General features: G+C 43.9%; 1 protein-coding gene across 2 annotated transcripts; it reads left to right on the forward strand.

Moving 5' to 3' along the window:
• Positions 1 to 28,128: 28,128 nt before the first annotated feature.
• Positions 28,129 to 107,630, forward strand: FAM53A (family with sequence similarity 53 member A). Of its 2 annotated transcripts, none has more exons than XM_073649106.1 (5): positions 28,129 to 28,182; positions 55,354 to 55,579; positions 69,538 to 69,592; positions 71,464 to 72,269; positions 106,575 to 107,630. In XM_073649106.1, exons 2-5 carry the CDS (start codon positions 55,463 to 55,465, stop codon positions 106,851 to 106,853), a joined length of 1,257 nt encoding a protein of 418 aa, XP_073505207.1. In that variant the 5' UTR covers positions 28,129 to 28,182; positions 55,354 to 55,462; the 3' UTR covers positions 106,854 to 107,630. The 2 variants fall into 2 exon arrangements, with proteins under 2 accessions (XP_073505207.1, XP_073505206.1); XM_073649105.1 differs by lacking the exon at positions 28,129 to 28,182 and adding an exon at positions 34,536 to 34,679.
• The last annotated feature ends 36,549 nt before the right edge of the window (positions 107,631 to 144,179 follow it).

Raw genomic sequence — 144,179 nt, forward strand, 5'->3', positions numbered from 1 at the left:
CATCCCGCTTCTCTGTCTTCTGAAACGCTCTCTGCTCACAATCAAAGAGGATGCATTGCAGGCGGAGCACGATGAGATGGAGCAAGGAACCATACAGGGTGATTACACACAGCCAAGCCTCATCTCATCCCAACGTGGATTGGGTGACAATGAGGAAGAGGAGGAGGAGGAGGAAGGACAGGCGCTAGTTTCATGCACTATAGACGGTACTGCCTGCACAGCTGTCATACCGTCTGTTCAGCGTGGATGGCCAGAGGACAGAGAGGAGGAGGAGGAGAGCATGGTCAGTTATCCTCTTGGTGAGGATACGGAAGTCTTGCCTGTTAGTAGTCTGGCACGCATGGCTGAGTTTATGTTACGCTGCCTTTCCCATGACCCTCGCGTTCTTAAAATTTTGGGTGACAGTCATTACTGGTTGGTGACACTTCTAGACTCACGCTACAAGGAGAACATTATATCTCTTATTCCTGAGGCGGACAGGTCTACAAAAATGGGACAGTACCGGAAGGCCCTTGTTGAGGAACTATTAAAAAAATTCAGAGGGCACACTTCATTGGACAACCAAGGAGTACAGGCGAGAGTGACACAACTTCAATCAAGCAGAGGCAGGGGAACACTGTCAAAGTTCTGGGAGAGTGTTCTCAGACCCTCCCATCGCACAGGCCCTGAGGCGCTGGGTACTTTCACAAGGAGTGCAAAGTTTGGGAAGATGCTGAGAGAGTACCTTGCCGACCGTACCAACGTCCTCAGTGATTCCGCTGTACCTTATAATTATTGGGTATCCAAGCTGGATACGTGGAATGAACTGGCTCTCTATGCCTTGGAGGTCCTGGCCTGCCCTGCCGCCAGCGTTTTATCAGAGGGGATTTTTAGTGCTGCTGGTGGAATTATAACTGATAAGCGCATCCACCTGTCAACTGAAAATGCTGACAGGCTGACTCTTATAAAACTTAACAAGTGCTGGATTGGGCCAGACTTCTCAACACCACCGAATGATAGCAGCGTAACATAAACTCAAATCCATTGTCTTTTCTTGGGAGATGTATTCCCATGCACCTTGTCACACCCACACATGGGCATACGCTTCCTGATTTTCTCGCAGACTTTCTCCTTTCTAATGGGAACATGTCGTACTTGTTACTGTGTCCCTGCTCTGTGTGTCTTTAAATTCTTAGTGGGATTTTTCCCAAATTTTGGCAGCCCTTGCAGTTACAGCATGGGCATTACCATTATAGGAGACCTACTCCTTTATAATGGGAACATTGTTTTTACTGAGACCCTCCTCTATGTCTCTTCAAAGGGGTATTGGGTTGCGTCCAAATTTTTGGCAGCCCTTGCAGTCACTGGATGCGCAATAACAGTATAGGAGACCCACTTGTTAATAATGGGAACAACAAAGCATAGCCGGCTGATGGCTCTCTAACAATAGCGAGGGCCAACTGCTGGTCTTTTTAATAGTAAGGGCCATCTGATGTCCCTATAAAAATAGACTTTATGACTTTCAGAGTCCCTCCATCATAAATAAAACAGGATGTGTCTGATGATGTGTCACATACCACATTGCCAGATAAGGTTGTAAAATGTTAAAATTGTATTTCCCGGTGAATGCATTTGTCTTAAAAAATACCGTAAAAAAAACAAAACAATAGGATCTTTCTTTAGTATAAAAAAACAACGTCACCAATTTAACCTCAATGTAATCACATTGTTCAGCTCATGCACCTCCTCCTCCATCTCCGAAATGACCACATCAGTCACAAGCTGACAGCACTGTAGCACGCTTGGCTAAGCGGTAACAGGCTGTGCTGAAGATAACATGCTTAATGCTTAATTGACAAAGCGCCCAGCGCTGCAGAGTTGTTGAAAGCTGTAACATAGCAGCCTGATCTGTGGCTCTCACCGCTGAACATACAGCCAGGCATGGTCGTGTGTGACAATGGGCGGAACCTGGTGACAGAGAAATGACAGCCGGGGTAGATACATTTTCCCTCTATGCCAGTCCTTTCACCGAGCTAAATACAACTCTCAGCAAAAAAAGTTGTGGACTGGCTCCGTACCGTCCCTGGCCACATTCACCTGTCCACGTGTTTGTGGTTAGGCAGTCCTTCCCAGTAAGTGCACTGGGGAGGGCACGGGTAATGTTGTGGGACCCGTGCTTGTGGAAGGCGGAGACGATACCGGGAAATATAGTGGCGGCTGGGGACTGAGTATGGACACCCGGCCGCCGCCGGCATGAGGTTGTGAAAAGCTTCCGCCTCCACGAGCTTAAAAGGCCATATTTCAAGTGCAAAAAGCTGCCCAGAAATCTGGCAGTTTAGTGTTGCGGCCTGTGGGTGGGTGGCTGGCTGCATACTTGCACTTGCATTCCAAGTAACAGAAAACTAAGGAGATGGTGGCCTCTATCATCATCATGGCCTCACCTCGGCACTATGAACTCTCCTGAAGGAGAAGCCAGGGCCCGCCGGAGGAGTCTCCGGTTCTCTGGTGGGCCCGTCCAACCCTGCCGAGAAGCAGCCCTGGCTAAGAAAAGTGTAGTGGAAGGTTCCCGGACACTCTATGGCTGCTTTTTTAATGTGGATCGGACATGCTTATGCATGTTATTTCTCAAACCGCATTACAGATCAGGCCATTGTCCAACTCTGTATTCAAGAAATTAAATGCGCAAAGAAAGATGTGTGTGTGTCAGAGCACCACCGACAAGTGCGAGTTGATGTTGGACGGGCTGCCATTGCTTCTGCAACAAGCTGCATTAGAGGACTTCCTGGAAGAAATGACACGTAGGGTAGATAGGGTTTCCCTCTATGCCAGTCCTTCCACCGAGCTAAATACAACTCTCAGCAAAAAAAGTTGTGGACTGGCTCCGTACCATCCCTGGCCACAGTCACCTGTCCACGTGTTTGTGGTTAGGCGGTCCTTCCCAGTAAGTGCACTGGGGAGGGCACGGGTAATGCTGTGGGACCCGTGCTTGTGGAAGGCGGAGACGATACCGGAAAATATAGTGGCGGCTGGGGACCGAGTATGGACACCCGGCCGCCGGCATGAGGTTGTGAAAAGCTTCCGCCTCCACGAGCTTAAAAGGCCATATTTCAAGTGCATAAAGCTGCCCAAAAATCTGTCAGTTTAGTGTTGCGGCCTGTGGGTGGGTGGGTGGCTGGCTGCCTGCCTGCATACTTGCGCTTGCATTCCAAGGAATGGGGTAGGGACAACTGAACGCTGCAGTGGGACAAGGACGTGAACGGTGATTGTTGCAAGTCTGCAACGACAGGTGCATGGCGGGAGGCATCTTCGCATTCGCCAAGGATCACTTATGATGGGCACACTTTTAGGCAGTGACCTGGGAGTCAGATGCTTCCAGAGGTCTTCTCCATGCTGTTCCCATGTCTTTTCAGCACTGTATGTGACGCGCCCCCTGGGCCAGTGCTGTAGGGGATACCCGGAGCCGGATCTCGATGGGGGTAGTAGTCCTTGTGGCGGTGACCCGGTCCGTGCCCAGAGTGTCAAACTAAGTGGCAGTCTATGGCAGTAGATGTTACTTTGATTGTCGACTACGCCACCCATTGAGTGCGGCTTTGAAGCCGCCGCTGCAAAGCAGTCCGCTGAGGCCGGTGGTGTATGTGCAGCAGTGATGATATAACCCCCAACGGGAGGGGTATGGCCTCAGGGCAGCAGGTGTGGATGATGGGGGTTGTTGTGGTGTAGAAAGGAGACTCTGAGACGGGAGGTGCAGTTCAGGGTTTTTACTTACTGATGTTCTTTTGGTCACTCTGGCCTTGAGTGACCACCCGAGCCGTGCTGCGTTCACCAGGTCCTGGACTCGGCCAACCCCCAGGCAATTCTGGAGCGTGGTCCTGAGCTCCTTTCTGACTTTCCCTTTCTACTGGCCGTTCCCACCAGGAATCCACTTATGTCCGGCTCCCTCGGGTCTCTTGTTGGTTGCACCTTTTCTGGGTTCCCTGACCCTATGCTTGGTGTGCCTTTCTAGTGGACTTGGTGAGGGTCGTGGCAGATCCTGACCACGACCTCCGGTTCCTGGCTAAGGTGTGCTTTGGCCTCTGCCAGCTTGGGTTCCGGTACCCTGGTCCGCCAACCCTTCACCCTTCTGTCTGTATTCTGGGGTCTTGGGGTTCTTTCTTCTTTCCTCTCTGGGTCCTTCTGACTCCTCTCTCTCTCTCTCAGCAGGCCTTGCTCTGGAGCTGGGCCCAGCCGGAGCCACAGCTCCCTGTCAGCCCTCCTGGCTGAGCTCCTCTGCTCTTCTCCTCTGCCTGAACTGAACTCTGTTCTAAGATGGTGCCCACCTTATATACTCCCTCTATGTGTGAGCTCAGGTGACCAGCACCCAATGAGCTCCTATCTTTACCCAGACTACTCCCCCTATCTGCCCCTACACTACTGGGATGTTCCACCCCCCTCCCACTCCAGCCAGGGACAGACGCAGTCGTACCTGCACATATACTGGTGGGAGTACCGTTGATCTGTCCCCCGGAAATGGGATGTATGTAGTGCATGCAGCCTACTAGCTCAGTTCCACACTCCATCCTTACCCGGGAGTGGAATACCACACCTCTGGAGTGAGGTGCAATACCCCTGTAGCAGCCGAATCCTCAGGGTGCTACATATGCATGTGTCTGATGATGTGTCATACACCACATGGCCAGATAAGGTTGTAAAATGTTAAAATGACATTTCCCAGTGAATGCATTTCTCTTTGTTGAAAGCAATGCAAAAGTGCAAAAACGCATCAAAAACGCTACGTGTGAACATAGCCCAAGGTGTGGAGGAGTATTTTTGGTTTTGGTTATTTATTTTGATTTATATACATTGTACATGTCATGGAAAGGATGTTCCTTAACATATTTCCCAGGAAAATCCATTTGGTTTAGTTTTGGTATGTTTTATTGTGAGTCCGTAAAAGTGGCGTAATACCTCTGACAATATTGTTGACTGCAGTGACCTGGGAGTCAGAAATGCTTCCAGGGGTCTTCACCATGCTGTCCCCATGTCATTTGAGCAGTGTTCCCATCGATTTGGGCAATTTTTAGGCCCTCTGCAGACCGCCGGGGGGAGCCGCCTGAAAAATGCTCGAGTTTCCCATAGACTTACATTGGGCTCGTTGCTCGGGTCGAGCACCCGAGTATTCCAATTTTCTCGACCCGAGCAACGAGTACCCGAGCATTTTAGTGCTCGCTCATCAGTACAGCTGATGAGAAGAAAGACTGGAAGAGTTCTCTATCAAAAGTGGTACATGCCTATAACTGTACAAAGAGCGATGCAACTTTTTTCCTATTGTATGGACGGACGATCGCCAAGACTGCCAATCGACATCATGTTCGGTACTCCGATGTCAGAGACTTACAGAACGTATCCAGAGTACATTCGAAAATGGAAGGAAAGGATGGCAGAGGCATACAACATAGTATCCAAAGTAGTTACGCAAGAACAGAGCAAGAGTAAGGAGTACTATGATTGAAAATGTTATGGAGCAGAATTGGCACAGAGAAGCCGGGTGCTAGTCAAGAACGTACGTGAGAAAGGCAGTCCAGGAAAACTTTGTTCGTACTGGGAAGACAAGGTGTATGTGGTCGTAAGGAGGAAAGCGGATGACAGCCCAGTGTATGAAATCCGATTGGAAACGGGAGACAAGAACACCAGAATAATTCATCGGAATTTACTGCTGCCCTGTGATTATCTCCCACCACGAAAAGACTTCCCAGAAGTAGACCGACATCGTTCGAGATCGACTAAGGTACCACCACAGCAGGAAGCTCGGGAGGTGGATAGTGACCTTGAAAGTTCCAATGGAGAAGAACACACCGTTGTATTTCTCGGACCGGCAAGGAGAGGGATGTACCATCCTCAGGAGAATGAACTAAGTCCTGAGGCTCCAGAGTTCATACCAAGGAGTACAGATGAAGTCCAATCCAGATCTGACGATCGAACACCGGCCCCTGAAGAGACCGATCGACACTCAGGAGGAGAGGAATTACCAGACCGAGCGGAAATAAGCGACTCAGGAGAAGTACAGGAACTTACAGAGGCAGCTCCAAGAGCATCTGAGGAAGCACGGGAAATGCGTGCGGCGGAAGAAACTTCTGTGACCGAAGAACCCGTGGTCTCTGAGGAACAACCCTCCAGGAGGATGTCGACTCGAGAAGTGAGGAGGCCCATGATGCTGACGTATGAGACACTTGATGAAACGAGTCAAGTGCCAAGGACCGTCGACTGGAAACAGGTATTTCTACCTGTGGACCAGGTAGGCCCACTTGAGTGGTATTCACCACCGAGAGGCAGTATGGAAAATGTTGCCTGGTGGAAAGACTTATTTTCATGCTTTGATTTTCCTTAAAAGACTTTGTAGAAACAAAGAACTGTTAAAGCATAGAGAGAGCTGGTTGAAGACGTACGAAAAGCTCCAGTTGAAGAGACGCTGATTGTTTTAATTGTGTTAATTGTTTATTTCTTAAAGGCATCCTACAAGAAAAAGGTCGTAAGAATAAGTTGTTATCAATGTTTATGAACGTTATACCAATTTGTCAATGCCAATTTGTATATAAAGGTATCCAACTTTCACCACTGTCTCAGAATTGGGCAGATTGACTAATTAAGATGAATGTCGAGGACGGCATTCAAAAAGTAGGGAAGAGTGTGGCATGCAGAAGTAGTGCTGTTGCAGAGTGTGACATGCCAAAGTAGTGCTGTTGCTTTAAAAGCATTCAGCAACTACTAGAAGTAACACAAGCACATGAGACAGGAAGTATTGTGGTCCAGAAGCATCCAGTAACTACAGGGGTTAACACAGTCACAAGAGAAGGGGAGTGTTTTAGCAGAGCCCCAGAGGGATTGGGGCAAGTTGTTTACTGCCTGGCTAGAGCCAAAGAGAAAGGTGGTGTGTGTGTTCTGTATCTCACAGAAGGGCCCCTGCAAGTGAGAAGGATTCAAGTCAGGAGTGAAGCTAAGCACAGGTCAGGTAGAGTCCCTGAACTAGCACTGCAAAGTATTGTCAGGCAGAAAGATAAGGACTGGAAGAAATGGTGTCACAAGGATCATCTCCCTCTGCATAACCTCCCCCCTCCATCTCACTGTGCTGTAAAGAATGCTGTGTTCATTAATGTGCCTTTGAATTGGAACTGTGCTGTCCTGTACTACTGGGAAGACTGTGAACTGTTGTGCTGCTAAGGAAACTGTACTGTCACTGGAGCCTGTTGCTGATAAAACTTAACTTGCACTGGCTGTGTGGCTTCTTTTTAAATTCTACTGTCCTACTGTTTATTAGGACTCTTGTCAAGTGTGTCTGGTCAGCAAGTGAAACAACCTATGTGTCTGTGCCTGAGGGTCAATACCTCAGTGTGCCTGAGAGAAGCTGCAGCACATGGTCTATAGTCGTCCTGAGTAACGTTTCCCCCAGGATTACAAAGAATTCATGTAACCTATATCGCCCCTATCTGAACCTAGCGGCGTTCATGTAACACAATGCTATGCCCTGATAGTCATGACCTGGACCTCCAATGGTTCAACTTAACCAAAACTAGTTCACTGTGGACCCCTATGCAGATCTAAGCTTGGATCGGAATAAAACTGGGAGGTTCAGGGATGAAAATGCTGCCTTTACCCACCATAACAGACTACAGTTTTACTAACATGATACCGACTTCTGCCCAATCACTAGTCACCTAGGGGGAAAAAAAAGATGTAGGTCCTTCAAGAATAAATATGACCACATAATTGCGAACTGTCCTGGAAACAGTCCTGCACATTTGAGGATGTCTTGGGATCAAAAAAAGGTGGTATGTACACACTTGCTACCCATAAATTGTTGACCTGGAGTGAGATGGGGGAAGCTCCAAACAGGACCGTGGTAGGACTAAAACAATGGTTTGTCACTTATGACACTCGTGGTTCTAATAAAGAACGGCCGTTGGTCTCCTAACAAAACCTAAACCGGGCATTTATGAGGCTATTGAGTTCAGGTCAGGAGACCCTTGGCCGGTCTGGACATCACTATCCGTACTCAGACACAGAGTGCCGGAAGTGTGAAACTGGTCTATAAAACCAGTGCCATTTACCATTAGATAAGCATCAACATACTTTATTTGGACTACTCTCCATAGGTCCCCTGGTCCTTGGAAGGAACAAATCATGTACCAGTTCTTTGTATTAACCACACATGTATACACTGTGTGCAGAATTATTAGGCAAATGCGTATTTTGATCACTTTGATACTTTTTATACATGTTGTCCTACTCCAAGCTGCATAGGCTTGAGAGCCAACTACCAATTAAGTAAATCTGGTGATGTGCATCTCTGTAATGAGGAGGGGTGTTGACTAATGACATCAACACCCTATATAAGGTGTGCCTAATTATTAGGCAACTTCCTTTCCTTTGGCAAAATGGGTCAGAAGAGAGATTTGACGGGCTCTGAAAAGTCCAAAATTGTGAGATGTCTTGGGGAGGGATGCAGCAGTCTTGAAATTTCCAAACTTTTGAAGCGTGATCACCGAACAATCAAGCGTTTCATGGCAAATAGCCAACAGGGTCGCAAGAAGCGTGTTGGCCAAAAAAGGCGCAAAATAACTGCCCATGAATTGAGGAAAATCAAGCGTGAAGCAGCCAAGATGCCATTCGCCACCAGTTTTGCCATATTTCAGAGCTGCAACGTTACTGGAGTATCAAAAAGCACAAGGTGTGCGATACTCAGGGACATGGCCAAGGTAAGGAAGGCTGAAACACGACCACCTTTGAACAAGAAACATAAGATAAAACATCAAGAATGGGCCAAGAAATATCTTAAGACTGATTTTTCAAAGGTTTTATGGACTGATGAAATGAGCGTGACTCTTGATGGCCCAGATGGATGGGCCAGAGGCTGGATCAGTAAAGGGCAGAGAGCTCCACTCCGACTCTGACACCAGCAAGGTGGAGGTGGGGTACTGGTATGGGCTGGTATCATCAAAGATGAACTTGTGAACTTGTGGGACCTTTTCAGGTTGAGGATGGAGTGAAGCTCAACTCCCAGACCTACTGCCAGTTTCTGGAAGACAACTTCTTCAAGCAGTGGTACAGGAAGAAGTCAGTATCGTTCAAGAAAAACATGATTTTCATGCAGGACAATGCTACATCACATGCAACCAACTACTCCACAGCGTGGCTGGCCAGTAAAGGTCTAAAAGAAGAAAAAATAATGACATGGCCCCCTTGTTCACCTGATCTGAACCCCATAGAGAACCTGTGGTCCATCATAAAATGTGAGATCTACAGGGAGGGAAAACAGTACACCTCTCGGAACAGTGTCTGGGAGGCTGTGGTGGCTGCTGCACGCAATGTTGATCGAAAACAGATCAAGCAACGGACAGAATCTATGGATGGAAGGCTGTTGAGTGTCATCATAAAGAAAGGTGGCTATATTGATCACTAATTTTTTTGGTTTTTGTTTTTGCATGTCAGAAATGTTTATTTCTAAATTTTGTGCACTGATATTGGTTTACCTGGTGAAAATAAACAAGTGAGATGGGATTATATTTGGTTTTTATTAAGTTGCCTAATAATTCTGCACAGTAATAGTTACCTGCACAAACAGATATCCTCCTAGGATAGCCAAATAAAAAAAAAAAACACTCCAACTTCCAAAAATATTAAGCTTGGATATTTATGAGTCTTTTGGGTTGATTGAGAACATAGTTGTTGATCAATAATAAAAATAATCCTCTAAAATACAACTTGCCTAATAATTCTGCACACAGTGTAGATATGGGTAAGTGAGATGACCTTTAAAAGTTTTTTTTCCCAAACCTGATTTTTCTAGCCTTTCATTATAAGGGAAACCTTCCATCCCATTTATTAATCTAGCTGAACCCTCTCCAGTTCTCCTCCTTACATTCGGGGGCCCTCATATCCAAAATGTTGCTTTAAAATAAATTAGTAGGGGTAATACTACATTTATAGAGCAGTAATATCATATTTGTAGAGGGGTTACATTACATTGGGATCACAGTTTTTTATTTTATTATGTTATACACCCTAAAATCATATTTGCTTTTGCAGCTGCTGCCTGACATTGAGCAATGTGTGGTCATCTCTTGGATTCCCATTTATTGGCAGAATGTGGGTTCCCAAACCCGTGTGTGGTGCACCAGTAAGTAAAGCAGTAGACGGAGTGTAGTTTATCGGAGAAGGGAAATACTTACATGGTCTTCTCCTTTCTGGAGTGTAGATAGCGAAGAAAAGGACCTTCATTAACCCAAATGGGTTTGGCGTCTTAGAGGTAGAACCAGAACTTATTTTACATTTATAGCATAAACTTTCAGCTATGCCATTTATGTCTCAAATGGAAGTACCCCTTTAAATTTTAGCCCTTGAGATTGGTTTAATCGAAAATTGTGGCCCTTGGTCCAGAAGAGGTTGCTCATCCTTGACTTGAGCGGAGGTTGAAGCTACTTAGTGTTCCCCATAGACTATAGATGGTGGTATCGTAGTATATAGAACAAGCGATCAAACTGTAGCAAGTTTAAGACCACTGAGGGAATGAAAAAAGTTAAGTAAAAAAAATAAAAAAAAGTTTTAAAAAATGTTAAAAAATAAAAATATAAAAGTTTGAATCACCCCTCAATTTTTCCCTTTTATTTTTTTTAAAAAAACAATATGAAATTAAACATATTTGGTATCGCCTTGCCCATAAAAGTCAGATAAAAATGTAAAATTTATTAACCCATGTGTTAAACTCCATAAAGAGGAAAAAAAAAAAATCAAGATGCTAGATTTGTTGTTTTTCGGTCCCGCACCTCCCTAAAAAAATGCAATAAAAGGTGTCAGAATGTAGTAAATATTCCAGAATTGTATCAATAAAAATGACGGCTTGTCACAAGTCCATAAACTGAAAAATTAAAAGTTACGAAACTTTTTTTTTTTTTGTTATACAAAGTTCAGATCTTTTTTTTACATTTTTATTTGATCAGAAAAAAAAGTAACATATAAATAAAAACACTATACAACCCAAAAAGCTATGAAGTCTGTTTTTTTGTTTTCACCATTTCATCACACTTGAATTTTTTTTCTGTTTTTCAGCGCATTATATGGTAAAGTGAATGATTTCATAAAAAAATTAGGTCTTGTACCACAAAAAACAGACCCTCGTACAGCGCTGTATATGGAGGATTGAATAACTTTTGCCATGAAGACGTAAACTATGAAGATTTCCCTTTAAAGAGTTTTGCCGAGGGGAATCCGCATTAATTTGTCTTATCAAGAGAAAACGTCTTATGAAATTCCACTGAGACCCCCGGGGGGCACAGGCAGCGCGGTACCTGTAAAGTATACAGTGTATACTGTCCTCCTCCTACACATACACCCACATCAGGTAATGGTGTGGATACCTGCTCCCGCCCATTGTTCTCCTCCTCGGATGCATCATTCCTCCCCAGAAGGTGTCATGCACCCGGAGAAGTGCGGCTGAGCCGACAGCAAACACCTGGCGCCTTTGTTCCTTCAGAACAAAACCTAAACCTACTTTATTCAGGAAGCTCTTATAGACCCACCAGCGCATAGTTCCCGAAAACAGCAACCGTTTCCATTTCTGTGGGGCGTATTATTAATAATTGAGAAGTGATGGCAAATGCTGTAAATTTTTATGGTAATTTTAGTCCATATCATTCTGCCATATTGCGCCAATAATAATAATAATAAACGGCCCACAGGGTACCGCCATATAGTGCCAAGTCAATACTGTCATTTAGTGCCAAGTAAATACAGCCCTGTACAGAACCACACGATACTACCATATACTGCCAAGACAATACTGCCATAAACAGCCCACTGGATACCGCTATATAGTGCCAAGTCAATACTGTCATATATACTCTACAGGATACTGCCAAGACAGTACTACCATATACAGCCCACAGGATACCGCCATATAGTGCCAAGTCAATACTGTCCTATATACTCTACAGGATACTGCCAAGACAGTACTGCCATATACAGCCCACAGGATACCGCCATATAGTGCCAAGTCAATACTGTCCTATATACTCTACAGGATACTGCCAAGACAGTACTGCCATATACAGCGCACAGGATACCGCCATATAGTGCCAAGTCAATACTGTCATATACACTCTACAGGATGCTGCCAAGACAGTACTGCCATATACAGCCCACAGGGTATTGCCATATAGTGCCAAGTCAGTATTGTTATACACAGCCAACAGGATACAGCCATATTGTGTCAAGAGAATACTGCCATACAAAGCCCACAGAATACCGCCATAGAGTGTCAGGTCAATACTGTCATATACAGTCCACAGGATACCGCCATATATTGTCAAGAAAATACAGCCGTATATAGTCTACAGGATACCACTATAAAGTGCCAAGACAATACTGCCATACACAGCCAACATGATACCGCCATATAGAGTCAAGATCATTGCGCCATATAAAATATTATAGATGGTAATATATAGCAGGTTGCACTGTAGTAGATCAGTAACAGCAGCCTGTAGTGTAGTGGTATAGTAATATAAAGCAGCCTGTAGTGTAGCAGTAGTACTAAGGAGCAGCTTGTTGTGTATCTGTATACTAGAGGACAGCCTGTAGTGTGAGCAGTATTGTACTAGGGAGCAGCCTGTAGTGCAGCACTATTACGAGGCAGCAGCAGCTTGCAGTGTAGTGTTATTACTAGACAGTAGTCTGTAGTGTAGCGTTATTATATTGGAGTAGCCTGAAGTATAGCATTAATGGCAGGGAGCAGTCTGCATTGCAGTATTAGTACCAGGCAGCAGCCTGTAGGGCAGCAGCATAGTGCTGTAGAGCAGCCTGTAGTTCCGCAGCATAGTGCTGTAGAGCAGCATAGTGCTGTAGAGCAGCCTGTAGTGCTGTAGAGCAGCCTGTAGTGCAGCAGTGTAATGCTGTACAGCAGTATGTATTATAGCTGTTGCAGTATAGTTGTTATATTAACAGCTGTAGTATAGCAGGAGTATTAGCAGTTGTAGTATTAGCAATGTAGTCGAATATAGAACTAGTATTAGCAGTTCTAGTATAGCAGTGTGGTGTACTATAGCTGTAGTATTAGCAGTGTAGTGTATTATAGCAGTGGTATTAGCAGTTGTAGTATAACAGTATAGTGTAGTATAGCTGTACTATTAGCAGTTGTAGTATTAGCAGTGTAGTGTATTATAGCAGTGGTATTAGCAGTTGTAGTATAACAGTATAGTGTAGTATAGCTGTACTATTAGCAGTTGTAGTATTAGCAGTGTAGTGTATTATAGCAGTGGTATTAGCAGTTGTAGTATAACAGTATAGCGTAGTATAGCTGTACTATTAGCAGTTGTAGTATTAGCGGTGTAGTGTATTATAGCAGTGATATTAACAGTTGTAGTATAGCAGTTATAGAATAGAGGTGTAGTGTAGTATAGCAGTTGAAGTATTGCAGTGTAGTGCAGCATAGCAGTAGTATTCACAGTTGCAGTATTAGCAGTGTAGTGTAGCAGCAGTATTTGCAGTAGTATTAGCAGAATACTGTAGCATAGCAGTAGTATTAGAAGTGTAGTATTAGCAGTCTAGTGTAGTATAGCAGAAGAATTTGCAGTAGTATTAGCAGTGTAGTGTAGCATAACAGTAGTATTTTCAGTAGTACTAGCAGAGTAGTGGAGTACAGCAGTAGTATTTTAAGTAGTATTAGCAGTGTAGTGTAGTATAGCAGTAGTGTTAGCAGTTGTGGTGTAGTATACTATAGAAGTGTAGTATAGCTGTATTATGAACAGTTGAAGTATTTGCAGTAGTATTAGCAGAGTAGTCTAGTATAGCAGTGCAGTATAGCAGTAGTATTAGCAGGTGTAGTATACTATAGCAGTGTAGTGTAGTATAGCAGTAGCATTAGCAGTTGTAGTGTAGTATAGCAGTTGCAGTAGTACTTGCATTAGTATAGCAGTAGTATTAGCAGTGTAGTCTATAGCAGTAGTATTAGCAGTGTAGTGTATAGCAGTGTAGTATAGCAGTAGCATCAGCAGTTGTAGTGTAGTATAGCAGTTGCAGTAGTACTTGCATTAGTATAGCAGAAGTATTAGCAGTGCAGTGTTTAGCAGTAGTATAGTAGTATAGTGTATAGCATTAGTATAGCAGTGTAGTATGGCAGTAGTATTAGCAGTGTAGTGTATAGCAGTAGTATGGTATAGCAGTGAATAGCAGTAGTATGGTATAGCAGTGTAGTGTATAGCAGTAGTATAGTATAAGAGTAGTGTAGTATAGCAGTAGTATTTGCAGTGTAGTATATAGCAGTAGTGTAGTATAGCAGTAGTATTTTCAGTAGTATAGCAGTGTAGTGTATAGCAGTAGTATAGTATAGCAGTATATTGAGTAGAATAGCAGTACAGTTAACAGTGCAGTATAGCAGTAGTATTAGCAGTGTAGTGTATAGCTATAGTATAGCAGTTGCGGTAGTATTTGCAGTATAGCAGTGTAGTATACCAGTTGCATTAGCAGTGTAGTGTATAGCAGTAGTATAGTAAAGCAGTAGTGTAGTGTATAGCAATAGTAAAGTATAGCAGTAGTGCAGTATGGCAGTGTAGTGTAGTATAGCAGTGCAGTATAGCAGTTGCAGTAGTATAGTATTACAGTAGTATAGCAGTGTAGTGTATATCAGTAGTGCAGTATAGCAGTAGTGTATAGCAATAGTATAGTATAGCAGTAGTGTAGTGTATAGGTGAAGTATATAGCAGTAGTATGGCAGTGTAGTGTAGTATAGCAGTGCAGTATAGAAGTTTCAGTAGTACTTGCATTAGTAGTATTTTCAGTAGTACTAGCAGAGTAGTGGAGTACAGCAGTAGTATTTTAGGTAGTATTAGCAGTGTAGTGTAGTATAGCAGTAGTGTTAGCAGTTGTAGTGTAGTATACTATAGCAGTGTAGTATAGCTGTAGTATTAACAGTTGAAGTGTCTGCAGTAGTATTAGCAGAGTAGTATAGTATTAGCAGTGCAGTATAGCAGTAGTATTAGCAGTTATAGTGTAGTATACTATAGCAGTGTAGTGTAGTATAGCAGTTGCAGTAGTACTTGCATTAGTATAGCAGTAGTATTAGCAGTTGTAGTGTAGTATACTATAGCAGTGTAGTGTAGTATAGCAGTTGCAGTAGTACTTGCATTAGTATAGCAGTAGTATTAGCAGTGTAGTGTATAGCAGTAGTATAGCTGTGTAGTGTATAGCAGTGTAGTATAGCAGTAGCATTAGCAGTTGTAGTGTAGTATAGCAGTTGCAGTAGTACTTGCATTAGTATAGCAGTAGTATTAGCAGTGCAGTGTTTAGCAGTAGTATAGCAGCATAGTGTATAGCATTAGTACAGCAGTGTAGTATGGCAGTAGTATTAGAAGGGTAGTGTATAGCAGTAGTATGGTATAGCAGTGTAAAGCAGTAGTATAGTATAGCAGTGTAGTGTATAGCAGTATAGTATAAAAGTAGTGTAGTATAGCAGTAGTATTAGCAGTGTAGTATAGCAGTAGTATTTTCAGTAGTATAGCAGTGTAGTGTATAGCAGTAGTATAGTATAGCAGTATATTGAGTAGAATAGCAGTGCAGTTAGCAGTAGTATTAGCAGTGTAGTGTATAGCTATAGTATAGCAGTTGCGGTAGTATTTGCAGTATAGCAGTGTAGTATACCAGTTGCATTAGCAGTGTAGTATATATCAGTAGTATAGTATAGCAGTAGTGTAGTGCATAGCAATAGTAAAGTATAGCAGTAGTGTAGTGTATAGCAGTAGTATATAGCCGCAGTATGGCAGTGTAGTGTAGTATAGCAGTGCAGTATAGCAGTTGCAGTAGTATAGTATTGCAGTAGTATAGCAGTGTAGTGTATATCAGTAGTGTAGTATAGCAGTAGTGTATAGCAATAGTATAGTATAGCAGTAGTGTAGTGTATAGGTGTAGCATATAGCAGTAGTATGGCAGTGCAGTGTAGTGTTTTATAGCAGTGCAGTATAGCAGTTGAAGTAGTATAGTATAGCAGTAGTATAGTATAGCACTAGTTTTGTGTATAGCAGTAGTGTACCGTATAGGTGTAGTATATAGCAGTAGTATAACAGTGCAGTATAGCAGTTGCAGTAGTATAGTATAGCAGTAGTATAGTGTATAGCACTAGTGTTGTGTATAGCAGTAGTATAGTGTTTAGCAGTAGTGTAGTATTTAGCAGTAGTGTATAGGTGTAGTATATAGCAGTGTAGTGTAGTATAGCAGTTGCAGTAGTATAGTATAGCAGTAGTGTAGTGTATAGGTGTTGTATATAGAATTAGTATAGCAGTGTAGTATAGCAGTGCAGTATAGCAGTAGTATAGTGTATAACACTAGTGTTGTGTATAGCAGTAGTGTATAGCAGTACTATAGTATAGCAGTAGTGTAGTGTATAGGTGTAGTATATAGCAGTGCAGTTAGCAGTTGCAGTATTATAGTATAGCAGTAGTATAGTGCATAGCACTAGTGTTGTGTATAGCAGTAGTATAGTATAGCAGTAGTGTAGTGTATAGATGGGTGTAGTATATAGAAGTAGAATAGCAGTTGCAGTAGTATAGTGTATAGCACTAGTGTTGTGTATAGCAGTAGTATAGTAAAGCAGTAGTGTAGTGTATATATAGGTGTAGTATAGCAGTGTAGTGTAGTATAGCAGTGTAGTATAGCAGTGTAGTGTAGTATAGCAGTGCAGTATAGCAGTTGCAGTAGTATAGTGTATAGCACTAGTGTAGTGTATAGTAGTGTATAGCAGTAGTATAGCAGTAGTATAGAATAGCAGTAGTATAGTGTACAGCACTAGTGTAGTGTATAGTAGTGTATAGCAGTAGTATAGCAGTAGTATAGTATAGCAGTAGTGTAGTGTATAGGTGTTTTATATAGAAGTAGTATAGCAGTGTAGTATAGCAGTGCAGTAGTATAGTATAGCAGTAGTATAGTGTATAGCACTAGTGTTGTGTATAGCAGTAGTATAGTAGCACTATACACTAGCAGTAGTGTATAGGTGTAGTATATAGCAGTAGTGCAGTATAGTAGTGTAGTGTATAGCAGTAGTATAGTAAAGCAGTAGTGCAGTATATAGATAGGTGTAGTATAGCAGTGTAGTGTAGTATAGCAGTGCAGTAGTATAGTGTATAGCACTAGTGTAGTGTATAGTAGTGTATAGCAGCATGGGCGTACCCAGGATCAAAACTAGGGGGGGGGGGGGCAAGCCATGGTCGTTCAGGTTGTAAAATTTTAAAACGAAAAAGGTGCAACGCTGGAAACAGATAAGACACCGGAGGGTGAGTATAAGATGGAGCAGGAGAATTACATTTAGAGCACCAATGCAGGTAATCACATATAGAGGCCTCCCCGTAGTGTAATTACATATAGCCTAGAATAAGGATGCTGAGACTCGGGGTACAGGATAATGACACCAACACTTAGGATACGGATTAATGGTGCCTACACTCGGGGTACAGATTAATGGCGCTGACACTCGGGGTACGGATTAATGGCGCTGACACTCGGGGTACGGATTAATGGCGCTGACACTCGGGGTACAGGATAATGACACCAACACTCAGGATACGGATTAATGGCGCTGACACTCGGGGTACGGATTAATGGCGCTGACACTCGGGGTACGGATTAATGGCGCTGACACTCGGGGTACAGGATAATGGCGCTGACACTCGGGGTACGGATTAATGGCGCTAACACTCGGGGTACAGGATAATGACACCGACACTGGGGGTACAGGATGACACCGACACTGGGGGTACAGGATAATGACACCGACACTGGGGGTACAGGATGACACCGACACTGGGGGTACAGGATAATGGTGCCGTCATTGGGGGTACAGGATAAAGACGCCGACACTCGTGGTGCAGGATAATGGCGCTGACACTGGGGGTGCGTGATAATGGCGCTGACACTCGGGGTGCGGGATAATGGCGCTGACACTCGGGGTGCGGGATAATGGCGCTGACACTCGGGGTGCGGGATAATGGCGCTGACACTCGGGGTGCGGGATAATGGCGCTGACACTCGGGGTAAGGAATTTTATTTATATTTTATTTATTTACAGTGCCTACAAGTAGTATTCAACCCCCTGCAGATTTAGCTGGTTTGATAAGATGCAAATAAGTTAGAGCCTTCAAACTGCAAACGAGAGTAGGTTTTATGAACAGAAGCATAAATCTTACAAACCAAAAAGTTATGTTGCTCAGTTGAATTTTATTAAATTTTAAACATAAAAGTGTGGGTCAATTAGTATACAACCCCTATGTTTAATATTTTGTGGAATAACCCTTGTTTGCAATTACAGCTAATAATCGTCTTTTATAAGACCTGATCAGGCCGGCACAGGTCTGTGGAGTTATCTTGGCCCACTCCTCCATGCAGATCTTCTCCAAGTTATCTAGGTTCTTTGGGTGTCTCATGTGGACTTTATTCTTGAGCTCCTTCCATAAGTTTTCAATTGGGTTAAGGTCAGGAGACTGACTAGGCCACTCCAACACCTTGACTTTTTCCCTTTTGAACCAGGCCTTGGTTTTCTTGGCTGTGTGCTTTGGGTCGTTGTCTTGTTGGAAGATGAAATTACGACCCATCTTAAGATCCTTGATGGAGGAGCGGAGGTTCTTGGCCAAAATCTCCAGGTAGGCCGTGCTATCCATCTTCCCATGGATGCGGACCAGATGGCCAGGCCCCTTGGCTGAGAAACAGCCCCACAGCATGATGCTGCCACCACCATGCTTGACTGTAGGGATGGTATTCTTGGGGTCGTATGCAGTGCCATCCAGTCTCCAAACGTCACGTGTGTGGTTGGCACCAAAGATCTCGATCTTGGTCTCATCAGAACATAGAACCTTGAACCAGTCTGTCTCAGAGTCCTCCAAGTGATCATGAGCAAACTGTAGACGAGCCTTGACATGACGCTTTGAAAGTAAAGGTACCATACAGGCTCGTCTGGAACGGAGACCATTGCGGTGGAGTACGTTACTTATGGTATTGACTGAAACCAATGTCCCCACTGCCATGAGATCTTCCCGGAGCTCCTTCCTTGTTGTCCTTGGGTTAGCCTTGACTCTTCGGACAAGCCTGGCCTCGGCACGGGAGGACACTTTCAAAGGCTGTCCAGGCCGTGGAAGGCTAACAGTAGTTCCATAAGCCTTCCACTTACGGATGATGCTCCCAACAGTGGAGACAGGTAGGCCCAACTCCTTGGAAAGGGTTTTGTACCCCTTGCCAGCCTTGTGACCCTCCACGATCTTGTCTCTGATGGCCTTGGAATGCTCCTTTGTCTTTTCCATGTTGACCATGTCTGAGTGCTGTTCACAAGTTTGGGGAGGGTCTTAAATAGTCAGAAAATGCTGGCAAAAGAGATCTTTAATCCACACATGTGAAGCTCATTATTCTTGGTGCCTGAATTACTTCTTAATACTTTAGGGGGCCAAACAGAATTCTTGTGGTTTGAGGGGTTGAATAATAAATGACACTCTGAATTAACTTTTAACGTTTTAAAAAAAAAAAAAAAAAAATTTGCTGCAGTGCATTTCCCACTTCCAGGCTGATCTACAGTACAAATGTCACAATGCCAAGTTAATTCCGCATTTGTCAACCAGCTAAATCTGCAGGGGGTTGAATACTACTTGTAGGCACTGTATATATAATAGTGCTATTGCTATAATAATTAATGTCCCCCCAGCTGGCCCAGCATTAACCACCTGCCCTTTCTCCAGTTTCGGTTCTTACTCCCAAGGCCAAGGCCCCAGGCCCTTCCAAATTTCAATAATTACACAGTGAGTGAGTGTATTGTGTAATTTACACTGGCTGGCTGCCAAAGTCACTGACAGCCGGCCCACAGTAACAGGACAAGTGCTCCGCTCCGGCGGGATTCTCAGAGACAGGAAACAGGGGAGGCAGGCAGCGTGCTACGTCAGCACGCCTCAGGAGTCAGGACCCTGATCAGGTGACATGCGGCATTGCGGCGTGCTGTGTCACTCAGCGTACGTTAAAGGTAATCCCGGCCGGACCCCATGCAGTTCCGGGTGCAGAGCAGAGCAGTCACCCGCTGCCGGCAGCAGAGGGAACTTTCGCTGGCCGCGACCGCCGGTGATCTAAGTGTGTGTGCGGCGTGCAGGGGTGGATTAAGAGTAGCAAGGACCCCGGGCAGTTTAGAAGGCGCGCCGCCCCCCCCACCTGATGTATCACATGTCACATGATCCCCTGTGATAGATCATGTGATAGTTCACATGAAATTAATTTGGCACAATATTAATTGTAATATTTTTTTAATAGGCTGTGTGCCCACTATGCGTTTTTTAAGCGTTTCCGCAGCGGCAATTCCGCTACAGAAAAGCTTAAAAAACGCATGGTAGAAGGTCTGCAATGTTCCCCAATGATAATCCGCATGTACTTTGCACATGCTGCGGAAATTTCCGCTGCGGATTATCATTGGGGAAAAATCCGCAGCATTACCAATTATTTTGCGGAAGCGCTGCGTTTTCGCCGCCATTGACTTGCATTGCAACGCATGGAATCTGCATCACTGCATCTATACATGCGGAATCCATGCGTTTCAATGTGCGGATGGTACCCGGATTTGGAGAAGAGGAGACTCTCCTCCGGACCCGGGTACCATAGAACCTGTAAAAAAAAGAATAAAATAAAAAATAAATATTATACTTACCTTCTGATGGCCCCCGGTGTCTTTATCCGATGTGTCCTGGCTTGCCGGCAGCTCGCGATGGTCTGAAAAGGACATGAAGTGACGTCATTTAGTCATGTGACGGGTCACGCGATCGCTGACGTCGGCAGGCCATCAGAAGGTAAGTATATACAGTACAGACCAAAAGTTTGGACACACCTTGTCATTTAAAGATTTTTCTGTACTTTCATGACTTTGAAAATTGTACATTCACACTGAAAGCATCAAAACTATGAATTAGCACATGTGGAATTATATACTTAACAAAAAAGTGTGAAACAACTGAAAATATGTCTTATATTCTAGGTTCTTCAAAGTAGCCACCTTTTGCTTTGATGACTGCTTTGCACACTCTTGGCATTCTCTTGATGAGCTTCAAGAGGTAGTCACCGGAAATGGTTTTCACTTCACAGGTGTGCCCTGTCAGGTTTAATAAGTGGGATTTCTTGCCTTATAAATGGGGTTGGGACCTTCAGTCGTGTTGTGCAGAAGTCTGGTGGATACACAGCTAATAGTCCTACTGAATAGACTGTTAGAATTTGTATTATGGCAAGAAAAAAGCAGCTAAGTAGAGAAAAACGAGTGGCCATCATTACTTTAAGAAATGAAGGTCAGTCAGTGCGAAAAATTGGGCAAACTTTCAAAGTGTCCCCAAGTGCAGTTGCAAAAACCATCAAGCGCTACAAAGAAACTGGCTCACATGAGGACCGCCCCAGGAAAGGAAGACCAAGAGTCACCTCTGCTTCTGAGGATAAGTTTATCCGAGTCACCAGCCTCAGAAATCGCAGGTTAACAGCAGCTCAGATTAGAGACCAGGTCAATGCCACACAGAGTTCTAGCAGCAGACATCTCTACAACAACTGTTAAGAGGAGACTTTGTGCAGCAGGCCTTCATGGTAAAATAGCTGCTAGGAAACCACTGCTAAGGACAGGCAACAAGCAGAAGAGACTTGTTTGGGCTAAACACCACAAGGAATGGACATTAGACCAGTGGAAATCTGTGCTTTGGTTTGATGAGTCCAAATTTGAGATCTTTGGTTCCAGCCACCGTGTCTTTGTGCGACGCAGAAAAGGTGAACGGATGGACTCTACATGCCTGGTTCCCACCGTGAAGTATGGAGGAGGAGGTGTGATGGTGTGGGGGTGCTTTGCTGGTGACACTGTTGGGGATTTATTCAAAATTGAAGGCATACTGAACCAGCATGGCTACCACAGCATCTTGCAGCAGCATGCTATTCCATCCGATTTGCGTTTAGTTGGACCATCATTTATTTTTCAACAGGACAATGACCCCAAACACACCTCCAGGCTGTGTAAGGGCTATTTGACCAAGAAGGAGAGTGATGGGGTGCTACGCCAGATGACCTGGCCTCCACAGTCACCAGACCTGAACCCAATCAAGATGGTTTGGGGTGAGCTGGACCGCAGAGTGAAGGCAAAAGGGCCAACAAGTGCTAAGCATCTCTGGGAACTCATTCACGATTGTTGGAAGACCATTTCCGGTGACTACCTCTTGAGGCTCATCAAGAGAAAGCCAAGAGTGTGCAAAGCAGCCATCAAAGCAAAAGGTGGCTACTTTGAAGAACCTAGAATATAAGACATATTTTCAGTTGTTTCACACTTTTTTGTTAAGTATATAATTCCACATGTGGTAATTCATAGTTTTGATGCCTTCAGTGTGAATGTACAATTTTCATAGTCATGAAAATACGGAAAAATCTTTAAATGAGAAGATGTGTCCAAACTTTTGGTCTGTACTGTATTTATTTTCTTATTTTTTACCATTCTTTTACGGTCACACTGTATAAATGCATGCTGTTTGCATGGATTTATATAGTGTGACCAAGTTGTCAAGCACTTTCCAAGTGATGCTAAAATCGCTTGGAAAGCGCTTGTCAACCCGCATGAGGAAATGCATGTGTAGAACGCTTCACATCCACTTGTCCCTGGCAGGAAAAACGCATGTAAAATCCACATGTACAATCCGCATGCGTTTTTTCTGCCAGGGAGATGCAGAAACGCTCAAAAAAAATCCGGAGCATTTCTGCATCATGGGCACATAGCCTTACCTTAATTGTATGACTCAATATTGAGCACCCATAGCCATCTATACACAGCAGGTGGCCACACGTAGCCATCTATACACAGCAGGAGGCTACACGTAGCCATCTATACACAGCAGGAGGCTACACGTAGCCATCTATACACAGCAGGAGGCCGCACGTAGCCATCTATACACAGCGAGAGGCCGCACGTAGCCATCTATACACAGCGAGAGGCCGCACGTAGCCATCTATACACAGCGAGAGGCCGCACGTAGCCATCTATACACAGCGAGAGGCCGCACGTAGCCATCTATACACAGCGAGAGGTCGCACGTAGCCATCTATACACAGCGAGAGGCCGCACGTAGCCATCTATACACAGCAGGGGGCCGCACGTAGCCATCTATACACAGCGGGAGGCCGCAGGTAGCCATCTATACACAGCGGGAGGCCGCAGGTAGCCATCTATACACAGCGAGAGGCCGCACGTAGCCATCTATACACAGCAGGGGGCCGCACGTAGCCATCTATACACAGCCGGAGGCCGCACGTAGCCATCTATACACAGCCGGAGGCCGCACGTAGCCATCTATACACAGCGGGAGACCGCACGTAGCCATCTCTACACAGCGGGAGGCCGCACGTAGCCATCTCTACACAGCGGGAGGCCGCACGTAGCCATCTCTACACAGCGGGAGGCCGCACGTAGCCATCTCTACACAGCGGGAGGCCACACGTAGCCATCTATACACAGCGGGAGGCCTCACGTAGCCATCTATACACAGCGGGAGGCCGCACGTAGCCATCTATACACAGCGGGAGGCCGCACGTAGCCATCTATACACAGCGGGAGGCCGCACGTAGCCATCTATACACAGCAGGAGGCCGCACGTAGCCATCTATACACAGCGGGAGGCCGCACGTAGCCATCTATACACAGCGGGAGGCCGCACGTAGCCATCTATACACAGCGGGAGGCCGCACGTAGCCATCTATACACAGCGGGAGGCCGCACGTAGCCTTCTATACACAGCGGGAGGACGCACGGCGCTCCCCCCAGAGACAGTGGGAGGCCGCACGCAGTCACGCACACAGAAACATATACAGACATATACATACACGCATAAACACATTTGAAACACAAAAATACGTATAAACAGATATCACACAATGATATCTGCCTGCACACACACACATACTCACTCAATCTCACACACACACACACACACACACACACACACACACACACACACACACACACACACACACACACACACACACACACACACCATCCCCCGGCTCCAGTCCTCCTGCTCCTCTCCGGTGCAGCACTGCAGGCCAGGCGCGCACTGCATTACGTCACAGCTAGGAGACACGGTGCGCCACTGGGCCGTGTCTCCTAGCTGTGACGCGGCCGGGCCAGCACAGGGAAGTTAACAGCTGCAGTGCTGGCCCGGCCGAAGAAGAAGTAGCGGCCGTGCGCCGCTGCTGGGGGAGTGGTCCGGGGGCCGCACATATAATGAGGCAATCTGGCCATAGACACCCCGGAGCCCCGGGCTGTAGCCCAGATTTCCCTGATTATAATCCGCCTATGGCGGCGTGCGTCCCTGCTTCCAGGGGAGGGGGGGGCAGCTGCCCCCCCCTGCCCCACGGTGGGTACGCCCATGTATAGCAGTAGTATAGTATATAGGTGTAGTATATAGCAGTAGTATAGCAGTGTAGTGTAGTATAGCAGTAGTATAGTATAGCAGTAGTATAGTGTATAGGTGTAGTATATAGCAGTATAGTAGTATAGTGTATAGCAGTAGTATAGTATAGCAGTAGTGTAGTGTATAGATAGGTGTAGTATAGCAGTGTAGTGTAGTAGTATAGTGTATAGCACTAGTGTAGTGTATAGTAGTGTATAGCAGTAGTATAGCAGTGCAGTATAGCAGTTGCAGTAGTACAGTATAGCAGTAGTATAGTGTATAGCAGTAGTGTAGTGTAGTGTATAGCAGTAGTGTAGTGTATAGCAGTAGTATGGCAGTGTAGTGTAGTATAGCAGTAGTACAGTATAGCAGTAGTATAGTGTATAGGTGTACTATATAGCAGTATAGTGTATAGCAGTAGTATAGTATAGCAGTAGTGTAGTGTATAGGTGTAGTATATAGCAGTAGTATAGCAGTGTAGTGTAGTATAGCAGTAGTATAGTATAGCAGTAGTATAGTGTATAGGTGTAGTATATAGCAGTATAGTAGTGTAGTGTATAGCAGTAGTATAGTATAGCAGTAGTGTAGTGTATAGGTGTAGTATATAGCAGTAGCATAGAAGTGTAGTATAGCAGTAGTATAGTATAGCAGTAGTATAGTGTATAGGTGTAGTATATAGCAGTATAGTAGTGTAGTGTATAGTAGTATAGTATAGCAGTAGTGTAGTGTATAGATAGGTGTAGTATAGCAGTGTAGTGCAGTAGTATAGTACTAGTGTAGTGTATAGTAGTGTATAGCAGTAGTATAGCAGTGCAGTATAGAAGTTGCAGTAGTACAGTATAGCAGTAGTATAGTGTATAGCAGTAGTGTAGTGTATAGGTGTAGTGTAGTATAGCAGTAGTATAGTATAGCAGTAGTATAGTGTATAGGTGTAGTATATAGCAGTATAGTAGTGTAGAGTATAGCAGTAGTATAGTATAGAAGTAGTATAGTGTATAGGTGTAGTATAGCAGTATAGTGTAGTATAGCAGTAGTATAGTATAGCAGTAGTATAGTGTATAGGTGTAGTATATAGCAGTATAGTAGTGTAGTGAATAGCAGTAGTATAGTATAGCAGTAGTATAGTGTATAGGTGTAGTATATAGCAGTACTATAGCAGTGTAGTGTAGTACAGCAGTAGTAGAGTATAGCAGTAGTATAGTGTATAGGTGTAGTATATAGCAGTATAGTAGTGTAGTGTATAGCAGTAGTATAGTATAGCAGTAGTGTAGTGTATAGGTGTAGTATATAGCAGTAGTATAGCAGTGTAGTGTAGTATAGCAGTAGTATAGTATAGCAGTAGTATAGTGTATAGGTGTAGTATATAGCAGTATAGTAGTGTAGTGTATAGCAGTAGTATAGTATAGCAGTAGTGTAGTGTATAGGTGTAGTATATAGCAGTAGCATAGAAGTGTAGTATAGCAGTAGTATAGTATAGCAGTAGTATAGTGTATAGGTGTAGTATATAGCAGTATAGTAGTGTAGTGTATAGTAGTATAGTATAGCAGTAGTGTAGTGTATAGATAGGTGTAGTATAGCAGTGTAGTGCAGTAGTATAGTACTAGTGTAGTGTATAGTAGTGTATAGCAGTAGTATAGCAGTGCAGTATAGAAGTTGCAGTAGTACAGTATAGCAGTAGTATAGTGTATAGCAGTAGTGTAGTGTATAGGTGTAGTGTAGTATAGCAGTAGTATAGTATAGCAGTAGTATAGTGTATAGGTGTAGTATATAGCAGTATAGTAGTGTAGAGTATAGCAGTAGTATAGTATAGAAGTAGTATAGTGTATAGGTGTAGTATAGCAGTATAGTGTAGTATAGCAGTAGTATAGTATAGCAGTAGTATAGTGTATAGGTGTAGTATATAGCAGTATAGTAGTGTAGTGAATAGCAGTAGTATAGTATAGCAGTAGTATAGTGTATAGGTGTAGTATATAGCAGTACTATAGCAGTGTAGTGTAGTACAGCAGTAGTAGAGTATAGCAGTAGTATAGTGTATAGGTGTAGTATATAGCAGTATAGTAGTGTAGTGTATAGCAGTAGTATAGTATAGCAGTAGTGTAGTGTATAGGTGTAGTATATAGCAGTAGTATAGCAGTGTAGTGTAGTATAGCAGTAGTATAGTATAGCAGTAGTATAGTGTTTAGGTGTAGTATATAGCAGTATAGTAGTGTAGTGTATAGCAGTAGAATAGTATAGCAGTAGTGTAGTGTATAGATAGGTGTAGTATAGCAGTGTAGTGTTGTAGTTGCAGTAGTATAGTGTATAGCACTAGTGTAGTGTATAGCAGTAGTATAGCAGTGCAGAATAGCAGTAGTATAGTGTATAGCAGTAGTATAGTGTATAGGTATAGTGTATAGCTGTAGTATAGCAGTGCAATATAGCAGTTGCAGTAGTATAGTATAGCAGTAGTATAGTGTATAGCAGTAGTATAGTGTATAGGTATAGTGTATAGCAGTAGTATAGTGTATAGGTATAGTGTATAGCAGTAGTATAGCAGTGCAGTATAGCAGTTGCAGTAGCATAGTATAGCAGTAGTATAGCAGTGCAGTATAGCAGTTGCAGTAGTAATGTATAGCAGTAGTATAGTGTATAGCAGTAGTATAGTATCGCAGTAGTGTAGTGTATAGCAGTAGTATAGTGTATAGCAGTAGTATAGTGTATAGGTGTAATGTATAGCAGTAGTATGGCAGTGCAGTTGCTGTTGCAGTAGTATAGTATAGCAGTAGTATAGTGTATAGGTATAGTGTATAGCAGTAGTATAGTATAGCAGTAGTATAGTGTATAGCAGTAGTATGGCAGTGCAGTTGCTGTAGTATAGTATAGCAGTAGTATTGTGTATAGCAGTAGTATAACAGTGCAGTATAGCAGTTGCAGTAGTATAGTATAGCAGTAGTATAGTGTATAGCAGTAGTATAGTATAGCAGTAGTATAGTGTATAGCAGTAGGATAGTGTATAGGTGTAGGGTATAGCGGTAGTATGGCAGTGCAGTTGCTGTTGCAGTAGTATAGTGTAGCAGCAGTATAGTGTATAGGTATAGTGTATAGGTGTAGTGTATAGGTGTAGTGTATAGGTGTAGTGTATAGGTGTAGTGTATAGGTGTAGGGTATAGGTGTAGGGTATAGCGGTAGTATGGCAGTGCAGTTGCTGTTGCAGTAGTATAGTATAGCAGTAGTATAGTGTATAGTGTATAGGTGTAGTGTATAGGTGTAGGGTATAGCAGTAGTATGGCAGTGCAGTTGCTGTTGCAGTAGTATAGTATAGCAGTAGTATAGTGTATAGCAGTAGTATAGTGTATAGGTGTAGTGTATAGCAGTAGTATGGCAGTTGCAGTAGTATAGTATTTGCAGCCTTCCTCCCTTCCTCCTCTCCCTCCCGCACCAGACAGTGAGCTGCTCCCAAGTTCCCACGAGGTTCTTTGTTTATAATCTGCAAACCGGGAAGTACTATTCCATTTCCAATATAGGGGGATATACTTTTAACAACATCTCTTCCCTATTAACACCGGTAAGGTTATCCTTCTTCTCTACCAGTAAACTATGACCCGCATACTATGTCATAGTAGAATCCTACATGAAGAACTACAGTTTTGCCTATTTAATCCTAATTATTTTATTTGTGTTCAGTCAGCCTCCCCTAGTGCCGGTTCACTATGGTATCGCTGGAAGTTTTATAACCCCCTGCCAGGCAGTCGTGCAGCTCAGAAGTTCGCAGACACCAGTGAAGGCAGAGGTGTGTAGACAGCAGGGGGAGGGGGCGCTCGCTGTCCTGTCTGCTTGTGGTACTTTCTCAGTCCGTTTCCTTCTTATTGTCCCTGTATAAGTGCAGGAAGGTTCTGTATCTGCTCCTTGTGGACTGTAAGGACCCAGGTAACGTGCGCCCATTGTTGTGGGACCTCATGTCAGGAACGCCGGTCATACACGGGCTCTGTGGCGCCCTCTACCGGCCAGAGCGGCACATTGCAGCCGTGTGCTCAATAATAACATAAAAGATGGCAAAGTAACCTCAGGCCACAAACTGCAGCTGTCACCTGTAACATCCCCTGTATAGACCTGCAGACCACCTCTGCACTGTGCAACTATGTGTATTATCTATCTGCACTGTGCATCTTTGTATTTGTGCACTCTACATCTATGTATATGTGTATCAGTGTGTTCTTGCAGATGGTTTCCTTCCCACTGGTCTAATATAAATATATAGATCTGTTGTTTATCTGTACTCAACTCCACCATTCTGTTTAGATCATCTATGCACACACACACTATATATATATATATATATATATATGTGTATATATGGGTCACCATATGATGCAAGGTGGTATAAGTTGTATTAAAATGTTTATATATGTATATAAACACATATATAGTGCGAATTAATGAAAATATGGATGGATATTACACATATGGAGAAGTTTAAGACCTTTTTGTGTATCGCATAATGTAGAATGCATTGGTGTGTGTATGGGATGTATCTGTACATAGATTTGTTGGATATATCTATCCTCTTTACCTATCTATATATTTATCTCGTCCATGTATCATCAATCCATCTCGTATCTATTTACCATCTTTTTATTTATATCTGCATCTGTCTGTCTATCCTTCTATCCATCCATATATCTATTATCTATCCATATATCTATCCATCCTCTATCTATCCATATATCTATTATCTATCCTCTATCCATATATCTATCTATCCACCCTCTATCTATCTCATATTTATCTATTATCTATCTGTATTAGAGTTGAGCAAAATGATTTGCAGGACCAGAAGACCGAGAGCCACCAGCTACCGGTTGCCGCATTGGATGAGTAGGCCCGGGGCGACATGTTGGGCCACAGTGATGTGGCAGGTAGGAGGTTCGCAGGGTTCTGGTCCGGCAGTGATGGACTTACTGATGTGATCACTGCTCTGCAAATTTTTTTTGCAAAACTCTTAATATCTATCCCATGTTTCTCTCCGATCTTTCTCTGCATGTATCTTCTAATGTATTACATGCATGGTGTCGCCGGCCCGAGCTCTGTACGCTCAGCGTTGCCCCATAGATGTATGATTACACATCTAAGTGTTTCCATCGGTTTGTGGCAGATTTCTGTGCACCCCCCTCCTGCGGCCGCTCTGCCCTCCATTCATGCCTCCTCCTGCCCAGTCAGTGGTTTGCACAAAGTTACTTCCTGAGAATTAAGCACCAGGGCTTGAATTACTATGTGTAACCCAACTCCTGAGCAGCTGCTTTCATAAACTCTCCTCCTGGGCCCACAGAAATCATGGCAGGGTCACCACACACCTATGGTTAACCCTCCACATGCTGCTGCATCATAATAACACAGCCGCATACGTGCGGGGGGTGTTATCGTGCTCCCCGGCCTTTATTCTAATCATCTCTCGGCCTGGTGGTTTGTGCCGAGCTCCATAATTATAATCTTGCAGCAGCGGGCAGGACAATGAGCATATGGATGGGGCATGGCCGCTGTAATCCCAGCCGCTCCGAATTACAGATGGTCTGTATAGATCTCTAGAATTCAGGATAATTGCTCAAAAAATTTGTTTTAGAAGTTTGGTTATTGTATTATTGAATTGACCTGAAAAGTTCACAATCTAATCTTCATATAGCTGGACCCTGCAGCGTGTCCCACATTTCCAGGAAGCGTGTAATGACTTACCTGGTTCCAACTGTTACATTACGAAATTGGGGACAATATTCTAGATATATCTGTCGCCAATATCTCTGTATACATGTTTCTTTACAGCTTCTATATCCGTCAATATTTATCTCTGTACCCACCGCTCTCATCTCTCTTCTATAAGATCCACCATAGATGTCAAAAGAAACCAGTCAAAACGTTGCCTTCCTGCTTTCTAGCCTTCCTTCCTCCCTCTCTCCCTTTCCTTCCTTCCTCTCTCTCCCTTTCCTTCCTTCCTTCCTTCCTCTCCCTTTCCTTCCTTCCTCTCTCTCTCCTTCCTCTCTCTCTCTCTCCCTTTCCTTCCTCTCTCTCCCTTTCCTTCCTCTCTCTCCCTTTCCTTCCTCTCTCTCCCTTTCCTTCCTCTCTCTCCCTTTCCTTCCTCTCTCTCCCTTTCCTTCCTCTCTCTCCCTTTCCTTCCTCTCTCTCCCTTTCCTTCCTCTCTCTCCCTTTCCTTCCTCTCTCTCCCTTTCCTTCCTCTCTCTCCCTTTCCTTCCTCTCTCTCCCTTCCTTCCTCTCTCTCCCTTTCCTTCCTCTCTCTCCCTTTCCTTCCTCTCTCTCCCTTTCCTTCCTCTCTCTCCCTTTCCTTCCTCTCTCTCCCTTTCCTTCCTCTCTCTCCCTTTCCTTCCTCTCTCTCCCTTTCCTTCCTCTCTCTCCCTTTCCTTCCTCTCTCTCCCTTTCCTTCCCCTCTCTCCCTTTCCTTCCCCTCTCTCCCTTTCCTTCCCCTCTCTCCCTTTCCTTCCCCTCTCTCCCTTTCCTTCCCCTCTCTCCCTTTCCTTCCCCTCTCTCCTCCTTTCCTTCCCCTCTCTCCCTTTCCTTCCCCTCTCTCCCTTTCCGCTTCCCCTCTCTCCCTTTCCTTCCCCTCTCTCCCTTTCCTTCCCTCTCTCCCTTCCTTCCCCTCTCTCCCTTTCCTTCCCCTCTCTCCTTTCCTTCCCCTCTCTCCCTTTCCTTCCCCTCTCTCCCTTTCCTTCCCCTCTCTCCCTTTCCTTCCCCTCTCTCCCTTTCCTTCCCCTCTCTCCCTTTCCTTCCCCTCTCTCCCTTTCCTTCCCCTCTCTCCCTTTCCTTCCCCTCTCTCCCTTTCCTTCCCCTCTCTCCCTTTCCTTCCCCTCTCTCCCTTTCCTTCCCCTCTCTCCCTTTCCTTCCCCTCTCTCCCTTTCCTTCCCCTCTCTCCCTTTCCTTCCCCTCTCTCCCTTTCCTTCCCCTCTCCCTTTCCTTCCCCCCTCTCCTTTCCTTCCCTTCCCTCCTCCTTCCTCTCTCCTCTCTCTTTCCTTCCTTCCTCTCTCTCTCCCTTTCCTTCCTTCCTCTCTCTCTCCCTTTCCTTCCTTCCTCTCTCTCTCCCTTTCCTTCCTTCCTCTCTCTCTCCCTTTCCTTCCTTCCTCTCTCTCTCCTTTCCTTCCTTCCTCTCTCTCTCTCTCCCTTTCCTTCCTTCCTCTCTCTCTCTCTCCCTTTCCTTCCTTCCTCTCTCTCTCTCTCCCTTTCCTTCCTTCCTCTCTCTCTCTCTCCCTTTCCTTCCTTCCTCTCTCTCTCTCTCCCTTTCCTTCCTTCCTCTCTCTCTCTCTCCCTTTCCTTCCTTCCTCTCTCTCTCCCTTTCCTTCCTTCCTCTCTCTCTCTCTCCCTTTCCTTCCTTCCTCTCTCTCTCTCTCCCTTTCCTTCCTTCCTCTCTCTCTCTCTCCCTTTCCTTCCTTCCTCTCTCTCTCTCTCCCTTTCCTTCCTTCCTCTCTCTCTCTCTCCCTTTCCTTCCTTCCTCTCTCTCTCTCTCCCTTTCCTTCCTTCCTCTCTCTCTCTCTCTCCCTTTCCTTCCTTCCTCTCTCTCTCTCTCTCCCTTTCCTTCCTTCCTCTCTCTCTCTCTCCCTTTCCTTCCTTCCTCTCTCTCTCTCTCCCTTTCCTTCCTTCCTCTCTCTCTCTCTCTCCCTTTCCTTCCTTCCTCTCTCTCTCTCCCTTTCCTTCCTTCCTCTCTCTCTCTCTCTCTCTCTCCCTTTCCTTCCTTCCTCTCTCTCCCTTTCCTTCCTTCCTCTCTCTCTCTCTCCCTCTCTCCCTTTCCTTCCTTCCTCTCTCTCTCTCTCCCTTTCCTTCCTTCCTCTCTCTCTCTCCCTTTCCTTCCTTCCTCTCTCTCTCTCTCCCTTTCCTTCCTTCCTCTCTCTCTCTCTCCCTTTCCTTCCTTCCTCTCTCTCCCTTTCCTTCCTTCCTCTCTCTCTCTCTCCCTTTCCTTCCTTCCTCTCTCTCTCTCTCCCTTTCCTTCCTTCCTCTCTCTCTCTCTCCCTTTCCTTCCTTCCTCTCTCTCTCTCCCTTTCCTTCCTTCCTCTCTCTCTCTCTCCCTTTCCTTCCTTCCTCTCTCTCTCTCCCTTTCCTTCCTTCCTCTCTCTCTCTCTCCCTTTCCTTCCTTCCTCTCTCTCTCTCCCTTTCCTTCCTTCCTCTCTCTCTCTCTCCCTTTCCTTCCTTCCTCTCTCTCTCTCTCTCCCTTTCCTTCCTTCCTCTCTCTCTCTCTCCCTTTCCTTCCTTCCTCTCTCTCTCCCTCCCTTTCCTTCCTTCCTCTCTCTCTCTCTCTCCCTTTCCTTCCTTCCTCTCTCTCTCTCTCCCTTTCCTTCCTTCCTCTCCCTCTCTCCCTTTCCTTCCTTCCTCTCCCTCTCTCCCTTTCCTTCCTTCCTCTCCCTCTCTCCCTTTCCTTCCTTCCTCTCCCTCTCTCCCTTTCCTTCCTTCCTCTCCCTCTCTCCCTTTCCTTCCTCTCTCTCTCTCCCTTTCCTTCCTCCTTTAATCCCTTATTTCTGCCCTTGCTCCTTTCCTTACCATTGTCTTTCTTTCCCCTTTTCTTTTGTCCTTTCTTTCCCCCTCTCCTTCTGTATGTGTCTGTCCTATTGGCAGTATGTATACACATATATGTACCGTATGTGTGTTCCCTATACCGTTCTGTGCTGCCGGATGTCTCGGTGTTGTATAACTCTTGTAATGCTGCAGGTATGAGTGTGTCTCCATGATTCTTTTGGATCTTTTCCCTCCACTTCCTAGTAAATCTTTCATGGCCTCCTTATGGCCGCTCACACGTTGCACATGAAGCAGTCTGGCCGGGCGCTCCCTTCTCTTCTTTCCACCATGTGGCGCTTTAATACTGTCCTGTTGATATATTTATAGACAGACGCGCTATTTTCTTTCTCGTCTCCAGGGGATATTCCGACAAGGAGACCGTGAGAAAGTTTAGGCGAAGCGTAGCGTGTACATGTGTCGGCCTCGAGCATTTACTTCTTCTGTATACGTATACAAAAATATATATGTAATATTTACCGTATATACTATAGCGGATCCAAGACCCTTAGGGGAATGTTCACACTTCTTTTTTTTCCCCGCCTAAAAAAAAAAATGGTGGAAAAAGCAGTAACAAAATTATCAAAATAAAGGTCCTAATAATTTGTTGGGTTGAAAGAAATCGCTTCAGTTTAACAAACACTAAAAAAAAATAGTGATTTTTGAACCATCTAATGCTTACAACACAGATGTTTGTGACCGTCAGAAAGACGTAGTGTGAACATACCCTATAACGACTAAAAAAAAAAATAAAATATATGTTTTAATCACTTATTTTCCCATCCAAAAATAATAAATAAAAAAAACTCACCATGTCTGCAAAAGTCCAATATATCAAAATTATTTAATCTGTGCCTTAAATGATGTAAAGAAAAGTCAAAATAGCTTTTGGGTTACCGCACCGCCTCCAAAAAGTGCAGTACAAGCAAACAAAATCGCAGAAATATAGAACAACAAGTCTTTACACAAAAAAACAATAAAAATAGTTTAGACTCTTGGAAAACGGCACAAAACTTCATTTTTTTTTCTTTACAAAGTTCAGAATTTTCAGCCAATAAAAAAATAAATATAAGTTTGATATCGCCGTCATCGTTCTGACCTGAAAAATCATGTTACCAGGTCGCTCAATAAACGCCATAAAAGTGAACCCCCCCCCCCAAAAAAAAGCAATCTTTATTTTCATCTGGAATTTTTTTTTTAGGACACTATATAGTATAATAAAAAAAAAAGTTCATGTTTTGAGTGACTTTTTTTTTCCCTAGATGACCCAAAATCATATAAAATATTCCAAAAATTATCCACTCCTTCTGTTTTAGGACTTTTGAAAAATTTTCGTTCTGGACTATTAAATACTGGATTAAAGGAATTTCTGTACAATAAAAAAATAACAGGTAGCCATATAATGTGTGGGTGATCGGATGACGTTTGCGTCACCCTTGTTGCAGCGCTTGCTCGCCTCTCTCTTGTAAATGCTGAGTAATCTGCATGCACATCCTGAACTGCAGCTCAGCTGGATGATGTATTCATGCTCCTTTGTTAGGAATGATAAAGTTTTTTGAAAAGTTTAAAAAAAAAAAAAAAGTTACGTAGGAGTATTGTTGGCCAATCAGAGTGGGAAGTGGGCGTCCTTGGAGCAGGGGGAGGGGGCCTGTGCGAGTGAATAGTTCTTTTTATTTGTTTCGTGTGCTGAGGTTGTGTGGTCATATGCATGGAAGCAGCCAGGGGGAAGGCAAGCGTGCTGCACAGGTACATGTTATTACCAGGGCAGGGGGCTGCTTCCCACAGCCTGGACGTAGAGTATATGGACAACCCCTCGTAGTTCTTGCAACAAAAACCCCCTTCCTTTAACCCTTGTTTTCTTTTCTCCGTCCTAGATTTTGTGTTTTTTGTGCCTTCTGTTTAGTCTTGCATCGTTTCTATCTACGCCTGTCCAATTTAATTGTGTAAAAAAAAAAATCTCCTTTTTATCCTCCTCTTTTTTTTGTTTTGCAATCGGTCACCCCCCCCAAAAAAAATCACCATAGCATATGTATAAAACGGGTCAAAACCCAAAAGAAGAAAATTGCGACACGTCCTTTAAAACGAGGGGTGGGGGGGACAGCTGACGCGCGTCGAATTTCGACCCTCGTTTTGAGTTCCGGATTGCTTGTGATTTTTAATTATTTTATTTTTTAGGTATATATATTTTTTGGGATTAATGTTTGACATCCTGTATTGGACCGGGAGAGAGAATTGTAATTTTTGCACGTTGCGTCGTGTGTGCGCGCAGTGGGAGGAAGCAGAAGGATTTCTATTAAAAGAAAGAAAAAAAAAATATTTTCTTGGGAACTGTTAACCAGTTGGGCGACCTAGACTCTCTGAAGGATTCATGAGGGGCATTTGATCCCCTCGCTGCTTAACCCCTGGTGTGCTGGGAGGCTTTGAAGCTCCTGCTAGTCTTTGAGGCCTTGTCATAACACTTTTTGTCCACCTTGTGCCACCAGGAGGGGGGATTTCTGTGAAGGCGAATGCAAAGCAGCAGCTGATTTTTTTTTTTTTTTTTTTTAATTCGACAGAGGGGTTATGCTGGGTGAGACGTGACATCATGAAATTGACAGTACTCAGCTCCCATGCTTTTGTATATTAATAGCAACCTCTTGCAGGCAGTGGCAAAAAGGCTTTAAGAAACCAAGGAAGGCCTACGGTGGCTTGTAGGATTTTTTTTAGTTTTTTTTTCTTTAGGCCTCAGGACAGGCACGAAAACAACAGCTGGATCTGTCGGCCGTGTGCTTTTCCTATAGCTGAGCTGATTTGCACAGGCAGACATTAATAAGTGCTTTGCAATTGCTGAGCTAACTCTCCTAAAGTTGTTTTTATGGGTTAAACTACCCTGTGATTTTGTGGTTTTCTTCATGCTGAGCATATCTATTTATTTATTTTTTTAAAAGGGGCACACTCTTTTTTTTTTTTTTAAGACCCCCTCTGCAATAAAAAAAAAAAATTGACTTTAGATAGTAGATTATACCCCTGGGGGCGGAAATGTGTGGAGGTTTAATATAAAGCAGCAGCTGTGATTCGACATAAACAGGGAGGGGGGAGAATGGAAACTGTTTACATTAAGAACTCACTAAAGTCAGCCGCGGAGTGCTCTAATTTCATCCATGTTCAGCCTAGAGAACACGTTTTATTTCAGGAGCATGTTAGGTTGGGACATGTGTTCGCACTTATGGATGGTGGGGAGGGGAAGTGCGACACTGGTAGAGTATTGTTAAACTTATACTGGCTCTCCGCCTAAGATTAAATGGCACTGTGTGGGTTTCAAAAAAAAGATAAAACACACATATATTTTTATATATATATATATATATTTTTTTCATTAGTACCAAATGGCGACTTTTTTATTTGGTTATGAATTTTTATTTTTATTTTTTTTTAACGTCCCTAGTTTGTATGAAATCTACCCCTTTTCCCATACCGTTTTTTTTTTTTTACGAGCATGGCATTGAGCCCTATGTATCACCTTGTAAAAAAAAAAGGTGTGCTAAAATGATTGGATATTTGCCTGCAATCTCCCCCCTCCTTACATAAACCTCCTTTCTACTGCAGGATTTGCCATAACTGTGTAAAATCATTCATTTAATAACCGCAGCTTCATGCAAAATATTAATGATTTAATTTTTTATTTTCTAGTATTTTTTTTGTAGTGCTTTTTTTTTTCTTTTTTAGTTTGGTCTGTACTTTTTATATCATTTTTGAAATACTTCTCAAACTTTTTCATTTTTTTTTTTTTTTAATTTAGAATTGTTTGTTTTGGGTTGGTCTTAAACTTATACTTTGCTTGTGGGTGTATCCGTGTTCACTATGCTTTTTAAAGCGGAATTATCATTTCTCCTGACATGTTCTATTTTCTTATTAAAAAAAAAAAAGCAACGCTGGGGTCTTTCTGCTTTATGATAGTGAATCTGGACTTAAAGGTATCATATCCGCTCTCCTGAAATGTCTGTTTTAGAAGATACTTATATTCTGCCTGAAAAAAAAAAATTCTGGGGTCTTCTCCTGCATTATAACAGTGAATCTGGCCTTAAAGGAATCATATCCGCTCTCCTGAAACATCTGTTTTAGTAAATACTTATATTCTCCATGAAAAAAGCAGTCCTGAGGAGCATTTTATTGTAACTCTATATTGTACTGTTTCTCTTTTATACCTCTTTGAAATTGGGAATAATTTGACTTCTGGGCACTTCTCCTTGTAGAAGGGGTGTGTCTCTACATAGTCTGATGTATTCAGCACTGATTGGATAAGGCGAGACTGTGTGTAGACACGCCCCCAGTTGGTAACACCCAGTTATCAATGTATTTATAGGAGGAATGGCACAATGCACTGTTTTAAGAAAAGACTCTCCTGGATTGTTTTTTAGGGAATGCAAATCTTTACTGTCAGGGGAGTTGACAGGTCCCATTTATGGTCAGATTCACCGTCATAACGCGGGAGAAGATCCCAGCCTGAACTATATGGCCAATATATTCTCTATGATGCTATTCGTTCTGGTCATTAAACAGGTTCCTTAAACATTCCTTATTACGCTTGTGTCCTAATGTGGAGTCTCTCAGCACAAAATGACCGTTCAAACCAAGCACAGTCATGGCCAAACATTGCAGTGCATCTTTCTCTGCCCTTTTCTGGCTAATGTAACACCAAAGCTGTCACTCAAGGAAAGAGGGGGAGCGGAGATGGAGGAAAAACAAGTTGTTGGGAAGGTGCACTGAAATGTTCGGCCGAGCACCTGTGCTTGGTTTGAACAGTCATTTTGTGCTGACATACTCCCTTTAATTAGGGACATAGTTTAATATTCTGATTTATAGTAATACATACCATAGTTGTTTGACTTCATGGGATTTTTTTTTAAACTTTGTTTTCCTGTAGAATTTTTGTCGTGATTATTTTTGACCATTTGGTACAGTGGTGGTGGCCGTTCTGTTTGCAGGACCACTTTTTATTAGCTATAGCACTTTCTTTTAAAGGCCCGAGCTTTATTGTCATTGGTATGCTGATGAGTAAGGGACCTCTTGTATTTCAGTGTCTCTTAAATTCATTAATAAAAAGTTTAAAAACACAATTTTTAAAGCCAAACATGTTACCTAGTCTTTTTGAAAATGTCATGTACCTTTTGGGCACTTTTTGCCAACTTCGGAGAAATCCATGGAGCCTGGTGGCTAATAAGCCCTAAAGTTATGTAACTTGTCCCTAACTTTTTGAGTCATTTATTAAAGACTTTTTCTCAAAATGTTATCCCCTATCACAGTATAGGGGATAACCTACTGATTGATGAGATCGCCCACGACCCTGAAATTAAAGTTCCAGAACCCAAGAACATGTCTGCAGAGCTCTCGGCTATTTCTGGCAGACCCTTAGACAATGGGACTGCCCTACTCCGCTCTAGACCAGGCTCTTCAGAACCTGCTTACAGGGTTTCAGAATACCAATCTTGGAAAGGAAACAACTTAATATTTTGGGAAATAACTTTTAAGGTCTACAACATGTTCTGTTTGGCCTTTAAACATTTTTAATCTGCTTGTAAAATCTGCAGTATTTGCAGATTTTGTGTAAGCCTTTTTTGAAGTTTATAGATAGAACTGTATGAATTATCCAGGTGTTCCCCTAGCTGCTCCCCTTCAGTAAGAAAATTTGTGTGGTCTGCAAACAATTTCTGTGGACTCCAGCTTGAGCATGACTACTTTGAGTAATGACTGGAGTCCTCATCTTGTTAAGGCAGGCAGTGGTTGGGTTGGTCCAGTCCACCAGAGCATAGGTGGATCTTCTGGTGGGCCTTAACCACAACCGAACGGCCCATGAGGTCGACATGTTCTGAAGAGCTGGAGAGTAAAGCTTCCATTTCCTTTTTGGTGGTCCCAAAATTGCCTAGTTTAGCCCTTGCTCCATAGCTGAGGTAAGGGATATATGGCTACTTGCACTAGTTTAGTGACTTCAGTAGTCTATGGCCTACGCCCGCAAAATACTGCTTTCTGAAGCCCAGTAGTAGACGTAGTCCCTTCGATTCAAGGTGTTTCGGAAATATGTAAAGTATTTCTGCAAGAACCAGAACCAACCACCTTCTTGTAGGTAATTTCAAATCCTCGATAATGTCACAGGAGTCTCTTAAAGTAAAAACAAAAATTGTGTGTAGAATGGACCATAAATTGAAACTCCTACCATACTTTTCCCAAAGTCCGTTGTAGCAATAGAAGAGCAAGTGAGATGTATCATTGCATGAAAATGTCCATACATGGTTAGCCTTGGGAAGAACTCCCCAAAACCAGAGGCACTGTAATCCTCCTAAGCTGAAAATTTGCTTCAATGTGCACATGTCCATGTGTTTGTCACCGGTCCTTAGCTTCCAGAGTAATTCGTAATTCCACTGGTGTAGATGGAGATCACGACTCCTTGCCCTCAGAACATTCCATTGTATGACTTGCTCTCCAGCCATCTCCGCCTATTGATGTATTGCCCATTAGTTTACTGTGCTTTAGATAACGACTTCAGAATACGTCATATAAAGGTATCTCAATGTTATTATAAATGATTATCAAAGAGGACGATGATTAATTCAAACGTTGGTCGAAGAAGCTTCTGGACCTGGTGTTTAACTTTCGCCCGCAGATGAGACTTTGCCCACGTGATGTATCGGGCAAAATTGAGTCTTCTGCCAACTCCAATAAATCTGCGTTCTTTTTACATGTATGCAATGTCTTTTCTAACTTTTATAAAATCGGGGAAGATCCCATTTAAAGAGGACCCATCACCAGATCACAAATGGCCAGTTCTAGTTATTTAATTCCCGCTTCTCCTCACTTTTTTTTGTAAATGCGCCATACATTTCCAGAGGTATGGGCCTTTTTATTTAGTGCTAATTTTTATGACCTTTCGAGTGGGCGTGGCTCAGAGTTCCCTGGGGGTGTGTCTTTAGGCTGCTCTGCATAATTAACCCGTGAGCACCGCCCCCTTGTAAAAAAAAAAACCTTAGAAATTATCAGCAAATAAAAAATCCCATATCTCTGGAACTGCATGACAGATTTTTTTTAAAAAAATCTGTAAACATAGTCCCCAATTCATCATTGCCTTTGCACCTTTTTTTTATATAGTTTTACGCTTTTTTTCCCACCCAATTTATTATTCTATTTGTGCCATTTTTGAAGTCTTTTTTTTTTTTTTTTTTTTTTTTGCTTCAAGGGTGAACTTTAGTGATTTCAGATGTTTTTGCCTCCTTCATCAATTGCAACTTTTTGAAAAGTCGCAAAATTTGGCACAACTTCACTCCACCCCCCCCCCCCTTTGTGTCATTTTTTGCTTGTTTTTCAAAAGTTGTATCCTTCGCAACATTTGCCCAGAAATCAACTTTTTTATGCTTAAAAAGTTGTAAAAATGGATGACGACACGAAAGAAGCCCCCTTTTTTTTAACTTTGCGGCAAATTCATGAACCAGGCATGTTAAACTCCAATATGCATGATTTTTAAAGGGGATGGACATGCCCATTTTAAATTAAGTACTCCCCCATGCAAAATAAAAATACTAAGTATTCACCACCTTCAACTGAATGGTTCCAACAATGTCTGCACCTTTAACCCTCTCCCAATATCTGCTCTTGACAGAGATTTTGAAGGTCCATACATATATAATCGCCTGATCCGGTTGAGTTTTGCTGTACCTTTCTGCTTAAGGTGATGCATTGCAACAAACCCTCAGCTCTGTAGAACATCAGTAGGTTTCCAGGTGTAAACATGGTTGTTCCCATAAAAAAAATAATTTACGTAGAACGAGAAAATACCTTTTTATTTTTAAGTCTTCCATCACTTATTTTTTGCCTATTTTTATGTCCTCTATTGCCCTGCAATTGGAGAAATGTAATAGTATTTTAGAAAAACATTTATAAATTTTTTTTTTAACTCTGAGGCCTTTAGCCAAGTTGGAGCATTCTTTACACCTCGGTGTACAAATCCGGATGAGATATTTACTCGAGATCCCTTCGTCTTCCCGTGAATTACTTTGTGGTTCTGACTTGCAAAGCTTGAGAGCGACGTGTCAAATCTGTGCTGAAATATTCCATTGAGTAGTAGTATACATAGCAGGTCATGAATCCAAAATATGTTCCAATAACAGGAGGAAGCCGGACCCATCTCAATCCCGCTCTTTTCGTCTCATAAATGGAGGAAAAACAAATATCAGGCCCGGGCCAGATCCGTTCCTTATTTTTTGACCTTTAGGGACAAATTAGGATATGACATTTAGGGAGATTACGGTTGACGTCTACCCAGAATGGTACAAGTGGATGTATGACACCGGAGGACGCTTTTCCTGTCCAAAATGTATTTATTTTGGCTTTTTTTTTGAAAGAACACTTGGCTTCTTTTTCAATAGCTAGTTCATTAGGAGGCAGCGAGGTATAAGGCACTTTGTGCCATTTGTCACCAATTGACCTTGTAAGACCCGATTATGCCCTTGCCAATCGAGAAGAGATGATTGCGTGTGTTTTTATGTTTCCCCTCTTCTCTCGTTCTACTGGTAAAGACCTGCCAAGCCTGTTGTTGGATCCTGTTTTATGGCCTCCCTGGGTCAGTTTCCTTAAGTTGAACGTATGTCAACAGGAATGAGTGGAGGACACTGTTATACTACACCAAACTCTACTACACAACACTATTCTATCATACTGTACCGCACTACACAACAGTATACTATTCTATATAATACTTCTTTGTTGTATTCCACCTCCCTTTATTGGACTTTTCTACACTAAGCAACCTACTCTTATATAGTGTACTGATGTGCGCTACACTGTGCTTCACTACTCTATTCTAAAATATTCTAGTATGTTCGCGTAAAGTGTGAGAGCGTTGGCGGAATTGCCAAATCCAAAATAGTTGGCTGCAGACTTGCAGTTTGGCATGCCAGGATTCGGCATGTTATTACCCAGTACTGTGAATGCGTGAGGTTTCCTGTCAAATAGGTGACCTCTAACTTATTTTTACCTCACGCCGATGGTTTCAAATCCTGGCTGGAAAAAATAAGCGCCATCGAAGACAACGGGAGGCGGTATGTGGACAGTAAACGTAATATGCTCTGAAATCCTTATGAAACTAAAGCCGTGAGACCGTACCTTATACCCTACACCGTGCTGTACTACAGTATTTACTACACTAAATCTGTACTATATTACACTGTTTAGTATTATTTATTATGCTTTGCTTATATAGCGCCATCATATTCTGCATTTCTTTACAGATACCATCATCACTGTCCCTATTGGAGCTCACAATCTAAATTTCCTGTCGTTATGTCTTTGGAGTGTGGGAGGAAACCCACGCAATCACGGGGAGAACATAAAAACTGCTTGCAGATATTGTCCTTGGTGGGATTTGAAACCAGGACCCCGGTGCTGCAAAGCAACAGTGCTAACCACTGAGCCACCGTGCTGGCCCATTGGTGCGCTATTCTGTACTATGTATGCTATTCTACACTTCTTACTAGGGTTGAGCAAAATAATTTGTGCTACCCTGGCTTCCGATCCGGCCCTCCGTGGCAGTCTGACCAGTTTTCACTTTGGTGGCCAGCGCCTAGTAAACGCCAAAGGCACCCAATATGCCGGGCCGCCTACCGAACAGGATGCCGGACTAGGGCAGTGCAAATCTTTTTGCACAACTCTGTATCCTACACTATTTTATATTTATTTTACTCACTTAGCACCATTAATTCCACATCGCTTTATCATCACTGTCCCCATTGGGGCTCACAATCTAGATTCCCTATCAGTGTGATATTGAAGTGTTGGAAGAAACCGGAGAACCCGGAGGAAACACACGCAAACACGGGGAGAACATACAAACTCATTGCTGATGTTGTCCTTGGTGGGATTTGAACCCAGGACCCCAGAGCTGCAAGGCTGCAGTGCTATCCCCCGGGGCACCGTGCTGTCCCCCGGGGCACAATTTTATACCACACAGTAGTGCACTATTCTTTATACTATGCTAAAATACCATCTATGTAGTATATTATGTAGTGATGTAGTATATTATGCATTTGACTGTACTGTAGTGCACTACAGTATACTACACTGTCGTTTGCGATACTATGCTATGTCACACTGTGCCGTACCATACCAAAGTGTGTCATGCCATGCCATACCGTATTATTCTGTATCCTTTACTACTTTTTTCTGTAGTACATGTTGTTACACTGTAGTACACTTCAATATACTGCGCCGTCCTGTACTACACTGCATAAATCCTTACTAATAGTGTTCACTGCCTCGCTATACTACACTGTACGGTATTATACAACGCTGTGCTGTACTATATCCCCACAGGCTCCAGGTTGTACTGTACTCCGATACTCCGGTAGTCAGGGAGCTATATACAGCGAGGGGCCATGACGCGTTACACTGCCCAGCCTATTAGTGTTGTGCTACACGTCGTAGGGACTAAACATCTTGATATGTGGTAAACACGCTCTCTGTCATAAAGATAAATGGTGAGAGAATCCTCCTTGGGGGATAACATGAAGTCAGGACATATTTGGCGTGTTTGGGAGAAGAAAAAAATGCCCCCACAGGTATTTTCCAAAAGTTATAAAATTGTAGACAGCTGTATTCAGTGTTTACTCCGCTCATTCATTCACGCCTTCAGACCTTCGTCAGGAAAAGTGAAACGCCGCTAGGAGCCCCTATGAAAACGCTAGGGCCGCTTGTCTCAAAGACTAATGAATTGTTGCCATTTTTATTTTATAGGCCTTCTCAAAGGTCTCAAGGAGGAAAAACTTTGTCGCTCATAGCAACCAATCACAGCGCAGCTTTCATTTTTTAAACCGCTCTGGTGAAATGGAAGCTGCGCTATGATTGGTTGCTATGGGCAACAAACACCAACAATGATAAATCTTGCCAGTTCAGCCATTTTTTTTTTTTTTAGTAAACCTCTTAAAAATGCGTGTAGCTTTGCCATTCGGAGGCCTTTGAGTGCTGTAATCATCACTTAATTTGTGAACCCCTGTATTTTAAATAGGTGGTCAAAGACTAAAAATCATGGCTTCTTGCTTTCAAAAAACGACGCCACACTTGTCCACCGGTTGTGTTGTTGTATTAAAGCTCGGCCCCCATTCACTTCAATGTAATTAAGATCCACAGACAGGTCCTGTGGTTAATGTTTGAGGATGAAAGCAGCCATGTTTTTTTTTTAGTCGCGGACAACCCCTTCAAACAATGTTCGCATCTTGTCGACAGAAAAATCACATGACACATTATTAGGAAAGAATGGTTGTCGCATGACGACTGATGAAGGCCTTGCTTAGTGTAATATGCGTCAAATTCATTGAGACGTGCACCTCCTAATGATTTCGGGGCCACCCTCAGTTACCGTTCGCCAACTTCAGAAACGCACTCCAATCAAGGACACCACTTTCGGGGCGTAAATTATGACAAATATGGCGGTTGTTCTCATCCATTCCTCCCCCCTCTAATTTCCGCACACTTCTAAAACTAGGTAAACCTATCGTATCGCAAAAAGTTGTCAAGTTCGCACATTTCAAACCTTTTTAATGCCAGATTTCTGGCAAAAAAATAACTTTCCAAGAGTTTTTTTTGCTTAGTATAGAATATTTTTTTTGTTATATAAAACATTGAGTATGGCTAAAAAGCTAAAAAAAAGTTTTTACAGACTTTTTTTCAGATATTTCTGAACATTTACAATCTCTTGTCAACAAGTTTTTTTTTTTTTTCCATTTTTTTCTTTTGAGGTTCCCCAACCCCCTACCCTCCTCCCTCCTATAATCCGGTGTGTACAATACTCCATCTGTTTGACGTGTTTACCCTGTCAGCCAAATGTCTGGACAGGTAACCGCTCCTGTCAAAGGTAGATCCTGCCAAAAATCATCTGCCTCCGTGTTACTCAGTAATCTTTACTGCAGGGCGTAATATCCGTCCTCGCCTGCAACTCTCCCAACAATGAGCTGCAATTGAACTTTGAGGGGAGTATTATCGGGCCGGGTAGGGCAACTTTCAGTTCTGTTTTTTGTAAGCAAATCTGCTGACGTTGCCGAGGTGTGAGCCATGATTTTCTATGTAAATCATAAAAAAGTGTGTATATATACGTGTGTGTATATATACACTGGTCAAAAAAATAAAGGGAACACTCAAATAACATATCATAGATCTGAGTGAATGAAATATTCTCATTGAATACTTTGTTCTGTACAAAGTTGAATGTGCTGACAACAAAATCACACAAAAATCATCAATGGAAATCAAATTTATTAACCAATGGAGGCCTGGATTTGCAGTCACCCCCAAAATTAAAGTGGAAAAACACACTACAGGCTGATCCAACTTTGATGTAATGTCCTTAAAACAAGTCAAAATGAGTCTCAGTATTGTGTGTGGCCTCCACGTGCCTGTATGACCTCCCTACAACGCCTGGGCATGCTCCTGATGAGGTTGCGGATGGTCTCCTGTGGGATCTCCTCCCAGACCTGGACTAAAGCATCCGCCAACTCCTGGACAGTCTGTGGTGCAACGTGACGTTGGTGGATGGAGCGAGACATGATGTCCCAGATGTGCTCAATCAGATTCAGGTCTGGGGAACGGGCGAGCCAGTCCATAGCTTCAATGCCTTCATCTTGCAGGAACTGCTGACACACTCCAGCCACATGAGGTCTGGCATTGTCCTGCATTAGGAGGAGCCCAGGGCCAACCGCACCAGCATATGTTCTCACAAGGGGTCTGAGGATCTCATCTCGGTACCTAATGGCAGTCAGGCTACCGCTGGCAAGCACATGGAGGGCTGAGCGGCCCTCCAAAGAAATGCCACCCAACACCATTACTGACCCACTGCCAAACCGGTCATGCTGAAGGATGTTGTAGGCAGCAGATCGCTCTCCACGGCGTCTCCAGACTCTGTCACGTCTGTCACATGTGCTCAGTGTGAACCTGCTTTTATCTGTGAAGAGCACAGGGCGCCAGTGGCGACTTTGCCAATCCTGCTGTTCTGTGGCAAATGCCAAGCATCCTGCATGGTATTGGGCTGTGAGCAGAACCCCCATCTGTGGACGTTGGACCCTCATACCACACTCATGGAGTCGGTTTCTAACCGTTTGTGCAGACACATGCACATTTGTGGCCTGCTGGAGGTCATTTTGCAGGGCTCTGGCAGTGCTCCTCCTGTTCCTCCTTGCACAGAGGTGGAGATAGCGGTCCTGCTGCTGGGTTGTTGCCCTCCTACGTCCCCCTCCACATCTCCTGGTGTACTGGCCTGTCTCCTGGTAGCGCCTCCAGCCTCTGGACACTACGCTGACAGACATAGCAAACCACCTTGCCACAGCTCGCATTGATGTGCCATCCTGGATGAGCTGCACTACCTGAGGAACTTCTGTGGGTTGTAGAGTCCGTCTCGTGCTACCACGAGTGTGAAAGCACAAGCAACATTCAAAAGTGACCAAAACATCAGCCAGAAAGCATTGGTACCGAGATGTGGTCTGTGGTCTCCACCTGCAGAACCTCTCCTTTATTGAGGGTGTCTTGATAATTGCCAATTTCCATCTATTGTCTATTCCCTTTGCACAACAGCATGTGAAATTGATTGTCAATCAGTGTTGCTTCCTAAGTGGACAGTTTGATTTCACCGAAGTTTGATTTACTTGGAGTTATATTCTGCTGTTTAAGTGTTCCCTTTATTTTTTTGAGCAGTGTATTTATAGAAGTCTGTATATATGTACAGGGTGGGCCATTTATATGGATACACCTAAATTAAATGGGAATCGTTAGTGATATCAACTTCCTGTTTGTGGCACATTAGTATATGGGAGGGGGAAAACTTTTCCAGATGAGTGGTGACCATGGCGGCCATTTTGAAGTCGGCCATTTTGGATCCAACTTTATTTTTTTCAATGGGAAGAGGGTCATGTGACACATCAAACATATTGAGAATTTCATAAGAAAAACAATGGTGTGCTTGGTTTTGATGTAACTTTATTATTTCATGAGTTTTTTACAAGTTTATGACCACTTATAAAATGTGTTCAAAGTGCTGCCCATTGTTTTGGATTGTCAATGCAACCCTCTTCTCCCACTCTTGACACATTGGTAGCAACACTGCAGAAGAAATGCTAGCACAGGCTTCCAGTATCCATTGTTTCAGATGCTGCACATCTCGTATCTTCACAGCATAGACAATTGCCTTCAGATGACCCCAAAGATAAAAGTGTAAGGGGGTCAGATCGTGAGACCTTGGTGGCCATTCAACTGGCCCATGACGACCAATCCACTTTCCAGGAAACTGTTCATGTAGGAATGCTCGGACCTGACACCCATAATGTGGTGGTGACCATCTTGTTGGAAAAACTCAGGGAACGTGCCGTCTTCAGTGCATAAAGAGGGCAACATATCATCATGTAGCAATATCAGATATCCAGTGGCATTGAGGTTTCCATTGATGAAGAATGGCCCCACTATCTTTGTACCCCATATACCACACCATACCATCAAGATACGAGGTGAGCAGCATCTGAAACAATGGATACTGGAAGCCTGTGCTAGCATTTCTTCTGCGGTGTTGCTATCAGTGTGTCAAGAGTGGGAGAAGAGGGTTGTATTGACAATCCAACACAATGGGCAGCACTTTGAACACATTTTATAAGTGGTCATAAACTTGTAAAAAACTCATGAAATAATAAAGTTACATCAAAACCAAGCCCACCATTGTTTTTCTTATGAAATTCTCAATAAGTTTGATGTGTCACATGACCCTCTTCCCACTGAAAAAAATAAAGTTGGATCCAAAATGGCCGACTTCAAATTGGCCGCCATGGTCACCACTCATCTGGAAAAGTTTTCCCCCTCCCATATACTAATGTGCCACAAACAAAGAGTTGATATCACCAACCATTCCCATTTAATTTAGGTGTATCCATATGAATGGCCCACCCCGTATTAATGTGTTTATGTACGAGTGTATTCACAAATATGCAAAGAGAGAATGAATATGCGGCACCCGCCAGTGTAAAAAAAAAAAGAAAAAACTACAGCAGATTTTACAGCATGATAGCATGTGAAACACTGCAAAGCACATACAACAGCCGTTTCGCTCTGAACATGCTCTTCTTCTTGGTCCCAAACATATTAACCAAGTATAGATGTATGTATGTGTGTGTGTGTATATATATATATATATATATATATATAAATATATATATATATATATATATATATATAAATGAACGAAGAAAGGCACAGGTAGCTGCTGGGGCGATTGAAGGAGAAGGGTTTATGAATGAGATGTTACTAAGGTGGGGGAGAATGCAGGGCAGCCGGGGAGAGTCAGCCTGGGACTGGGCTCGTAACACCCCCCTTCTTACTGTTGCTTTTACGTCCAACAACTGGTATATACTGTAAAAACATATTTGTATTCGAATGCAACGTTGTGTCAAAATTTCAAAGCAATCGGTGAAGAACTTTTGGAGATTTAAGATTTTGAACAAACGAACATTTACATTTTTATATATAAATAAATATATATCGATATGCACGTGTGTGTTTGTATGTGTGTGTATACATATATATATATATATATATAGATATATATAGATATATATATAGATATAGGTGTATATATATATATAGGTATATATATATATATATATATATATATATAGATATAGGTATATATATATATATATATATATCTGTGTATATGTATATTATAAAATATATGTATATATATTATATATATATAAATACCAATGTGTTTGTGTGTCTACATATACCGTATGTATGATTTCTTTTTTTATTATAAGGTGTAACGCTTAGGACAGACGTTATCCTGGTGTAACAGGTGTGAGCCATGATTTGTATGTAAATCATACATTGTGTATCTTTATATATGTAAATATGTGTTTTTCTTTCCCTTATTCCCACAGTCATAACTTTTTCTTATACTATTCTTTCAACATACCCTATTAAGCTTTTTTTTTTTTTTTGCAAAACAAGTTGCGGTTTCGAATGACATTCATTTTACACTGGATTCCAAATGACCTGGCAACATGATTCTTCACCTCGATATGATTACCGCTATAGAAAACCCTTCGTTGTTTTTATATATATATATATATATATATATATATATATATATATATATGTGATTAAAAAAATTCCAAACGAGAGTAATCAAACTGGGTTGTCACCATTTTGTGAGATCTGTAACTTTTCTTTAAATTTTTTTTTTCCATTGGTGAACCTGTGTGAGGTCTTGTTTTTTTTGCTTGTTTTTATTGGTAATATTTATTACTAAACAGGAAGTTTTTTTTATTTATTTTTGTTGCATTTTACTTTGTGTAGGTTTGGTGAACTAGAATAGCAATTCTAATTTTTTTTAAATTTTTTTTATTATATCTTGAACATTTTATGGGCGTGGTGACTCCAAATAAGTTGATTTGGTATTTTAGAATTTTTTTTTTTTCTTTTTATGACTTATTTTTTTAATCTCCCATTTGAGCATTTGAAGCTGCGAACATCTGATTGTGTGTGTGTATATGTATATACAGGTATGTGTGTGTGTATATATATGTGTATATATATATATTGTATAAATATATATTGTGTATATATAATGTGTATGTATATATACGATGGGTAGAACTCGCGATTGCTTTTAAGCTGACTTCCTCTCTGCACTGTACAGTATTTTTAGAAGCGGCAATCTGTCCAGAGCAGACTTCCTCACTCATTGAGGACATGTATTTCAAAAGCTGGCATATTCTGAGGCTCTTGACCTTGATACCCTTATGTGGCCTTAGTTAGCTTTAAAGGAACCCTCTGTTAAAAGTATGGCTGCTTTCTTCCAGAAACAGACTTGTGCATGTTTTCGGCAGCATATCCTGCAGTTCCACAAACAGCCTGTAGGCTGGGGTGGCGTTGTGGAGCCGATTGGTGTTACATTTTTTTTTAAAAGGAGCCATGTTTTCTAGTCTTAAAAACCACTTTGGGCCTAACGAGATGAATCTTGACACAGTGAGGTGCTCTTTTTAAATCCCTGTATCACATGCTGCCTACTAAACTCCTGCACTATGCAAACCAGTATAAAATGATTCCCAGGAAATAAAATATTTATCCAAAAAATTAGATTATTTTTTTATTTCTATAGCTCTTCCCATTTGTATCGTGTGTGTGTATGTATGTATGTGTGTATATATATATATATATATATATATATGTATATCATATATTTTTTTTTGTCTGTATGTGCAGATATTTTATTAAACTGTGTGCCCACCATGCGGATTTAATGCATTTCCGCCGCGAAAACGCATTAAAAATGCTTAAGTTGTCTGCCGTGTTTCCCAATGATAATCCGCATGTGCTGCGCACATGCTGCGGAGATTTCCGCTGCTGATTATCATTGCGGAAAAATCCAATCCGCAGCACAACCATTTCTTGTGCATAATCGCGGCAAAATTGCTGCCATTGACTTGCATTGAACCACATAACATCCGCATGTATGCATACTGGTGTTAAGCGGTTCAATGCGCGGATGGTACCCGGGTCTCCAGACCCAGGTACCATTAGTAAAAAAAAAAAAAAAATTAAAACGTAAAAAATAAAAAAACATTAGAATTACTGTATTTTTCGGACTATAAGACGCACCTAGGTTTTAGAGGAGGAAAATAAAAAAATAAAAATGTAAGCAAAAAATGTGGGGAGGGGGTCTTCTGCTGATACTGGTATAGGGGTAATGTCCCCCAATTCTGACAATATCGCCCATCCTGGTATATATGCTGCCCCCCTTCCTTTTATATGTGGTCCCCATCCTCGTATGCATGGCACCCCTCATCCTTATCCTGGTATGCATGGCACCCCTCATACCTATCCTGATATGCATGGAACCCCTCATCCCTGTCCTGGTGTGCATGGCACCCCTCATCCCTGTCCTGGTGTGCATGGCACCCCTCATCCCTGTCCTGGTGTGCATGGCACCCCTCATCCCTGTCCTGGTGTGCATGGCACCCCTCATCCCTGTCCTGGTATGCATGGCACCCCTCATCCCTGTCCTGGTATGCATGGCACCCCTCATCCCTGTCCAGGTATGCATGGCACCCCTCATCCCTGTCCTGGTATGCATGGCACCCCTCATCCCTGTCCAGGTATGCATGGCACCCCTCATCCCTGTCCTGGTATGCATGGCACCCCTCATCCCTGGCCTGGTATGCATGGCACCCCTCATCCCTGGCCTGGTATGCATGGCACCCCTCATCCCTGGCCTGGTATGCATGGCACCCCTCATCCCTGGCCTGGTATGCATGGCACCCCTCATCCCTGGCCTGGTATGCATGGCACCCCTCATCCCTGGCCTGGTATGCATGGCACCCCTCATCCCTGGCCTGGTATGCATGGCACCCCTCATCCCTGGCCTGGTATGCATGGCACCCCTCATCCCTGGCCTGGTATGCATGGCACCCCTCATCCCTGGCCTGGTATGCATGGCACCCCTCATCCCTGGCCTGGTATGCATGGCACCCCTCATCCCTGGCCTGGTATGCATGGCACCCCTCATCCCTGGCCTGGTATGCATGGCACCCCTCATCCCTGGCCTGGTATGCATGGCACCCCTCATCCCTGGCCTGGTATGCATGGCACCCCTCATCCCTGGCCTGGTATGCATGGCACCCCTCATCCCTGGCCTGGTATGCATGGCACCCCTCATCCCTGGCCTGGTATGCATGGCACCCCTCATCCCTGGCCTGGTATGCATGGCACCCCTCATCCCTGGCCTGGTATGCATGGCACCCCTCATCCCTGGCCTGGTATGCATGGCACCCCTCATCCCTGGCCTGGTATGCATGGCACCCCTCATCCCTGGCCTGGTATGCATGGCACCCCTCATCCCTGGCCTGGTATGCATGGCACCCCTCATCCCTGGCCTGGTATGCATGGCACCCCTCATCCCTGGCCTGGTATGCATGGCACCCCTCATCCCTGGCCTGGTATGCATGGCACCCCTCATCCCTGGCCTGGTATGCATGGCACCCCTCATCCCTGGCCTGGTATGCATGGCACCCCTCATCCCTGGCCTGGTATGCATGGCACCCCTCATCCCTGGCCTGGTATGCATGGCACCCCTCATCCCTGGCCTGGTATGCATGGCACCCCTCATCCCTGGCCTGGTATGCATGGCACCCCTCATCCCTGGCCTGGTATGCATGGCACCCCTCATCCCTGGCCTGGTATGCATGGCACCCCTCATCCCTGGCCTGGTATGCATGGTCCCCCTAATCCCCATCATGCTGCACATTAAAAAAAAATAAACACTCATACTCACCTCTCTTCTCTCCTCCAGCGCTGCGTCCGGTCTGCCTGCACTGATCTCTCCATGTGAGCCGCGCATGACGTCACTGCCATGCGCTGCTCACAAGGAGAGATCAGCTGCCGGAAGTCACTGCTCCCCACGCCGGGTCTGTGTGCGTCCATAGGGCGTGGGGAGCAGTGAATATTCATTTTCTTTAGCAGTGGGGACAGTGTAGGCGGCTGCTGCCTCCTGTGCCCCGCTCCTCCACAGATACTGCTCCCCCCACAGCACACACAAATATACACCCCCCCCCCCCCAACATTCGGACTATAAGATGCACCCCCCATTTTCCTCCAAAATTTTGGAGGAAAAAAGTGCGTCTTATGGTCCGAAAAATACGGTACCTCTCCGGTGGCATCCTCTGTCCTCGGCGTCCCGCAGTGTTCTGAAAGGACCTGCGGTGACATCGTTTAGGCATGTGGTGGTCACGCGACCGCTGACGTCGGCGGTCGTGTGACCTGTCTAATATTTATAGCCAACTGGGTATGGTCTTCAAATCTTTTATGTGGGCATGTTCTTGAGGTCTACTCCCAGTTGGCTAAAACACTAGATTTTTTTTTATATAGAAAAGTGGAGGCTAAATCTCAGGCACACAGAGTCGCAGGAAAAAAAGAAAAATTGCGCCAGATTCAGGAGAACGGAGGCATGTACACCAGGTTAAAAAAAAACATATTTATGAGTCGTCTTTCAAATGGCTTCCGTATGGCGTAGGCGACCATTCCCATACAGGTTCTTGCTGTGGTTTTAAGCCTGTTTACTCATATATTTGAATGTTACAATATGCCCTCAGGAATCTCCACCATTGTACATACATCTGACAAACGTCAAAACAAATTTTTATTGAAGTCTAAAAAAATATATATATGATTTACCTGTTAACTTGCCCAGAAAAGCAAATGTTTTTCTTTTTCAAACTTTGCAGCCATTCGGATACTGTGTAATGCAGTACATTGTTTGCATATTGGTTTATCACTCCTGGATTTATAAAAGCTGCCTTGTAAATCGCTGCTTGCAAATACTTAGCGGAATTTAAATAGGATTCATTGAATCATTCAAAAATGTGCAAATTATTATTTTTCTTTTTTCTCAAAAGCCTCCTTGGTGTATTTCTTCATAAACATGGATTACAGTCTGATACGTCAAAACATATTGAAAAAAATAACATCTAAGATATTTTATTGTAAAAATTACTATATATTTGTAGTACAATTTTTTTTCTTTTCCTAGTGGATTTATTTACTATTTTTTCCTATATCCATTTTTTTATTGCTGTATACATTGAGGTGCTAAAAAAAATATTTAATAGGACTTTTTACGCATTTAATTTTTTTTTTAAGAAAGGAAAAAAAATTAAGATCAATAATAATAATATAACACTTAAAAAGGCCGAGAAAAAAAAGCACAAATATAAAGTTGTAAATGGGAAAAAAAAAAAATTAAATAAAATCTTAACTTAAATATTTCAAGAATTCTGAAACCCAAATGTTTTATCTACGTGCCATTTTGGAATTTTATACCTACATTACCAAGTTTTGAGAGAGTGGAAAACTTTACCCATTATCCGTTCGCCGCTGACACCTCTAAGCAGTAGGGATGAGTGGGTTGTGTTGGATCGTAGCCAGGCATTCACTATAGCTGGAAAGTGTAATTTCTCCACGTTTCATGTAGTCATTCAGAAGTCCAACACCACATCAGGGAACTGGGACTACTTTGTGCTGCGCCTTCTGAATTTAAAGTTTCCCACAAAATGGGATTTTACGAGTGAGTTTAATATGAAGGACTGCGGTATTGAAGAGGTGGCACCTAAAGCTACTTTATCAGATGTGGCATTGATTTCCTGGTGGTTGGAGTTTTATTTCACATGTGTATTTAATTTTTTGATTTGGTGGTTACATTTTTAAGGATTTTCTGCCTGCAACACAGGTTATCTACGTAATGCTACTCCATATGGAGACATCATACATAGTGGCGCCATACGGGGTTTGTGTTGCGCAGGTTGACTCTACTATCATTAGTAATATAGTAGAGCAGTCTGATTGAAAGGGTTGTTTCAGTGTCATAACTTGAAGATCGTTGTTCTCAATGCAAAATGGCCAACTATCATGGGTCTTTAATAGATTTGAGCAAAACGATACTCAAGGCTCTGGAACTATCTCCTACCTTACGTTTCTTGTGATTATTAGGACTGGTGGTGTCACACTTCAACGAAGTCCCACCAAACCTACTAATCCGAAGAGTCATCAGGGATCCCAGAAGGTAGGATGTGGTTTCTGCTCAACTGTTGGCCATGGACTATCGACAAGGGCGCTGGTCCAACGTTTTGCAAATAGTTTTGCTCAGCTCTAGTCTAGTCATTCCTGTTACACCTCTTTGTTGTCTTCTGAAGATAACCCCAGTCTTCAAACCCGATCAATGTATGTGGATGTTCTAGAGGGGAGTCCTCTATGTTCGAGCCCATTGTAGCAGACTCAAGCCACTCACGTTAGAGCTCAGGACTCTTAAGATATCTAGTTGTCGTTATAGGGCATAAGATGACCCCTTTAAGAAATGTATTTATGAATCTGTGACAGAATTGATAAATAAGCCCGAATTGAAAAATAAAACCAGCGTTACTAGTCTAAGGTGGTCATCTCCTTGGTTGTCCATCAACTTGACTTTGATAACGCCTAACCTTTTAGAGCTTCTTGCTGCCTTTCCTTCTTCCCATCATACTGTACATACCCAAAAATATATAAAAAAGTATAGAAGCCCTGTATCTGAGGTTTACAGCTATCGTAACCTTGGTCAACATCAGCTAGCTGTCATATATTTCATAATTGTGAGAATGTATTTTTCCGTTCCCATTGAGGTCTCTTGCTGCAGTAGGGTGTGGGTGTCTTGGTGTTCGGCAGCTGTCACAGAGTGAAACTCGACACATTTCATATATTCTATGATTGCTGCCTAGGCCACAAAGTTGTAAATGTCTCCATCTCCTTGTAATTTTATCTGTAATGTCATAAGAAAATTAGCGAGGCTTGATGAGTATACACTGAACAGATGACCGTAACCGGCTTCCGCTTCTTCTTGCAGATGAAAACCATGACTTTCAACGCTAAAATGAACTAAACAACGCTCTACAAGAAAAGCCCGAGTCTGCAAACAACGGAAATGTCTGAACAGTATTAATTGAAGAGGATCAATGCTCGTCGGCTTGAGAACCGCGGAAGTGGGGCCTACCATGGTGACACTAATCACAGAGAAGCTGCAGAACCAAAGCTTGGATGACCTGTCATGCAAAACGTACAATATTAATTTGGTACGTCTTGTATTAATTGGGGGTCTTGACGTAGAGATATATCACAATGAGGGTTGTGTTAAAATTTTCTGTATTTACATAATTTAAAGCCATACATTTATTATTTTTGTTTTGTTTTGTTTTTTACTTTTTTCTTTTGTACTCCTCTGGCTTATGGTTCTTACAGATTCAGTGACTACTTTTTCTCTACATGTGTTCTGAAGTGGTCACTGGAAGTTTTCAGATGGGAAAATTTCCAGGTTTCTGGCCATTTGTTGGTTTTGGTGGGAGTGGTGTTCTTGGGTTAAATATTTCCCATTGAAATTACTCGTCAAACTTTTTGGAAAAAGTTACTTGACCAATTTTCGTAGACAGAAGTAGACCTTAAAAGGTTGTCGAATAAGTCTAGTTGAGTGGCTCTGAGTTTTCCCAATTGGAGCGAAACCCAGGTAGACATTCAGACTCTTAGTCTTTTTGAGTGACTTTGTAAGGAACATAGAGCTGAGTCCTAAATTGGTGACCCCTCCTCTGATATCCATTGGGCATAGGAATGGGTTTGTCTTGAGGGCAGCCCCTGAATAAAGTAGGTATGCTGGTGCTTTTTCGATGGACTACACTCCATTATGGCAGTACTACTTGGGACTTATAACTCTGCAAACAACTTTTTGCGAGTAGGCTTTTTTGTATAGGATTAGAGACGCAGTCCTGGATTTTGGCTTGACAGTAGGGTCCTATCAGATGATTTCAGGGTAAACATAGTCACTAAAGTGCAATATAATAAAAAAGATAAGTGACAGCAGTACAAAATATCTATAATTAGTGGTTTGCAGGTCAGTTTTCTAGCATGTTACTAAGGCAAATTGTGCAGTTACAGTAAACCTGATCTATATGACTATATTTATAGGGAAGAAAGGGCTATATCTTAGAAAGGCGTAGGATCATTGCCGGATTCAGGAGAATAGCATAATTTACACCAGGTAAAAAAAATTGCATATATATGGCCAGTGTCCTTTATTAAAGGGTTGTATCATGAAAAGAAGCTTCTTTCAGACATATTAGATATCTTTACCAGTATAAAGAACAGAGGAGTCTGACGGCGGTTTTTGAAAAATGTTGGTTGCAACCCTTTGATTGTACTGGAGAGTATGCCAAACATCATCTCACCTACTGGCGAAGGATTCAGCCCACCAAATCCACAAAAATGTCATGACCCATTGGGTTGACATAAACTTAAATGGGTCCCCCAATAAGCAAATTTAAGGGTAATTTTTACGTAGGGACTAATTTGGAGACTAAAGTTGAGAATTTTTTTAGATAGGTTTCCATTTTTGGGTTACTTTTTGGATTTTCCCTACAGTTGTGCGAGTATCTTCCATAATATACACATGAATATATTAGAAATAAGCGAATCGATTTCCAGGACCTCTGTCCAGAGGTCACGTTAGTGGTCTGTGGTCAACGTCTGCCTCATAGCCACTGGCGTCCTTGTTGCCTCATGTATGCATGATGCCCTAACGATGACTTTACGAGATTCTGGAGATTCCAGCAGGTTGAAAGTGATTTGTAGGGCTCCCATCATTCAGCCACATCAGTATTCTGTGTTCACCAGTTGGGAGCCTTGCAAATTACCACCTACTCTTTGACCTCTCTTCTGAGGCCCGATACGATGTTATGGATGTGTTATGCCACAAAGTTGAGCTGGCCTACAAACCAGAAGATACCCCGGTGATTCCAGAATGTTGGAGCGGGTTCATAGGGCTCTAGTCCAGTCGGCATGTCCGTATTCCCTGACCACCAGTTGGGCGACCTGCAAACTACCTTCTACCCGCTGGCATCTTTCTTGAGTAGTAGGCCTGGTACATTGTCATGCATACAAGACATTGCACTAGGCCTACAAATCAGGAGACATGCCGGGGATTCCATCAGCTCGGAGATGGTTTCTGGAAATCCCATCCAGCGGCTATGTCTGTAGTCCATGACCATCGGATGGGAAACCCATGAACCATCTCCTACCCACTTGCATCACTTCTGAGTAGTAGACACGCTACGATGTCATGCATACATGATGTCGTGCTGGGCCTACAAATCAGAAGAGGCGCCAGGGATTTCATCAGGTCGGAGTTGGTTTGTAGGGTTCCCACACGGTGGCCGCTGATGCAAGGTCTTTCGATTTTCATTCTCTCATTTCTAATATTTATCTAAAATAACCCCAGGGTGGAGCTCTGCTTAAACATTCATCTTTAGGGCGAAAAAAATATAATTTTTTTCCCATTGGTTTTGAGCCAGCGATCATGATCTCATTAGCCCCGGGGGTGCAGGTATTCCCAAGAACGTAACCACCGGTGAGATCTCTGGGTCCTTCCTGGTTCGTGTCATACACAAATCAGTTTTCATAATATATAAATTAGATTTATAATGGTTGGTCCTGCCCATTGTTTTTCCTGAAGTTGCATCAGTTTAGGGATTTATTGGCGAGCAGACGATCTCATGTGACCTCATTTGCAAGTCATTGCAATTTTTAGGTGGATAGGATTTCAAGGCTCAGTAATACCCGATGAGATGAGTTCCCTGGACTCCATGCCATGAGTCACGTCTATTGAGATAATCAGGCGAGATCGTTTAGGTATAATAAATGGGAACACTGTGTGTCTGACTTGCACAAGAAATTTGGGGACATTCAAAGTTCTTTTTTTTTTTCTTCTTGGTATCGTAGCCAAATGTCAGGATCACATCGTCCAGACGTCCTTAAAGGGATGCTAAACTTCTGTACAGCCCCGTTATCAGTCAGAAACTAGCCTTCTGCAGTGGGGTTGCCCAAACTGACTCCCTCACCCCAAATGACCCCTAGCTAATAGAGATATGTAATGAGGACTCCCTGCTAAAATAGGCTTTAGTCCATATATACCAGGGCCTGTTTATGGTGTGGCAAGATGGGCACTTCCCCAGGGTTCCGGTTTCCTATGGGGGGTTGCCAAGTTTTAGACCCATCTGAATAGAGCGGAAAAACATTCCACTTCGCAGTCGGACCTCGTTATCAAAAATAGGTTGAAATTAACTCTAGAATTGCAGTTTAATGTGGAAACTATATGGCAGTATTATGTGAGATCTTCCAGCGAGTACTATATGAATACTGCACATTTGACACTATAAGTTGGAGGTAGAGGTCTGGCCGGGTACTCATTTAAGCTGAGTGCTTTGCCTAACAATAGAATAAATAAATCTTAAAATTAGTTTTATATAGCAGTATTCTGTAGCAGCCATATGACAGTATTATGCTTTTTTTTAAGGAATAATTACTTGGATACTGTTTGTTTGTTTTTGTCACTATATTGTGGTATTAATACTCTGCTAAAACATTCATTCACACTGCCGAACATTTGATTTCAATTAATCCTAAAATTAGCTTTATATAGTAGTATTCTGTGGAAGCCATATGGCAGTATTATGTGTTTTTTTTTAAAGGAATATTTACATGGATACTGCTTTTTTGGCTCTATATTGGGGTATTAATACTCCGCTAAAACATTCAGTCACACTGCCGAATATTAGATTGCAATTAATCCTAAAATTACTTTTGTATAGCCGTATTCTTTGGAAACCATATGGCAGTATTATGCAGTCTCTTTAACAGAGTATTATATGGATACTGCATATTATTTGGCATCATATAGTTCTATTAATAGGCCGCTAAAATATTTATTCACACTACCTATCATTACATTGCAAATAATTTTATAATTAGTTTTGTATAGCCGTATATATAATTTCCGTATTATTTGAAATGGCTGTATTATGTGGACTCTATACAGATCGCTGTACCCAACAATAGATCGAAATTAATCTTGCATAGCGGTATTATATAAGTATATAATTGCAGTATTGTAAGTAAACCATATGGCAGTATTATGCGGTCTCCCTGTGGGAGTATTATATGAATACTGAATTTTTTGATATTTAATGAAATTAGTAGAATGACAGGGGTGGTCATTTAAGCTGATTACTCTGCCCACCAAAAAATGTAAATTAATTTTGGTTAGCGGTATTATTTAAGCATTTAGTTGTAATATTATGTATCAACTATATGGCCGTATTATGTGTGTTCTTCAAATAGATAATTATATGAATACTGCATATTGTATCGCATTATATGGTGGTATTAGTAAGCTGGATAAACTTTCATTTACACTGATCACTCTGTCCAATAATAGATTGAAATTAGTATTGTATAGCACTATTTATAAACTATATGGCAGTATTATCTAAAAAAGATAATGTTATGAATACTGCATATAATAATAATTTGCCATTACATGGCCAGCAGAGCGCGCATTTAAATTGACATCTCTGCCCAACAATAGACATTACCATAATCCTGACATTAGTTTTGTATTGCTGTATTATATCAGCAGATCATTGCAGAATTATATGGATTCTTTATGGCAGTATTATGTAGGTTCTCCAAGGAAGTGAATTAGATGAATACTGCATATTATTTGGCATTATATGGTGTAGCTCTCATTTAAACTAATGTCATATGACACCATATGGCGGTATTATATGAATGTATGTGGCAGTATTATTTTGGAACCAACGAAAAACATCTAAAAATACCTGGCTACTTTGTCGTTGTAGCACATCTTCAATAATTGTGATGCCGCTATACACACAGGGAATAGTCAAGTTGATTATTATAGCGGTTATATTTCTTGTTACGTACACTCCCCTCTACAAGCTGAACACTTGTCATGGCTTTGGTTCTGAACTGGTTAACAGCACTCACTGCTGTGACCTCGTCCTTCGGGAGTCTGCAGGATGGTGATATGATGGGTGCGGTGGAGACGCTATGAACGTTTAGGGAGGATCTTGTATGTTCTGAATAGTCCTACAGTTAAAAACCCTTTGCCTCCAGCTACAACGCGTTTCCTCTGTTACATCCATAATGTGCAACCTGTTTTTCCCCAGCTGCGTAACTACAACTCCCAGCGTGGCAGTAAGCTGCGGAGCGCCGATCTTTACGGTGTTTATCTTGCATGCACTACATAAGGTGTCGATTTTTGTTATTTTTTTTAGGTCTCTGATATTGCTCACAAGATAGTTTCTTGGATCCGTTTTCATACTTGCAGTTTATTCTTAGTCACGTTTCCTATAGCGGGACTTCTTTGCATCGGACAACCACTTTAATGCTTTCCTAAGATTTAAAGAAGTCTTCACTGATCCTCACGGTAGATTGGTGAGGGTCTGACCACTGGGACCCGCACCGATTGGCAGAACGGGGCACTTTTATCAGCGCATATGTTGGATTGCCGCTCTATTCATCCTAAATGGGGCTGCCGGATAAACCTGGGCGAACCAATCGGCAGCCCCTTAAGTTGGCCATACAAATTAGGCTCATGTCGTCCGCACCTGCCAATATCAACTATTTCGACCGATGGTCTAATGCGTGTTGGGGCGCCGGCCGACTGATGGTCGGTAGACATGCCGATCGCATTGTTCTCCCTGAGATAACACGTTGGCCGATGTGTCAGTCGGTGGCTTTCTCATGGATTACACAGTAGCACTCGGCTGAGCGAGAGTCGGCTGAGAACTGTTGGCGACACCTTTTAGAGAATGAATAGAGCGACTCCCAACCCTTTCTATCAGGGATATGTCACCCATTCTGTTCAACGGTGGAGGTCCCAGCAGTTGGAACCCCCCCAATAATCTATAAGGCAATGACTTCTTTTCATAAGACAAGTTGATCAAACCCGCTGATTTCGGCTGGACCGGTTGACCATCCTATGAGTATCACTGCCTCCTGGTGATGTCGAGGTGAAGAAATTTCATCACCCAAACTTTTTGCTTTCAGATAAGAGGTAGCCAGCGTGGTGACCTACGGTTATTTGCCAAGTGCTCATGTTTCCGGCATGGTGGGGAGAGAGAGCTATCTGTCGAACAAACGTTTGGCTGACAGCTATCCCATGTGTATGGCCATCTTTACCTTCTGTGTTTGAAAACTGATCATCATCTGCCAAATGTGGTAGCCATGGGTCTGACTACTAACACTAACATTAGTAGGCCATAATATTGGACTGGGTTGTCCCTATGGCACTACATATATGGTCTACTAGACATTTAATAACATGGCAGGTAACCATACTCGTCTGTACCGCACAGAGGTCCATGGTGGTCACCCCCTTGATAGTGCGGTCTGGTGCAAACAGCTGTCCACTAAGATTGGCGCTTGCAATAAATATTAATTTTGGAGCTCGGAGCACCATATCTAAAAGAACAGGGTCATAAGACGAGACACTCATATCTGTCACAAACACATACACTGCTCAAAAAAATAAAGGGAACACTCAAATAGCACATCCTAGATCTGAATGAATGAAATATTCTCATTGAATACTTGGTTCTGTGCAAAGTTGAATGTGCTGACAACAAAATCACACAAAAATCATCAATGGAAATCAAATGTATTAACCAATGGAGGCCTGGATTTGGAGTCACCCCCAAAATTAAAGTGGAAAAACACTACCGGCTGATCCAACTTTGATGTAATGTCCTTAAAACAAGTCAAAATGAGTCTCAGTATTGTGTGTGGCTTCCACGTGCCTTTATGACCTCCCTACAACGCCTGGGCATGCTCCTGATGAGGTTGCGGATGGTCTCCTGTGAGATCTCCTCCCAGACCTGGACTAAAGCATCCGCCAACTCCTGGACAGTCTGTGGTGCAACGTGACGTTGGTGAATGGAGCGAGACATGATGTCCCAGATGTGCTCAATCGGATTCAGGTCTGGGGAACTGGCGGGCCAGTCCATAGCTTCAATGCCTTCATCTTGCAGGAACTGCTGACACACTCCAGCCACATGAGGTCTGGCATTGTCCTGCATTAGGAGGAACCTACACCCAACCGCACCAGCATATGGTCTCACAAGGGGTCTGAGGATCTCATCTCGGTACCCAGTGGCAGTCATGCTACCTCTGATGAGCACATGGAGGGCTGTGCGGCCCTCCAAAGAAATGCCACCCCACACCATTACTGACCCACTGCCGAACCTGTCATGCTGAAGGATGTTGCAGGCAGCAGATCGCTCTCCACGGCGTCTCCAGACTTTCACACGTCTGTCACATGTGCTCAGTGTGAACCTGCTTTCATCTGTGAAGAGCACAGGGCACCAGTGGCGACTTTGCCAATCCTGGTGTTCTGTGGCAAATGCCAAGCGTCCTGCATGGTGTTGGGCTGTGAGCACAACCCCCATCTGTGGACTTCGGGCCCTCATACCACCCTCACGGAGTCTGTTTCTAACCATTTGTGCAGACACATGCACATTTGTGGCCTGCTGGAGGTCATTTTGCAGGGCTCTGGCAGTGCTCCTCCTGTTCGTCCTTGCACAAAGGCGGAGGTAGCGGTCCTGCTGCTTGGTTGTTGCCCTCCTATGGCCCCCTCCACGTCTCCTGGTGTACTGGCCTGTCTCCTGGTAGCGCCTCCAGCCTCTGGACACTACGCTGACAGACACAGCAAACCTTCTTGCCACAGCTCGCGTTGATGTGCCATCCTGGATGAGCTGCACTACCTGAGCAACTTCTGTGGGTTATAGAGTCCGTCTCATGCTACCACGAGTGTGAAAGCACAACCAACATTCAAAAGTGACCAAAACATCAGCCAGAAAGCATTGGTACTGAGATGTGGTCTGTGGTCCCCACCTGCAGAACCACTCCTTTATTGAGTGTGTCTTGATAATTGTCAATAATTTCCATCTATTGTCTATTCCATTTGCACAACAGCATGTGAAATTGATTGTCAATCAGTGTTGCTTCCTAAGTTTACAGTATATATACATATATATATATATATATATATATATAAAAATTTCTTGACTTCCTGTGAGATTTTCACATCGAAAAATACTACAGTGAACCTCGCCCCTATTCTGCACGGCTGGTAACAAAGAACAATAGCATGCATTCTATTGCAAAACGAGGACAAATTGCAGCTTGTGTCCCTTTTAATTCACCTCGTGGCAAAGTATCTGAACACAATGCTTTACTTACGTGGGAATGTTTGCTGCTTCGGCAGGAGACATAATTTTTTTTTCATTGATCTTCACTCTATTTACTCTCTGCCTCACTTTTTTTTGGTTTTCATGAAAAGTTTTACATGTGAAACTTTTTGGTGTTTAGGAGAATTCCATGACTTTCTCTTAATAAAATTATACAGCCCACGTGTACAATTTTTGACAAAAAAAAAAAGCAATGGAAATGTCACTTTTTCATTTGTGATCTCGTGATTTCGATTTCAAAAAGTTTCTTTTGGGACTTGAATTTTTACATTTTTGGCTGCTTTCTATGACAAATCAGCGAACTTTTGTCCTGTTGTTCCCACTACTTTTGTGTGTGTCATGGATAATGATCATGAATCGATAATGACCAAGAAAGTCCAATTAGCCTGTTTTTTTGTTGCCGGTGCAGGCACTCAATGGACTTTTGCCTGTTTAGGCCCGAATTCAGACATCCATATATAACACAGTCTGAGTACGGACTGTCCGTGGATCTTTTGACCCGAATCCGACAGCTTGACATATGCCTGTGAGGTGTTTGGATCAGTAGACCTGTGGCCGCTCCATGCATCACAGTACATACTTTGACCATAATATACGGACGAATAGAAAAGTCAGCGTCCAAAATCAGGTAAAAAATCTCAAAACTTTTTTTTATTCTGCCATAGGTGCAACGTTTCGACCAGTCATCGGTCTTATTCAAGTATAAGACCTATGGCTGGTCGAAACGTCGCATCTATAGCAGAATAAAAAAAGTTTGGGGATTTTTCACCTGATTTTGGACGCTGTATTTTCTATTCATAGATATTTTTTTACCAAGTGGACTCCTTGGGACCTCTCTGATGGTGCGTCTACTTTTCGGCTTGGGTGCCCTATACACGTGTCTACATTGGAGTACTGCGAGCAATCGCTATTTACATGACGTACAGATTTCTGAATTCGGCCTTGGTAAAAAGTGGGCATCATCTGACAATCCTTGAAAATCATATTGATGAAATCCATGGCCCCAATTTGTCATTTGTGTTATTTTGGAAGTCACTTTCCTTTTTTGTTTTCGTGGTATCAGTTGGCTTTTTCGGTACAAAATATTTCAAAATGGTGCACGCAATTCGTTAATTTGGCGCGAAATAAAACAAATGGTCTTATTTTTTCTGTCTTGAACTCTTTTTGCTACTTTTTGGTGCCAAAAGTATTTTTTTTTCACCAAAGGGCTCAAAAATTGAGCCAAAATACTGGCGTACTCAAAAGTACACCTGGGAAGGGGAGAGGGAAGACTGGAGTGGAGTTGCGCCAAATTCGGCGACTTTTTAAAAAGTCGCAATTGTTAAATCAGGCAAAAAGATCGGGAATGATTAAATTCTGCCCACAAAGCGAAAAATAACAAAAAACGGTGGACACATGTAAAATATACTTAAAGGCACAAATAGAATTATCGAAATAAAAGGCACAAAATGCACAAAATTAGACCTAAAACAGGAGCAAAGGCAATGATGAATCTGGGCCCATGATTTCAGAACAATGTTTATTACTAAATAATGTATTGGAGACAATCAAGGCCAGGACAAGGGTTAGGCCGAATAGTTGGCTGCCTAGGGCGTTATTGCTCCATGGTTTTGTTGTTTTTTTGTTTTTTTTTTACAATGGGTAGGGCCACATCTGAATACTCTTGGGATCCTCCCTGGCCTTTAAGTGCTGAAAGAGTGTATTTAAGGATGTTTACGTTCACAGCGGAGAAAAAAAATAATTCTCCTATCATTTCAGAGGAAGCGTCTGAACAATGGTATCTTTTTTGGCTGCGCAAAGGGTAAATCAGAAACCAAAAGGCATCTAAGCAGGAAGTTTGTTAATCAAGCGCGTTTAGCTTATAATACATGTTCCGCTCTGTTGCATATATCAATATAGACCCAAACACTTGTAAAGTCAAGCTAAATGGCACATTTGTAGAGACTCGACAGTGCCAACCGGAGCAGAGACATAGCTCTAGGGGGTTTCAGAGGCTCCTGAGGGTGCACAGAGGCGTTCTGCCACATATGAAGGTGCCAATATTAAAAATGATAAATTGTACGTGGGGGCAATTTTACCTAATTTTGCTTTGGGGTCCAAGACCTTTAAATTATATCTCCAAACGAGCGACCAGAAAATGGTCTTGCCAGAGCTGAGGAGTCGGTAAGCCAAACCTCCGACTCCTCAATTTCCATGACTCCGACTCCCTCATACATGGCTGATGTTTAAGTGATAAATTTACTGTAGCACAGATTCATCTCAGCTAAAAGTCTAGACCCTTAGATCAGGAATAGGACAGACATTTATAGGACATTTCAGAACTTTCCCAAATTCCTATGAAAAAATATTCACACACAAGCTGCATTGAACTACTGTACCCAATTTATTATATATTGTCGGAGTCTGTCCATTTTATACTGACTCCACCAAAATGGACACCGACTGCACAACTCTGACTTCACAGCCATGGTCTTGACTCAAATGTCCATCCCTTATACACTGCTCAAAAAAATAAAGGGAACACTGAAATAACACATCCTAGATCTGAATGAATGAAATATTCTCATTGAATACTTTGTTCTGTACAAAGTTGAATGTGCTGACAACAAAATCACACAAAAATCATCAATGGAAATCAAATTTATTAACCAATGGAGGCCTAGATTTGGAGTCACCCCCAAAATAAAAGTGGAAAAACACACTACAGGCTGATCCAACTTTGATGTAATGTCCTTAAAACAAGTCACAATGAGTCTCAGTATTGTGTGTGGCCTCCACGTGCCTGTATGACCTCCCTACAACGCCTGGGCATGCTCCTGATGAGGCTGCGGATGGTCTCCTGTGGGATCTCCTCCCAGACATGGACTAAAGCATCCGCCAACTCCTGGACAGTCTGTGGTGCAACGTGACTTTGGTGGATGGAGCGAGACATGATGTGCCAGATGTGCTCAATCGGATTCAGGTCTGGGGAACGGGCGGGCCTGTCCATAGCTTCAATGCCTTCATCTTGCAGGAACTGCTGACACACTCCAGCCACATGAGGTCTGGCATTGTCCTGCGTTAGGAGCAACCCAGCGCCAACCGCACCAGCATATGGTCTCACAAGGGGTCTGAGGATCTCATCTCGGTACCTAATGGCAGTCAGGCTACCTCTGGCGAGCACATGGAGGGCTGTGCGGCCCTCCAAAGAAATGCCACGCACACCATTACTGACCCACTGCCAAACCGGTCATGCTGAAGAATGTTGCAGGCAGCAGATCGCTCTCCACGGCGTCTCCAGACTCTGTCACGTCTGTCACATGTGCTCAGTGTGAACCTTTCATCTGTGAAGAGCACAGGGCGTCAGTGGCGACTTTGCCAATCCTGGTGTTCTGTGGCAAATGCCAAGTGTCCTGCACGGTGTTGGGCTGTGAGCACAACCCCCATCTGTGGACGTCAGGCCTTCATACCACCCTCATGGAGTCGGTTTCTAACCGTTTGTGCAGACACATGCACATTTGTGGCCTGCTGGAGGTCATTTTGCAGGGCTCTGGCAGTGCTCCTCCTGTTGCTCCTTGCACAAAGGTGAAGGTAGCGGTCCTGCTGCTTGGTTGTTGCCCTCCTACGGCCCCCTCCACGTCTCCTGGTGTACTGGCCTGTCTCCTGGTAGCGCCTCCAGTCTCTGGACACTACGCTGACAGACACCGCAAACCTTCTTGCCACAGCTCGCACTGATGTGCCATCCTGGATGAACTGCACTACCTGAGCAACTTCTGTGGGTTGTAGAGTCCTTCTCATGCTACCACGAGTGTGAAAGCACAAGCAACATTCAAAAGTGACCAAAACATCAGCCAGAAAGAATTGGTACTGAGATGTGGTCTGTGGTCCCCACCTGCAGAACCACTCCTTTGAGTGGGTCTTGATAATTGGCAATAATTTCCATCTATTGTCTATTCCATTTGCACAACAGCATGTGAAATTGATTGTCAATCAGTGTTGCTTCCTAAGTGGACAGTTTGATTTCACAGAAGTTTGATTTACTTGGAGTTATATTCTGTTTAAGTGTTCCCTTTATTTTTTTGAGCAGTGTATTTGCTGCCTCGGCCACTCGTCAGTACTGAAGGGGATCACAATAAATGAGTGTGAACATAGCTATCAGGTTTTGTTGCGTTTTTAGTGAAAAAAGCAAGTAGAGCAGTATGTGAAACTCCTTTATTTTTGTGATTTTACCATCTTATCTTGGTCACCTGAGATGGCAGTTTGGATAGTACAGTTTAAATTAGTGATGTTTAAAAATTTAAACATTGGCTGAGCTAGGTGTGAAATTGAACAATCCCTGAGCAATTCAATGGCAGACCATAGTGTGAAAATAGTGTCCTACAAACTCAATGCACTGCCAGTGTCTTAGGTAAACTATTCCTGAACAATTCACCTCCCCCCACTATTACATTTGAAAATCTGGTTAATAAGGTTTCACATATTTCCTGCATTGGTGACCTGTCTTCATGCTTCTGTGGTGGAAGCAAAGCTGAACTTTGGGAGCCTGAAAAACACAGCAAAAAACGCAGCAAAAACAAGGAAAAAAAACAAGCAAAATCCTGAACAAACCTTCCTGGCAAGAGATCAGGTTTTGCTGCAGAAAAAAAACGCTGAAAAAATGTGTGAACATAGCCTAACTCTTATAATCTTATAAATAATCATATTTAGGACACCACCATCATAAGATTTATTTTGAAATGTATAGGTCATGTACTTTTATCTAAATAAATTTATTGCTCCAAGCATATAAAATAAAAAAAAGGAGCGTCTTTGCAATCCGTGTGATCAACAAAAAAAAAAAATCTGGTATTTTGTATCCACAGTTCTCATACAGACTAATGTGCCTCCATGGTTACAGACTACGAACGAACCCTGTGTAGTCAGATCCATGTTACTTCTCACTCTCTCTGCCTTTTTCTACGATGTTAGGTTGGAGAGGGCATTGAGTATCTTGGGTGCATTTTCTATACAAAATGTTTTGTAATGAAAGTTGATTTCTGGTGTTTGATGACATTTCTTGATTAATTTACAGATTTGAAAGCATTTCTTGACTCGACCTAAAGGATGACTATGACCCCATAAATCCAATATCCTTCATAGTTCTTTTTATGTGTGTTTTTGGGAAAAATCTGATTAATAATGCAGACTGGGGGGAAATTAAATGAATATACTGGTTGGCAGACTAATATTACTCAGGCCTTCAACTCAATGTGAATTGTCACCTTACTGTAGGTACGTAAGCCGTGTCAGACTGAAGAACATTGGGCCCACCAGAGGACTTGATGCTGAGGGCCAACCTTTCATGTATACAAAACCAATTAAAGTGGTTTTTTGGACCTAGACTAATTTTTAACAGCCACTATATCAAGTGGTATAGCCATAAGTTACACAATGTTAGGGTTCGGCTCTTCTTGCTGATTCGATTGGTGATCAAATGATTCAGATACTGTTGAAATCCAAATGATGGAGCCAGGTTCTCCCCTACTCAAGAGCCCCATAGCAGCTGCAAGGTTTGCACTATAAACTCCCCTGAAGGAGAAGCCAGGGCCCACCAGAGGATTCTCCGGTACTTTGGTGGGCCAGTCCAACCCTGTATGTAAGGAGGCTTGGCAGCACTCTGCCCACTTAGTTTCCCTTCCTCTTATTTTGCTGTATTAATCAGATTTTTCTAGAAATGTGTATATAAGGATCTGTTACCTAACTAATGTTACTGTTATGCTTGTGTAATATGTTACGCCAATATTTGGGATACCCCATTGTGACGTTTTACCCTTAGCAATGGACAGTCATATACCAGTGAATATTTTTCTATTTTTTTATAATCCCTACTACTCACATTTATGATTTATGTTATATATTTTCACACCATGTGCTTTGTTGTATGGTGTTGAAATTTCTTTCCCTTTGGTTAATTTCAGCGCTCATCTGAGAAGCTGAACAATGAAGGCAGCTTGTTCCCTTACGAAATCAATGGTAAGTTTTTTTTTTTTTTTTTAAAGAAACATAAGCAGATTTTTTTTTTTTTTTTAGTTTTTTTTTTTATATTCCGAGAAAAGCAAGGTGTCTGAAAAAGAGAAAAATCCTTTTTGGTTGCAAAGCAGATGCAAGAGGAAAAATAGGCTTGAAAATGTGGCTTGAAAACCCGCTGGCTCAAACTGGTCCTAGAACAATGCCCCCGAATCAAGGGCTGATGGTGATTTTATGCTTGTAAAGGGCTTTGCATAATATGCTGGTCTGCATCGTAGGCTGGAAGAGACGGACGGCATATTTTGTCCCATCCGCCTGATATATCAATGGACCAGACAAGTGTCAGCAGAGACTCCCAGACACAAGCAAAATCCCTTCTAAATGGTCAGATACTGCCCGGAATGATGAAATCTACTACCCTATTAAGTATTTTTTCTTTATGCTTGAGGAAGTTTCTAAGTGGTGATTTTTTTTTTTTTTTACTACTTTTGGTCATACTAATAATGACCACAAATTTGAGGTATACAAGAGAACAAATACTGCAGTGATAGAAAGTGTATGGAAAAGAGCATGATACCCATAGATATCCCATATATATTTGATCCCCTAGATATCCTCTTGGTGCAGAATCCCCTCAAGGTCGCCTTAGATACTGGCTCCCATAGATTTCCCTGAGTGTTGTTCCATTAGACCTTCTCAGGGTGTATGCTCCCCTGGATATCCCACTGGGTAATGGCTCGCCTGGATGTCCCACTGGGTACGGGCTCGCTTGGATGTCCCACGGGGTACGGGCTCCCCTGGATGTTCCACTTGGTACGGGCTCCCCTGGTTGTCCCACGGGGCACGGGCTCCCCTGGAGGTCCCACTGGGAACAGGCTCCCCGGGATACGACCCACTGGGAACGGGCTCCCCGGGATACGACCCACTGGGAACGGGCTCCCCGGGATACGACCCACTGGGAACGGGCTCCCCGGGATGCGACCCACTGGGAACCGTCTCCCCGGGATGCGACCCACTGGGAACGGGCTCCCCGGGATGCGACCCACTGGGAACGGGCTCCCCGGGATACGACCCACTGGGAACGGGCTCCCCGGGATACGACCCACTGGGAACGGGCTCCCCCGGGATACGACCCACTGGGAACGGGCTCCCCCGGGGTATTACCCACTGGGAACGGGCTCCCCCGGGATGCGGCCCACTGGGAACGGGCTTCCCGGGATGCAGCCCACTGGGAACGGGCTCCCCGGGATGCGGCCCACTGGGAGCGGGCTCCCCGGGATGCGGCCCACTGGGAGCGGGCTCCCCCGGGATACGGCCCACTGGGAGCGGGCTCCCCCGGGGTACGGCCTACTGGGAACGGGCTCCCCCGGGGTACGGCCCACTGGGAACGGGCTCCCCCAAACTTCAAACTTTATCCTGCACTGCACTTTTTTTCTTTTAATTCCAGAAAACGTTTTGTTTTTTTTCAAAATCATTCTGGAAGTTAAATTAACTTGGTCGTTTGGAGATTTGTTTCCATCTATACAATGCAGAATTCTGAGTGAGGAATGGTTTTCTCTTACAACATGATGGTTTAACGAAGCCAAAAATAAGTTTCATGGTTGAAAATGTTCTATTCTTTTGAGAATTCCCCCTTTTTTCAGCCTCTTGTGTTATTTGAGTAGACCCGTGCGGAGTGTTATCTGTCTGCTCTGCAGTTTCCCATCACCAAAAATAAACCTGACTCTACTGATATGACTGTGCCATTACCTGTCAGTTCCAGCCTGAGCTTTATTTTATGTTACACTTTTCAGAATGAGACTATTGTTTTAATCTTTTTTTCTTTCTTTTTTTTTTTTTTGTGCCCCTCTCTTCTCCTTTTTTTTTTTCCCTAACAGAGCACAGTCACTGGAAGGTGATTGACAGGGCTTGTCCGGTCCAGGCAGAGCTGAACAAGAATACATTTTTCGCTTTCCCCATGTGCCCCTTCACCAATGGCACTCCCGGCAGTTTTAATCTTCAATGGCAGAACGAATCCTCAAATCGGGCGTTGGTTTCGGGTTGGATAAACAAGCTTAACCTCAATGACAGCCTTGGCCAGCCACTGGCTCCCCCTACGAAAAGACACTGCAGGTCATTGTCTGAGCCAGATGAACTGTCTCGCTGTCGATCCCCCTGGAAACCTGGCAATTCCAAAGTCTGGACTCCCGTGTCAAAAAGACGATGCAACAGCGGTGGCAGCGCCACTTTACAGCGCTGTAACAGTCATGGCAGCGCCACCTTGCAGAGAAGCACAAGCGTCGGCCTGCCGCAAAATGCCCCGTCTCTAAACAACAATATCTTCACGGTCCCCACCTGTAACACATCCCCCGTCCCAAGGCCTTCTTCTGCCAGCAGCGGCTTTGTGGACAGCAGCGAAGGAAGCACAAATTCATGCGTCCGCTGGAACTCGGGAGGTTCTTGCGACTTCAACCCAAGAAGGCGCCTATCTCTGTCTCAGGAGCACATCACAGAACCAGGAGATGTATTGCCTTCTGCAAACAGCACTCCAACCTCTACCCCGGAGCTGAGAAGGCGCCAAGGATTGCTAAGGTGCCGTTCCCAGCCGTGTGTGTTAAACGAGAGGAAAACGCGACTAAAGCGGAGGCGCGATGAAGACGTCCGATGGAATCGTCCATCTCTAGATTTCTTTAAAATGACACGGGTAAGTGCTTGTCACTAGACCGGGGCTACACGACAATTTTGGCCACGACATCGAACTTTCGCGATGCTACATGGACCAAAATGTAATTGAATGTTGTCTTATTACGACACACCTGCCTGACTTCTTGTGACCTGCATGTCTTGGCGGTCGCAACCGGTTCACGTCTACTTTTATTATGTAGCATCGTGACACTGTCATCTTTGGCTGTGACCAAAGCCGCCATGTAGCCCCAGCCCAAGATGTAAAATTGAGTATATTTTGCTGAGAAATAATTCTGTCTTAAATGGTGTTTTTCGTATATCTTAGGCCACATAGTTCATAACTTCACCACCTGTTCTTGTTTTCTTTTTTTATTAGAACCATCTTCTATATTTGTACGTCCTAAATGGAAATGACGTACGGTTGGGATACTTAGAGTAGTCCTGTTTGTTCCGACCTGGTGGGAAGATATGTCCACATTGTTATGGAACTTTCCTTTTCTTTGTCCATTTTATCTCGGTCTAAGGAGGAGCTGTGGGAAGATGGGAAGCGTTGGCATTCATAACGCTCTGTTCAGGAAATGAAAGCAAGCTTAGGACGGATACACAAGTCAACTCTATCTTAAAGTTTTCTCTCGAACCAAAAAATGTTATTTCAGTAGAAGTTTTGAACTCTTACATGAAAAGTCCACCCATGAAGGAACTTGTAGGACATCAGGGAACTGCAAAAATAGCAAATTCCTGACATAATTGCATTTCTATGACCTGTGGGGGAAGTTCTTCTGGAGTTATCCACTCTGGACTCTTATTTACCACCCGATGGACACTCATGAACAAATTTTGCAATGGGATGGTTTTGAAATAGTTTCTACCATCACACGGGAGCTCAAACTGTAGGCAGATGTCAGCACTAGAGTCCTCCAGGTCCTTTATTTGCAAAGGGCCAGATTTGGACACAATGTGGGAAAGGTCTGTAGAAATGAGTTTGGTCCACTGGTTATTCCCATGACTGAATGAAAAGCTTATAAACCATGATGTGGAATTAAATCTACAGTATAGACCAAAAGTTTGGACACACCTTCTCATTTAAAGATTTTTCTGTATTTTCATGACTATGAAAATTGTAAATTCACACTGAAGGCATCAAAACTATGAATTAACACATGTGGAATTATATACTTAACTAAAAAGTGTGAAACAACTGAAAATATGTCTTATATTCTAGGTTTTTCAACGTAGCCACCTTTTGCTTTGTTGACTGCTTTGCACACTCTTGGCATTCTCTTGATGAGCTTCAAGAGGTAGTCACCGGAAATGGTCTTCCAACAATCTTGAAGGAGTTCCCAGAGATGCTTAGCACTTGTTGGCCCTTTTGCCTTCACTCTGCGGTCCAGCTCACCCCAAACCATCTCGATTGGGTTCAGGTCTGGTAACTGTGGAGGCCAGGTCATCTGGCGTAGCACCCAATCACTCTCCTTCTTGGTCAAATAGCCCTTACACAGCCTGGAGGTGTGTTTGGGGTCATTGTCCTGTTGAAAAATAAATGATGGTCCAACTAAACGCAAACCGAATGGAATAGCATGCCGCTGCTAGATGCTGTGGTAGCCATGCTGGTTCAGTATGCCTTCAATTTTGAATCAATCCCCTACAGTGTCACCAGCAAAGCACCCCCACACCATCACACCTCCCCCTCCATGCTTCACGGTGGGAACCAGACATGTAGAGTCCATCCGTTCAGCTTTTCTGCGTCGCACAAAGTCACGGTGGTTGGAACCAAAGATCTCAAATTTGGACTCATCAGAGCAAAGCACAGATTTCCACTGGTCTAATGTCCATTCCTTGTGTTCTTTAGCCCAAACAAGTCTTTTCTGCTTGTTGCCTGTCCTTAGCCGTGGTTTCCTAGCAGCTATTTTACCATGAAGGCCTGCTGCACAAAGTCTCCTCTTTAACAGTTGTTGTAGAGATGTGTCTTCCGCTAGAACTCTGTGCGGCGTTGACCTGGTCTCTAATCTGAGCTGCTGTTAACCTGCGATTTCTGAGACTGGTGACTCGGATAAACGTCCTCAGAAGCAGAGGTGACTCTTGGTCTTCCTTTCCTGGGGCGGTCCTCATGTGAGCCAGTTTCTTTGTAGCGCTTGATGGTTTTTGCAACTGCACTTGGGGACACTTTCAAAGTTTGCCCAATTTTTCGGACTGACTGACCTTCATTTCTTAAAGTAATGATGGCCACTCATTTTTCTTTACTTATCTGCTTTTTTCTTGCCATAATACAAATTCTAACAGTCTATTCAGTAGGACTATCAGCTGTGTATCCACCTGACTTCTGCACAACACAACTGCTGTTCCCAACCCCAATTATAAGGCAAAAAATCCCACTTATTAAACCTGACAGGGCACACCTGTGAAGTGAAAACTATTTCCGGTGACTACTTCTTGAAGCTCATCAAGAGAATGCCAAGAGTGTGCAAAGCAGTCATCAAAGCAAAAGGTGGCTACTTTGAAGAACCTAGAATATAAGACATATTTTCAGTTGTTTCACACTTTTTTGTTAAGTATATAATTCCACATGTTTTAATTCATAGCTTTGATGCCTTCAGTGTGAATTTACAATTTTCATAGTCATGAAAATACAGAAAAATCTTTAAATGAGAAGGTGTGTCCAAACTTTTGGTCTGTACTGTATGTGTGCTTAAATTTTGGCCAACTCCCATATTATAGTGGTGGGCTTTCCTATTTAAAGAGGACCTGTTTCTTGCTCAAAACAATGGTTACAGTAAATCCCTTGTAAAAATCCCTGAGCTCCCCTGATTATGATGCTCTTTTCTGTTTTGCTCTGCATCGCTCCATTGCAGAGATATTCACATTTGTTTCTTTTGGAGCGCACTATGTGAAATCTCTGCTTTGCAGTCCAAGTTGGCGTCTCTTCAGACTCTTCCCTGGGGGGGGTGCGCTTTTACTCCCTCCTTTCCAGATTCTGACAATCAGAGCTCAGCTCTGACTAAGATTGGTAGTCTGCTGGATCAGATTCTGAGCTGGGATTAACAGCGCAGGGAGTGAGGGGTGAAAGTGCACAGCCCCAGAGAAGACTCTGAAGAAACGCCCAATTGGTCTGCAAGTAGAGATTTCACATAGTGCACTCCAAAAGCAACAAATGTGAATATCTCATATGCAATGGAGCGATGCAGAGCACAACGGAAAAGAGCGGCAGAATAAGGGGGGGTGCAGGGATTTTTACAAGGTATTTAACACAGTTTTTTTTTAAGTTGGTGCGAGATCCTCTTTAGCTACTACTTTTTACCTCCATTTAAGTGAGGCAGGTTTAATCAACACTTAAAGTATATAGCCTTAAGACCCGTTTAGACAAACCCATTTCTGCTCATAAATGAGCGCCGATCCGTTGTATACAATTTGATCCTTGCTCGTTTATGGCTTTTTTTTCACACGGAAAGACAAGGGACAGAGCCCCATAAAGCATGGATATTATCAGCAGCACATTCGTTATTTACTCAGGGCAATGTACTGCTGTCAGTGATAATTTTTAAGCGGGTATAGATGATCCCCTAAACAAACAAATGAATAGTGTTTTGCTGGTTTGTCAGCTGATAAGCAGCATGTTTATCAGAGGCAATGATCTGAAAAGGGCCTTCTTACTGAAACCTACTGCCTGAGGAAAAGAAAGGATTGGGCATGTTGAAATCTAACAGCCTGATCCTTTTTTTTTTTTTTTTTTCATGACGTTTGCCAACAGGAAAGGTTAGGACATCCCCATTCACATAACAGGTCATGCTTATTCCACTGAAATTTGCAGTTTTGGTCAACATTGATTTAAAATGTATGGCCACCTAAGGAATATTTATAGATGGTTCCCAAGAACACTGTAGGACCTTTTTTGTCTCATTATACCCTTGTGTGGGTAACAAGGGACTCCTTAAAGTACTTAACATGGTGATTTATTTGGAGGATGATGGTAGCAATATACGGTTTCTGATCCTCGCCTGTCCTAAACAGTTGCTGATATAAGTGGAAACTTCTGTCATGAGCTCATACGTTGTCCTCACAGGACTAGAGAATGAATCCATTTCTCTACCCCTCGGATACACGTTCAGCTGAAAATAGTGATTAAATAGGAAAGTCCCTTTCTCATGCAGTAGAGCAGCGTGCCAAGAGCCGCATAACTCACCCACGAGTCTCCGTTGCTTTATCCCATCCGGTCCTAGTCTTCTCTCCCATTGGGCAGATGATTCTGAGTTTCCCAGCTCTGAACTTGTCGAAACTTGACCGATATTAATTTAGATTCTACCTCTCGCTTGTTTACTACAGATAACAATGGCCGACATTTATTAACGCCGTCTCTTAGCTTAAACTTGGTGTAGGCCGGCTGAAGACGTGCCAAATTTATCAGCCGAGCATGCTGTGGGATTGATTTGGCACTTTTTCCTACAAGTTAACCCCATCACTTAGAGCCACTATTCGTAAACTTACTATAAACTATTAAAGTGATTTTCCAAAACGAAGAAATTGACCTACTGTATCTTTATGATTGGTTATCCGATCAGAGGGGTTGGTTACTTGGAGCCTCTTGTCTACAGGTCCTGCCATGGCTGGATGTACAGAGGATATGGAGCTGGAAACGCAGATCTCCAGAGCTGTTCCCAGTTCCTACAGGTCACATCCTATTGAAGGGATGGGAGCAAAGTGGCAGTACCTGAGCATGGCCGCTACACAATGTATGATGGGCACGTCATACACTGGGCACTCCAAAGAGGTGATCGGCTAGGATGCCAGATGTCGGACTGATATTGATGATCTGTTATAAGGATTGGTCATTGTTTCTTAGTTCTGGTCAAATCCTCTGATTTGCACTGAAAAAAAAAAAATTCCTTGGCTCACGTCAGAAATCCGGAACACTTTTTTTTTTTAGACTTTCAAAATCTTAACAGTTTAAGTTGTCCACATCCTTGCGTAGGGATTACATGTTGTCCCCATCCCCAGTCACAGTAAGTGTTTGATGAGGCATCCTGCTCTTCACCTAATAGCAGCATGGAGACCCCCTGTCAGCCCTGGGACAGTGAGCGATACGCTTTCTAAGTCAGGAAGCTGGCATTGGTCCTCGATTGTCAGCTTTCCCATGGCTGCTCCAACATCTAAAACCGGTCACCAAGCCTCAGAGGTGAAACATCTTGCGGATTTCCAGGGAACTCTTAGCCAATGCTTTTTGCCCATATGTTTTCAGTCCTAGAGATACATATAAAAGTTGAGAGGTCTAAACCTAAGTCAAAGTAAGTTTTTCCAGCTTTGGTGGCGGCAGTGGTTTGCACTCATTTATTGCATGGTTGTCAAGATAAGACAGCAGTTTTCGTATGGCTTCTTGGTACTTCCAGTGTAACTAGAGGAGGTTTACCAACGTGGTCTCTCCTGAACACTTTTTAGATCCCCAGAGACACTAGATGAAAGTCAGTCGAACCTTCAGACCATCTGATGTGTATTGGGGCCTCTCATATCGCCCTTGACAGATTATGTAGAGCAGCGTTCCCCAACTCCAGTCCTCGGGAGCCACCAGCGGGAGGATTTCCTTAGTATTGCACAAGTGATGAAATTGTCTCCTGTGCAATACTAAGGATATCATAAAAACATGATGTTGGTGGCTCTTGACGACTGGAGTTGGCGAAGCCTGAGAACGTGAAGAACTGGGCTGATGGAAATTCAATGTCCAATCCTTTTTTTTCTATGGAGAGATATTCTGCCGCCAGTGGAGTCTGGCAGCGACTTTCTACTTTCCCACCCTCCCTATTGAAAGCACATGAACGCTCATCCGAGTGCTCACATATACAGACAAGCCGGACGATATAGCTGTTGGCCGAATGAAAGTTCGTCCAACAGCTTTCTCATGTATGGTCACCTGTAGGCTGCCATCATCTGATTTTGGTAGGACCGGCCGACCATCTGTCAGACGACAGTCATTTGGCCTCTTGGGGAAAAAAAAAATTGTGGATTTGTTTAATTGCCGCAAAAAATCTTAAACATGCCAGGTATTGATTTACAATTTCTGAAGTCCATCAGGTCTCTCGGGAAGAGTGGTAATTTAGATTCTCCACTGATTAGATGTAGACCAAGAGACATAACCATGGATCAAATTAAATTATATTTATTGCAGAGATTTGTAGGAAATTCTGTAATCGATGGCTGACTGATGAGAACCCTGCAAACCTTCTTCTACCTGCCGGCATTCCTAAGCCTCGGCATGGTGTCACGGCATGTGTTTCATCACTGCAGTGTTGATGTCCCGCTGGCCTACTAATCAGAAGAGGCGCCAGGATTGCTGGAAAGTAAAAAGAGGTTCACTGAGTTCTTGTCCAGCAGCCACCGTCTACCGACAAACTTTTTTGCATACCTTTACTTGCCAAGCTCAATTACAGGATTGTTCTCTTCCAGTGAGATCTTTCCTTAGTACCCGCCACAATAAAAACATAGCTGCTCAGTTTTATAAACGGCGCCATACCTGTCATATGATTGTGCCTTTATAGTTATTTTGATGTGACCGGAACTGAGCTACAATACCGGACACAACCTGTGGCTGGATGCGGCGCTGTTCTTGTAAGAAAGCAGCAAAGTTTTTGCTATTACAATTTGACCTCCCTAAGTGATCGCTGACTTAGGCTCTTTCACAAGCAATATGAATGACCCTGTGTTGGAATTTTTTTTCGGCGCTTGGATGAGGTGAGGGGGTTAACAGCCGCCGTTGAGTTCTTCACAGATTTGCCTACTTGACATGAGTAAAATTCTACTTTGTGTAGGAAAATGTGAGGGTTTTTGCAGTTGGTACTTGCCACCTGTATCTTCAACGAAATGTCAGCCAAGGTGCGGATCGAGTTTCAGGCCGAGACAGACAAACACGACCCTGTGAATGAAAGACGTTCATACTTTCCCCAGCTAATGGTTTAGCGAAAAAAAAAAAAAAAAAATTCTGCTAATTTTTTAGACAACTGTTTGACCTCTCCGGAAAATGTGGCGCTCCCTGTGGGATTTGTCCCGTTATACAACATTTCTGAAGGTTTGAGTCGTTTCACCCTCTAAAAAGCTACTGCTTTCTTTTTTTAAAGCGTGGCAGCTCATGCATGAATCTTCCTTTAGATGGAGGCAGTTCACGTTTCGCCGTCCTGATTTTCACAACTTTTTTTGCAGAATCTGAGAACTTGTTATCTCTGTACACGGGAAAAGTAAATGTCCTGTTTTCAGGTGTTTTTTTTTTTCCTAGCCCAGATCATTCTTGCTTTCACCTCTTAGTAGTCACAAGTGAGTAGCATTGTGGCAGATTTAAAGAATACTTCTCACAACTTTTTGATATTACGTCACTCCGATTATGGTTTAAAATGGAGCAGAGATTTCTCTGATCAGTCTGCAGACTAAAATCTAATCCTGCCCCTTTAAGTAAAGATCACCCCATCTTCAAATCTCCAACCTAAGATGGTGGAGACCATAAGAAGCTGGATCTTTTTCTTTTGTGGCGAAACTATCCAAAACTTATTTCTATAAGTTAGAATATTATATTAACAGTCATCTTTGCCTAAGAGGTCCAACAAAACAAAATTGCAGCATTGACCTTAGAAATCCTAAAACTCTTTACAGCAGATTTGTCGCTTGCCATAAATTAAATTAAATAAATTACTAAAAAAAAATTTGTCTGGTGTAAATGCCGCTGTTCTCGTGAATCCGGCAACGTTTTTCTTTTGTTTCTGCGCCTCTCCGTTCCTGAGATATCGGCCTCTCTTCACTGTATATAAATCTAGTCTTTTAGCCAACTAGGCGAGGTCCTAAAAAGACTCTCACAGAAAAGAGTTGAAGACCATGCCCACTTGACTAAAAAGACAAGATGTATATATAGAAAAGTGGGGGCCATATCTCAAGAATGCAGAGGCGCAGAAAAAAAAGAAAAACCAAGCCGGATTCAGGAGAAGAGCGGCATTTACAGCAAATAATAAAAATACATAGTTATGGCAAGTAGCATTTCCCCTTAAAGGGGTTAGCCATTACTTTTATGTTGATGAGCTTAGTAGGGGTCCTTTACCTGGCACTCCCACTGATAACAGATCCAGCAGCTGGTGGATATAAACAGTGTATAGAACAGATCTGTCTCCCCCCCGGAGCTCCGAACTTCCCCCGGAGCTCCGAACTTCCCCCGGAGCTCCGAACTTCCCCATAGAGTTCCGAACTTCCCCATAGAGTTCCGGTAGAAGTCTATGTTTGGTGCTTAGCGCCAGACACTAACTGTCCAATAGGAACTCCCAACTTTGCAGTGGACTTCCGGTAGAAGTCTGTGTTCGGTGCTTAGCTCCAGACACTAACTGTCCAATAGGAACTCCCAACTTTTACTTTTGGGTTCGCACATCTCTATTAATGACTAAAAGTAGCGGACGACCCCTTGAATTGTCACATAGCTTGTGCTTCATTGGCATGTTGAATCTTTCAATCCTAAAAATGGGCAACTGTGGAAAACTTTTTTTTTTTTTTTATTGTTAGTCGGGTCTGGACAAATTTGTCTTGGGGAGTTGACAAAATACAGTTATAACACGTGAATATATAAATTTTTGTTAGCTTCGCTCCCTTTTGGCATAAGTGGGGGTCCCCTATATGACGTCTTTATGCCTTCATTCCCTTTAGTTATGTGACAGGTGTGTGTGAACTGAGATAAGTGCTTTACTATGTAGTATAGTAAAAGATCTTTGACCCGGCGTTGGATATATATATATATAGACATCTACACACACGGCCATCCGGTAGAGCGGATGATGTGGAAGGTGAAACCTCTTGTACCTTCATTAAATAGTTATTTAGAAAAAGAAAAAAAAAAAAAAGTTTTGAGGAAGAAGCGATTTGGTCTCATAACTTGGTCAGCCATATTGGTTGTCACTCAAAAGTAAGTTCTGTATGGTCTTTTAAGATCTTATTAATGACCTGTGTTTATATGTAATATTTGGTTATTACACCCAGAGATCAATCACAGAAATAATTTCAGAGTGAAGTGGTGTTTCCGGCTAAACTTGACTCTTCTGCAATAGAAAATGTACAGAGCAGAGACCTAGATATAGTTCCTTATGTTTTCAGCGGCCGATGACTCATTTCCAGAATGGGTGACCGATGATGACAGCACGTTGTGGTCTCTTGAATATGACAGCGGCTTGTAAAGCGCTACACCAGGGTTATAAGGAAGAGTGACGAGTCTGTCATTCGGCATCATGCATTGCCCTGATCTCTCCCAAAAGACTGGCAGCAGATGAAGTAAGATGTTACCCCTTTAAATGGGGGCATGATTGGAAAAATAAATAGTGGTTATAACTGCCCGCCACCGTGTCCTACTCCTTTAATTATTTAAGGGTTGTACCTAGTTTTAGGCTATGGCTACACGTTGACTGGGGCTGTGACACCGGCTGCGAAGCCAAAGATCGCGCCAGTTGTCGCCGCTACATTGAAGCATAGTGCAAGTGAATAAGATCTCAGGTTAATGCGACGGGCAATTCGCAAAAATTCCAACGGGTTCTGACTTTTCACCCCTTGCTTGTCACAATCGACCCCAGTCTCCTGCATTATGCCGCTATTTAGCAGTGGCATACAGCGGATCTTTGGAAGCACCACCTGAATCATGGCCAAAGTTGCCAAAAAGACCCAGCCCTAAAGTCACCACATGTTCATAGGATATTTGATAACTTGCTGATTGCTCTTGGTCCGACTTGGTGGGACCCCTACCGATCCGTAGAATGGGTCTCTTCTATATGTTGACTTTAAAACTAGGTAACCCCCATTTTTGGCACACATGACCCCGTTAATACTTGTTAATTGCACCTCTGACTACCTAAAGGGGTTGTCCCATAAACCACATTTGTTAACAATTATATGATGCGACTGACTACAGAGAGACCCACTGATCCTGAGACTGAGGGGCTCATAGTCCCCTGCGTAAATTGAGCTATAGTGAGCATGTGTGACCACCACTACTACAAAAAGTAAACGGGTGGTCATACATGCCCAGTATTGCTTCATATGCAATAGCTTGAGTCAACGAAAGTAGGACTTATTCTAGGTCAGAGAAAAAAGTGCTGAGTGGGAGATCCCTTCTCTCTTGGGGGGGGGGGCAGTCCATGGATGATACTCTTTCACTCATTACACAGGATGGCAGTAAGGTGACGACTCGAGCAAACCACTCCTCACATCTTCACTTATGAATTTCCAAGCTTTCAATGGAGTTGGGCATTAACCTTTGGCCAAGTGCTGGTGGCCATCATCATCTTTAGCTTAATTTTAAACTCAATTATGTGACACTGATCGCAACCCTCTCAGTTCTTTGATTTTTTGATTTTTTTTTTTTTACTTTGACCGGTGGGTCAGAAAGGGGTTCCTAATTTTGGAAAGGCTTTGAAGTGATTCAGAACAGGGTCACTTACTTCGTCACTGTCATGACTGATCCATCCGATGAACTTCTATAGATGTGACGTGGCGTAGTCTTAAGCACACTTTACATGACCCTCTCTGGTGCATCTCAGTTGAGTTCCTGGTTGTTTAAGTGTTTTGGCTGACGAACATGACAATATGTGTTACATACCTGTCAAAAATATGTAGTATAGCCTAAGGATGGCCTACATGACATTGTTTCGGTGACCTTAAAATACTTTATATGAGTGTTAACAGCTAAAATCTTTTTAGGGGAATGCTATACCGGTAATTCATCTCCACTATTGAACAACAAGTTCGAAGTATGGTCCTGGAGAAATTCTTCACCTCCACTAAATATCTTTTAACTTCAGGCAATTTCTTTAGTGGGCTTTGCCTTTTTTTTATTTTACACTCCAAAAATGTAACTACTCTTAACTCTTTCCGGACTAATTTATGTAAACTAGTAGTCAACTGGAAAACTGAGAAGAAAGACATTGAATCACTCTGGCTGCCCTGTAGAGATCTTTTACAACTTTCACAACTATTGGTGGAGCTCGACTTTCACAATTTGGTACAAAGAAAGAGATGTTTTTAATCAATTTTCCCTCTTACCTCACTTGCACAATTGGCCATTGTGACTACAGGGTAGTTTATATTTAATAACGTTTCCTTTGGAAGGACCATCCCGAGGACTGTGGACTTTCACCTTGGCGGTATGCGAATAGCTTTGATAGTCATTCTACGTTATCTTTCCTATGGTGGTTTACTGGAAATCATATAATGTCCGATTATTGTAAGAGATGTTGGACTTTAGATGAAACCGGAGGCTTAGTAAATAATTTGCTGCACCTTAGCTTGAATATAGAACTGTATAAGTCTGCCCTGTACTGTACACTGGCCAAGAATTTTTTATTTATTTTTTTCTTTAAGACGTGAATTTTTCATCATACTTGAGACCTCCCGGAAGTGTCTCCAAAGGTGGCCCTGCTGAACGTATTGAAATTTTTGGCAACCAAGGCATCCTAGAAGGTTTTCGGCGCCTTGTTGCTTCGAGGGGACCTATGCAAAAAATGGGTGGAGAATGGTTGTCAAAGGGGGTTGGACTATAGGCGAAAATTTTTGGCTGCACACTGTTGATGCTCATCTCTTGTGATGCCAACTGGCTAAAGTTGGCAGGTATATTTTCTATCACCCATTAAAAATAGTGAAAGAATGCCACTACTACCAATAAGCATATATACAGACATAAGAGGTCGGCCTATCGAAACCCTCGACTTAGGAGAAAAGCTACATTAGTCTTTAAATGGCCGGCTCGCCACGTTACATTTTCCCTATATTGGCCAGTTTAGGGGAAATTCACGTCTGGCCATGTCTTCCACCAGCCAGTCACGCAAAATAATTTTTTTTTCTTCTTTGTCAGGACCACTCCTTTAGTCGAAACGAGAACCCTCACCAAAAGCGATCAATGCCAACTCTCGAAGCTCTTGTATGGGCTTGAACTGGCCGCCAAAAATGAGCGGTGGACTTTAAATGAAACTTTACTCTCTTACCGCAATGTATGTTTATTTTCTACCACCCTGCAAGGGAATGTGAGTCTTAATCCAGAGGCTGTTTATATGGCTGTAAACGCATCATGGCTCGGAGAGCTCTAACCACTAAACCTTACTTCCTCTTCATTTCTGATTTGAAAAACACCAGCGTAGAAAAAACAGTAATATGTTGCTATAGTAGCTTAGGTTTTGTTATTGTGTGCATGAAATAAGTTACCAGTACTTCATAGAAAAAAAAGTTAGGATATGAACACCTTCGGGGAAAAATTCCTTTACCCTAAATAGATGTATTTTTTTTGGCTAAAATTAACTTTGGTTTCATTCAAAAATTTTGCACTATTTGCCTCTTACAGGCTATTTTCCAGCACCTTGCGGGCTGCAGAATGAGTTAACGAAGAATCTGTTAGTAAGCTCCTCTTTGTTGTCTTTTTCTGAACTACTGTACTGATTTATGACCACATCAAAGTTGAGTTCAACTTTGATGTGGTTATAAGTGAGGGGACAGCAGATGAGTAAAAGATATGTCTGATCAGTCCGTTTTTCACGTATGGAGAAATTGGTCGTGTGAACCTACCCTTAAGCTCTCGGTCAGAAGTAGCTCACTGATGGATTCTCCGTTAACTCATTCTGCAGCTGGCAATGTGTGGGGAAATAGTTAAACTCTTTCAAAACTGATGGGTTCTTAGTTAACTCGTTTATCAGTCTTTTGCTGAACTCTTATATCCTCATTTATGACCTTAATCGATGTGAAAGTTGAAATGAACTTTGATGTGGTCTCAAACCAGCACGGAGGATTTCAGAAAAAAAAACAAGTGGAACTCTGTCAGAAGGAGCTCACTGGCCGATTCTTAGCTACTTTATTTTCCCCAAAGCTGTGCCATTAGTCCTTATATACTATGGATTAAAAGCGAACAATTCTTTCAAGAAAATTTCACATATTAACCAGAAGTGTCTTATAGTGGATGATATAAGAATATATGACTTTGTAGGTATGACAGTTTTCATAAAGGTACGGTTGTATAACATGAGCCATTGACTATCTAATCCATGGTTTTTCTCCTTCCCTTTAGTAGTGGGCTATGAAATAAAAACCAAATAGGAAAACCAAAAAAAAATCCTCCTGGTCAAGCCCCTTTGGCTCTTTCTGGTCTTGTATTTTTCTGATCAGGATTTGTTACCACCATAAAAAGTTGCCACCACTAAAAAAAAATAGCAGATGGTATGTGGCTTCTTGGTGGTGATGATCCAGCTCATGGCGCTAATAGTCTTCCCATCATGCCCTGTTTACGATTGGAAGGTAGGCCCCACATTTTTTTTCCCTTTAAGGAAATTTTTGCATAGGACATCCTTTTCACTAAGATCATGTATGAGGAGTTCTCTTTTCTAGGGTCAGAAGACTGTCTTGCGGAATGAGTAGGCTACTCACGTTGTCCATGTGGTCACTTTGCTCCAACTACTGGCCAAATCCATGACTGCTCTTCCATAGGTGGTAAGGGTTGTGCATGTATAGGGTGCATGTATAGGGTGAATTGTAAAGCTCGTCAGTCCTATAAGAACCTTTTTTTTCTTGTACATTTTTGGCATCTGATCAGTTGGACTCACTTGACTTTTCTTTGTAGCATTACCTAATTCTTCTCCGCATGCATCAGCTTAGTGTTTAGATTCCATGAAGGAAATGCTGCGATGTCCGTGACCCAGAACATGTGAGATTTCCTTTTTATGCTTTCACAGAGCGATTGTCTGTGTTTATAATACAGAGACAGTCCTCGTAGCGGTATTTTTGTAATGACGAGCACAGTCCAAACACTGTCTTTAGGGGGGAGAGAAGTTTAAGTTTTGCATAGAACTAAATCAAGCTACATAAGGGAGCTGTCTAAGCCCCATTCGACGCAAGACCTAAATAAAGTCGGATCAGACTGTACATGGTTATGGAATTCATAAATGCAAAACTATTTAGTGTTGCACAACGATGAAATATCGTAGATAATGTTGTGCAGATGTAAGGAAAGTCTATTCGCGGGTTAAGCAATATTTACAGCACAAACCGTATCGCAGAATATATTAGAAATTCAATTTATAGCCATTTTCACTTGGAGTACCACACTTCACCACCACAAAAACTTTCCATAGATATCATTGAAACAGCACCACCCTCAAAAATTTAGGTTGCCTCATAGTTCTTCGAAACTATTGTTTGAAAGACATTGAATCCTAAAATGATTGCCTTTTCTTCTATTAGAAACATCTACAACTTGTGATTTTCCAAAAATGGTATGAAACTTTTGACGATTGCTAAAGCAGACGCTCTCACCCCTTTCACCGAGACTGAAGACTGGCTGAAGACTTTTGTCCAAGGCCAACTTCACACGTCTGAGCTTCACTGTCGGTGTACGGACTGCGGTTCCTGGGCTGGACGTGACTCTCCAGACCCAAACTCAACAGCCATATGGACATGGACCGTGAAATTTGGAAGCGTGATGTGTAGTTCTCGGGTGAGCTCTTCTGATTCAACATTTTAGCAATCGGTAGATTTTAGTCTCGGAGAAGAGCAGTTCTTGGCGAAGAGTTTCTGTTACAATTATTTTAGCGATCAGTAGAGGTCTCCTTATTCTTGGAGAAGGGCAGTTCTCGACTGAGAGATTAGCTTCCATTGTTTTACCGATCAGTGGAGATCTGTTTAGTCTCGGAGTAGGGCGGTTCTTTGCTAAGCTCTTCTGTTCCTTAGTTTTAGTGATCAGTAGAGATCTGTTTAGTCTCGGAGTAGGGCAGTTCTTGAATGAGCACTTTGGTTCCATCGTTTTAGCGATCAGTAGAGATCTCTTTAGTCTCGGACAAAAGCAGTTCTTGGCTGAGAGCTTTGGTCCCATCGTTTTAGTGGTCAGTAGAGATCTCCTTAGTCTTAGAGAAGGATAGTTCTTGGCTGAACTATCTGGTTCCATAATTTTAGCGTTCAGTAGAGATCTCCTTAGTCTTAGAGAAGGACAGTTCTTGGCTGAACTCTGGTTCCATAATTTTAGCGGTCAGTAGAGGTCTCTTTAGTCTTGGAGAAGGGAAGTTCTTGGCTAAACTCTCTGGTTCCATCGTTTTAGCGGTCAGAAGAGGTATTTTTAGTCTGGAATTTGCAGTCTGTACATGGACCTTGAAACTCAGACGTGTAAAGCCGGCTTAAGTTTGGAAAAGAGCGTTGTTCAACTGAGTGCTTCTGTTCCATGATTTTAGCGTTCGGTAGAGGTGTCTTTAGTCACGCAGAAGAGCAATGCTCAACTGAGCAATTCTATTCCATTGTATTAGCGATCATCAGAGGTCTCTTTAGTCTGGGAGTAAAGCTGTTCTCAGCTGAACACTTCTGTTTCATCGTTTTAGCAATGGCTAGAGGTGTCTTCACCCTTGGAGAAGAGCAGTTCTTGGCTGAGCGATCGGTAGTGGTCTCTGCATCTGGACACTCATCACCACTTTGTGTCCCAACTGGACAGTAAAATATCGATATTCTATGATAGCATTTATATAGATTTTCCTGGTATCTGGGAAGCATCCTCATAATTTTTCTTTATAGTTTTCAGAATGGTGTAAAATTTGGGATTTTCCTTTAAAATGTTTTTTTTTTTTTTTTAATAATTTTATATTTCAGAAGTGTTCAGATATTGGATATTTTGACGCGAGGGGGTTAAAAGTTGTACGTGAACACACCTGCCTTTTCTTCATTGAAGCAGCTGCTGCGTCTTTATCTCCGGCTTCCCCTTTGATCAGTACACACACACACACACACACCTTTCTTAGTTGTAAGGAGAGATCTAGGGCACCAGATTGCGCGTTTCCTGCAACAATTTCCTTTGACTTTACAGATTATTGCCCTGTTATTATACCACTTTCAAGCGATAAACACCATTACCTCTAAATAACTTACTTCGTTTTTCCTACAGATGATTCCTAATGAGGTCTGTATGAATGAGTCTACTTCTGTCTTAGTGGCGCTCAGCCCATATAAGGCCCCGTTCACATCTTTTTTTAGTTTCTGTCTGAAGCATACATCGGGAATACACCCAAAACATAAGCCACTGGTATGTAAAAAAAAAAAACCCCATAGGCCTGAGAAATCGTCGTGACCACACTAAATGGCTGGTCATTGCACCTTGTTTTTGCCTCCCATTTTTAAATTCCCATCTCCAAGATCCTATCCCAATATGTAGTAGGTGTAATAATAATATTAGCAAATATCTCCAATTAGAAATGTAGTGACGATTTTCTGATTTGCTATCTCTTTCCTCATGTGCAGGACATTGCAGGACCTTAGGTATCCATGGTTACGACCACTAGCAACTAGCTACTTGTCACTATATCAGTGGTCATAACCATTGATACCTAAGGTCCTGCAATGCCTGCACATGAGGAAAGAGACAGAGCGAATCAGAAGAACTATAGTACTTTTCTAATTGGAGGTATTTGCTAATATTATTATTCTTACACCTGCTACGTATTGGGATGGGATCCTGGAGATGGGAATACCCCTCTAAGCCCCTCCATGCACATTAGACTAATATCGGCCAAACCTGCCAATAATGGTTCCCCTGATTTGCTATGTTGCTTACCCCGTGTGCAGGGTATTGCAGGACCTTGGGTATCCATGGTTACGACCACTAACAACTAACGGTCGTCATTCCAGTGGTCGTAATCCTCGATACTCAAGGTCCTGCAATGCCTGCACATGAGGAAAGACATCGCGAATCAGAAAAACTATACTTCATTTCTAATTGGGCGTATTTGCGAATATTATTACTACATCTAATACGTATTTGAGATGGGAATACCCCTTTAAGCTTAATTTTAAAGGGGTTCTCCACCACAATATAACTTAATCTTTATTGGTCTAGTTTGATGCAGGAAAGTCGATACGTCCCACCCGGATTGGCGCCGCTCCTCTGCATTCTGTGCTGTGTTCCCTGCTGATATCCGGCGGGGAACGTCACTACACCAGTGCAGCATATCAGCGGGTGATGATTGGCTGCAGCCTTCACATTCCATCCGCGATATCTTCTTCCACTCGGGCGGAATATGAATGCAGCAGCCATCATGTGATGCCTCCCGTCAAGGTAGTCCATGAAGATTGTCACAAAGTAGTGGCGAAACCCTTTAAGGAATTAGTTTATGCCACTTTTTGGACTTATTGCAAGCCCCCCTCCCTTTTCGATCTATTTTCTGAACGTAGGGGGCAATATTCATCAGATCAATCCTTTAATGGGGTTGAAATGTGACAGACATTGCCAAAAAAAAAAGGTTCCTTCCCAAATACTCAGGAGGGGGGCAGAAAGCTCCTCCCCAGATAGTGCGTAGACATTCTGTTCTCCTTCTTCAGGTTTAATTGGGGCAACATTCACTTTTTAAGAATTGGCCACTGTTTTTTTTTTTTTTTGGAAACCCGATGATCAGCATTTATTGTATCTTTGACGTTAATATCGATAGTAATCACAATTGCCCTTTAATGTGCTGTAGTAATGGGAGGAGTAATGACTCCTTAGGGTTAACGAGTGTTGGTAATCCAAACATAACTGTTTATGTTCTCTCTCTCCCAGTAAAATATCAGTGCATGTCCAGAGTATTTTCTGGCATGCCTTCACCCCTCCACACTTCTGATCTCAGAGACATGAAGATCTGCCTTTATATACTGAGAACCCTCCATACGCAAACCTCATCTGGCCCTGTAACTGCAGAGCTTTTCTTGACAGGTGTAACACGACTCTGCTTCTTGGCCTTTAAACGTCTCTGCACTGAAAGAGTAGTAGCCTTGGCCGGGGCTTTGTCACGGCAGAGCCAGGTGCCGTGTGTAGGATGCCTACGTTTCATATTGGGATGGATTCTGCCGGGAAAGAAAAATTGCGCTCTCTCTCCATTTTGGAAACTTTACAAACTTTGTAAAAATATCTAAACTGTTACTCAGATGTGTCAGAGGCCAATTTCCTTTCTGTTCATTATATAATCGCTGATCGTTCGCTTCCTGTACTTTGTATATACACAGAGCAAAACAGAGTAAGTCAGGGGTTGACTAACTCAACATTCTTCGCTTCCGAATGTTGCACCTTCAGCCATTTAACCAGCAGTCGCTCCTTTTCAAGGCAATTGACTGAAGATAGTTGTATATACAACTGATGGTTTGACAACCAAAACCGCCATAATGTCCTCATGGGTCTAGTGGTGAATCTGTAGATCCCAGTTCAAGGACTCCCATGTGGCAAGATCTCTCACCCAACTAGACCATCATGACCTACGGGTTCCGTTTTTTTAAAGGAGTAGGTCAACTCCATGGTTGCCCTGGTCAAGTCAACAAATCTTCGTCTCCCGCTAACCATGGCCAAATCCTCCGTTTTTGACAGACTCGGTCGACAGTCTGTATATGGGGCCTCCTGTGTCTCCCATGACATATGATGTTGAGGGGTGATGGGTATCCAGCATGTACACTTTTGGACTGATGATCCTTTCGCTGTTGGAAAGATGAGCTGTCTCATAGAGAAGAGCAGATAGGGTGCTCCTGTGTATAGAGGAGTATAGAGATGGCTGTTGGCCAAACAATCATTCAGCCTACAGCAATTTATTGTGCATGAGTTTCAAACCTAAATGATGCTCACATGTTGAATCTGAAGATACCAGTTGAAAGACTGTCACCTGGGAAGATATAACACAATTAGACCGTCATGACCTTTTGTTTCATAGAGTTCGAACCTTGACGTCTTTCTAAATCTGGACAACTACTTTAAACTGTACAGCGCCTAAAATGGGTTAGCTCATGGGAGATATTCATGGCTTATCCCTTGTCCCACCACTTTTTTCTATATGGGGTGTCCTGATCCCTTTTTCCAAATGGCAACCAACCAGCAGTCAGTGAGAGATGTGGCCATTCCACACATCTGCTGACGCTCTCCGTTCGTTGCTACACAAGTTCTGAATACAGGCGAGCACACACTCACTCACTGCTGGCCGGGTGCCAGTCGGAAGAGGGGATCGGATGGGGGACACCCATTAGTTATGTCCTAAGGATATGCCATAAATGTCTCTCGTAAGACCATGCTCTGTTTAGTCCAGCAAAAAGAAGTTAACACCTATCCATAGTATAGGTGAAAATTTATGGATTGATGGGGGTCCGACTGCTGGGATTGGTACTTTTTTCCCCATTAGAATGGAGCAGCAGTGCGCATGATTGACCGCCGCTCCATTCCTTTCCTATGGGGCTGCCCGAAAAAGCAGAGTGCAGCGCTCAGCAGAGGATGTATGGAGCAATGCGCACTTCTGCGCCATTCTAACTGGGATAAAAGTGCCCCATTCTGCGGATCGGTGCAGATTCCTTTGGTCAGACCCCACTGATCCTGTGGCTAGATGATTTCTCCTCATTGGACAACCCATTAAGATGATATTCCCATTTAACTGGAAAGGCACAGATCCACACCATAGGCTGCGTTCTTCACTGTTTTTGCTTTTCTTAGTGCCACATCTTGAATTTCTCAGCGACAGCTACAGTGTTAAGTATTCCCCCCTCCACCACCATCTCCGCCACGTCCTTGTATCTCTATATATTTCTGACAGTGATAAACAAACGAGATTGCTGGCGCAGGCAATCTTGTGATTTTTCCATAGTTTTGTTTTGCACGCTCCCGCCTGTCGAGCGCAAACAATGAGCCCATTCTGGAAGTGGCATAAAGTTCGGCATTTAAACCACTGAGATGAGAAAGCGTTAGCTTTGCCTGGAGCGAACTTGACTTTTAAAGATTGAACCAATTTGAAAAATCTCAAAAATTAAGTTAAAAAGTCGCCTCTCCTTTATTTCTGGAAAAGCCGGGGAAAAAACAATATCGCTGCCATCACAAATTCAATATGAAGAGTCAAGCAGTTTTTCGAGACTAGTATAGTGTCTGCAACTTTTCGAGAAACCGACTAAGGAATGAAGGTTGTCATGGCTGAAGGAATATTTGATGTAAGGTGGAAACGCATTTTAAGTGCTTGCTTCTCACACCTGCTACTCTCTTTGAAGCTGTTGGGTGATGGGTTGAGCAACGTTTGCATTTGATCTGTGTAAAACGTTTGCAATCTTTGTAGATTTTGCCAAAATTCATTAATCATGGCGGATTTCAGGCTAAACAGCTTTTCAGTACGGTGCACGCGTTTCAGGGCCAAGTTACACTACATATTCGCCAACACTGTTTCAAACTACTGAAATAAACTTCTTGGAATTTCCTTAGAAAGGAATCTGCCGGGACCAAATAACTGTTCAAACCAAGCATCGGTGCTTAGTGCACCTTCCCACCTACTTGTTTTCAGTCTGTCTCTGCCCAACTCTTTGCTCTTGTTTTATGGGGGTCAGAGAAGGGAGTAGATAGGATGACGCAGTGAACTGTTTGACCGCGCCAAGGTTGCCCTGAGCGCCAGTGCTTGGTTTGAACAGTCATTTTGTTCTTACAGACTCCCTCCTTAAATAGCAATGGAGTGGCATTCTCCAGATAGCTGACGCATTTCGGAGCCTGGCTGTCTATTCTAATATTGCACCCATTATGCAGTTTTCTTTTTTTTTTTTTCATGGATTTTTTTTTTTTTTTTTAAATAAATTCATCCAAACAGTTAAACATTATAGATGCCGTTGACAGGTTGTTGGCACGGACGGTGCTTCGCCCCTCGTTTCCTGATCTCTGACATGTGCACGGTCTGCTGTCTGCAATTGTATTGTATCTATGCTGAAAACATGAACTTCCAGCTTTTGAAGAAAACTTCTAAGTTTAGTTTGTTCCCCACTTGCCATAGTCTGACAATGGGAGACGTGCTTCATCGTTAAAACCTTCTTTACTTATTTTGTACAGAATGTCAAACCATGCATGGTCAGATTTGGGAAAAAAGGGCAACCGAAATGTGAATAACGACATTGATTTACCCCCTGCCTAATGCCCTAGCCTTCTGTCCTCTACCCGGGCTCTGCAGCTGGACCCAGTATAAAGGCTGGAGAACCATGTGTTTGCCTAGATTGCCATATGCTGAAGTTTGATAATTGGGGAAGGCTTAGAAGCATGACTTTGGTTTGATGACCTAACATTTCCAAATAAAATGACTACATGGTGCTTGCTTCATGAAAAACCGGATGAACGATGGCAGAGAAGAACTTTCTGATGCACCCATTCACCTCTGTACGGAATAGTGGCTTTAGGACCTCCTCTACGATGCATTAGAGGTCTGGTTTCCCACCAAATCCTTTTTGATAGGATATATACACTGCTCAAAAAAATAAAGGGAACACTGAAATAAGACATCCTAGATCTGAATGAATGAAATATTCTCATTGAATACTTTGTTCTGTACAAAGTTGAATGTGCTGACAACAAAATCACACAAAAATCATCAATGGAAATCACATTTATTAACCAATGGAGGCCTGGATTTGGAGTCACCCCCAAAATTAAAGTGGAAAAACACACTACAGGCTGATCCAACTTTGATGTAATGTCCTTAAAACAAGTCAAAATGAGTCTCAGTATTGTGTGTGGCCTCCACGTGCCTGTATGACCTCCCTACAATGCCTGGGCATGCTCCTGATGAGGTTGCGGATGGTCTCCTGTGGGATCTCCTCCCAGACCTGGACTAAAGCGTGATGTCCCAGATGTGCTCAATCGGATTCAGGTCTGGGGAACGGGCGGCCAGTCCATAGCTTCAATGCCTTCATCTTGCAGGAACTGCGGACACACTCCAGCCACATGAGGTCTGGCATTGTCCTGCATTAGGAGGAACCCTGGGCCAACCGCACCAGCATATGGTCTCACAAGGGGTCTGAGGATCTCATCTCGGTACCTAATGGCAGTCAGGCTACCTCTGGCGAGCACATGGAGGGCTGTGCGGCCCTCCAAAGAAATGGCACACCATTACTGACCCACTGCCAAACCGGTCATGCTGAAGGATGTTGCAGGCAGCAGATCGCTCTCCACGGCATCTCTAGATTCTGTCACATGTGCTCACTGTGAACCTGCTTTTATCTGTGAAGACCACAGGGCGACTTTGCCAATCCTGGTGTTCTGTGTCAAATGCTAAGCGACCTGGACGGTGTTGGGCTGTGAGCTCAACCCCCATCTATGGACGTCGGGCCCTCATACCACCCTCATAGTCTGTTTCTAACCGTTTGTGCAGACACATGCACATTTGTGGCCTACTGAAGGTCATTTTTGCAGGGCTCTGGCAGTGCTCCTCCTTGCACAAAGGCGGAGGTAGCAGTCCTGCTGCTGGGTTGTTGCCCTCCTACGGCCCCCTCCATGTCTCCTGGTAGCTCCTCCAGCCTCTGGATACTACGCTGACAGACACAGCAAACCTTCTTGCGACAGCTCGCATTGATGTGCCATCCTGGATGAGCTGCACTACCTGAGCAACTTCTGTGGGTTGTAGAGTCCGTCTCATGCTACCACGAGTGTGAAAGCACAACCAACATTCAAAAGTGACCAAAACATCAGCCAGAAAGCATTGGTACTGAGATGTGGTCTGTGGTCCCCACTCTTGATAATTGGCAATAATTTCCATCTATTGTCTATTCCATTTGCATAATAGCATGTGAAATTGATTGTCAATCAGTGTTGCTTCCTAAGTGGAGAGTTTGATTTCACAGAAGTTTGATTTACTTGGAGTTATATTCTGTTGCTTAAGTGTTCCCTTTATTTTTTTGAGCAGTGTATATAAAAAAAGAGGCACTGGGGCACCCCTGTATTGGGCATGTAGCATTGGACACAGATCTTAAAGAGCAACTCCACCCAGAATGGTATCTATCGAATGGGTAGTGATAGTACAGTATTTAGTGTAATCAGCCCATTTTTATCTCTTTTGGGCACAGACCTATGTCCTGGTACAGAATTATGACTGCTATTGAAGGGTATTTTGGTACCTATTTTTGTAGGGTTGAGCACGATTTTCACAGACAGTGAATTGAGTAGAGGTTGAGCATGTGCACCTCTGCTCCCTTTAAGATCTCTACAGATCCAGGTTCTGGAACCCCCAACTCGGAGTGGAGGGTGGGCAGTGATCAATTAGTTATTCCCCTAGCTTATGACTAAGTTAGTGGATTACAATATTTTAGTAATAACCCTGTAAGGCCCCCATACCCCCACATTAGATTACCCAACCTGATATTTATGGATGGGGCCTTTCAACTTTCCCCAAACAGATGATGTTGGGGAAGAGAAAGATCTAGCAGTTGGAACTTCAATACTCGATCGCGTTGTTTTTCGGTAGATAAGCCGCCTCTTTCTTCCCATTGAAAAGACCTAAACAATCAGCTGTATGAAGGAGTCAGGTAAGATAGAAAGATGGCTGTCTGATGGATGAGAGTTCTCGTGTATGGCCAGCTTTTATGTGGGGGACCAAATTTTTATCTCCTTTGAATCCAGATAGAACAGGTTTTTTTGGGTGTAAATTGGGTGCCTGGTTTTTCTTCTATTTCATACCCTAGTTTGATAATGTGGTGGTACGAGACCCTTCATGAGTAGATGCCCAGCTTCACTTGACCCTATCCCCTCGAAGGCAGGATCAGAGTCATTGCCCCCCATCTCTGATACCAAAAGTTCAAAGGAGATGAGGAGGAAAGTTTTGTAGCTCTTGGCCTTAAAATTGAGGGGTGTGTTGTGAAGGGGCCTCCACAATGGAATACCCTTTTTTGCTACAGGAACCTTCTCATGGTATTAAGCATCTACATACGCTTGACATATGGACGGTAGACGAAAAGGATATTGTCTTTCTTTGCAGGAGCAAATTGATGCTCCTTCTCAGGAGGGTCCGATCACGGCCGCGAGATGACACATGGAAGATGAGAATGTGTCGCCCGTCTTAGCAGATGGATGCCGCCCAGCTCCTCTGCTAGGACTCGCTCCGCTCCGGTTTCACAGCCCTGACAGCCTTCTATTTAATTTATCATGACTAAACAGAAACGCAATAGTAATAACAGGCATTAACGACCAGATGAAGCAAGATGTCAGTCACAGGATCTCTTGCTGGAGACCTTGGAAGGAAAACCCGTTGCCATAACAGTGACCACAACAAACCTTCCTAACAGGAACACCTCCGAGCCCAGCATTATATTGACAGGGCGGCCTGTGTTGTCTTTTTATTACCCAGAGCTCAATTTAGAGGGATGCGTCGGTGGTGAATTTCTTACACGTAGTGAAAAGGGGAAATAGAAACCTATTATATTGTAGGTTCCCAGAATCCTTGATAAAAAGGGGGGTAGCGCTCATTTAGGACAAGTAGTAAACACTTTTAAGAGTCAGCTGAGCCCTACGCCGCCTGCAACACGTGTTCTCTGGATATCGGTTTTATGAGGCCTCTGTGCAAGTTACAGGAAATGAGCGCGATTACAACCTTTTTAGATATTATTCCAGTGCATTTCGCACAAAAATGACAGACTCTGCAAAATGCAGCTCTCCGGAGGGGCTGAAAATGCAGAGGTTCCGCGTGCAGCAGAGCCGACATCCATGTTCAGATTACTCATTCCCCAGAAATATTGTGCAATACTGATTAGGGTGCAAACTTCCCTTCTTTTCACGTGGACCGATTTTCTGTCTTGATCCTATGCCAAACTGTGGCATCTGAACCGTGGGCAGGGTCATGGACAATTCCTATACTTACCGTACATGTTTAGTCTCCTTCAGTATTGTCCTCAGGATCTACTATGTAGCTCGGTAACTGCGGCAAATTCTATTTTTGATTTTCCACCATTTTTTTTTTATATTCAGAAACTAATTTGGCCTGCCCTAGTTTGCTCTTACAGTCCATCCATGACTGGTCAACATTCTTAAAGGGGCTTTCCCCTCTAAAAGATGAAGACTAAAAGAGTGACCATCATTGAAACTTTTTTTTTCCATAGATAAATAGTACACATGAAAATAAGAAAATTTAGAGTATATTTTTAGACAAGTCCAACATTTTCTCCTCCTGGACTGATCATTCATTCTCAAAATTTTCAATTCATGGGTACAATCTGTCTTCAGTGAATACAGATTTTTACCATTACTGATATAGGAGGTGACAGTTGCTGCTCATAAAGTTCTATGGAGAGAGGGAGGGGCCTGAGATAGATGACAGTTTGTACTCATAAAGTTCTGTGGAGAGAGGGAGGAGCCTGAGATGGGAGATGACAGTTGGTGCTCATAAAGTTCTATGGAGAGAGGGAGGAGCCTGAGATAGATGACAGTTTGTACTCATAAAGTTCTATGGAGAGAGGAAGGAGCCTGAGATGGGAGATGACAGTTGGTGCTCATAAAGTTCTATGTAGAGAGGGAGGAGCCTGAAATAGATGACAGTTGGTACTCAAAGTTCTATGGAGAGAGGGAGGAGCCTCAGCTAGGAGATGACAGTTGGTGCTCATAAAGTTCTATGGAGAGAGGGAGGAGCCTCAGCTAGGAGATGACAATTGGTGCTCATAAAGTTCTATAGAGAGGGAGGAGCTTGATATAGGAGGTGACAGTTGGTGCTCATAAAGTTCTATGTAGAGAGAGGGAGGGGGGGGCCTGAGATGGCAGTTGGTGCTCATAAAGTTCTATGGAGAACTGTAACTTTCATTTCAGGAGAACTTGCAGCAGAATGTCTGTCTCTAGCTCCTCCCTACTCCATAGGAAATGACAGTGTTCATAAAATTCTATCTCAGTAATGGGGAAATCTGTCTTCGCCGAAGACAGATTTTATATGATTTGAGAGCGCAAGATCAGCCCAGGAGGAGAAAGAAGCCGATTTCTCAGATAACCTATGTTACAAAGTTGCTTATTTTCATGTGTACTATTGTTTTATGTTGTAAAAATTAAATCGAAGGTTACACTTTAAGTAATATACATAAGGTTCGAGAAGTCTAAAATGAAGAACTAGACGGAGGAGACACCATGAGCGATGCATTTCTATGAAGACTCGGTGACAGAACGCTACTAAATATGCCTTTTCAAACTATTGATCAGGTCAGGAGCAGATCTGGGCTTACAAAGTTTATGAAGTTTGCAATAAACTTTTGGCCATTCTCCAGCTGCAGACACGTTTTAATCCCCGAATCTTGCGGGGTTTTTTTTTAATACCAAGTGTCACAAATCCACTTTCTGCTTTGTCCGCCGTCTTTTTAATTAGTATGCGAGTATTCAAAGTGATACTCCAAGCAGAATTGAAAAGACCTGCCGTCTCCTCATTCGTTTCCCTCTTGTCATGCTGAGGGGAGGGGGCCACCAGTGTTGGCTCTCCCTCCAAGAGCAGAATATCAATGCGAGTTTGAAGAGTTAATTTGGTGATTTTTTTTTTTTTTATTATTATTATTTTTCGGGGGGTCGCCTTATCCCCGGACGGCAGCTGTCCTTTCATCTCATCTCTTGTGCAGCAAAGTGCCTGATCTGGCAGCTGCCGGCACTTGTCACATCCCCTATAGAAAAGTGGTGTGGCCTGACAGAATGTGCTTGTTACAAAATATCTATGGATTTAATGAGGGGGAAACTTGGCTCGTTCCCTTCCAGAGAGGGGGCAAAAGTATCTTTTTTTTTTTTTTTTTTTTTCTCGCTTGTGTCTAATTCCTTTTTTAAGTCTCTGAATATCTATTGTGCTGAAATAACCCCCTTAGTATTAAAAGTTAGTTTAAAGTTTTTAATGTTCTTGCCTGGGCAAGTCCTGTGACATAGGATATTTTTTGGCCTATTTTTTTTTTTTTTTCTTCTCTAGCCAGTTACCCATATTTCTTTGGGGCAGTTGGAAATATGATGGTGCTATTAATTAATAAAATAATATAAACAAATAATTAGACACTTTTAATGCAACTTTCCGCAAAGTTAGTGTTGCGAAAGAAAAAAAAAAAAAGGACATGACATCAGTCCTTAAAAAAAAGGAACTTTCAGCTCCCACAGATTTCGGAATAAATTACCAATGCCCTTGGTCAGCTTAAAAGAGAACAAAGTTTTTTTTTCTCTTTCTCTTCCGGCTCCTACGGCACGAGGCCGCTGATTGGCTGCAGTGGTCATATGATGTCATCCCGCTGGAAAAGGAAGCAAGGCGGCGGGGAGACCCATACAGCAGTTCCATAAAGGTGGTGGGAGTCTAGAAGATGAATATATATTTTATTTATTTTTTTTAGAATTACCATGGGTTTACTGTTAAAATAATAAAAAGTAGTGAATAAACCCATATTTATTGAGGGTGTTTCGCCATGACGGTCCCTTTTTATTTCGAAGCTGAAGCCATCGATTAAGTTGATCCCTGTTAACTTTATTCACCAACAGAAAATGTGTCTTGTCTGACATCTCCCATACTGGTGGGAGTATAGTTTTACATGACGACCATTAATATAAATGACCATCCATGTGATAGATGGACAAGCCCTAGTAATAAGCATTCTTTCTCAATGGGGGGCTCAAAACCCGGAAAAACTCCTGGATTTCGTGGGACAACCACTTAAGAGATCCTTGTTGGATTGGTATGGGCTGGCATCTATTTGCTCCTCCATTCTTATACACATGCACACTCGAGTAAGCTTGTTTTGCAATGGGGCGGTGAGCTACTGCCAGATAGCTCATCGAGAACAAAAGGTACGGGCTTTCAGCTTGAGCACGCCCGATCTTTCTATTTTCCTGAAGCTATTTGTCAAGGGAAGAATCTGGAAGAACTATACACATAAGGTAGTATCCCAAGTCTATCCGAAAAACTCTGCAAAGTTTTGTCCAGATGGTCGTTGCATTTATTAGATTATTTTGGCTTTCTGACTTTGGACTACTTACTAGTAATGGGGCAGTCAGTCCATTTGAGATTTGGGATGCTTAGTATATGGCTGGGAGCATCTATCAATGAAGTTCACGGTTATGTCTGCACCATTACCCAGACTGATGGCGGCAGAGGGAGGAGACCATGGGTTGTTCCTGCCCTTGTAGACAAAGCTTGTCAAGCTGGAACGCAGATGGCAAGTGCCAATAATTATGCCGAGCACGGGTCTGAACGTTAATGGTTATTTTCCATTCTTTGCATAGAAAAAAATCCCATAAATCCCTCTGAGGCTCGGTGCTATTTAGTGGTTTAGTAAGCTTTTATCCATTCACAACAACCCATAGAATTATTTCACTCCCCAACCCCCCCTTCTTTGTTTTAACTTTTTTTTTTCCTCGAATGACCAAGTAGACGCTGTCCATGTTGAATAAGTGGCTATTTTGCAATCGGGACATGCCGAAAGGAGAAGTGTGCTGTGCTTGACAGGTCTCTGCTAGGATGGACTCGGGGCCCATTCTTTTCGGCAACGCATGAACAGTCAAAGGCCTCCTTTTTATCTATTGTTGCCTAGGAGGGATACCCATTTGGAGTTCAAATTCCAGCAGGCTTTGGGGGGAAAAAAAAAAAAAACCCCCGAAAGCCGATAGCACTATGGCCAGTCTCGGAGATAATAATCAGGAATCAAAAGTGATCTGTAGACAAGCCAGCACTTTGTGCTCTGACAGGAACAAACACACTGGGGGCACTTAGCTCTGAATGAAAGCTCGAAGCCTCTTTCTTTGCGGAACATTGAATAAAAACCGCTTCTGGAGGTGGCATCCACGTCGAGCATCTGCTGCTCCGTAACCTTTAGAAACGGCAGAGGAGGAGATCACAATGTGAAATTAGGCCCAAAATGGCATTTAATGAAGTGAGCCTCTGTGCTCTGTACTCCTTTTTTTTTTTTTTTTTTTTTTTAATGTCTTCACAGCAAAGCTTCGGGGGTTTGTACAAGAAAAGACATCTCATTAGATGCCTCATTTTTTTTTTCTTTCCATAGAGGCAAAGAACTTTTTATTGTGTGCTGGGAAGGTTGGACTTCTTCCATCTGGAGATTTTTTTCTTTTTCTAAGAATGAGCTTCTATATATTTTTTTTTCTTTTTTAAATAGAATTTAGCCTTTAACATTAAATGTTGCCAACAGTTGGGCTGTATCAAAAAAGCCAAAGAATTATAAAAAAACAAAAAATGTACCCAATGTAATAAAGATGGACTAATAATAATTAGTCCATCATTGTTACATTGGGTACATTTTTTTTATTTTTTATATTTGTGAGTGTAGATGTTAATTTATGGGTGGTGGCTTATAGGGTTCTTGGAAAGTGGTCATCTAATAATATTTCTAAAGCTTTTTAGCATCATTTTATTTAAAAAAAAAAAAAAACAAGTTTGCTTGTGTATCCAATAGAAGGTCATTCTCTAGGTTGATTGGTTCATTACCGTTGTGTGTATCCAGATATACGGATTCAAGAGATCTGATTGCATGTTCCTGAAAGATTTTCGGACTTCTGCTCATAACGAGTGTTCATTGACTCTAGACAAGTCAATCGCCTCTCATTTAAAGTTCATTCATACAGGTCGATGTAAACTGCATGGGGACAGAAAGATAGTTAATTTCCATCGCTCTTTCCCGGTACAGCATTCATAGTATTAACAGCATATTCCCTGTTTACATGGGCTGATGTGCTGCAAACAATAATATCTTGAATAAACCCACCAATTAGCTGTCGAATATTTTGCAATATGTTTACACAAGCCAATAATGGGAAACGCGCGTTATTGGCCTTTTTGAAAGGGTCTTAAAATGGACCAGGTCAAAAGTGTCCAATTATTCTTTATGCTTTATGTCACGATGCTCGCATGAATAGTCTTCTTTTTTTTTTTTTTTAATCCGCCATACGATTCCTGAGATATGAGCCTTTTTACTTGGTGATAATTTTTATGGTCTTGAACGCCTTCAGGGAATCCTGTGAGCATTGCCCCCTTGGCAAAGAGCATAAAAATTAGCACCAACTCAAAAAACCCACTTCTCTGGAATGGTGTGTTGGATTGAAAAAAAAAAAGTAAAAAGCGAAATACTCTACGAGAACAACGGGGACAAAATAGGAGCAAAAAGGGGCCATTTTTGATTTGTTGACCTCTATCCTCTTTAACTTTTTCTAGACCAGCAATAACTAGTGAGAAAATTGTGAAGTGACACAAACAAATGACCACCTCTACTCATGAAGATCTTGATGTATTATGTAGATTTTAATGGTTAGAAAATGGAATTTCTTCATTAAAGTATTTTAATTTAGAAAACCCATTTATAGGCAAATATGTTAATAATTAATGGGTTGAGTCCATTGTTCAACATCCTTATGTCTTGGCCTGAAAGAAGTGGGGTCACATAAAATGTCTTTTTCTGTTGGAGGACCTAACTTGAATTAGCACTGTAATGCTTAACTTGACCTCTGGGAGTGCTGCAGGGAAATGGAACACTTATTAGCAAGTGTCCCCACAGATTACGGATGGAAGTTCCAGACAGAGAGAATTTTTTTTTTTTTAAGTTTCTCTTGAAGGAACCCTTCTAAAATATAAGAATTGACCAAAGCGCGGACCACAGCCTTTAAATCAAGCAGTTAATATATATAAGAACATGCTGCTTCTGCTTTCTCAGCTTTTTAGAACAGTCATTTTCTTTGAGAAATCACAACAGCTGGCTTAGCAAAAAAAAAAAAATTTAGGGAATCCAATCTATCTTCTCTGACTTGCACTTTAACCCAGACATTCCACCAAAAAAGCCAACAGTAGATGCACTTGTAACTCGCTGTCACGATGAAGAATGTAATCCAGGCCTATTGATAAAATACTGTTTGGCTGTCGAAGAGTAATATGCCAATTACATGCCTGCAGGTCCTTACACGGTGTCGCGCCTCGTCTTGCAGTTGACTCTGCAGGTCCTCTGAGCTTGAATAGAGTCTGGGGATCTCTTCTGTTGTGTAGACCTGGGACGCACTGTGTTTATTTTGTGTGCAGGCTGCCAGCATCACTCGTAGACCACAAAGTTCATCATCTTATTGACTGTAAAGAATGGTTTTCCTCAGCTCCAGGAAGCTTCACTTGACAATGGACTTGGAGTTTAGTCTGGTGGGACATGAAGAATGCATTGAAAAAATGCACAGTACAACATGGCCCATGGTGGTGATAGACTTTTACCGATAAAGTGAAAAATAACCCGAGACATTGCTACCACACCCAGCTGGTCTTGAACTCGCTGCAAGGTTGTTTTTTTTGTTAAATTCTTCCCTTCTGAACAAGTATTTCCCTTGTGTGATCCGATGCTGGACGAGCTGTTAGAGCGTTACTCGGTGCTGCCCTCGATGATCATAAGGTTGTCCGTTCTGTTTAGGAGATGTCTCAAAAGCGTTTAAGAATTAATTTAAAATCAGATTTTTTTCCTCCATATTTAGAGCTATTCAGGGCATATACTAAATTTTTAGTTTCCCTTTTCCCTGACCATTTTTCTATAACTATTCAGAAAACTTAAGTCCTAAAATTCATTATGCAGTATGACAGTAATTCGGGAGTGGGGGGATGCAGCTGCAGAATTTTTTATATTTTTTTTGTAAAGTGGTGTGAGGAATCGGGAGGAAAAATGTGGAGAAATTATAATCCACCTATGGGGGAGTCAGCGAAAAAAGGACTTTTCAAACCAAGCAAAGATGCTACGGGCGCCCCCTTGGTCAAGAACTCCAGGGCACCTTACAACCAACTTGCTTTTACATCTATCTCCCACGTATTCCTTTTATTGACAGCTCTGGCTTTTGCTGACAGACTCACTTTAAATGAGACAGATCTAGCATATCTTAACATACACTTAACCGAGTACTTCAGAGAAACTGCCAGTTCAGCACATTTCTTCCCAATTCTTGTCGCCTTTTGTTTCTTTGGTTTGGCCTGCTCTTTTTTTTTTTTACATTAGTTATGTTGCGTTCTTGTTGGTGCATGCCCGGCTTGTTTAGATTTTATGTTTAGAGAGATTTGTTCCAACATTGCCTTATTGTGTTCAGTAAAATGTTAAAGATAACCTGAGTTCGCTGCGAGTGTGGCTCTCCACCTGTTGACCACATCTTTCAGGATGAAAGAGGTAGAGCGATAGCAACATCAGACCTTGATGGAAAAATCACACCATAAAAAGGAGTTTATTTATTCGGAGACCACAGCGATATCCATACACGGCTGAATGTTTACTTTAGGACGGACAATAGTGTGAAGGCAAATCACCAGGTTTTTTCGATAGAAGATGACACATTCGAAGGTGGATGTAGTTCATTCCCTGGCTTAAGCCTGAGCCAGCATCTTAGTAGATACAGTAGATTGTTGGTGAGATATCTGCTTGTCTTTGGGCTACCTTTACGTTAGTGATTCATAGATGGACCTATATCTTGTCAAGAGTCATTTTTTTTAGTTTGGTTTCTTGGGCGAGCTGCCATACTTAATTTACTCTCAAGGATGTCTACTATTTAAGGAGTTGAGCTACACATGAAGTTTAGACTAGTGATGCAGTACATTTTGGTAAAAGCTTTTTGAAGTCTCTACAATGTGAAAATGCAATTTTTGAATATTTCCAAGGTGCCTATAGGCCCCTAGACACTTGAAAGTTGGCAGAATCCACTGACCATCTAGTTTGTATGGGACATCATCTGACGAGGATCGGGCAGTTTGGAGTCGGGCGCATGATCTTTTTTGTTCTACCAGAAGGTAAACACGACGAGAGGTAGCAGCAGCTTTCTCCACTTTCTCCATTGAAAATACATGAATCCTCGGCCAAGTCGAATGTCCATGTGTATGGGGCAGTTGAGAAGAGGTTAGGGCTCATGCAGACATCCATGGACATCCGGTCATTCATGGACTGGCTGTGAGTCACTCGACCGGATCATGAAATCTTCATGTATTTCTATGAGAGTTTCACGCTTGGGTCTGGACAGCCATGGCCCGTCCATGAATTGCGGTCTGAGATTGGACCAATTTGCATGGATGTCTGTGTGAGCCCTTAGTGTTTCAACGCCGTAATCTTTGAGTAAATGTGATAGCATTTTTGAAGTACCGTTTTGTCCCAATTTTCGCTTTTAACATGCACACAAGATATATACACGTGAACACATAATCTGACGGCAGAGGACAGGGTCTATAAATCCATGTGCTAAGCTTAATTCTCTCTATTCAGTTTAATATTTGCTCACACCCCTAAGTCCAGAAGCAGTTGTACAAGTACTAAATCTTTTTTTCATGTACCGAGTTGGCCGGCAAGTGATTTTTTTTTTTTACGCTTTACTTAATCCCCTTGAAAAGCTCCTCCGTTTCAGAAAATCTGGCATCACATGAAATAAAAGTTGGTTAGAAATAATTTGGGAATTAATTAATTCTGTCTTCAGTGTTAACGTTATAAGCTAATTTAGACTAAAATGGCCTTTCAGGATGCCACTACCGATCACAACTACTGGCTCCATGTGAGGATAATAAGCATGAACCTAAAATGGTCTTCTATAGAAAGCATCAGTGAGTGGAGAGAAAGTTATAATGCTCCTAAACTACTGCATAAAATATACTATACGTACAGTGCATAAATCTAAGTGCCACAGAATGCCAACATACAGTGGCCAAATGATAGCGCCGCAAATAAGGTACTCCAATATCATGGCTATACATTGGCGGAATAATACTTCTATCCAAGATCTGTGGAAATCGGGCCATAAATGGCGCCCTTAGTAGTAGTGGCATCTTATGTACATCGTACGGATTGTACCCTCAAAAGTCATCTTCACCCCCTGGGGTGGTGCCGGAAGAGAAGTGACAACTGCTATGAGCCTATTTCTGATTTAGAAAAGAAAGTTGTCAACCTCCAAGCCCATGTAGCTTTTGACTTTGTAAACTTACGCTTCTCTAAGATGGTTTATAGGCTTGATTGATTTAAAGGCTTAGATAAATTATCATTAGAGATGGAAGAATTGATTTGCAGGACTCCAGCCCATCGTCCAGGCCAGTAATCTGTGACCACTGAACGGAAAACGTATAAATCTCCTTGCTTCCAAACCTTACCCGGCTCTTGTTCTGATTAGCCAGACTGGCATGACATTATTGCGGCGTGACGTACACACATCATCGGACCAGCCCAACTAATCAAAAGAGAAGCTTGGAAAGTATGGAGATTTGTAGGCCTCCCGATCAGCAGTCATTGAGTACTGACCTGGCTGATGGAACGGAGTCCTGCAATTCGATTCTCCCATCTCTATCATCTACCCAATGTGATAGGCATTTGATCTTTGTGGTTGTTAATGTTGGATCCTTCACCGAACTTCACAACGAGTAGACCCTTGTCCCCTTCCAGCCATAAGTCCGACACAATGAGCAGCTGTTCACACAGTTTGATCAGTGCCCAGGTTTCTTGCGCAATACCACAGACCGTAAATAAAGTGGATAGGAGATGATTTCTCTACGCTTGAATGCCCCTGTTTAGATGTGACCCTTTGACTTCCCTGAGCTTATAGGAAGAATCAATGAGGCTTAAGTTTATGGACATTTTGTATTAATGTTCTTCTCTTTTCTCTTTACAGACTTCGAAAAGTCTGTGCTCTTTGGACTATGAAGATGAAGACGATCCCCACCTCAAGACCATCGTCTCCTCCCCATGCGATTCCAACGACCATATGAATATCATCACTCCTGGCTCCAGCCCCGTCAAGGAGACCACGGACGGAAGAGGAACCTGCCTCATCGGCTGCTCAAGGGAGGCGACAGTGAGCGAAAGCGAGGAAGACCTAAGTGACTGTGAGAGCACCACATTTCCTATAGATTGCGAGGAGCTGGACCTGGAAGAAATAGAGAACAACTGAATCTCTCTGCCTCTGTAGGATAAGGCGTCCTCCCTGGTAGATGCGTGCCTTCTGTTGCCATTGCCCTCCTTCGAGGAGCCCAGTGGAAAGAGTTGTGGCTTAGTCACCTGTTTAGTTAATAAAATGGACAAGAAAAAGACTGAGCATTAAAAAGTTTCAACCTTGGCTGTATTTTCGGCGCTGCCTAGTATGTGGGGCTATCCGTACAAAGCTAAATAGATGTGAATGTACTCAACCGGTTTCCTATAGACAGGAGGGGAAGGGAAATTGCATTTACAAGTGCTGACAGCGAGTGCCTAAATATATTTTTTTGCTCAATACATAGGGTGGGTTGGGGGGGTGGGGAGGGGAAAGGACTACTATTTTAAGCTAGTTTCGTAATTATATAACCTCACTTTTTGCGGGGTGTGTTCGTCTCAGCGAGTACAATTTGTTTACTTTTGCGCACGTCGCACATACTAGGCTGCTATACGTCAGAGAGAAGACAGCAGAAGAGTTTCAAGGAGACATTTATTAAAAAAATAAATAAAAAATAAATAAATTAAAAAGAATTAAAAAAAAAAAAATAGATATTTTTTTGCATTTCTATGGCTTTTACAGTTCTGGAAAAAATTAAAAAAAGCATCTCTATTTTGAATGAATTTTTCAGAAGGGCATTCTATAATATACAATCTGTCTGCCGTGATTCGGGTGCAGGTATATGTTCTATATTTGAAAAAAAAAAAAAAAGAGCTTAAAGTTCTACAAGGAAAATAATTAAAAAAAAAAGACAAAATAGTCGACTTAAGACGTTGTCTAGCGTTCACACTTGGTCCAAAATACCAAAACTAACCGCATTTTTTTTTTTATATACATTCACATATATGTGGATATATAAATTCTAGTCAGCGGTTACAAAACTATATGTACAACTTTTTTTTTCCGTTTTTTATGTACGTTAATAAAGATGTACTAGTGACCTTAAAGGGTTAATGAGGGGGGAAAAAAAGCTCTCTTCAAACTTTGCTTCTTTAATTGGATAATTATTATTTTTTTTTTTTTACCTTGAACAAAGCAATGATCTTTCTTGCATTGTGTTAATTTGTAAGTACGAGTAGTTACATGCCTCGTAGGTCATTACTACGTTTTTTGTTTTAATTTTTTTTTTTTTTTTTTACCGTTCAAAGGAAAAAAGAATGTATTGGAGCACTTGAACTTTAGACAGGGACTTTGTAAAGTAACGATCAATTCCACAGGAAGAGGTCACACCCTCAGCAATACAAGGCAAATTTGTCCTTTAATAAATAAAAAAAAAAAAAAGAAATTAATTTGCTTTGCATCTCTTTTGTCTGATTTTATATTTTTTTTGGGGTTACATTCCAGAAATTACAGGTTTTTGTAAGACATTAGAAAAATCTTGAAATGGCCACGAGTTGATTGAATCTAAGCTGCTCACACAGTGTTTGTCTACATACAATGCAGAAGTTTACGTTGTGGTGTATGGTCCCTTAAAATGTATGGACACCTTTTGGGATTTTTTTTTTAAACTTTAAATGCATGTATTTTGTGTTAAAAACTATTTTTCCAATTGGGCTTAATTGAAAATTTTGGACCGTTTTAGCTTTTTCAGGCCCCATTGTCTCTTTGCACATTACTGGATGCAGAACAATCCGTCTCTCAGCTCATCCTGACAGGGAGTTTGTAACTTTCTTACTTATCTTTTTCTGAACTCCCGTCTTTTGATTTGTGACCACAAAGTTCAACTGAACTTTCATGTGGTCATAAATCAGCTGGGAGGAGCTTAGAAAAAGACGGATAAGAGGGTCGCAAATTCGGTCAGGGTTTTTTTTAACACATTGTGTTGCCTGCAATGTGCTGGGAAACAAAACAGCCTGGAAAAAGCCAAATTGTGAATTTTTTTTATAAGACCTAATGCAAAAATAATTTTTAGCTCAAAAATAATTTTTAGCGCAAAATTATTGAAGGTATCCAGATCCTAAAGAAACAATGGTTTAAGAAAATAAGAATGCTGAGAAGATTGGATGATGTTTATGTGTTTACCGCTAGTTTAGAGGGGTTGGCTATAGGGATGGGCGGACCTACTCTGTTACCCGATCTGAACTTTATTTCAAAATTCGGTTCGGGTACCACAACTTCAACCAGTACCTCTTCTCCTTCCGGGGAAAGTCCTTGTTTGGCGTTTAGCACCGGACAGTAACTGTACAGTACGAACGCCGAACTCGTAAGTTTGGGTTCGCCCATCTCTAGTTGGCGAGGGTTAGAAATACATGGCTGATTTGTTCTGAAAACCGTGCCCCCCCATCGATGGGGTTTGCAATTACAGTTCAGTTCCATTGAAGTGAATGGTGTTGAGTGTACACGTCTGACGCTACCTTTTTATCAAGGGACATCATCACCGTCCCCATTGGGGCTCGCAATCTAAATATCTTTGGAGTGTGGAAGGAAACCGGAGGAAACCCACGCAAACACGGGGAGAACATACAAACTCCTTGCAGATGTTGTCCAAGGTGGGATTTGATGTTGTCCAGGATCCCAGCACTAAGCCACCATGTTGCCCACTGATAAACCAAAAGCGCAATTTATCCCATACATGGCGGAATTGCCTAAAATGTTTGCACAACAAAATGGTACCAGTAAAAAATAAAAATTTGTCATGCAAAAAAAACAAGTGTTATGGTTCTCATAAAATAACATAAAAATGATTTAAGTAAAGGCAATAAAATGTAAAAAAAATATATACATACATTTTCTATAGCCAAATTGGCTTCCATGAGCATCCTGACAAAATTAACATCATATACACTTACTGGTGAATGTTGGAGACTCAAATCCCAAAAATCAATGTTGGAATTTTTACTATTTTTCTATTTTGTTCCCCTTCCAAAAATAAAAAAATAAAAAGTTCTACTATACATAGAGGCTTCTCAAGAAAATTAAGGGAACTTTGAAATCCCACATCAGATCGTGAACAAAAGATTCAAGTTAAAAAATGACGCATCGATGTTCTATGGAATCCAGATTAATTAACCTACTGAGAGCTGGGTTCCAAATCCCCCCACAAAAAAGCAGTGATAATTCAAATTATAGGAGGATCCAATTATTTATGAATTTTATTACTTCAACTCATAATGTGACTCAGTAGTGCGTATGACCCACCTTGTGCCTGTATGCACTACCAACAAGGTCTGGCCATACTCGTGCTGAGAAGGCAGATGGTGACCTGCATTAGCAAAGGTGACAGTGCTGTGAGAGTAATGCTAATAGAACTGTTTGTAATGTGACACAGCTAAACTCGGCTGTTGTGTTCCAACCCCCACACAGACTGCCAGGAGATGAAAGCTCAAAAGTGTCAGTAATCACTCTCAGGTCTGCTCACAGAAACTTGTAATCGCTCTACAGTGAGATAAGGCTGATGCTATGTCTCACATGGGAGTAGTCTGCTCTAAGCTATGGTGGAGGTGTGTTCTTTCTCCTGAATATTACTGTCTGCTTATGATTGGTCAACATCATACAGGGGAGAAAAGTAAACGCCCCCAGTGAAAATTCCGTTAAGCTCACTTGGACTTTACAAAAATTAACTCATTAGCTACCAAGTACTTTCATTGCTAATATCGTCACAGTGGAGAGGTAAAATTTAAAAAAACAAGTGTCCAGTACAGCATGAAAAATTTGGTGAAAGGTCCTCTTTAACTATGAAATTGTAAAAGCAAAAAGGGCGCAAATTTTGCAATCAGTCACTTTTTAAGAAATGGCATCTATCAATCACAAAAGGAGTGACAGCAGAGTTGCACTTTGAATGTGTAGACCCAAAAGGAGTTTGAGGAGATGCTCAGAGGGTGGAGAGGGGTCACAGGGAAATTTAATTCGTTTTGTTAATTTATCTTTATTCTATCATCCTAGGCTTAACGAGGCTCACATTCTGAAACACCTACTGAGAACGATTTTGTCTTGCCCCTGGTCCCTTATATGTATGGAATACAAAGTGCAAGCGAACGCTAAGGCCCATTTCACATGGCTTTCTTCGCCAAGTTTGTTGGTCTCATCGTGGCTTAACAAAACCGGATTTGGGCATATGCACCGATGGGGTCTTTGGCAGACGGAGTCACTGTGTGCTCTGTTGTGCATCATTTTCAGGCGTGTACACCTATTGGAGGTGGACACTCAGACGTAGTAGACTGCGTCTGGGTATCTGCCTCCAGTAGTCATACACGCTCAAAAATGATGCACGTCAAAGCACATGGTAATAGACTATGGCCCCGTTAGCGCATATGCCCGAATCTCGTTTTGCGGGGTGGGGGGTTTGGACATAAGTCCTGACAGGACCAATGAAAGTAGGACAAAAATTGCAGTGTCAAAGCACCCTAACGGATTTCTTCTACTCCTAGAGTACCCCACCCACATTACATAGTATTTGTGGAAAAGAATCTGTGATTTGTAAAATATTGAAAAATTTATTGAAAATGTTAAGTCCCTGAAATATCTGAGAGAATCTGGACCACAAGAGCTAACCAGCCTATGGTGTGTAGATGTGGAATGCTGAGACGACCGGTTCCTCTTAGAAGGAAATGGGGTCGTGTGTTTATCTAGTGATGGAAATGGAATCTACTGAAAGAAAAATATCACGGCAAAAGATATACATGGTGGAATTAAGTGCACCAAGGTTCTGGGACTGGGAACACTACACTAAGCTTTGCATTTATGTGTGGTTGTGGGGAGCCTTTTCTCTGTAGGCTTTTTTTTCTCCAGATGGCCATAAAGTAGCTGCAAATTCGGCCATAGATGGAAATTGAGCTTGGAAACGGACATCATGGGGAGGGTGGTGATAAATGTATGGCTTTCGAGGGTAATTTAATTGATCACTTTTATTGACTTCTATACCTGGTGTAGATCCTACAAATCATTGCCCCAACGAGGGCCCCTGGTATATTCTTTTTTTTGAAAAAAAAAATTTCTATGCACCTTTTGGATTCCTTTAACGCCTATGTTCTGTAATATTTTCCTACATTTTCCCATGTAACGTATAACAAACATCTGGTTTCAGTCAGCAATAGTTACTCCTAATAAAATGTATGCAAATATCCCAAACAGGAAACCAGTCGCTGGAACCAGAGCAACTTCTCTGTAAACCCTGAATGTCCCCAGCGCTCTTACAGTAAAAAGTCTGACACTGCGCTAAACTTTACTGTAGTCATGTCGCCGAATACACAGCAGATGGTTCCAGTTATTACTACATAGCAGTACTAGTGCGAAGCCGAGGGGGCGGTGCGTGACACACGGATCCAGGATTGCAGTCCTGCCCTCTGTGCCGTAGACATCACAGGGAAAGTTCCTACACCCCTTTAGTGCCAAACACCCTAAATGTACGTCTCCGGGAACCAGCGATATACATCTTGGTACTGTGATTTGGAGACACTGTGGGTGCATCGGTGTGATCACCTACAACAGAGGGAGTGGCTTTTATTCACAGTCAACACCCAGCTGAAACCGCCAGGATCAGAGAAAACTCCAATCATGGCTGTTTATTACTGTTTGTCCCACGATCAATAGCAAACAATTTTATCGTACAGCCTTGGAACCTAACACGAGCCCCCAAGACTGTCCTGAGTTAATCCTTGCAGGAGCATACCCTGAAGTACAGTTGAAACCAGAAGTTTCCATACACTATATAGAAAGACACATCCTCATGTTTTTCTCAATATCTGACATGAAATCAGAATTAACCTTTCATGTTTTAGGTCAATTAGGATTACCATAATTTTTAATAATCGCCAAATGCCAAAATAATGAGAGAGAGAGAGAATGTTATTACTTACTGCAAAGTCAAAAGTTTCCATACATTTCATTAGTATTTGGTACCACTGCCCTTAAACTGAATGACTTGGGTGAAACGTTTGGGATATCCTTCCACAAGCTTCTCACAATAGTTGGTCGGAATTTGGGTCCATTCCTCCTGACAAAACTGGTGTAACTGATCCAGGATTGTAGGTCGCCTTGCTCGCAGCCTTTTCAGCTTTGCCCATAAATTTTCAATAGGATTGAGATCAGGGCTCTGTTATGGCCACTTCAAAACATTGACTTTGTTATCCTTAAGCTACTTTGTTACCATTTTGGCGGTATGTTTCGGGTTATTGTCCATTTGGAAGACCCATTTCCTCCCAAGCTTTAACTCCCTGGCTGATGTCTTGAGATGTTGCTTCAGTTTTGCCACATAATCTTTTTTCATGATACCATCTATTTGGTGAAGTGCACCAGTCCCTCCTGCAGCCAAACAACCCCACAACATGATGCTGCCACCCCCGTGTTTCACAGTTGGGATGGAGTTTTTAGGCTTCCAAGCTTCTCCCTTTTTCCTCCAAATGTAACAATGGTCATTATGCCCAAAAAGTTCAATTTTAGTTTCATCAGACTACAGGACATGTCTCCAAAAATTAAGGTCTTTGTTCCTGTGTGCATTTGCCAACATTAATCTGGCTTTTTTATGTCTCTTTAGGAGTAATGGCTTCTTCCTGGCAGAGTGGCCTTTCAGCCCATGTGGATACAGTATTCGTTTCACTGAGGTTATTGACACAATCTTACCAGCTTCCACCATCATCTTCACAAGGTCTTTAGCTTTTGTACTTGGGTTGATATGCACATGTTGGACCAAAGCGCGTTCATCTCTGGGACACAGAACCCATCTCCTTCCTGAGCGGTATGATGGCTGGACATTCCCATCTTGTTTGTACTTCCGTATAATTGTTTGTACAGATGATCGAGGCACCTTCAGATATCTTGAAATTGTACCAAAGGATGAGCCAGACTTGTGCAAGTCCACAATTCTCTTCCTGATATATTGGCAGATTTGTTTAGACTTTCCCATGATGCTACACAAAGCAGCAGTGTGTTTCAGGTGTGCATTAAAATACATCCACAGGTGTGTCTCTAATTAACTCAGATGTTGCAAAAAAAACTGTCAAAAGCTTCCAAACACATGACATCATCATATGGGCACAATATATAAAGTCCAGGCTCAACCAATGGAGTGAAGGTGCCAGGAACTCAACAAGACTGAATAATATCTACTAAGGTTCTGGCACTCGAATAATGATGGAGAGTCAATTGATGTGTTTCAAACACCACCACCGCTACAGGACCCAGAAGACCAGTAGACCTTATCCAGGTACGCTTACCTTTACCCTGACTACTATCCACTGGTCCCCTGGTATACAGCCATCCCCAGGACCAAGCACCATATTAGGTATACACCACTTTACTGTGTACCCCCATTTGAAGGGATACCTTTTTTTGCCCGCAGCTCCTTTGAAGCCCCTGATGAAAACCCCGGTGCGGTTGAAACGTTGGGCACCTGTTTGAGCTACCTCTAACTTGGAGAATCTAATAAAGCATCCACCTGTTTGAAACACATCAATTGACTCTCCATCATTATTCGAGTGCCAGAACCTTAGTAGATATCATCATATGGGCAGTCCAGAATTGTTTAAAGGCATAGTGATCTTAGTGTATGTAAACTTTTGACTTTGCAGTAAGTAATAAAAATGCCTTAAAACATTCTCTCTCCCTCATTATTCCGGCATTTGGCAAATATTAAAAATGATGGTAATCCTAATTGACCTAAAACTGGAAAGATTTATTCTGATTTCATGTCAGATATTGAGAAAAACATGCGGATGTGTCTTTTTATATAGTGTATGGAAACTTCTGGTTTCAACTGTATGTCCTGAAAGCTGCCTATTATAAAACATACATATAGGCCCCCATTCATCACTTGCGTTTTTTTTTAGTCACTTTTGTCTTGCGATATTTGCTGACGTTTACTGTGCAAAATTCATCAAATTGGTTCATGAATTTTGTGTGGGATCCCCCCTCCCCCCGTTAACCATTTTTGTGACACTGCAACCAAAAAGTCACACAAAATTTGACTTTTTTTGCTTGATGTGCAGAAAATCATGCAAGGATGGAACAGGTGTGACGTTGTGCCAAATTTTGCAACTTTTTAAAAAGTCGCACACAAAGTCGCACCGAAATCATCTGGAATGCTAAACTCCGCTCACAATGCGGAAAACAAAACAGGTAAGTACATATAAAATAGACTTAAAAAAAAAGGCGAAAATAGAATAATGAATTGGGTGCAAACACAAAAAAAAGCACAAAAATTAGACCAAAAAAACAAGCTCAAAGGCAATGATGGATCGGGGCCATACTGTTTTCCTTATCCAAATAATTATTATAAAATTTTTAAATGATTTGAAGATAATTACATAAAAAGATTGATTTTTTTTTTTTACATTTCTTTTCATAAAATAAACGTTGAGTTTTTGTACAAAATATTTTTTTTTAAAAAAATGCACCTCAGATCAAAAAATAAAAATCCTCACAAAGAAAAGTCAGAAAAGAAATGAAAAAAAAAATAAAAAAAATTCTGGTTCCAAGTTTGATCTATCATCCGCTGAAGGGTTAAAACGGTGACTTTCTTTATAAAAAAAAAGTTGCATAAAAGTTTATAAAGTTACATAAAAGTTTATAAAGTTATATGAAAGTTTTTCTCAGAATGCAGTTTTTATTTTTATGGTATCACCTGTCAAATATAACAAGAAGATTGCTCTCATCTCCGGTCTGAGCACCTTATCTGGTAGTAAAAAAAAAATAAGATGAAGAAGGGCCTTTAACCCCTTTGGCATCACAGCCAGTTTTGGCTTTTATCACAGACCATTTTTTTTTCCACTTTTCAATTGTCGCTTTCGAAGAGCTAAAACTTTTTTATTTTGGCAACATAGTCATATGAGGGATTGTTTTTTTTAGGGATGAGTTATGTTTGTCCGAGGCATCATTTTGGAATATATATAGCTAATTAACAAACTTTTATTAACTCTTTTATAAAATAATTCTGCCACAGTTTTTTTTTGTGTTTTAAAGTTTGCATTATTATTCTCTGGGTTAGAACGAATATTGCAATGCCGAATGTATATATATTTAAGTTAAGTATAATTGACATGTTAACGTTATCCTGTGGGTCGGTATGATCACGCTGATATCCAATTGATATCTTTTTTACATTTTACTACTTTTTCACAAATAAAATAACTTTTTTTTTAAGCAAAAATAGCTTTTTTTTGTCATCATATGGTAAGAGATCTAACTTTAATTTTTCTGTTTACAGAACTGTTTGAGAACTTTTTATTTTATTTTTCAAAAAGAGCTGCAGTTTTTATTGGTAACATTTTGGAATACATATGACTAATTGATTCTTTTTTTTGAGCCAATATTAACAGAAAAAATGGCAATTATGGCAAAGTGTTGGTCATTGGTACAGGTCGTTACGAATGTGGCAATATCAAATACATGTTTTTTTTTAAACTTTTAATTCTTGAAACTGTGATTTTTTTTTTAATTTTTAGATTTTTTTTCCTATTTACAATACTTGCAAGTCCCACGAGGAGGCTTGAACTTGTGATCCTTTCATCACATTGATAATACACTGTGTAACTTATATAGTACAGTGCATTATCTAACCCATACGTGTCAAACTCTGTCAAATGTCAAACATACTGTATGGAGGACTATGTGGGGCCATTATTCTGTATGGAGGACTATGTGGGGCCATTATACTGTATGGAGGACTATGTGGGGCCCATTATACTGTATGGAGGACTATGTGGGGCCCATTATACTGTATGGAGGACTATGTGGGGCCCATTATACTGTATGGAGGACTATGTGGGGTCCATTATACTGAATGGAGGACTATGTGGGGCCCATTATACTGTATGGAGGACTATGTGGGGGCCCATTATACTGTATGGAGAACTATGTTGAGCCATTATACTGTATGGAGGACTGTATGGAGCTATTATTCTGTATAAAGGACTATGTGGGGCCATTATTCTGTATGGAGGACTATGTGGACCCATTATCCTGTATGGAGGACTATGTGGGGCCATTATTCTATATGGAGGACTATGTGGACCCATTATTCTGTATGGAGGACTATGTGGGGCTATTATTCTGTATGGAGGACTATGTGGACCCATTATTCTGTATGGAGGACTATGTGGACCCATCATTCTGTATGGAGGACTATGTGGGGCCATTATTCTGTATGGAGGACTATGTGGGGCCATTATTCTGTATGGAGGACTATGTGGACCCATTATTCTGTATGGAGGACTATGTGGGGCTATTATTCTGTATGGAGGACTATGTGAGGCCCATTATACTGTATGGAGGACTATGTGGACCCATTATTCTGTATGGAGGACTATGTGGGGCTATTATTCTGTATGGAGGACTATGTGGGGCCCATTATTCTGTATGGAGGACTATGTGGGGCCCATTATACTGTATGGAGGACTATGTGGGGCCTTTATACTGTATGGAGGACTATGTGGGGCCATTATGCTGTATGGAGGACTATGTGGACCCATTATTCTGTTTGGAGGACTATGTGGGGCTATTATTCTGTATGGAGGACTATGTGGGACCCATTATTCTGTATGGAGGACTATGTGAGGCCATTATACTGTATGAAGGACTATGTGGAGCCATTATACTGTATGGAGGACTATGTGGGGCCATTATTCTGTATGGAGGACTATGTGGACCCATTATTCTGTATGGAGGACTATGTGGGGCTATTATTCTGTATGGAGGACTATGTGGGGCTATTATTCTGTATGGAGGACTATGTGGGACCCATTATTCTGTATGGAGGACTATGTGAGGCCATTATACTGTATGAAGGACTATGTGGAGCCATTATACTGTATGGAGGACTATGTGGGGCCATTATTCTGTATGGAGGACTATGTGGACCCATTATTCTGTATGGAGGACTATGTGGGGCTATTATTCTGTATGGAGGACTATGTGCGGCTATTATTCTGTATGAGGACTATGTGGGAGCCATTATTCTGTATGGAGGACTATGTGAGGCTATTATACTGTATGGAGGACTATGTGGGGCCATTATACTGTATGGAGAACTATGTGGAGCCATTATTCTGTATGGAGGACTATGTGGGGCTATTATTCTGTATGGAGAACTATGTGGGACCCATTATTCTGTATGGAGGACTATGTGAGGCCATTATACTGTATGGAGGACTATGTGGGGCCATTATACTGTATGGAGAACTATGTGGAGCCATTATACTGTATGGAGGACTATGTGGGGCCATTATTCTGTATGGAGGATTATGTGGGGCCATTATACTGTATGGAAGACTATGTGATTCCCATTATTCTGTATGGAGGATTATGTGGAGCCATTATTCTGTATGGAGGACTATGTGGGGCCCATTATTCTGTATGGAGGACTATGTTGGGCCCATTATACTGTATGGAGGACTATGTGGGGCCCATTATTCTGTATGGAGGACTATATGGGGCCCATTATTCTGTATGGAGGACTATGTGGGGCCCATTATTCTGTATGGAGGACTATGTGGACCCATTATTCTGTATGGAGGACTATGTGGACCCATTATTCTGTATGGAGGACTATGTGGGGCTATTATTCTGTATGGAGGACTATGTGGACCCATTATTCTGTATGGAGGACTATGTGGGGCTATTATTCTGTATGGAGGACTATGTGGGACCCATTATTCTCTATGGAGGACTATGTGAGGCTATTATACTGTATGGAGGACTATGTGGGGCCATTATACTGTATGGAGAACTATGTTGAGCCATTATACTCTATGAAGGACTATGTGGACCCATTATTCTGTATGGAGGACTATGTGGGGCTATTATTCTGTATGGAGGACTATGTGGGACCCATTATTCTCTATGGAGGACTATGTGAGGCCATTATACTGTATGGAGGACTATGTGGGGCCATTATACTGTATGGAGAACTATGTGGAGCCATTATACTGTATGGAGGACTATGTGGGGCCATTATTCTGTATGGAGGACTATGTGGGGCCATTATACTGTATGGAAGACTATGTGATTCCCATTATTCTGTATGGAGGATTATGTGGGGCCATTATTCTGTATGGAGGACTATGTGGGGCCCATTATTCTGTATGGAGGACTATGTTGGGCCCATTATACTGTATGGAGGACTATATGGGGCCCATTATTCTGTATGGAGGACTGTGTGGGGCCCATTATTCTGTATGGAGGACTATGTGGGGCCCATTATTCTGTATGGAGGACTATGTGGGACCCATTATACTCTATGGAGGACTATGTGGGGCCATTATTCTGTATGGAGGACTATGTGGACCCATTATTCTGTATGGAGGACTATGTGGGGCTATTATTCTGTATGGAGGACTATGTGAGGCCATTATTCTGTATGGAGGACTATGTGGGGCCATTATACTGTATGGAGAACTATGTGGAGCCCATTATTGTGTATGTAGGACTATGTGGGGCCATTATACTGTATGGAATACCATGTGATTCCCATTATTCTGTATGGAGGATTATGTGGGGCCATTATTCTGTATGGAGGACTATGTGGGGCCCATTATTCTGTATGGAGGACTATGTTGGGCCCATTATTCTGTATGGAGAACTATGTTGGGCCCATTATACTGTATGGAGGACTATGTGGGGCCCATTATTGTGTATGGAGGACTATGTGGGGCCATTATACTGTTTGGAGAACTATGTGGGGCCATTATTCTGTATGGAGGACTATCTTGGGCCCATTATACTGTATGGAGGACTATGTGGGGCTCATTATTCCATATGGAGGACTATGTGGGGCCCATTATTCTGTATGGAGGACTATGTGGGGTCCATTATACTGTATGGAGGACTATGTGGGGCCATTATACTGTATGGGGGACTATGTGGGGTCATTATACTGTTTGGAGAACTATGTGGGGCCCATTATTCTGTATGGAGGACTGTGTAAGGCCCATTACACTGTATACTGGTTGGCCCGTGACTTTGTCCAAGTTTTTCATTTTGGCCCTCTTTGTGTTTGAGTTTGACATCCCTGATCAAACCTGTCAGTGCTTGGCAGACACTTAGCCTATCAGACCCCTTCCCCAGTGTCTGTCTGTCTCATAGGCTTAGGATATACAAAGAATAGAAGGTGCTTTATAGCAAATACAAGCTGGGGGTCCATCATATGGTGCTGGCTAATGAACCTTCTACTGAATCCAGGAGCATAAGGGCAACATAAGAGATAAGACTAGTGTGGCACTTGGACCACTTCTTCTCCATCCACGTGACATGGGGATGAGGTCCGCCGCAGTGATGTTCCCATTTTCCAAAGACTCATTAAGAACCACAGTAGATGCTCTTCAGTGATAATTTTTGTCGTCTTTGCAAAGTGGGCATGGCAAATAGTGTAATTATGCAGAGCAAACTAAAGACATGCCCCCAGAGAATCATGTGAGCCACACTGCATTGGTAAAGACTAGAGATGAGCAGATCAATTCATGGGAATCCAGTCCAGCATCCAGGTCAGTGGTATCTAGCGGCTAGATAGGAGGCTCTCGAATCTCTTACCTTCCAGCATACCCAAAGCGGCATAAGGTTTGGAGAGATGTCATCTGTGTGACATGACGCACAGATGACGTCGCACTGGACCAGGCTAATAAAAAGCCCTGCTGGGGGCGCCGGTAGGTAAGAGATTCAAGGGTCTCCCGTCTAGCTGCCAGGTATCACTGACCTGGACACAGGAACGTGATTCTTGATGTGATCCACTATTCTCTAGTAAAGACCATAAAAATTAGCACTAAATACGTAGGCCCATAGTTCTGGAACCATATGACAGAATTCAAAAAAGCAAAAAATACTCAAGGTGGGAGCAGTGGTGAAAGGTCCTCTTTAAAAAGGTACTATCTACAAATCAAGGTCTCTACTCGCACAGGACCTCTTGAGAATCTTCTTTATCATTTTTCTTCCTGGTGCCCCTTATAACTTCTCTGTTGATCTTTATAGGGGCTTTGTTTTTAAATCCAAAAACATAGATGTAGGTTGACTTCCTATTGTTAGAATGACCACATTCCTTCCAAGAAAACTTCCTCCTTGGGTGTTGCCTGTGACAACAAGGAGATAAGTTAAGAAAATAAGGAATATTCTAAAAACACTGATTTGTACTAAGCAGTAAGGGAAAGAAATGTGGTGAGCATTATCCTTGTCGAATATGAAAGTGACAATCGGGTCTTCATGAATCAACCACTGAAGAATTTATGAACTTCCTCAGAAATATCTTGATTCATACTAGGAAGCACACGCATAGGAAGAGCGTAATGTTGATGTCTGTTCTAAAATGTGTGGCTATAGTTCACTTTTCAAGTGATAGGAGATTGTCAGGACAAAATGACTGTTCAAACCAAGCACATGCACTCGCTGCAGCCTTGGCGTGAACAAACAGTACAGTGCACTTTCTCACCTACTTGTTTTCTATCTTGCTGATTCGGCATGAGAAAAAAATCGCAGCATGCTGTGACTGACAGCATATCTCACACAACACCCACCCATTCAAGTCAATAGATGCTTGCAAAACATTGGACTGCACTTGGATATCGATACTGGCAATGGAGAAGATGGAGAGATGAATCTCTCCTTCTTCTCACCTGTGATCCGATTCTCACATGTGAGAGGATCGGATCACAGTAAAATGACACTCGGCTCCCGCTCGCAGCAAGGTTTCGAGTGTCATTAGCATATCGCATCCGATGCTATACATTAATGTGCCTTACTCTGATCAACCTGCCTGCGGTTTTCAGCATGTCTTCCTAGCTATCTATGGCTTCCAGTTACCTACCTGCCTGCCGTTTCCAGTATTATCTCCTTGTCTGCAGTTTCTAGTATCAACCTGCTTGCTGTTTCCAGGACGTCGTCCTGGCAGTGTGCAGCTTCCAAAGTATTCAGACTTTCTAGTTTCTCTGGAGTCCTGTCTGCTTCCTGTCTCCGGTCTTCTAGGACCTCTTCTATGTGCCCGCCTGTGGTTTTCAGGATGTTTTACTGGCTGTGTGCGGCCTCCATGGTATTATACTTTCTTGTTACTTCGCAGTTTTGTTTGCTACCTCTCTGCGTCTTCATGACGCCTCCTGTGTGCTAACGTTCTTCAGTAACTCTATCTGTCCAAGGTATTCAGTAACTCTACTATTTTCCTGGCATCTCTGGGATGTCTCCCGCCTGCCAGCAGTTTCCAGCATCCCGCCTTCTTGCTAGCTGTTTTCAGCATCCCTCCTGCTTGCCTGTGACCTCCTGGACATCTCCCGCTTGCCAGCGGTTTCCAGTATCTCGCCTGCTTGCCTGTGATCTCCTGAATGTCTGCCACCTGCCAACAGTTTCCAGCGTTCCACCTGCTTACCTGTGGTCTCCTGGATGTCTCCCGCATGCCAGTAGTTTCTAACATTCCACCTGCTTACCCGTGGTTTCGAGGATGTCTCCCGTCTGCCAGCAGTTTCCATCGTTCCACCTGCTTACCTGTGGATGTCTTCCGCCTGCCTGCGGTTTACAGCATCCCGCCTGCTTGTTTCTGGTTTCCATGACTTTATTAAGACATTTAGTTTGCCTTGCTTGTGTCCGCCTATTGCTTCAAGATATCTCCTGTCTGATTGCGATTTCCAGGACTTTATTAAACCTCTAGCTTGTATTGTTTGTGTCTGTGTTCTGCGTGGACCATCCGGCTGCTCCATCCAACCCCGTGAGCCCACCCAGACCTTCGGCTTAGAGCAGTGTTTCTCAACTCCTGTCCTCAAGACTAGTGTTGAGCCACCCCCGTAGTGTTCGGGTTCGGTTCGGTTCGTCGAACACCGGGATGTTCGAGGAACTGTTCGTCGAACACCTTAGAACACCGTCGAACACCGTTAAAACCAATGGCAGGCAAACAAAAACACATAGAAACACATAGAAAACACCTGCAAAGGTGTCCAAAAGCTGACAAACTGCTCAGAAGACACTCTCTTTAAAAAAGCCGGCCGGCAAATTCAGCAGCGGCATACACCGGTACCCGACAATTTAGACAAGAAGGAATAGAGCATCACACATAGATTAGATAGATAGAAACATGTCAGTCACACATATAAGAAGCACAGTGACAGTGTTGGTTACTGCACTTGTCATTTAGTGTAAAGGATTTATTAAAAAAAATATTAGTGTTTTCATGCACCGTCTCTTTAAAAAAGCCGGCCGGCAATTCAGCATCTGTACCCGACAATTTAGAACAGAAAGAATAGAGCTTCACACATAGATTAGATAGATAGAAACATGTCAGTCACATATATAATAAGTACAGTGATAGTGTTGCTTACTGTACTTGTCATTTAGTGTAAAGGATTTATTTAAAAAAATAATAGTGTTTTCATGCACTGTCTCTTTAAAAAAGCCGGCCGGCAATTCAGCAGCGGTACCCGACAATTTAGAACAGAAAGATAGAGCATCACACATAGATTAGATAGATAGAAACATGTCAGTCACATATATATGAAGTACAGTGATAGTGTTGGTTACTGTACTTGTCATTTAGTATTAAAATAAAGGATTTATTATTAAAAAAATTGGCGTGGGGTTCCCCTTAATTTTAGGCTCTAGCGGAGGTTAAGCAGACGGCTGGGGCAGATGTTTGAAGCCTGGGAAGGGGGTAATACCCACGGAGCTTCCCAGGCTACTAATATCAGCCCCCAGCTGAATACATAGCCTTTACTAGCTATTAAAATGGGGGACCCCCCAAAAAAAATGACGTGGGGTCCCCCCTAATTTAATAGCTAGCAAAGGCTAGGCAGACAGCTGGGTGCTGATATTAATAGCCCAGGAAGGGAGCCATGAATATTGGCCCCCTCCCAGGCTAGAAACACCAGCCGTCAGCCGCCCCAGAAATGGCGCATTCATAGGATGCGCCAATTCTGGCACTTAGCCTCGCTCTTCCACGCTGCCCTGGTGCGGTGGCAGGGGGTAATAGGGTTGGGGTTGATGTCAGCTTATAATGCCAGCTGACATCAAGCCCAGGTTAGTAATGGAGAGGCGTCTATAAGACACCCCCATTACTAACCCCATAGTCAAAGTTAAAAAAAACACAAACACCCAGAATAAAGTCCTTTAATTGAAATAAAGACACAATCCTTTATTGTTCTAAATTAAACCATACTTACCATCACGCCCATTCCAGCTGAAGCCAACGATCTCCTGCAATAAAAGAAAAATAATAAAGCAACCTCATCCTTACCTTTCCATGGTTCCCACGACAGCTTCAGCTCTGCTACATCGAGATGACAGGCTGGACCGCAGCAGAACGCTGCCATCCAGCCTGTCATCCCGCAGACACTGAGAAGCGCAGGCTTGCTTGCGCTGCTCAGCGTCTCTCTGTGACGACATCCAGATGAGCCGAGTTCATGTCCAATGAACTCGGCTCACCTCATGCACGTCACTGACAGCGTGGGAAAATTCTCACGCTGAAGCGCTGATTGCAGGAGAATTTTCCCACGCTGTCAGTGACGTGCAGGAGGTGAGCTGAGTTCATTGGACATGAGCTCACCTCATGCACATCACTGACAGCGTGGGAGAATTCTCCTGCACTCAGCACTTCAGCGTGAGAATTTTCCCACGCTGTCAGTGACGTGCATGAGGTGAGCCGAGTTCATTGGACATGACCTCGGCTCATCTGGATGCCGTCACAGCAAGACAGTGAGGAGCGCAAGCATGCCTGCGCTTCTCAGTGTCTGCGGGATGACAGACTGGATGGCAGCGTTCTGCTGCGGTCCAGCCAGTCATCTCGATGTAGCAGTGCTGAAGCTGTCGTGGGAACCATGGAAAGGTAAGGATGAGGTTGGTTTATTATTTTTCTTTTATTGCAGGAGATCGTTGGCTTCAGCTGGAATGGGTGTGATGGTAAGTATGGTTTAATTTAGAACAATAAAGAATTGTGTCTTTATTTCAATTAAAGGACTTTATTCTGGGTGTTGTGTTTTTTTTAAATACTTTACTAGAAATTCATGGCGGTCATGTCTAATACTGGCGTGACCCCATGAATTTTGGGCTTGGGGCCAGCTGATAATACCAAGCTGGCCCTAACCCCTTTATTACCCAGTGAGCCACCGCACCAGGGCCCTGGATGAGTTGGGTACAGCGCCAGAAGATGGCGCTTCTATGAACGCGCCATTTTCCGGGGTGGCTGCGGACTGCAATTTGTAGCGGGGGGGGGCCCAGAAAGCTTGGGCCTCCCTGCGCTGCAGATTCCAGCCCCCAGCTGCCTAGTTGTACCTGGCTGGACACAAAAATAGGGCGAAGCCCCACGTACTTTTTTTTTAATTATTTCATGAAATTCATGAAAAAAAGGCCTTCCCTATATTGTTGTGTCCGGCCAGGTACAAATAGGCAGCTGGTGGTTGGGGGCAGCCCGTTCCTGCCTGCTGTACCTGGCTGGACACAAATATAGTGCGAAGCCCCACTTCAATTTTTTTAAATTATTTCAGGAAATTCATGAAATAATTTAAAAAAAATTGACGTGGGGCTTCGCACTATATTTGTGTCCAGCCAGGTACAGCAGGCAGGAACGGGCTGCCCCCAACCACCAGCTGCCTATTTGTACCTGGCCGGACACAACAATATAGGGAAGCCCTTTTTTTCTTAATTATTTCATGAAATAATTTAAAGAAAATTGACGTGGGGCTTCGCCCTGTTTTTGTGTCCAGCCAGGTACAACTAGGCAGCTGGGGGCTGGAATCCGCAGCGCAGGGAGGCCCAAGCTTTCTGGGACACCCCCGCTGCAAATTGCAGTCCGCAGCCACCCCGGAAAATGGCGCGTTCATAGAAGCGCCATCTTCTGGCGCTGTACCCAACTCATCCAGGGCCCTGATGCGGTGGCTCACTGGGTAATAAAGGGGTTAGGGCCAGCTTGGCATTATCAGCTGGCCCTAAGCCCGAAATTCATGGGGTCACGCCAATATTAGACATGACCACCATGAATTTCTAGTAAAGTATTTAAAAAAAACACAAACACCCAGAAAAAAGTCCTTTAATTGAAATAAACACACAATTCTTTATTGTTCTAAATTAAACCATACTTACCATCACGCCCATTCCAGCTGAAGCCAACGATCTCCTGAAATAAAAGAAAAATAATAAAGCAACATCATCCTTACCTTTCCATGGTTCCCATGACAGCTTCAGCTCTGCTACATCGAGATGACAGGCTGGACCGCAGCAGAACGCTGCCATCCAGCCTGTCATCCCGCAGACACTGAGAAGCGCAGGCTTGCTTGCGCTCCACAGTGTCTCTCTGTGAGGGCATCCAGATGAGCCGAGTTAATGTCCAATGAACTCGGCTCACCTCATGCACGTCACTGACAGCGTGGGAAAATTCTCCTGCACTCAGTGCTTCAGCGTGGGAGAATTCTCACACTGAAGCGCTGAGTGCAGGAGAATTCTCCCACGCTGTCAGTGACGTGCAGGAGGTGAGCTGAGTTCATTGGACATGAGCTCACCTTATGCACGTCACTGACAGCGTGGGAAAATTCTCCTGCACTCAGCGCTTCAGCATGGGAGAATTCTCACGCTGAAGCGCTGAGTGCAGGAGAATTCTCCCACGCTGTCAGTGACGTGCAGGAGGTGAGCTGAGTTCATTGGACATGAGCTCACCTTATGCACGTCACTGACAGCGTGGGAGAATTCTCCTGCACTCACCGCTTCAGCGTGAGAATTTTCCCACGCTGTCAGTGACGTGCATGAGGTGAGCCGAGTTCATTGGACATGAACTCGGCTCATCTGGATGTCGTCACAGAGAGACGCTGAGCAGCGCAAGCAAGCCTGCGCTTCTCAGTGTCTGCGGGATGAGAGGCTGGATGGCAGCGTTCTGCTGCGGTCCAGCCTGTCATCTCGATGTAGCAGAGCTGAAGCTGTCGTGGGAACCATGGAAAGGTAAGGATGAGGTTGCTTTATTATTTTTCTTTTATTGCAGGAGATCGTTGGCTTCAGCTGGAATGGGCGTGACGGTAAGTATGGTTTAATTTAGAACAATAAAGAATTGTGTCTTTATTTCAATTAAAGGACTTTATTCTGGGTGTTTGTGTTTTTTTAACTTTGACTATGGGGTTAGTAATGGGGGTGTCTTATAGACGCCTCTCCATTACTAACCTGGGCTTGATGTCAGCTGGCATTATAAGCTGACATCAACCCCAACCCTATTACCCCCTGCCACCGCACCAGGGCAGCGTGGAAGAGCGAGGCTAAGTGCCAGAATTGGCGCATCCTATGAATGCGCCATTTCTGGGGCGGCTGACGGCTGGTGTTTCTAGCCTGGGAGGGGGCCAATATTCATGGCTCCCTTCCTGGGCTATTAATATCAGCCCCCAGCTGTCTGCCTAGCCTTTGCTAGCTATTAAATTAGGGGGGACCCCACGTCATTTTTTTGGGGGGGTCCCCCATTTTAATAGCTAGTAAAGGCTATGTATTCAGCTGGGGGCTGATATTAGTAGCCTGGGAAGCTCCGTGGGTATTACCCCCTTCCCAGGCTTCAAACATCTGCCCCAGCCGTCTGCTTAACCTCCGCTAGAGCCTAAAATTAAGGGGAACCCCACGCCAATTTTTTTAATAATAAATCCTTTATTTTAATACTAAATGACAAGTACAGTAACCAACACTATCACTGTACTTCTTATATATGTGACTGACATGTTTATATCTATCTAATCTATGTGTGAAGCTCTATTCTGTCTGTTATAAATTGTCGGGTACCGCTGCTGAATTGCCGGCCGGCTTTTTTAAAGAGACAGTGCATGAAAACACTATTATTTTTTTTGATAAATCCTTTACGCAAAATGACAAGTACAGTAAGCAGCACTGTCACTGTACTTCATATATATGTGACTGACATGTTTATATCTATCTAATCTATGTGTGAAGCTCTATTCTTTCGGTTCTAAATTGTCGGGTACCGGTGTATGCCGCTGCTGAATTGCCGGCTTTTCATGTTTCACTGTTGGCACTGTTCCCATCGATTTGGGCAATCACTGTAATGCCACAACCACCATGGCTGTGGCATTACAGTGAGTGGCAGACAATCCCTGCATGATTGGTGCTCTAAATAGCGCCAGACATGCAGGACACGCTTTTGGTGCACGAACAGTTATCGAACATAACCTCGAACAGCCGAATTTTTTGCAAATCGTTCGGGTTCGTCGAACAACTCGAACACCGCCCAAAACAGCTCGAATTTGAGATTGGCGAACAGTTCTAGTCGAACACCGCTCATCTCTACTCAAGACCCACCAACAGATCATGTTTTTGGGTTTTCCATTCACATTGCACAAGTGATGGAATTATCACCTGTGCAATACTAAGGAAATCCTGAAAACATGACCTGTTGGTGGGTCTTGAGGACAGGAGTTGAGAAACACTGGCTTAGAGGATCCACCTCACCAAGTGAGCCAGCCCACTGTATGTAACATGAACTTTACTACTTACCCAAATCAAGGGTGCTATGAGCGCTGTTGCTTGTATTAAACAGTATTTTTCTGCTAACAATACTCCATTTAAAGGAGTTTTCCAAGGTATAAAGAAACTTGAATTAATGGAGAAATTAGCATCAAACAATGAAACTCACTTAAAGGGAATCAATCAGCGGAATTTTAACCTCCAGACTATTTATATGCACATGTAGCTCTTTCAAAGAAAAGTCCAGCAATACCTTTACATGGCCAGTTTGCTCCCCAATTACTGAGAAATCAATGATATGCAAATGAGGCTGAAAAGCTATGTGTAGATTTGAAGCCTCTGTCACTCCAGCTCTATTCCTCGCCCAGCACCGCCTCCTCCTGCTTGACTGATAGCATCTATGCTGGGTGATTTCAGGCAAATAAGCTATCAGTCAAGCAGGAGGAGGCGGCGGCGCTTGGAGGGGAATAGAGCTGGAGTGACAGAGGCATCAAATCTACCATAGCTCTTCAGCCTCATTTGCATATCAATTCAAACGCTGATTTCTCAGTAACGGAATAACAGGCTGGCCATGTAAACGTATTGCTGGACTTGTCTATAAAGGGCTACATGTGCATATACATAGTTTGGGGGGAGTGAAATTCTACTGACAGATTCCTTTTAATAAATCCTTATACGAGGGTCAGTCAATAAGTAATGCCTCCTATTTTTTTTCTCCTTTTAATTGGCAAGAAAATTCAAATGCAATTACATAGGTTGAAAACCACAACATTAACGATTAATTTGTCACTTTTCAATATAATCTCCATCCATTTCCACAGTCTTGGTCCACCGTTTAACAAGGGCATGTATTCCAGCATGGTAAAAAGCATTCTTGGGACCCACCATGCACAAACTTTTGTGTATCCCAGTTGTCCAATAATTTTCATCACACTGCCTTTACTGAGGCAGATAATGCCACACAATTCATCTGCAGTCACCCGGTGGTCACCACGAATGATGTCATCGACTCGCTGAATGTTGCTTGGAGTCACTGCGGTTACTGGCCTGCCACTCCGCATTTTGTCAGCCAACGGTGATGGCCCTTCAGCTGTGTTACAGCGACGAACCCATCGTCTAACAGTACTGACATCCACTGTTGCATCACCGTACACATTTTTCAGTCTCTCATGAATTCGAATGGGAGTTTCACCTTCTGCATGCAAGAATTCAATCACAGAACGTTGTCTAATACGAACATCGATGTCAGCCATTTTGCAAACGGATACAGTCCTGCCACCTGTTGGTGCAGGAAGTTGAAATTGCTGTGGATTGGAGAAGAAGGTTTGAGGAATTGTGCCAAATTCGAATATTTAACATAACTACCTTATTTAAGGAGGAAAAAATAGGAGGCATTACTTATTGACTGACCCTCGTATTTTGACAATGGCATCCATCAGGGGTGGTATATATTAGGCCACAAGTAAACAGTTTTTGAAGTTGATGTGTTGGAGGCATAAAAATGGTCAATCAGGAGGATCTGAACAACTGTGACAATGGCGGAGTGTTCAAAATGGCATTGATTTTCAGGTGTTCTCAGTATATTGTGGGGCCTACCAAAAGTGGTCCAAGGAAGGAACAGTGGTGAGATGATGATTCATGTGGATCAGACATTTACCAGCTACCTAAAATATTGTACAGTCCCAACGCCACTCATCATGGCAATAGCATTTGCTAATGGCAGTGTCTCTTTCAGCAGGATATTCCAGCTGTCCCATTACAAAAACTGTTCAAGAACATAATAAACCGTCCCAAAGTCCCCAGATCTCAGTCTGGTAGAGCACCTATGGGATGTGGAGACCAGTCCTCAAAGGACCAGAGCTGTTCTGGCAGCATGAGGATCTTCACAATAATAGGCTGATTGGTATACTGTATATATATAGACACAGTATATATATCTATATATATAAATGTCCTATCCCGTCTGTCTGTCTGTCCAGGAAATCCCGCGTCGCTCATTGGTCCGGCAGCGGCCAATCAGCGCCGGGGGATTTCTAAAAAAAGATGGCGGCCGTTAGCGGCTCATCTGCGGGACGGAGCTGAGCGGCGATGCAGCCGGGAGATGAGCACCGCGAGGCGCTCATCTCTCGGCTGGCAACAGCAGAAGGAACCCAACCGCCGGACCCATCTGCGGGACGGAGATGCAGCCGGGAGATGAGCGGCGCGAGGCGCTCATCTCCCGGCCGGTATCAGCGGAAGGACCGCCGGCGCCGCTGACCTCCATGCGGAAGGGAGGACCGGGGAGCGGCGCTGCGGGTCGGGATACTTCTGCTGCGAGCGCCCGCGATGTCCCGGGTTCTCGCAGCGTAAGTAGCCGCACAGGCAGCGCCGCTCCCCGGTCCTCACCAAGACGATTCGATGATTGGTCGCGGTCTTCGGACCCGACCAATCACTGATCTTAGCGCAAAACTTAAACACCGCTGTGCTGATTGGTCGCCGACGCTGCCCGCGACCAATCACCGATTTCGGCGCCAAATTTAAATATCGGCCGCGACCAATCACCACAGCGGTGTTTAAATGTGGAGCCAAGATCGGTGATTGGTCGCGGCCGATATTTAAATTTCAGCAGCAGAAGGGAAGGAAGGGAGACACAGATTCTCTACTTCGTGGGTAGGCGGAGCCCCATAGGATAGTCACCTCAGATTGGAAAAAGACGACCGGCCCCTCGAGTATATAGGCTCCTCCTACTCCCATGTTCATCAGTCTTTTTATCTGAGGTCTCAGAGGATAGTCGCTGCTTCGGCAGCCCCTCAGAAGAGTTGTTATTTTATATCCAGCGAGTCCTGGACCCCCCGTGGTCTAGAGGTCTCTGGGGGTCTCGGCGCTGCTGAGATCCCTGACCCTCCCCTGGCAGCTCTGTGTACCCCTTGAGGAGGTTCCCACTTATGCCTGCCGGCCCAGGGGGATACAGGGCGCTCCCTGGCGGAGGCGCACACCACACATCTGAGAGGGTCCCTGCGTGCTCTGCCATAGGGGGGAGCAAAGGGCCATGGCGCCACACATCCCTGAGGATCCCTGTGGCGTTCAGCCGGGTAAGTGCTCTTTGGTCTAAAGAGTATCTATGACGGCTACGGCAAGTGTACTGCCTGTGTCTTTCTTGTCTATTTCAGACGCTGCCTTGACTGGGGAGCAGGGACGGAGGCCAGTAATTTTTATTTTTATTTTTTATTGCGCATGCTTTTTCGTTTTTGCTTCCTGCCTTCATGGAGGCAGGAAGCTCCCTGTATTGGCGCGCGTTTTTTTGCTTTTATTGACTTGCTTCCTGCCTTCATAGAGGTAGGAAGTTTTCTGCCCTCATTTTTGTTGTTTGAATAAGGCGAGGGGCGTGGCCTAGCGGGGGCGTGGCTTAGCGTCTCCTGGCTTCCTGCCGTCATTACTTAGGCAGGAAGCGCTTGGTTGAGCGTGCGCTGGCGGTCCCTGCTTCTCCCTCCGGCGTCCAGCGGCGCCTCCTGCTCTCTGCTCCCCGTCCGTCCACACACTTTTAAGGAGCGGTCGCCGCAGTACCGGTGAGTCCCCTCTGCCTCTGGCAGGGGTTCTTTGTCAGTGCTGTCTCTCCAGGCTACCTATTAGGAGTCCTCGTGAGCACTGCTGCTTTCTCTCCTAAAGCTATTTACTTCACTGACCTTTTAGGCTGTGTAGTATTATAGTTGCTGTGATGTTAACACCTTCTGAAAAAGTGGAACTTTAGGGGAAACACATGGTGTTTAAGGGAGTTTCCCCCTATTGATTTTTTGCTCGGCATTTCTGGGGTAGCTCTTTTCTAAAGGTGAGCTTTAACCCTTCAGAGCCTGTCGCATATATGTAGCACCCTGAGGACTCGGCTGCTACAGGGGTATTGCACCTCAAACCAGAGGTGTGGTATTCCACTCCCGGGTAAGGATGGAGTGTGGAACTGAGCTCAGAAGGCTGCATGCACTACATACATCCCATTTCCGGGGGACAGAACTACGGTACTCCCACCAGTATATGTGCAGGTACGACAGCGTCTGTCCCTGGCTGGAGTGGGAGGGGGGTGGAACATCCCAGTAGTGTAGGGGCAGATAGGGGGAGTAGTCTGGGTAAATGTAGGAGCTCATTGGGTGCTGGTCACCTGAGCTCACACATAGAGGGAGTATATAAGGTGGGCACCATCTTAGGACAGAGTCAGTCAGTCAGTCAGTGAGTCAGCAGTAACTCCAGGAGAGGAGAAGGAAGAGGGACCCAGAGGCGCAGGACGAGAGGGGACCCCAAGATCCCAGAATAAGGACAAAAGGGTGAAGGGTCGGCAAAAGGGTACCGGATCCCAAGCTGGCGGAGGCCAAAGCAAACCTTAGCCAGGAACCGGAGGTCGTGGGCAAGATTTGCCACGACCCTCACCAAATCCACTAGAAAGGCACACCGAGCATAGGGTCAGGGAGCCCAGAGGAGGCTTGACCACCAAGAGACCCGAGGGAGCCGGCCAAAAGTGGATCCCTGGTGGGAACGGCCAGAGGAAGGGAGAGTCAGAAAGGAGCTCAGGACCACGCTCCAGAATTGCCTGGGGGTTGACCGAGTCCCGCACCTGGTGGACGCAGCACGGCTTGGGTGGTCACTGCTGTACAGAGTGACCCGAGCAACACCAGTGAGTAAAAACCCTGAAACTGCATTTTATGCCTCTGAGTCTCCTTGCTGCACCTTCACAACCACCATCCTCCACGTCTGACCCCCTGAGGCTATACCCCTCCCGTTGGGGGTTATACTACCACAGCTGCACACACACCACCAGCCTCAGCGGACCATCCTGCAGCGGCGGCCTTTTGACCGCAAATCAACGGGTGGCGTAGTCGACACTAAGAACATCTGCAAGGACTGCCGCACACTGAGTTTGACACCCTGGGCACGGACCGGGTCACAGCCACTCGGAGACTACAACCCCCATCTGATCCGGCTCCGGGTATCCCTAACAACATGGCCCAGGGGGCGCGTCAACATTGGCGTAGTCGGCAGGATCACGTGCCCGCAACAACCGGGTACTGCGTGCCTGAAGAAAAATTCGCATTTACCTCAAAACGAAGTCTCCCGCCAATTCCAGAGGGTCCCCGCCATCGGACGCCATCTCGGATCAGTTCCCGCCATTTGCCCGTCATCTGCAGTCTTTTCCCGCCATCTGCAGTGTTTCCCGCCACTGGGAAGCGGTTCCCGCCATCTGAGAAGATTTCCTGCCTTGGAAGAGCAGACGCCATTATGGGCGTGCCAGAGGGTGGCAAGAGGCCACCTCCCATCGTGGGCCAGGTCAAGGAATGGCGCCAAAAGTGGAAACCGCCCCCACTAACAGAGACTGTGATGATAGAAGTGTCCATCAGCGTGAGGGAACTGCCCCTGGAACTGGCAATCACAAAGTTGCCCCAGGACAACCCCCAATGTGGGCGGATACAGAACAAAACAGAGAAGATGGGTGCAGCCTGGAGAAGTCTGGAGGAGCCGTACCCGGAGATGGAGGAAGAGGCAGGCAGCACCGACCCTGTGGTCAGGAGCCTGATGCAAGCTACCACTCCACAAGACCTGGTGGAGATCCTGGCACAGCTCCCCCGAGACCGGGAGCATGCACAGACCGCGCTGGAGGGCCTCGCACGGAGGATGGCCCAGGTGCAGCGAGAAACGCTGACGGAATGGAGCAGGGAGATGGCCCAGCAGGCTGGAACCCGCCAGCGGAGCACACCACCCGCAACGAGGAGCACGCCTGCCCCTGAAGAGGATGCAGAAGGGACGGAGGCCGGAGACGACGCCGCAGAGGGAGCTGAAGAGACGGAGGCAAGTAAAGGGGACGTCACTACCCCAAGCCCAGCCACCGTAAGTCTACCCCCGCTCCCCGTTGCAGAGCCCGAAATCCCACCGATCGTGCCCGTTGCCGCACCGCTACCGCTCCAGACTAGGCCCCAAGCAGGAGCCGCGACCACGCCCCCTGTGACGTTACGCGCCTCAACCCTGAGCGCGGCCAAGCAGGAGACGCCACCGGCCTGGTCGCAAGGCCGAGTGCCCCCGGGCGCCGCCGTCTTCATGGTGCCCTTTACCTTCAGGGTACCCCAAGCCTGGTCGCAAGGCCTAGTGATCCCGGGCGCCGCTGCCACCACCGCGTCCTCAACTTCCACTGTGCCGCACCTGGGTGAAGACTTGCTTGCCCAACACACTTGCCCGGATGGGCAGCCCTTTGCGTGGCCACCGGAGTACCACCATCCCCGACTCCGGAAAGAAAGACCCCTGCATGAGCCCCTAATCCCGGTTCCGGCGCCCGTCAAGATGACCCCGCTCTCGTTAGAGGAGGCGCAGTTTGAGTGGGACCCAGCAGGAGGACGCCGCTACTAAAGTACAGTAGGAGCACTGTAAATAGTTACCCGTTAAGGTACAATAACTGTTACCATTATAGTCCCCGTTGGGACCAGTGAACTGTTCCAGTGTGTCCCATCTCCCCACAGGCTGAGGACTGTGAGCAGCCATCCCTAATCCCACTGGCCGAGGACTGAGAGCGGCCGTACCTTCCCTTGTATATAGTTGCGCTTCCTAAGGCGCCCCCTACCGGTTTTATAGGAAACTGTTGTTTTTACTACAAGAGACTGTTGCACTTTACCCGGTCACAAGTTGCACCGTGGCCGGAGGAACAAGAATGTTTACTATGAAAAGTTTTATATGAAAAGTTTTATGCTGATGATATATATATAATGTTTTATATGTTTATGATGTTTTTGAAAAAAATTGTATGTTTTGGATGTTTATTCTTTTACAGCCCGAGGACGTGCTGTGATTTACCAGCGGGGAATGTAGCACCCTGAGGACTCGGCTGCTACAGGGGTATTGCACCTCAAACCAGAGGTGTGGTATTCCACTCCCGGGTAAGGATGGAGTGTGGAACTGAGCTCAGAAGGCTGCATGCACTACATACATCCCATTTCCGGGGGACAGAACTACGGTACTCCCACCAGTATATGTGCAGGTACGACAGCGTCTGTCCCTGGCTGGAGTGGGAGGGGGGTGGAACATCCCAGTAGTGTAGGGGCAGATAGGGGGAGTAGTCTGGGTAAATGTAGGAGCTCATTGGGTGCTGGTCACCTGAGCTCACACATAGAGGGAGTATATAAAGTGGGCACCATCTTAGGACAGAGTCAGTCAGTCAGTCAGTGAGTCAGCAGTAACTCCAGGAGAGGAGAAGGAAGAGGGACCCAGAGGCGCAGGACGAGAGGGGACCCCAAGATCCCAGAATAAGGACAAAAGGGTGAAGGGTCGGCAAAAGGGTACCGGATCCCAAGCTGGCGGAGGCCAAAGCAAACCTTAGCCAGGAACCGGAGGTCGTAGGCAAGATTTGCCACGACCCTCACCAAATCCACTAGAAAGGCACACCGAGCATAGGGTCAGGGAGCCCAGAGGAGGCTTGACCACCAAGAGACCCGAGGGAGCCGGCCAAAAGTGGATCCCTGGTGGGAACGGCCAGAGGAAGGGAGAGTCAGAAAGGAGCTCAGGACCACGCTCCAGAATTGCCTGGGGGTTGACCGAGTCCCGCACCTGGTGGACGCAGCACGGCTTGGGTGGTCACTGCTGTACAGAGTGACCCGAGCAACACCAGTGAGTAAAAACCCTGAAACTGCATTTCATGCCTCTGAGTCTCCTTGCTGCACCTTCACAACCACCATCCTCCACGTCTGACCCCCTGAGGCTATACCCCTCCCGTTGGGGGTTATACTACCACAGCTGCACACACACCACCAGCCTCAGCGGACCATCCTGCAGCGGCGGCCTTTTGACCGCAAATCAACGGGTGGCGTAGTCGACACTAAGAACATCTGCAAGGACTGCCGCACACTGAGTTTGACACCCTGGGCACGGACCGGGTCACAGCCACTCGGAGACTACAACCCCCATCTGATCCGGCTCCGGGTATCCCTAACATCATGGCCCAGGGGGCGCGTCATATATATATAAAAAAAGTGAGTTTTGAAAACAGGCTGTGCAGCTTTCACACTTTTTTGCCATCCTTGTTGTACATCCTGGCATCTGGTGTGGGTGGCATGTCGGATCAGGGGCCTGGGAGTGCGGATCGGTCTCCTGATCCGTTTCAGGTTCAGTCGCACGCCTCTGATACACTCAGGCCTTCTACTACATCAAGTTCAACGCTCAGTGATGTTAAGGTGGAGGCGCTCACTCGCTCCATTGATAGTCTCTCTAGTCTCCTGGGACAGTGGGTGTCAGCTAGATCACACCCAATGCCACGAGGTAAAAAGCGCCGCAAGACTATGGTGGCTTTGTCTCCCTCGCAGAGCGCATCAGAGGCTTCGGATTCACCAACAGATTCGGTTGATGAAATTTCTGAGTCCGAAGAGGAGGATCAACAGGATCGCTCTGTTTCTCTTTCTGGTCGCGTAGATGGGCTTATTAAGGACATGCGGGAAGTATTAGTGCTGTCTGAAGAGCCGACAAGACCGTCTAGGTCGGGCCGTCTGTATCAGAAGACGCGCCGTGTTCGTTCTACATTACCTGCGCATGAGGAACTTAACGAAGCGGTGGAGAAGGAGCGTCAGTGTTCGGATAAACGCTTCCGAGGAACGCGTTTTTTTGATGCCCTATATCCCTGTGCCAAGGAGATGGTTACTAATTGGGTTCCCTCTCCTGAGGTGGATATATCTCTGTCTCAGCTGACCAAGTCTTCCCTGCTTCCTGTTAAAGGGAGAGCCAATCTTCAGGATCCTTTGGACAGAAGATCGGAGTCAGCGGCGAAATCCATCTATGAAGCCGCGGGTCATGGTTTCCAAGCAGCCTTGGGGGCCATGTGGGCCGGTGAGGCTTCTCTGTGGTGGTTGGATCAGCTGCGTGCAGCGTGGCAGGATGGGACTTCGCGTTCAGAAGTGGAAAAGCTTTTTCAGCGAATGGAAGAAGCTATGTGTTATGGCAGAGATGCAGTACTGGACACTGCTTCAATTCTGTCCAGGGCTCAGGCTTCGGCAGTCACGATTAGAAGAGCTCTGTGGCTTAAACAGTGGACCGGGGATGCAGTATCCAAACAGGGATTGCTTAGTCTGGCATATAAGGGCGGTCAGCTCTTTGGTTCAGATCTTTCGGAACTAATTGCCAAAGCTAAAGCTAAGGATGTTACTCTGCCTGGGAAAAAGGCAGTGGCATCCACAGCCAGCAGGACAGGGCCCGGCAGAGGTCTTCGGTCCTTTCGGGCCAGGGGACGATTCAGTCAGCCTTCTTGGAGATTGGGTCGTCCCTCATACTCCGGCAGATCCGCCCAGAAATCTTGTACTCCTTGGAAGCAACGGTCCCGTCAGGACAGACGGGAGGTTGATAAAAAGTCCGCTAAGGCTGACTGACGCCAGGGATCCCCCCGAGGGCTCTCGGGTGGGAGGTCGTCTGCTACAATTCGGGTCGATCTGGGCATCCCACATAGCACACGCCTGGGTGACACGGGTTATGTCGGCAGGCTATTTCATAGAGTTTCATTCGCTGCCTCCAGACAGGTTTCGTCTGACGGGCATTCCGTCCGTGCCAAGACTGGCTGCCGCACTGTTTCAGGAGGTCGACTCTCTCCTACAGCAGGGTGTGGTGGTTCAGGTTCCTCCGGAAGACCAGGGAAAGGGTTTTTATTCCAACCTTTTTGTGGTACCCAAAAAGGAGGACAAGTTTTGTCCGGTGCTGGATCTCAGGGATTTGAATATTTACGTCCGGACACAAAAGTTCCGCATGGAGTCTCTCCGATCGGTGATAGCGACCCTGTCGCAGTACGATTTCTTGGTGTCCATAGACATCCGCGACGCCTATTTGCATATCCCTATCGGCAGGGCTCACCAGCGTTTCTTGCGTTTCGCTATAGGTCAAACCCATTACCAGTTTGTGGCCCTGCCTTTCGGGTTGGCCTCAGCTCCCAGGGTTTTTACAAAAATTCTGGCTCCTCTCATGGCGCTTCTTCGAAGACAGGGGGTTACGATCCTCCCCTACCTGGACGACCTGTTCATAGTGTCACCCACAGCGGAGGAGGCAATAGCGGCTCGCGATCTCTCCCTTCAGTACCTGATGGACTTCGGGTGGCTGATCAATTGGAAGAAATCGTCATTGGAGCCAGCACAGTCCATTCTTTTCCTGGAGATGCAGTTCGATACTGTTCGGGCAGTTGTGTCCCTGCCTCCTGTCAAACAGACGAACCTTCGTCTTCTGGTCCAGGCTATGAGGTCGGCGCTGTCAATGTCCCTTCGGGAATGCATGCGCCTTCTGGGTCAAATGGTGGCAACTATGGAAGCAGTACCATTTGCACAATTTCATTCCCGGGATCTCCAGAGCCTTATTCTGACCCATTGGGATCGATCGCTAACTTCTCTGGATCGCTCGGTCATTATCTCCCGCAGGGTGCGAGAATCTCTTGGATGGTGGTTACGTCCGGAGACTCTATCCGTGGGGAAATCCTTCCTTCCTCCGAGATGGTCGGTGGTGACAACCGATGCCAGCCAGACAGGCTGGGGGGGAGTTTGGAACGACCTCTGGATTCAGGGAGTCTGGTCGCCAAAGGAGTCATCTCTCCCGATGAACATTTTGGAGTTGAGAGCAATATTTCTCTGCCTCCAACATTGGACGGTCTTATTGAGCGGTCTACCGGTCCGGATCCAGTCGGACAACGCTACGGCTGTCGTGTACATCAACCACCAAGGCGGGACGAGGAGTTCCAGTCTCATGTCGGAGGTCTCTCGGATCCTGGTGTGGGCCGAGTCCAAAGTTCCAGCAATCTCTGCAATTCACATTCCAGGGGTGTTGAATATCTTGGCGGACTTCCTCAGTCGCGAGCAAGTGGACCCTGGGGAATGGAGTCTCCATCCAGAAGTGTTTTCTCTGCTGTGTTCCCATTGGGGGACTCCTCAGGTGGACTTGATGGCATCCAGGCTGAACGCCAGGGTTCCGACGTTCATGTCCAGGTACAGGGACCCGGAGGCGGTGGCGGTGGATGCTCTAGTGGCCCCGTGGGGTCAGTTCAAGCTGATCTATGCGTTTCCGCCGATATCCTTACTACCTCTGGTGATCCGACGGATCAAACTCGAAAGGGTATCAATAATTCTGATAGCACCAGACTGGCCGCGGAGGACATAGTATTCGACGCTGGTGTCTCTTCAGGCGGCACCTCCGTTTCCGCTGCCCCTTCGCCCGGACTTGCTCACTCAGGGGCCCATTCGTCATCCGTACCTGAGGTCCCTTTGTTTGACGGCGTGGCTCTTGAGACCGAGAGCTTGACCCGTCGCGGTTTTTCGCCCGAGGTCATTGCTACCTTGCGGGCGGCCCGGAGTCCAGCTACGTCCAGGATTTATCACAGAACTTGGGAGTCTTTCTATTCATGGTGTTCTGGATCCTCAAGAAACCCGAGGGTTTTTTCCATCCCCAACTTCTTGGCCTTTCTGCAATCTAGTCTGGCCAGGGGTTTGGCAGTTAGTACGGTGCGGGGACAGATATCTTCTCTTTCCGCACTTTTTAGGAAGGCTATTGCCTCTCGCAGGGATGTGCGCTCTTTTTTTCACGGAGTCTCACATCAGTTTCCGCCACGGAGGGCAGTTGTGGCTCCATGGCGGCTTAATCTAGTCCTGGAAGCCCTTCAGCATAGGCCTTTTGAGCCTATGGATTCTGCTAAACTTTCACTACTTTCTTGGAAGGTGGCCTTCTTGGTGGCAGTCACCCCTTTGAGAAGGGTATTGGAATTGGCAGCACTTTCTTGCTCTCCTCCTTTTCTGGAATTTTTTCCGGATCGCGTGGTGCTTCGTACTCGTGAAGATTTTTTGCCTAAGGTAGTGTCACAATTCCACATTAATCAGGACATTGTGTTGCCTACTCTTTGTCCAGGACCTAAGAATCCAAGGGAGCGGGCCTTGCACTCGTTGGACTTAGTGCGGGCATTGAAGTTCTATCTTACGATCACCCAAGGTTTTCGGAAGTCGGACTCTCTTTTTATAATTCCAGCAGGTCGTCGGCGTGGTCAACGTGCTTCCAAAGACACGATAGCTCGGTGGATCCGTTCAGCTATCCTGGAAGCGTACCGGCTCAAGGGCGAGCCTTGTCCGGTTAAAGTTAAAGCTCATTCCACGAGAGCCATTGGCTCATCGTGGGCTTTTCGTCAGGGGGCCTCGGCAGCGCAGCTCTGCCGGGCGGCCACCTGGCGCTCCGTTCACACCTTTACTAAGTTTTATAAGGTGGACGTAAGTGCTTCAGCCGATGCGGCCCTGGGACGCAGGGTCCTGCAGGCGGCGGTAATTTAAGTTATCCCTTTACTTAGTTTTCCGTTATTTAGCGCGGTTTGCGCTCTTGCCTAAGTTTTGGGGTATGGAAGCTTCTGCCTCTATTTCCCACCCTTAAGTAGGTACTGCTTTAGGACGTCCCACGAAGTAGAGAATCTGTGTCTCCCTTCCTTCCCTTCTGCTGCTGAAAGCCGGATTTTGGTAAGAACTTACCTGTAAAATCCTTTTCAGCGAAGGAAGGAAGGGAGACACAGCACCCTCCCAGGGCAGAAGTGTTTTTTTGTGTTTCTTGATGCAGCGCGTCTCCTTCCTGATGTCGATTTTCTGGACTGGGTTTAGCGCTCTACGGCTCTCCTTCCAGTTTCGCCAGCTCTACACAGTTGTCAGGTCCAATGGGGTATGCCTAAGACTGTGTGTTTCTATTACATAACCTGTTTTCTCTCATTTCTGAAATTTCAGAAGGGGATATGTTGTTCTGCTGGTTGGTCTGCTCTTCCTTAGCTTGTGTACGGACTGATGAACATATGAGTAGGAGAAGCCTATATACTGGAGGGGCCGGTCGTCTTTTTCCAATCTGAAGTGACTATCCTATGGGGCTCCGCCTACCCACGAAGTAGAGAATCTGTGTCTCCCTTCCTTCCTTCGCTGAAAAGGATTTTACAGGTAAGTTCTTACCAAAATCCGTCTTTGGCGCCCAAATCGGTGATTGGTCGCGGCCGATATTTAAATTTGGCACCCAAATCGGTGATTGGTCGCGGTCAGCGTCCACGACCAATCAGCACAATAGTTTTTAACTTTGGCGCCAAGATCAGTCATTGGTCGCGGGCCAAGACAGTGACCAATCACCGATTTGTGCGGCAATTTTAAATAGCGTCCGCGACCAATTGAATGTCAGCGCCGCTGCCTGTGCGGATACTTCCGCTACAAGAACCCGGGACATGAGCGGGCGCTCGCAGCAGAAGTATCCGGACTCGCAGCGCCGCTCCCCGGTCCTCCCTTCACACCCTAGCCGCTGATGTCCCCACTGTATCCGCATGGTGTTACAAAGGTCCGGAAATTTGTGTTAAAAATCGCTGATTGGTCGCTGGTGCTGCCTGCGACCAATCACCGATTTGGGCGCCAAATTTAAATATCGGCCGCGACCAATCAGCACAGCGGTGTTTAAATGTGGAGCCAAGATCGGTGATTGGTCTCGGCCGATATTTAAATTTGGTGCCCAAATCGGTGATTAGTCGCGGGTAGCGTCCGCGACCAATCAGCACCGTACTGTTTAACTTTGGCCGCAAGATCAGTTATTGGTCGCGGGCCAAGTCGGTGACCAATCACCGATTTGTGCGGCACATTTAAATAGCGGCCGCGACCAATTGGATGTCAGCGCCGCTCCCCGGTCCTCCCTTCACGCCCTAGCCGCATGGATGTCAGCGCCGCTGCCTGTGCGGATACTTCCGCTGCAAGAACCCGGGACATGAGTGGGCGCTCGGAGCAGAAGTATCCCGACCCGCAGCGCCACTCCCCCGTCCTCCCTTCACACCCTAGCCGCTGATGTCCCCACAGTATCCGCATGGTGTTACAAAGATCCGGACATTTGTGTTAAAAATCGCTGATTGGTCGCTGGCGCTGCCCGCGACCAATCACAGATTTGGGCGCCAAATTTAAATATCGTCCGCGACCAATCACCGATCTTGGCTCCACATTTAAACACCGCTGTACTGATTGGTCGCGGACGCTATTTAAATGTGTCGCCAAAATCGGTGATTGGTCGCGCACAGCGTCGGCGACCAATCAGCACAGCGGTGTTTAAATGTGGAGCCAAGATCGGTGATTGGTCGCAGCCGATATTTAAATTTGGCGCCCAAATCGGTGATTGGTCGCGGGCAGCGCAGCGACCAATCAGCGATTTTTAACACAAATGTCCGGATACTGTGGGGACATCAGCGGCTAGGGTGTGAAGGGAGGACCGGGGAGCGGCGCTGCGGGTCGGGACACTTCTGCTGCGACCGCCCGCTCATGTCCCGGGTTCTTGCAGCGGAACTATCAGCACAGACAGCGGCGTTGACATCCATGCTGCTAGGGCGTGAAGGGAGGACCGGGGAGCGGCGCTGCGGTTCCAATTGGTCGCGGCCGCCATTTAAATTTAAATGTGGCGCCAAAATCGGTGATTGGTCGCGCCCAGCGTCGGCGACCAATCAGCACAGCGGTGTTTAAATGTGGAGCCAAGATCGGTGATTGGTCGCGGCCGATATTTAAATTTGGCGCCCAAATCGGCGCTCCCCGGTCCTCACTAATACGATTACGCTCCCCGCTCCTCACCAATACGATTCGCTGATTGGTCGCGCTCTCCACACCCGACCAATCAGTGATCTTGGCGCTAAAGTTAAGCACCGCTCTGCTGATTGGTCGCGGCCGCTGCCCGCAACCAATCACCGATTTGGGCGCCACATTTAAATAGCGGCCGCGACCAATCACCGATCTTGCCGCCACATTTAAACACTGCTGTGCTGATTGGACGCGGACGCAGGACGCGTCCAATCAGCGAGATTGGCGCCAAATTTAAACAACGCTCTGCTGATTGGTTGCGGACTCCAGCCGCAACCAATCAACGAGATTGGCGCCAAATTTAAGCAACGCTCTGCTGATTGGTCGCGGCCGGCGACCGTGACCAATCAGCAGCATTGGGGCCAAACGTAAACCCCGCTCTGCTGATTGGTCGCTGGCCGCGACCCATCAGCATTATTGGTGCCAAATTTAAACCTCACTCTGCTGATTGGTCGCAACCACCGGCTGCGACCAATCTGCGCTTTTTGTGCCAAATTTAAACACCGCTCTGCTGATTGGTCGCGGCCGGCGATCAATCAGCGATTTTGGCCCCAAATTTAAACACAGCTCTGCTGATTGCGCCCGGTCGGCCGCATACCTATTCTAGAATACCCGATGCATTAGAATCCATACATATATATACTGTATATATTTATATATATAGGCAACCATATGTTATTACTGCAATGCATCTAAAATAAAAAAGTAATACATTTAAATGCCTTGCAGTAATAAAATATTGTTGCAAGCATTTACACCCCTTCAAAGAAATGGTTGTGGAACCTATGTTGCCAGGATACTTATTTATTATTATTATTATAATTTAAATATTGAAAAAAATATAAGTAAATGGAAACAAGAAGACGTGAAGCTTGGAATTATTGGAATTATGTTTTTCCTGAAATGTACAGGAAATTAATAAATGAGCAATGGGAAAATGTTTGGTAAGGTGAAGCGTGAATTACAATTTAATGTATGGGAAGGAATGCAGCCTCCTAATGAGTGAAGATGTCATGAGTTTACCAATGAATTACATATTATTATAAACTGTAAACCACAAATAGCCATCAGTCATGTCTTTTTGGAGTTAAGTCTTTGATAAAGTCCCCATGTTTTACCCATGCGCCCGTATGTAATCATGTACTGAAAATGACAGGGAATAGTAATGAAAAGATTTTAAGAGTCTAGACTGTTTTATGTACACTATTACAATTTTAGCTGCCCACACCCACCACTTTGGGGAGCCTACTGCATATTGATAATACATTGAACTCAATAATTAATCAGTATGCAGTAAGCTCCCCCTAGTGGTTGCTGCAGGCGGTCATCATTTTACAATTTAACTCTATGTCTATGCAGGAAATGTAACTCTAACTTCTATAAAGATATATTAAGAAACTAATGAGTA

This window comes from Phyllobates terribilis, unplaced genomic scaffold (genome assembly GCF_046119375.1).
Source record: "Phyllobates terribilis strain yellow unplaced genomic scaffold, ASM4611937v1 Scaffold_1__5_contigs__length_1240528914, whole genome shotgun sequence".
Classification (NCBI taxonomy): Eukaryota; Metazoa; Chordata; class Amphibia; order Anura; family Dendrobatidae; genus Phyllobates; species Phyllobates terribilis.

Bases quoted from the DNA above. Each gene is read 5' to 3' on its own strand.
- FAM53A (XM_073649106.1), top strand. From the start codon at position 55,463: ATGCTCGTCGGCTTGAGAACCGCGGAAGTGGGGCCTACCATGGTGACA. The intron at 55,580-69,537 runs GTACGTCTTGTA...GGTTAATTTCAG, and splicing joins AAACGTACAATATTAATTTG to CGCTCATCTGAGAAGCTGAA. The intron at 69,593-71,463 runs GTAAGTTTTTTT...TTTCCCTAACAG, and splicing joins GTTCCCTTACGAAATCAATG to AGCACAGTCACTGGAAGGTG.